Genomic DNA, 126165 nt, shown 5'->3' with positions numbered 1-126165 from the left:
GGTCAATACTTCGGTTTATAAATTTTAGGGGTTTGTTAGTGACAAACAACTTTTTGTATGAAAGGATTAGTGATTGGTTTAGAAACTATACTTGCACGAGAATTCATTTGTGAAATTCTATACCATCAAAAATCCGATCATCAAAATGGCGCCGTTGCCGGGAATTGCAATGGTGTTATGTTATTGGTTATTGTATATATGTGAATATTGTGAATATGTTTGCCTTTTGCTTCTTTGTTAGTTCTTACTAGTTTTTAGGATTTAATTTTCTTGCTTCTTATTTGATTTTATTTTTATTTTCTCTTGCTATCATGAATTCTCACTTTGGCTATGAGTGTGATTACAACTATGTTGTAGGTAATGGGGGCTACAATGAAGATGTGTATCAAGGATGGGATGACCAAAGGTGGGGAGCCACATGCACATGATCAATCTTCATGGCAACAACCTCCACCAATACACTATGAAGAAGAGCCATTCTTTGATGCATATCAATCTAATGGCTATGGTGAACTCCCTTGTGACTTTCAAGAACCACCACCATATGCCTATGAGCCATACCCTCATCATAACCCTCAACCATACTCAAAAGCCACTTTTCACCAACACCTTCATATGACCCTCATCCATATCCACTATTACAACAACCGTATGAGCCATATGAACCACATATAGAGCCACCACCATCTCAACATCACCACTTCCAAGAGCCACCCCCTCCATGTTATTACCAAGATGAACCACCTCAATTGTATGAAAATTTCAACCACAAGATGGATACACTTTCCACCACAACCTCCCATGGAAGAATATTCATGTCCATCAATCCAAGAGCCATATGATCCTAATCATATTATCCAAGAGGAACAAGAGTCAAGGGATCATCTCAAGGAATATTGGATCAACTTCAAGCAACCATGGAGCGTGTTGTGCAACAAGTGGAAAGAGTGGAAATTATTGAACCACCACAACTCTACCAAGAAGAACCACCTTCCTACTATGAACCCTTCCCCCAAATTGATGAACCCTTCCATCCACCCCAACTCAATGGATGACATCCTTGATGTTCTTGTTCAAGGACAAGAGGAAATGAAAAGGGATGTGCAACAATTCACGGCCGCCTTGGATGAGGTGGTAAACCGTTAGCATCCCAATGCTTGAACTCTCAAGGAACTCCCATGGCTACATGTGGGGAATCAAATGAAGAGCATAACATAAAGAGAGATTGGTGGAGAATGAGGGAAGTTGCTTTGTATTGGAACAATTGGAGGAAGCTATGATTATTGAAGAAAGGGAAGAATTGGTTGAAGACTTAGGAGATGCGGAGCCTCCATGGGAATCTAGAATTGAAGAAAACCCCTCCAAGATGATTGAAATTGATGCTAGGAAGGAAAGTGCACACCTTCCAAGACATATTCCATATGAAGATTTGGATGGGATAGAGCAAGAAGTGAGTTCCCTTGGTGATGAAGATCAAGCATCAAGCTTAGTGGTGAAGAATCCTTTGAGCATGAAGAACCTTCTCCAACAAGATGGAAAGCAATGTGGAGGTAAATTTTCTTACCCTCCCATTTATGACTTGAGTAGGAGAAAAGGTTTATATAAAATTGTTGAACAAAGGATTATAATTGAGAAGTCTTGTGAAGAGGTGGAAATCCTTAGAAAAAGGAGGATGGGAATTGATACGCTTTATCAAACTCTTGGAGTTGTCTTTGCCTAGGTTGCCATCTACTCCTTCATTTGAGTGGGTGAAATTTATTTCTACTAGCTTTATTATCCCACTTGAATATGGTTTGCTTGAAACGGATGGCCAACTTAGGGAGCTTTGTGGGATGAAGCGTAAACGAAAAAGGTTTTGTGGTTGGAGTTGTAAATCAAGGCTCATTATGGTTGATGCATCAAACATGAGATATAAAGGTTGGAGTAGTGCTCAAATAGATGGGTCTAGGAGGATTGTTGGCCACTATATAGAGAATTCACCTTACTCACCACCCGGTTGGACTAATAATGATGATCAACCTCAAGTCGGGTGTGAAAACAAAGTGTGGGATCCCGGATTACAAGAAGAGGATCAACTTTGGGAGCCCCAAGCTTGTGAAGAACTCCATCAAGACTTGGCTCAATCCATGAAGAATCTTGGGGCACAATGGATAACCAAGCATTGGTGGGAATTCCAAGATGAATACAAGCACAAGCCACCTTGATGAGGAGCTCCCCATAAGTCCAACTTAAGGACAATAAACAAAAGTGCTAGGTGGGAGACAACCCACCATGGTAAAATCCTTTCATTTTCTCTTTTGTATATATTGGTAGAATTAGCTTAATTTCATGTTTTGTTTAGTTAGTTGAGTATGTTTGGTAGTTTAAGTATGTTAAATAAGGTTTTATGGTGTTTTGGTAGCTGTTTGGAGGTTTGGAATGCTTGGATTGGTGCAAAAACATAAAAAAAAATATTTTGAAAAACAGAGCACCATCCACGCGTACGCGTACATGGCGCGTACGCGCACTTACAGCATTTCCGACCATCCACGCGCGCGCGCCATGCGTGCGTACGCGTGGATTGCGAAGTTCCAACCTCCATACATTTTCCAGAGAGTTGTGCCTGCGCCGCGCCAACGTTGTGCCTTTCGCACAAACCAACTCGCGCGTACGCGCACATGACGCGTACGCGCCACTCTCGAAATAAGCCAACGACGCGCGCGCGCCATGCGTGCGTACGCGTGGATGCCCTTTCTTCCATCCACTTCTTTTCTTTTCCTCTTTCCATTTCTTTCCTTCTCCTTTCTTCTTCCCTTCTCCTACCCCTCATCCAACACTTCCAAACACCTTGGATAACCATTTATTTTAGTTAGTTAATTAGTTAGTTGGTTAGTTAATTAGTTAGTTTTAGTTTAGCTTTCATTTTATTTTCTCTCTTTTCATTATACGTGTTGGATTATTGACTTTGTTTATTATACGTTGCTGCCCTTATTGCCTAAATGCTATTTTAGCATGAATGTTTTTAGATAATCTTTGTTGGATTCTATGATTGAGGTTATATTTTGTTACTTGGTTTTGAGTTCTTCATGCTTACCTTTTGAAAAAAAAACCAAGTGATGAGAATTGTCTTCGAGCTTATACTCTTTTGAATTGCATGTTGTAGCTAGCCACCATGTGATTTGAACCGTATTCTTTGATTAGGCAATCTCTTGATGGATAATGTTGAGCATTTACCTTAATGCTTTGTATTTCATGATTATATCCATCCATATGTTTGACTTGAATGCTTTCATGCTTCTCTAATGCTTGTCTTACCTTACAAGCTTACTTAAAGCATCTCAAGCACACTAGGATAAATGAAGTGCATGCTTCTTTTGTGACATAGCTTTTATGCTAATGTGTATTCTAAACCACGCAATTTAGAATTTACACACCTAATATTTCTTAATGTCACACTAATTCACTCACCTCATTCTAGTGATTTACCTCATTCCAACAATGTATGCTTCCTTGATTTTATATCTTCTCATCTTATGGTGTTATATTTTTGTTTTTCATAATGAATGCACCACAAGCAACCATGGAAGCAGAAGAAAGAACACATAGCAATCTGGAGAGTCGCCGTATCCCCTTGCTCATCTTTGAGTGCACCGAGGACGGTGCAAACTTTTAAGTGTGGGGAGGTCGTCCGACCGGTCGGCGATTTCGGGTGACAAATTTCTAATCCCAACACTTTTGCATTTCATTTTAGGATTTTAGGATTTTTACTTGCATTTTCTTATTTTTGCATATATATACACAATAAGCTTAGTCAAAATAATGAAATTTTCCAAGGATTTCTATCTATAGGGCACCAATTGATTTGAGTGGAAAACTTTTCATAGAACTTGCTTGAATTATATATTTTGTGGAACATGATTTATGAGCTAAGAACACAAGCTTGTGAGATTTGAGCCTAACGGTGTGGTTACATCTTATAACCACTTATTTTTCCTTCTTGTGTGCATTATTCTCTTTCTATGATTGTAATCTTTGATTTGTTTGATTCCTTATGTCCATTATTTTGTGTATTCATGCATTTATGTGATTGAGGCCATCATTTCATTTAGCTCACTTACCCAAATAGCCTACCTTTTATCTTCCATTGTTAGCCAAATTTGAGCCTACGATTAACCCACTTGTTCTTAATTTAGCACATTACAAGCCTTAAAGCGAGAAAACAATGAATGTCCTTTATTTGGATCTTTGATTAGCTTAGGCTAGAGTGTGTGTATCATTCAAGTGTGGGAACCTTGGGACATTGGGTGAATAAAAGGGTAGTTTTGTATTATTATTGTAAATATTGGGAATTGGGTACATGCTCATGTATTGATTAAATGTATAGACCTTATGCATTGGTACTCTTGTATATAGTTTGAAAGAAAGAAAAAATGAGAAAAACAAAAAAAAAATATATGAAAAGTATAAAAAAAATGGAAAAAGAAAGAAAACGAAAAAGAAAGAAATAAAAAGGGGACAAAATGCCCCAAGGTGAAGCCCAATAAAATCAATGCATAAGTGTTGTGAAATGAAAAAGAAAATGCATGAGTATGTGAAAAAGTGAAGAATGGGTAGCTAGATTAGAACTTAATTGTATAGGATGTCATAGGTTAGGTGGGAAGTTTAAGCTTATCAAAGATTCAAATTTCAAGCTCACTTGACCAAATATGCATCCTACTTTGACCCTAGCCCCATTACAACCAATGAAAAGACCTCATGATACTTGTATGCATGCATGAAATAAATGTTGATTGTTAGAAGAAAAACAAATCTTGGAAAGCATGAAATAGAGGAGAATTGAGTGAATCAACCCTAAACACTTGAGCGAATAGAGTGCAAACACATCCGGTGAGGGTTTGATGCTCAATTACATGTTTTCACCTATGATCATCATTCTTCATGCAAGTTTGTAAAAATATTTAATAACTCAATTCAATTGTGGATTAGACTTGCTAGTCCTTAGCCCTTGTGCATATATGTTTCTTGGGAATTGATTTATTTTGACCAAGCACTTGCATTCATTTAGATAGTTGCATATAGGTAGATTGCATTTAGTTAGTTTCCATTGAATAAATGCCACACCCTTACTTCATTCTTGGTTTAAGCATGAGGACATGCTTGGTTTAAGTGTGGGGAGGTTGACAAACCCCATTTGTAGGGTTTATCTTGTATTGATTTTTGGGGATTTTATCACCCTTTTACCCATATTTATTCAAGAAATAGCATGGTTTTGTATATTCTTCTTTAATTGTGCTTGAATGTGAAAACATGCTTTTTAGGACTCAAAATAGCTAAATTTAATTCACCGTGATTCTATTAGATGCCTTGATATGTTTGTTAAGTGATTTAAGGTTTAGGAGGCAAAGATTGGATCAAGGGAATGAAGAAAGAAAGCATGAAAGGTTGGAGAACTCATGAAGAAATGAAAGAACCGGAAAGCTGTCAAGCCGACCTCTTTGCACTTAAACGACCATAACTTGAGTTACAGAGGTCCAAATGATGCGGTTCCAGTTGGGTTGGAAAGCTAACATCCGGGGCTTCGAAACGATATAAGATTTGCCATAGTTGCTACACGTATGGTGGCGCGCACGCGCAAAGTACGCGCACGCGCAAAGTACGCGCATGCGCCGTTGCTGCCACCTAGTTTACTTAAAGCAAAACGTGGCCAACGAATTCTAAAGCCTTGTGGGCCCAATCCAACTCATTTCTGATGATATTTAACCCAAGGAGTGAAGAGGGAAACATGTGTTAGTTACCAATTAGCTTAGATTAGTTTTGAGAGTTAGTTTCTAGAGAGAGAAGCTCTCACTTCTCTCTAGAATTAGGATTAGGTTTAGTTCAATAATCTTAGATCTAGATTTTAATTCATGCTTTCATCTCCTTCTATCTCTCAATTCTTTGTTGCTACATTCATCTTCTTCTATTCTTTTATTGTAATTTCCTTTATGTTGTTCTTATATTTTGTTGTAGATCTAGTATTGTTCCTTCTACTTTCTTCCAATTCAATAAGAGGTAATTCATAATAATTGTTCTTCTTTGCTTTTCTATTGTTGATCTCTTGCCTTTGTAGTTGTAGATTCCTTTAATTCTTGCAATTAATAATGTTTACTTCTATTGCACTCTATGTGTTTGTTGAAATGCCTCTTTTAGTTTTAGTGTAGATTTTGTTCCTCTTGGCCTAGGTAGAGTAATTAGTGACACTTGAGTTATCTAATTCCTTGTTGATTGATAATTGGAGAGATTGCTAATTGGTTTGGAGTGCACTAAAGCTAGTCTTTCCTTGGGAGTTGGCTAGGACTTGTGGCTCAAGTCAATTCATCCACTTGACTTTCCTTTAATTAGTAAGGGTTAACTAAGTGGTAGCAATGAACAATTCTCATCACAATTGAGAAGGATAACTAGGATAGGACTTCTAGTTCTCACACCTTGCCAAGAGCCTTTTATAGTTGTTAGTTTATTTTCATTGCCATTTACTTTTCATGCTTCTTATCCAAAACCCCAAAATAACTCATAACCAATAACAAGACACTTCATTACAATTCCTAGGGAGAACGACCCGAGGTCCAATACTTCGGTTTATAAATTTTAGGGGTTTGTACTAGTGACAAACAACTTTTTGTATGAAAGGATTAGTGATTGGTTTAGAAACTATACTTGCAACGAGAATTCATTTGTGAAATTCTATACCATCAAAAATCCGATCATCAATGATCATAGGTGAAAACATGTAATTGAGCATCAAACCCTCACCGGTAGTGTTTGCACTCTATTCGCTCAAGTGTTTAGGGTCGATTCTCTCAATTCTCTCCTAATCATGCTTTCCAAGATTTGTTTTTTTTTCTAACAATCAACATACATTTCATGCATGCATACAAGTATCATGAGGACTTTTCTTTAGGTTGTAATGGGGTTAGGGTCAAGGTAGGATGCATATATGGTCAAGTGAGCTTGAAGTTTGAATCTTTGATAAGCTTAGACTTCCCACCTAACCTATGACATCCTATACAATTAAGTTCTAACCTAACTACCCATTCTTCACTTTTTCACATACTCATGCATTTTATTTTTCATTTTGCAACACTTATGCATTGAGTTTATTGGACCTTGCTTTGGGGCATTTTGTCCCCTTTTTATTATTTTTTTCTTCTTCTTTTTTTTTCTTTTTCTATTTTTTTCTTTTCCATATTATTTTTCTTTTCTTTTTCTTTTGTTTTTCTTATTTTTTTTTTCTTTTTATATACAAGAACCTCAATGCATAAGGTTTTACATTTGATCAATACATGAGTATGTACCCAATTCCCAATATTTTCAATAACATTACAAAACTACCCTTTTATTCACCCAATGTCCCAAGGTTCCCACACTTGAATGATACTCACACACACTAGCCTAAGCTAATCAAAGATCTAAATTAAGGACATTTATTGTTTTAAGGCTAGTAATGTGCTAAATTAAAGAATAAGTGGGTTAAGCGTAGGCTCAAATTTGGCTAACAAAGGAAGATAAAAGGTAAGGTCATTTGGGTAAGTGAGCTAATGAAATGATGGCCTCAATCATATAAATGCATGAATACACAAAATAATAGACATAAAGGATCAAACAAATCAAAGATTACAATCATAGAAAGAGAATAATGCACACAAGAAGGAAAAATAAATGGTTATAAGATGTAACCACACCGTTAGGCTCAAATCTCATTTGCTTGTGTTCTTAGCTCAAAAACATGATCCACAATATATATAATTCAAGCAAGTTCTATGAAAAGTTTTCACTCAAATCAATTGAGATGCCCTATAGATAGAAATCTTGAAAATTTTCATTATTTGAAAAATTTCATTATTTTGACTAAGATTATTGTGTATACATATGCAAAAATAAGAAAATGAAAGTAAAAATCCTAAGAACCTAAAATAAAATGCAAAAGTGTTGGGATTAGAAATTTGTCACCCAAAATCGCCGACCGGTCGGACGACCTCCCCACACTTAAAAGTTTGCACCATCCTCGGTGCACTCAAAGATGAGCAAGGGGGTACGGCGAGTCTCTGGATTGCTGTGTGGTCTTAGTCTTGCTTCCATATTTGCTTGTGGTGCATTTATCATGAAAAACAAAATACAACACCATAAGATGAGAAGATATAAAAGCAAGGAAGCATACATTGTTGGAATGAGGTAAATCACTAGAATTGAGTGAGTGAATTAGTGTGACATTAAGAAATATTAGGTGTGTGAATTCTAAATTGCGCGGTTTAAAACACATATTAGTATAAAGAGCTATGTCACAAAAGAAGCATGCACGTCACTTATCCTAGTGTGCTTGAGATGCTTTAAGTAAGCTTGTAAGGTAAAACAAGCATTACCGAAGCATAAAAGCATTCAAGCCAAACACATATGGATGCATATAATCATGAACACAATGCATTAAGGTAAATGTACAACATCATCCATCAAGAGGTTGCCTAGTCGAGGAAAAAGATTCAAATCACATGATGGCTAGCTACAACATGCAATTCAAAAGAGTCATAAGCTCAAAGGCAATTCTCATCACTTGGTATTCTTAAAAGGGTAAGCATGAAGAACTCAAAATCAAGTAGCAAAATATAACCTCAATTATAGAATCCAACAAGGATTATAAACATAATGATGTTAAGATAACATCCCCTTTTTAATACCCAGCAGCAATTAATGGTAAACAAGAATAACAATCCAACACTTACAATGAAAAAGATAGAAAATAAAATGAAAACTAAACTAAAACTAACTAATCGACTAACTAACTAACTAACTAACTAGGTAACTAAAATAATTGGTTATTGATGGTGTTTGGAAGTGTTGGATGATGGGTAGGAGGAGGGAAGAAGAAAGGAGAAGGGAAGAAATGGAAAGAGGAGAAGAAAAGAAATGGATGGAAGAAAGGGCATCCACGCACACGCACGTATGGCGCGGGCGCGCGGGTGCTGGAAATAGAGAGGGAGGCGCGGATGCGTACACTGCGCTCACGCGTAGATGGGGATGTGGGCATGGGGGCGGACGCGTACCTTGTGCATCTGCGTGAATGGCTAGCCAGGCCGGCCGCCTACTGTTGGCCCAGAGTTAGCACAACTCTCTGGTAAAAGTACCAGAAGTGCAAGTGGCCTAATCGACGCGCGCGCAGCATGTGCGCTTGCGCGTGTGTTGCGAATTCAGCATGATGGGCGCGTACGCACCAGGTGCGCGGACGCGCGGATGGTGTTGGGCCTGGGGCTCAACATTCGCACAGTGAAGGCCTAACTCTCGGGTTTGCTAGCGGGAGTGGAACTTCAGCATCTACGTGCGCGCGCCATGTACGCGGACGCGTAAATGGTCGAAAATGCTTGAAGTGCGCGTACGCGCCATGTACGCGTGCACGTGAATGGTGCTCTGTTTTTCAAAATTTTTTTTTAATGTTTTTTTTTTTAATGTTTTTGCACCAATCTCAGCATTCTAAACCTCCAAGCATCTACCAAAACACCCTAAAACCTTATTTAACATACTAAACTACCAATTAAACTCAACTATCTAAACAAAACATGAAATTAAACTAATTCTATCAATATGTACAAAAGAGAAAATGAAAGGATTTTACCATGGTGGGTTGTCTCCCACCTAGCACTTTTGTTTATTATCCTTAAGTTGGACTTATGGGGAGCTCCTCATCAAGGTGGCTTGTGCTTGAATTCATCTTGGAACTTCCACCAATGCTTCGTTCTCCATTGTGCCCCAAGATTCTTCATGGATTGAGCCAAGTCTTGATGGAGTTCTTCACAAGCTTGGGGCTCCCAAAGTTGATCCTCTTCTTGTAATCCGGGATCCCACACTTTATTTTCACACCCGTCTTGAAGTTGATCATCATTATTAATCCATCCGGGTGGTGAACAAGATGAATTCTCTATGAAATGTCCAACAATCCTCCTAGACCCATCTATTTGAGCACTATTCCCACCTTTGTATTCAACTCTTGAAGTATCAACCAAAATGAGCCTTGATTTGCAACGCCAACCACGAAACATCTTTCGCTTACGCTTCATCCCACAAAGCATCCTAAGTTGACCATCCGTTTCAAGCAAGCCATACTCAAATGGGCCAATAAAACTAATAGAAATGAATTTTACCCACTCAAGTGAAGGAGTAGATGACAACCTAGGCAAAGATGCTTCCAAAGATCTTGACAAAGCATAACCAACCCTCGTTCTTCTATTTCTAGGGACTTCCACCTCTTCACAAGATCTCTTAATCTCAATCCTTTGTTCAACAATTTTATCTAAACCTTTTCCTTTACTCAAATCATAATAGGGAGGGTGAGAAAAATTTACCTCCTCAACGCTTTCAAATCCAACCGGAGAAGGTTCTTCATGCTTAAAGGATTCTTCACCACTAAGACTTGATGCTTGATCTTCATCACCAAGGGAACTCAATTCTTTCTCTATCCCATCCAAGTCTTCATATGGGATATGCCTTGGAAGGTGTGCACTTTCCTCCCTAGCATCAATTTCAATCATCTTGGAGGGGTTTTGTTCCCATGGAAGCTCCGCATCTCCTAAGTCTTCTACCACTTCTTCCTTGTCTTCAACAATTAAAGCTTCCTCCAATTGTTCCAATACAAAGCAACTTCCGTCATTTCCCACCGGAGTTTCCAATCTCTCCTTCATGCTATGTCCTTCATTCGATTCTCCACATGTAGCCATGGGAGTTCTTTGAGTGTTCAAGCATTGGGAGGCTAATTGATTTGTTACCGCATCCAAGGCGGCCATGAAATTTTGCACATCCCTTTTCATCTCTTCTTGCCCTTGAACAAGAACACCAAAGGTTTCATCCATTAGAGATTGGGGTGGGTGAAAGGGTTCATTAAATTGGGGTGAGGGTTCATAGTAGGAAGGTGGTTCTTCTTGGTAGAGTTGTGGTGGTTCTATGTTTTCCACTCTTTCCACTTGTTGCACAACACACTCCATGGTTGCTTGAAATTGATCCAATGCTTCCTTGAGACGATCCCTTGACTCTTGTTCCTCTTGGATAATATGATTAGGATCATGTGGCTCTTGGATCAATGGATATGAGTATTCTTCCATGGAAGGTTGTGGTGGAAAGTAGTATTCATCTTGTGGTTGAAAATTTTCATATATTGGAGGTGGTTCATCTTGGTAATAATGTGGAGGAGGTGGCTCTTGAAAATATTGATGTTGGAATTGTGGTGGCTCTATATGTGGTTCATATGGCTCATATGGTTGATGGTAGGATGGATATAGATTAGGGTCATATGAAGGTGGTTGGTAAGAAGGGGCTTGTGAGTATGATTGGGAGTTATGTTGAGGTTATGGATCATAGGCATATGGTGGTGGTTCTTGAAAATCACAAGGTGATTTACCATAACCATTGGATTGATATGCATCATAGAATGGCTCTTCTTCATAGTGCATTGGTGGAGGTTGTTGCCATGAAGATTGATCATATGCATATGGCTCCTCCCACCTTTGGTCATCCCATTCTTGATACACATCTTCATTATAGTCCTCATTTCCTACAACATGTTGATAACCAAACTCATAGCCAAGGTGAGAATTCATGATAGCAAGGAGAAAATGAAAACAAAATCAAATAAGAAGCAAGAAAATTAAATCCTAAAACTAGCAAGAGCTAACAAAAGCAAACATATTCACACTATTCACATATATACAATAACCAATAACATAACACCATTGCAATTCCCCGACAACGGCGCCATTTTGATGAACGAATTTTTGATGGTATAGAATTTCACAAATGAATTCTCGTTGCAAGTATAGTTTCTAAACCAATCACTAATTCTTTCATACAAAAAGTTGTTTGTCACTAAAACAAACCCCTAAAATTAATAACCGAAGTATTCAAACCTCGGGTCGTTCTCCCTAGGAATTACAATAAAGTGTCTTGTTATTGGTTATGAGTTATTTTGGGGTTTTGGATAAGAAGCATGAAAAGTAAATGGCAATGAAAATAAACTAACAACTATAAAAGACTCTTGGAAAGGTATGAAAATTAGAAGTCCTATCCTAGTTATCCTTCTCAATTGTGATGAGAATTGTTCATTGCTACCACTTAGTTAACCCTTACTAATTAAAGGAAAGTCAAGTGGATGAATTGACTTGAGCCACAAGTCCTAGCCAACTCCAAAGAAAAGACTAGCTTTAGTGCACTCCAAACCAATTAGCAATCTCTCCAATTATCAATCAACAAAGGGATTAGATAACTCAAGTGTCACTAATTACTCTACCTAGACCAAGAGGAACAAAATCTACACTATATCTAGAAGAGGCATTTCAACAAACACATAGAGTGCAATAGAAGTAAACATTATTAATTGCAAGAATTAAAGGAATCTACAACTACAAAAACAAGAGATCAACAATAGAAAAGCAAAGAAGACACATTTATTATGAATTACCTCTTATTGAATTGGAAGAATGTAGAAGGAACAATACTAGATCTACAACAAAATATAAGAACAACATAAAGGAAATTACAACAAAAGAGTAGAAGAAGATTGAATGTAGCAACAAAGAATTGAAAAGTAGAAGTAGAAGAAAGCAAAGATTAAAATCTAGATCTAAGAACTAAACCTAATCCTAATCCTAATTCTAGAGAGAAGAGAGAGCTTCTCTCTCTAGAAACTAACTCTAAACTAATCCTAATGAGTGTGAATGATTGGAATCCCCCTTGCTCTTCAATCTTTGGCTTTAAATAGCATCTTTGGCGCCAAAGTTGGTTAGGATTGGGCCCCCACAACCCTTGAGAATTCGTTGGTCACGTTTTCATTAAAAAATCATAAACCAGCACCGACGCGTACACGCACAGCACGCGTACGCGTCCATGGGGTGATTCGCAGGTGCGCGCGCGCGTCCATGGGCGAGTTCAACTTCTTTGACTTTTCATGATTTCTCCACTTTGCATGCTTTCCTCTTCACTCCTTTGATCCATTCCTAGCCTTTTCAATCTGAAATCACTAACAAACATATCAAGGCATCTAGTGGAATCAAAGGGAGATTAAAACCATCAAATTAAGGGTCTAAAAGCATGTTTTCACATCTAAGCACAAATAAGGAGACAATCACAAAACCATGCTATTTCATTGAATAAATGTGGGTAAAAGGTGATAAAATCTCTTAAAATCAATACAGGATAAACCGTCAAAACGGGGTTTATCACCCATATCTATCAATTGTCCTCTGTTGATAAAGTCTTGGAAAGATTGGATTGATTGATCTGATTTCTCCCTTCCTCCCTGTTTTTCTTGATTAGACAAAATTGCATTTAAATCACCAATTATTAAGTGCCGTTCTCCCCTATTCTCCATAAGATTTAGCAGCACCTCATATTGGTTATTACGAATGTGATCAGAGCTGTGTAAATGTACTGCAAAGACTTCCCAAATCAGCTGTCTTTCTTGATCCTCTATGGAAAAAAGGATGAAAAACTCCTCAGCTTTTACCACTTCCACCTTTTCACCCTCTTTCCATGCAAGCGCTAGTCCACCAGCCGTTCCATTAGGATTCACAGTGAAGATTTCCTGATAACCACAATTTCTCAACTGCCTATCAACATAAGAGGGTTATTGTTTAGTTTCACATAAAAATAACACCTTTGGGGAATGGGAATTCTTAATCCCTTTGATGTTGTGAACTGTCAGGGGTTTCTCCAAACCCCGACAATTCCACATGAGCATCTTCATGGCCCTTGGGGTGCCGCTTTTGGGATGTCACTCTGTAGCCCTTCAGAAACCTCAATTGCATAACCAGTTCCTTCATGGTCTGTCTCATTTTCTCTTTGCTCAGAGCTCCTTTTTACTCCAATGATTGGTTCAATAGAGTCCCTCACCTCCGTCCTTCTTGCTAGCTGTTTGATTTTCTATTTCTTCTTGCACCTTTCTGAACTTTCATCATTGGTTCCCAGTTGAAAGCCTCTTATTCCTTCTATATTCAGCTCTCCCCCAATTCCTCCTAGGCTCTGGTTAGCTTCAGTACCAGATAGCAGTGGTAGGTTTTCCATGTTATGATTCTGCTTTGTGGTGTTATAGGAATTGTGTATAGGAGGTGGATTTGTGTGTTCTTTTGGGGCTATATTATTGTGAGAGAAAGGAGTATATTTTGGGTTGGATAGTGATAGTTGAGAAAAACTCTTCAATAGGCTCACTGGTGTAGGTTTACTATCTGGGTGAATTGACCTGACTTCCTTTCTTCTATGATTAGGGTAGGCATTCTCCTTAGTTTCATCAATTCTCTAGCCAAGTTGATCTGCCCTTAACTCCTTATTCCATCTTTCTTCCACTTCCTAGTTTATTTCTGAGATCTCCAAATAATTAGCACAGTTTCTAGTTTCATGTTTAATGTGTCCACAGAAGCCATAGTAAATCTCAATTTTCTTGTACTTCAGCATGATTTCAAACATAATTTTGTCAGGGCTTGATACCTTAATTGACTGTCGAAGAGTTCTGGTTACATCTAAGTTGACTCTCACTTTCATAATCCTATCCTCCTTCCCTCTCATCAAGAAGGAATCCACCTCCACTACCTCCCCCAATCTCTGCCCTATCCTCATCGCTGTTGTTCTGGTTTTGCAAAATTCTGGCATTCTCCACATTTGAATCCATACTGGAATTCTTGTATAGTCCTCTTCTTCTACCTTCATATTAGGACTCCACCGTTTTAAATGTATCATAAATTGTCTGAACAACCATGGAGACCCCCTTTCCACCCGGATAACATCAGCTTCTTTATTAAAGAAAAATTGAAAAATATTCTCTTCGTGTGATTTAACTCAAAATCCCTCTGGATAATTCCAAATTGTAGTAAAAGCACCCTCCATTGTACCACTACTAAATCCCTTATCCGCCATTAATCTCCCTATCAAACTTTTTGCACAAGTTTCAATCCCTTCCCTCACATCTTCCACTTCAAGGTTCACGATCTCTTCCACTTCTTCTCCTGGAGAATTAGGATTTTGAGTTCCACGTACCTCCCTTGCTGCCATGTAGAATTTGTGCAGAAGAAGATAGAAGAGTCAAAGGAAAGAAGATCCTCACAATGATTTGTGCTTATGACTTACTGATTGAAGAAAAATTTAAGAATCACAAAAAACTCTAGCAGAGTCACAGAACCCTACCAAAGCACAAAAAAATCCTAGCAGAGCATTTTTAAAGAGTACGTACTCTTTAGTACAATTTAAAGATTAGTCATTTTTGTCGAACAAAATGTATTTTATATGAATAAAACTTTAGTTTTAATTTTTCATGATTAGTTTTATCACCGTTGGAATCTTTCATAGTTAGAACTGGTTATTTACTCATTTTTCAATTACTTTTTCTTTATGTAATAATATGCTGTTACGGCCTGGCCCAAACCCTCTACGGGTCGGCCCGACCCAAGCGCCACCCGACCTGGACGGTCACGGGTGATGCGCCCCTCAACCGACCCGGACACGCGTCTCGGACAGCTCATTCACGGCTGTGGGAGAACGTCCCAGAGAAAGTGGGCCTGTCCTTGTAGGGCCCACCCCTGACACAGTATATAAGGGGAAGGATTTGCCCTTCCCCCAAGGTACGTCACATATCACATCACCCCTTTTTACCTGCACACTTCACTGACTTGGGCGTCGGAGTGTCTTTGCAGGTGACACCCCCCTTTTCCGCATAAAGAGCTCGGGACCTCGCACACACCAGCGCGGCAGTCCACGACCTGACGAGCCCCTACCACTCCCCTGAAGTCCGAACCCGAATCGTCCGGTAACCGACCTACCGAACATTGGCGCCGTCTGTGGGGACTGTCCATGGACTTCGTGCTAGTCCAACCTGGGACAGGCTGCGAGGCCGTGCCCGGTGGCAACGCCGCCGCGACGGAAACCCGACAACATCCCAGATCGCCTCCGAGGAACGCAACACAGTCACACGAGGGACGCCCCTTTGGGGGGACTGGCGACAACCACGCTAGAATAATGCAAGAGCTGTGCCATAGGATGCAAGACTTGGAACGCCGGCTAGCAGATAGGGAACGCGACCAACGCACCCCAGAGCAGAGTAACTCCCGTTCTCGCTCCAGATGCACGCCTACCCCCAAGCTGAGTCCGAAAGCACTGGGGAGCGAGGGCGCGCGAGGAGACGTCATGACCCTGTTATTTACGCCAGACGTGAGAGGCGGCGTACCGCTAATCGCGAGGACGAGGACACTCGTCGGGAGAACGACGAGGGAAGAACGACGGGAACACGGGGACCCGTGATAATGGGAGCGACCCCATTCCACCGTTTCATACTCGAGGTTCGGCTGCCAAAACACTTTGACAAGCCAACGGACATGAGGTACAATGGAACGCAAGACCCGCTGGAACACCTCACGGCCTTCGAGGCCAGGATGAACCTAGAGGGAGTGGGAGACGAGGTAAGGTGCCGCGCTTTCCCGGTCACCCTCGCGGGACCTGCAATACGGTGGTTCAATAACCTCCCGCAGGACTCGGTAGCCCGCTTCTCCGGCATCAGCCATGCCTTCCTGGCTAAGTTCATGACCAAAATTGCCAAAGCTAAGCACCCGATCAATTTGCTAGGGGTGACCCAGAGAGCCGGGGAGCCGACCAGGAAATACCTAGATCGCTTCAACGACGAATGCTTGAAAATCGACGGGCTGACGGACTCGGTGGTGATTTTATGCTTGACTAACGGGCTCTTGAACGAGGACTTCAGGAAGCACCTCACCACAAAGCCAGTATGGACAATGCAGGAGATCCAATGCGTCGCTAAGGAGTATATTAACGACGAAGAAGTCAGCCGGGTCGTAGCTGCCAAGAAACGGCAACCCCCCTATAACCAAACCCGCCACTACGAGGGTGGAGAAAGACAAAAGGAACACGCTAGGGACGGCGGTCCGAGTAAGGCACCAAAGCCATTTCCCCGAGTAGGGAAATTCACCAACTACACCCCCCTCACGGCACCAATCACGGAAGTTTATCAACAGATAGCCAAGAAGGGGATACTGTCGAGACCCCGACCTCTGAAGGACAGAACGGGGGGAAACAAAAGCCTTTACTGCGAATATCACAAGGGATACGGGCACAAGACCCAAGACTGTTTCAACCTAAAGGATGCCCTGGAGCAAGCAATTAGGGACAGAAAGCTTGTCAAATTCTCCCACCTCATAAGGGAGCCGAGGAGACGAAATCGCGATCATGAGGGCGAGGACAGGCCCCAGGCGACAAGACGACGCCAAGAACCAGAGGGGGACGACCAGGGTCTCACGATGGTGAACGTGGTAACAGCGAGGAATTCCACCCCGAGGTCGAGATCGGCACAGAAGAAAGACGCCAAAGTCCTGGTTGTCTCCTCCTCGCCCGCGAGAAGTTCCCGGGGACTCCCATCCATCTCCTTCGGCCCCGAAGACCAATGGTTCGACGAGGTACCGAAAAGTCCCCCCATGGTCATCACGGCCAGAGTCGGAACCGGCCTCGTCAAATGGATCCTAGTGGATACAGGGGCGGACTCGAACATTATGTTTCGCAACGTTTTTGATGCCTTGGGACTGCGTGACGCCGACCTAGCGACCCACCAGCACGGTGTGGTAGGTTTGGGTGACCACTTCATCAAGCCGGATGGGATCATCTCCCTCCGACCTCCATGGGACAAGGACAGAAGCGAAGGACAGTAATGGCCGATTTTGTAATCTTGCGAGACTCCACAGCCTACAACGTCATCCTGGGGAGAAAAACTATCAATGATCTTGGGGCAGCGATTAGTACGAAGCTGCTCGTAATGAAGTCATTACGGATGACGGATCCGTAGGATCCATCAGAGGGGACTTGGAAACGGCAGTCGCTTGCGACCACGCCAGCCTCTCTCTCAGGAAAAAGTCCAAAGAAGCATCAGGGGTCTTCCTTGCCGACCTGGATGCCAGAATAGACGACAAGCCTAGGCCCGAGCCAGAGGGGGACTTGGAAAAATTTATGGTCAGTGACGGGGAGGAGAAGTTCACATTCATAAATAGAAATCTCCCCCATGAATTAAAGGAACCTTTGATGGAGATGATCAGAGCAAATGCTGACCTATTTGCTTGGACGCCAGCCGACATGCCAGGGATAGATCCCCAGCTCATGTCACACTATCTGGCCGTCAAGCCGGAGGCTAAGCCAGTGGCCCAGAGGAGGAGGAAGATGTCGCAGAAAAGGGCAGAGGAGGTGGCCAGGCAGACGGCCAGCCTCCTTGAAGCAGGATTCATCCGAGAACTGGACTACTAGACTTGGCTATCGAACGTGGTCTTGGTGAAAACACAATGGGAGGTGGAGAATGTGCGTAGACTATTCCGACCTCAACAAGGCATGTCCCAAGGACTGCTACCCCCTCCCCAACATTGACGCGCTCGTCGATGCAGCAGTGGGGTACCGATATCTGAGCTTCATGGACGCCTACTCCGGATACAATCAGATACCGATGCACCGACCCAACGAGGACAAGACAGCTGATGCCAAGGCATTTTGGCCAGTTTCACTGACCTTTTCTTTACTATTTTTAGGGTAGTTTCATGCATTTCCTTAGGAAATAAGTTAGTTTTGGGTAGATATTCACTTACATCTTGATTCGAGCATACATTGTGCACCTTACATGATTTCATGAGGATTTTGCATGAATTTAATGACAAATTGGATGTTGCATTTCCCATGACTTGGATTAGAACTTTGATGCACTTTATTGCTTGATTTCAGGACAAAGGAAGCAAAAAAGAACCACATTAGTGGCTACGTTAGTTACACTAACGTTAACACTAACGTGGAATGGGAGTAACTTGCAAAGTTAATGAGAAAAGTAATTGCCAATAATGCTCTCGAAGCCATCATCGCCCACGTTAAGAGTCACGTTAACTAAGTTAACGTGAACTCTAACGTGGAAGAAAGGAAATGGAGCCAACGTTAGTGACACTTAACATTATCACTAACGTTGGACCAAGCTCATAAGTGGCCACGTTAGTTGCCACGTTAACTTAGTTAACGTGGCCTCTAACATTGAGAAGTAAAGGGGAAGCCAACGTTAGTGACATTCAACTTTATCACTAACGTTGGCCAAGTCACAATAAGCCACGTTAACTCCCACGTTAACCTAGTTAACGTGGAAGCTAACGTGAAGAAACAAGGTGGTCGACAACGTTAGTGACACCAAACATTGTCACTAACGTTGGAAGGAACCCACACAAGCCCCAATAAGCCACGTTAACTCCCACGTTAACCTAGTTAACGTGGAAGTTAACATGAAGAAGGGAGGTGATCGCCAACGTTAGTGACACCCAACATTGTCACTAACGTTGGAATGAGCCCACACAAGCCACTATGAGCCAAGTTAACTCCCATGTTAACTTAGTTAACGTGGAAGCTAATGTGGATAAGGGAATGCTGAGCCAACATTAGTGACACTCAACTTTGTCACTAACGTTGGAGATGGCTAGCATGGCCACGTTAGAAGCCACGTTAACCTAGTTAACGTGGACTCTAACGTGAGAAATAGGGGCACATTGGAACGTTAGTGACAATGGTAAGTGTCACTAACGTTCTCGAAGGTTGGCAAGCCTACGTTAAAAGAGCCACATTAACTAAGTTAACGTGGACTCTAACGTAAGGAAGGGGGAGACTTCTCAACGTTACTGGGAAAAGTAAGTCCCAGTAACATGTGCGAAGGGCATAGAAGCAACGTTAGTGGCAACGTTTGTGCCACTAACGTTGAAGTTAACGTGGCTCTTACTTTGGTGAGGAACGTTAGTGAAAAAGGTGATTGTCACTAACGTTCTCAAACCCATATTTTCACTGAACGTTAACACCACTAACGCCCTGAGCTAAAGTCTCTGCCCACTTCACACTTTCTCTCTGCAAGTAAAGCCAAGCCCAATGAAGAAGAGAAGTGCTTCAAACTCAAGATCCAAAGGCCCATACCCAAGACTTGAAGAGCCAACTAGAAGAACAGAAGAGTAGTATATATAGGAGTAGCTTTGAATTAAATGGGAGTTGGGAAATTATAGGGAGCCTCTTGGCATAGAACTACTCTCTGTATTTTACTTTCTCTGCACTTCTAGTTTCATAATGTATTCTCCATCTTTGTTTTCATTTTCCAGAGCTATGAACAACTAAACCCCTTTCATTAGGTTAGGGAGCTCTGTTGTAATTTGATGGATCAATACTAGTTTTCATTATTCTTCTTCTATCTTTTCTCTTGATTTTACTTGAAAGCTTTCGATCTTCATCCAATTGGGTATTCATCTTGGAAAAGAAGCTATTCATACTTGGATCTCTTCTGAACCTTGAAAGAGGAATGAAGAGATCATGCTAGAAATGCTTTCTCATGCTGGACCAAATTGGGTTTGGATGGATATGTGACTATAATCCTCTCAACACTTGATTTGGGAAATACATGTGGTATAATCAGTGACCATACTTCATCTCTTCTCATGAGCAATTGACCAAGGAATTGGCTATTGATCAAGATTTGAGAGATTGAATTACAAGAAATTATAATTCGATCACTTAAGATTGCCAAGGATATCAATGAGTGCATTGATTGAGGAAGAGATGAAAATGAAATTGATCCAGAGAATGCAACATCTCCTGAGCCCAATGAACTCCCCATTTCTGATCTTACCCATTCTCTTTAATTTCTGTCATTTACTTTTATGAGCAATTTTCCCATTCCCATTTAAGATTCTGCAATTTACTTTCCGTCATCTACATTCAGCTCTTTATTTCTAGCATTTACTTTCCTGTTATTTACTTTCCCACCATTTAATTTTCTGCAATTCTCAACTCAAATTTTGATTCGCTCAACTAGAACATTCCTCTAATTAAAGTTGCTTGATCAATCAATCCCTGTGGGATTCGACCTCACTCTATTGTGAGTTTTTACTTGACGACAAATTCGGTACACTTGCCGAAGGAAATTTGTTATGAGACAAGTTTTTCGTGCATCAACAGCGTTCATAACGATAAACGATAATAACGATAAGTCGACCAAGCGACCAGTTAAGCATAAAAGTTATAAAGTCACGACGAAATGTTCAACAAATCCACACCAAATCAAAGTTACAAGAAATCACTTCCAAGGCATGTCAACAATCTTGCCGTCTTGGATCGTCTTGAAAACCCCAATAGCCGACGTGTCGAAGTCAGGAGCCACGATCTTCACCTGGGCCTTCAGAGCATCCTCGGTCATGAAGATCGCGTTCTTCCCTTGCTCCTTGGTCGCTTTGTGCTTTTTCTTGAGCTCTTCGACCTCGGCTTTAGCGGCTTTAGCCGACGAGACGGCCTGGTCACGCTCTTTCTCCAAGACCGCCACCCGACCCTGAGCAGCGTTCAGCTGGCTCTCTAGGGTCATCTCCCGTTCAGCTAAACGGGCCACCGTCTCGTCAGAAGCCTTCAATTTCTCCCCGGCAGATGTTGCTTTCTCCTCAGAAGCCTTGAGCTTCTCCCCCATCTCGGACGACTGACTCTGGAGCAGCTCGACTTGCACCTTAAAGTCGTTGTTCGCCTTGCCGGAAGATTCGAGTTTCCTTCGGAGAGCCTGCATTCCCGACAACTCGAACTCAGTCTTTCGAGCTATCACGGCCCTCGGAGCAGAGTTCGGTACATCCATCTCGCCTGCCCAGCCAGGTCGGTCCCATGAAAATGCTCCTCCGTTCCAGGGATCAGCTGGGAGTCAATGAAATTCGTAGCATCAAAATTTCTTTCCATGATGGTGAGAGTCCCTTCTGGGCTGGCAGATGCCTTCCGCTTCTTGGGGGTATGAATAAGTTCCACATCATCATATTCTTGATGGATAGGAGACGAGTGCCCGCCAACGGCCGCCTCTTCGGGAATGGGGGAAGCCTGCACCTCGGCTGGATCCTTTTCAGACATCCCGGTGTCTCGGGGAGAGGGCACGGCCTGATCCTCCTTCTCCCCGGAAGGGCCCCCGGTTCCCCGGCATCCTTCTCGTCAGCCTTCTCATCATCGCTATCCTCCAAGAAGGTCTTGACCAAATTTTCAAGCCCAGTTACCGAAGCAGACATCTCCACTACAACAGGAAACCAAACACGTTAGTCGTGAAGTCGGAAAAAACAAATATAAACAACAAGCAATGCAAAAACACAAGGCAGAATAGCTCACAAATATAATTCCTGGCAGACTCCCGTTCACCCATAAGGAGGTGGGGTTCACGGGGTTCTTCCTGAAAATAGCATACAACACATCGACAATCCTTTTATTTACAGAGGACATGCCCTTGTAGGTCACCTTTATGAAAGAGTTAGACCCCGCCCCGAAACTCCAATAAGTCGGGATGAGGCGTTCCCCCTCTAACGATAACCAAAAGGGATGGCGAGCTTTAGCAGGGCGAACTTTGAAGAATTTGTCCTTGAACCCATGATAGGAGTCCTCGAACAAGCCAAATATCCTCCGGCCTTGGGCAGACCGGAAAGACAAAAACCCTTTCCTCGCCTTCCCTTGTTTGGAGGGGTTGGTAAGGTTGAAAAAGAAGAGGAAGACATCCACTGACGCCGGCAGCTCGAGATATTCACAAACCATCTCGAAACAGCGGATAGAAGCCCAGCTTTCGGATGGAGTTGCGACGGCGACACGGATATCCGATTAAGGAGAGACATCTGAAAATCGGAGAACGGCAGCCGGACGCCGACCTGGGTGAACATGGCTTTGTAAAACCAAATCCAGTCGGCGACCTGGGGAGAACGGAAATTAATCTCGTACAAACGCTCGTTGGGCACAGGGACGAAGGTCTCATAATTGGTCTCTTCATCTGTCCCCCCGCACAGATATCCGGCTTGCCGGAACTCCGTCAACTCCTCCAGATCCATCTGGTTCGGCGAGTCCTTTATGTCTGAGGTCACCCAGGCGTAGGGGTCATAGTTCGCCGCGGAGGTGGAAGTCCGGGAGACGACGCGAGGCATACCTATAGTGGGGGTACCACTCCATTAGTCTATGAGGTCGGGAGCCCGAAAAAACCCAGAAAAGTACGTTTATCCTATTCGACAATTAAGATCAAGCATGGCCAAAGCTACACCTATCCTGAAAGCCACCTAAAAATCTACCCTGGAATGGTACCCCTCCCCTAACACGTCTACCTAGCATCAAAAGGTCATATAGCCACAAATTCCAAGCAAGACAGCAAGAACAAGCAAATACTAACAACAAGCAAACAACAACAGAGCAGAAAAAAGAGAAGTCCGAGGATTACCTGAATTTGTTGCGAAAGCCGGAAGGATGAGAGAAAGATGTTCGAGAAAACTGCAACAACACTCTGGAATTTTTGAGCGAGGAAAAGGGAGATAGCAAGGAAATGGAAGAAACAGAAGCGTAAAAAGAAAGAAAAAGTGGGAGGTGAACTATTTAAAAACTGCCATTCAGGAAGCGCGAAAGATTTGGGGGCAAGATAGTATTTACACACGGGGTTTTGCAACCCATTATGAGCATTTAATGCTCAGCGCGAGGAACGAAGCGACAAACGGTTGCCCCAGCAACCAAGAGACACGCGCGCAGGGGGCATGTCCCTTCCACGAGCGGCCGACCTAACGATGATGAATGAAACGCGAAGTAACACGCCACTGATAGCTCCCACGGCTACCACTGGCGCGTGGGGGCACTGTTACGGCCTGGCCCAAACCCTCTACGAGTCGGCCCGACCCGAGCGCCAACCGACCTGGACACGCGTCCCGGACAGCTCATTCACGGCTGTGGGAGAACGTCCCAGAGAAAGTGGGTCTGTCCTTGTAGGGCCCACCCCTGACACAGTATATAAGGGGAAGGATTTGCCCTTCCCCCAAGGTACGTCACATATCACATCACCCCTTTTTGCCTGCACACTTCATTGACTTGGGCGTCGGAGTGTCTTTGCAGGTGACACCCCCTTTTTCGCGTAAAGAGCTCGGGACCTCGCACACACCAGCCCGGCAGTCCACGACCTGACGAGCCCCTACCACTCCCCTGAAGTCCGAACCTGAATCGTCCGGTAACCGACCTACCGAACATATGCATATATACCAACACCAGTTATTATATTCATATATAATAAAGCATATTATCAATAATTAATATACACTTGAAGTATTACTCTAAGATATTATAATTCATACGAAGATACATAATTATTTTTCAGGTGAGATTATTTTAAAATTAAAATAGGAGAAATTTATTAAATGCATATAGCATTTTCAATTCATTTTAAATATATATAATTTTTATATTAAAATTAATAGTGTATGTTATGTTAAAATTAATTAACTTTTATTCTATAAAAATTCAATATATGTAATTACTATATTGAAAGAAAAAAATTGTATTTTTCTTTACGAGATTAACGTATTGAAAATATAAAATAATGGTGTCAATTTAAAAAAAAAAAGTTAGAGAATATGAAACAAATAATTACTACCTAAATCTTTCTTTCAAGGATAAACTACTAAAATTGATCCAATTTTTGAACACACGGAAAAAAATATCTCCATTTTTATTAACGACAAAAATATTCTCAAAATATTTTAAAAAACAACAAAAATATCTAAGATTAAATATATATTTTTAAAAAATACTTTAGAGATTAATTTTAATGTGGATTTTTGCAAGCATAATTAGAAAAATGAGATATTTTTATCTTTAAGAAAATTTGGTGATTTTACGCTTAGTAAAATTTTTTCGGGATTTATTATAGTTAACGGCCAAGAAAAAAAGAAAAATAATTCTAGAAGTTGAATTTTATCTGGATTTTTTTTATATCATTTTAAATATTCTTGTTAAATTTTTTATTAAATGCATAAGTAATCAAATATAAAAGTCATTTGCTACTTATAATAAAATATTTTTTTAGTTATTCTTATCATATTTTATAATATTTTAAAAATTGTTGTTGTCAAAAATGAAAAATATTTTTGCTAACCTGTTAAAAATTCGAAGACAATTTTAGTGGTTTATCCTTCATTTAATTATCCTTTTTGTAGTGAATTTTATTCATCTCCTTATTCTTCATACATAATTAGTGAGTCTAACAATAAAATCATGACCAATAATGAGACAATCAAAAATGCATTTTGGTCATTTTTTGTGTATCTTTTATTTTGAATTTAAAAAAAAAAAACTTTACCTATAATTGCAAGTTCAAATATGTATGGTACAATGCGTTTTTTAAATTTAACCACTAGATATTTTAATCATAAAAATCAAATATGTATATTTTCGAGTGAAAATCTAACATTTTAGATGTATCCCAATTGATATAGTGTACTCTTAATATATAATTTCTATGTTGATAAAAATACGAATACATATAATTGAACAAATGAAGATTTAAATTCGAAGTCTCCTCTTTTGCATACAAGTATCTAGTATCATTAATGTAAAATGCAAAAAATTAAATATTATATTTAGTGAAAATAAATTGATTTTGCAGGGTGAGTTGAAAAATTTAGAATACGAAAGGGTTTAGGTAAAAATGTTTAAATCTACAAATAAGATTTGAGTAAAGTTTAAATCCTATTCTATCCACTATTATTTTAAAATAATTTTCCACGTACAAGCATTTTTTTATACAAATATTTACAAGTCATTTATATTAACGCGCTTCGAACCGTTACTGCACGTTTTCACTGCACCTTCTTCTTCTTCTTGCTGCACGTTCTTCTTCCTCTTTCTCTTCTTCTTCTTCTTTTCTTTCGTTTCTTGCCTTCTCTTTCTCCTTCTTCATTTACGTGTTTTTCTCTCTATTTTCTTTCTTCGTTATTCTCGATTTCCATTGTTTTTTTTTATATCAAGCTCTGAAATCGTTTTTTAAGAAGAAGAAGCACCAGAAGATGAAGAGGAGAAAGAGAAAGAGTTCTGAATTATTCATAAGGTGTACTTTAACGAATTTTGGGTGTATATCTTAAATCCTTTGGGTGTAGTTTTGAAATCCTTTGAGTGTATTTCTGTAATCCTTTGGGTGTATTTCTGTAATTGTTTGGGTGTATTTCTATAATTGTTTGGGTGTATTTCTGAAGTTCCATTATCTTCAAATTTGACAAGAAACTCGTTTTCATGGAGGAGGAAGAAGAAGAGTCGTTCATAATGCATGGTGAGTAACGTGCTTTGGAAACAGGAAGTGGTTGAATAACGTGCGTTTATTTACTCTTGAATGTGGGAGTGTAATGCGTGTGTTTTGTTGGGCTTGTGCCAACTTGTAAGACAAAAAGACTTGTATGTGTAGCAAGCCTCATTATTTTAAAATCAACTGAAAAAATTTTCTCAACTATATAAAAAAAACAAAATTAAGAAACTTTATTGATCTAATTCAAATTATTAAAATTTTTTATTTATATTTAAAATTGTTTTTTCTAATATAAATTAAATAGTATTTAATTAATAATAATTTCGTATATTTTTAAGTAATAATAATACCGGCATGAATAATTGTTGGTGTTACGTAGCAGAAATCCTGATAATAACATCTACCTCCTTCATTAGATTAGACCATAGGAGAATTTGAAAACTTATGTTAAAAAAACCCATATTTACAAATTAGGCTTGAAATTGTTACAATTTCTCAAAACACCTTGGTCCTTTAAACACCACAAAATAACTTTCACCATCTAAGTTCAAAAGTAGTTATGGTATTTTACATAAATATAAAGAGTAAATGGAGGATAGTTTCTTGGTCAACTAAATAGGTGAATTAACTATAATTCAAGTAAACTTTGTAATAATTTTAGTTTAGAGTAGAAACTACATTCTGCACAAAATCTATACAAAAATATTCTCGCTTTATGAAAGTTTGACCTAACAACGAAATAATAGCTCCATTTGCAAGATCAATAACGTAAGATGCAAAGACGGCCGGTGATGCAAAGTTTCAAGGCCCTGAAACATTAAAGTTGCGTCTTCTAAAAATATTAACAATATACAGTCACCCATTTTACTATAAACCTTATCCTTCTGTCAAACCTCATTTGCCTCTGCGACGATTTTTTGTTACTGCGCAATTTGAACAATACCATTTTCCTTTTGGTTGTTCTTTCAGACCGACACAACCAAAATGAAACCACTCTATTTTGCACTGCAAACCCAGATATTGTCAAAATATGTTAGGGATAAAAGAAAGAAAGTAAAGTAAATACTTACGTCAGGGTTATCACAGGCAACCATCTCGCCATAGCTAACTTGGTTACAAAAGCAGTATGTGGGTTCATTTGGATCAACTGGTAAATCCAATTCCATGCCAGTTGGGTTCACAGGTGCAGGTTGTGCTTCTGTTGCCACTGCAACAGATGTTTGGCGTCTGCAATAGCAGTTGTGAATCAAGTTCTTTCTGTTAGATTTTATTTTGTTTCCATTATCATACCAGAAATGCTGCATAAATGCATGCATCATGCTGCAGGAACGGTTCCAAGTGCAGTGGTGTGGAGGCAAACACCCCATTACAATTTGAAATTTTTTTTAGTAGTATATAATGATAATATTTATTTGCTCCTATTAGATTATTAAATTTGACCTCACAAAAATTTTTTACTCAACTTTTGATACTTAATCGTCAATTTAAAAATTTTATATTAAATATTCATTAGAATGATCAATTCTCATATTTAAACGAAATTAGTGTTCTTTTTTAAAAATCAACTCAAAAGAATATTATTTATCTTCTTTTCAAATTAGCTTTAATTTTTGCGTAGCAACTATATTAATTGAAAGAACTTTTTTAACTATGAATATCAATAAGAGTCGACTTCTAATTGTGTTGGGAAGTGAATTTTTAAATAATTGTTTAGTAATATATATGAAAAGAGAGAAATTTTGATGGTAGTGTTAAGAGAAAAATTACTTAATTTTTTAAAAATATAAAACCTAAAAGAATAGAATTTTAAATTATATATTATTATTATTTAAATTACTATTTTTGTGTTTTAATTTGTATATTAGATATTTTGAAGGCTAATTATATTTTACAATAACAAAATATAATCATAACAATAATCATGCTACATATATATAAAAAATAATTATCTGTATAAAATATATATTAAAATATAAAATACACCTTGAAAATAAGTTAAACAATACATGTATTTGTACACAGATATATAGTAGTTAATAGATAATTTAATATTTAATTTTTTATATACACATTTTTATTATAAAAATTATTATGTTACATAAATTTTGCTCCCACTACTAAAATTTTCTAGATCCGTCACTATCATGCGGCATACACAAACAACGGAAACAATAGATATGTGACATGTCACATTATAAGCCTTTCTACGTGTCCGTCTTAACAACTACAATGTGGAATTCAAAATTTTAATTCAAGAAACAAATATTCAGTCGCAAACTAAAATCTGCTAATTTATCCAGGTCATTTATGTACACAATTCTAAACCATAGTTGTCAAAGTCAAGAGTTAATATTTTAACTCTCTTCATAATGTTACCATGCAAAAATGAATTAACGTTAAACTCGTTAGAGTTTTTATGTAAATTGAAACAAAATCACTAACTAATCGATTCCACAAGTTTACAAGTTTATATTCATTTACTTATGATTATGCAACATTTGTTTAACTTATTAAGCTAATTTGATACAAATAAATTGTTATATTTTTATTTTCCAAAACAAAAATGCATATAGACTTAATTAGCATAGGAACTCACTCTTTGTCAAACAAATGACCTTACATAAATTCTAATAAAATTGCAAAACTCATGATTCTACAACCAAGTTTATATGTTCACATTCAAACTTCTTGCCACTTCCGTTGGATATTTGTCTACATTTTCTAAAAGAATTGGAATTAATAAGGAGAGAAGGATAATGTAAAAGGTATTGAGGACTCCAATACAAACGATTTGGTTTTTAGGGGGGGACAATTGCAAAACTTTCAAATCTCTCAATAATGGGGAAAAATGATTGTTGTGGGATACCTTTCTAAAGGAAGACCATGTGCCTTACACCAAGTAGAAGAAGGATGTCTATCCTACAACACAATGCTTGCCTATCTGAATTTTTGTCATTATAGGTACAAGAGTTACTCTCTAGCCAAATACTATTATTTAGTCTCGAGTTATATTTTAAAGATGTTTATTTCACTTATTTTTGTGATCAAGTTAAAATAGGCCAATATTAAACTAATACGAAGCTAGGGGAACATGGGGCAATAATAGTGGGTCTAAGTGTAACTAACTGCTGAGGTGGCAGTAGCATGTGGAAAGAGTGAATGCTGTAGAGGGTATATGATGTAAAGGGAGGTTTACCTTCCATTTTAGGCCAGCATTAAGGTTAAGGTTCAGTATTCAGAAGCAATGAGCACTCTATACTTGCTCAAGAACATCTCTTTCACATTGATTTCAATTCAGATTTCTACTATTTCTATTTATGGTTTCTATTATATAATTATAAACACTATTATGCTATTTAATTATGTCAATTACTAAGATATCTTTTTCAAATGTTATATAAAATATATAAACTTTCAAATTTAACCATGGATAATGATAACACTTTAGTCACTAAAGTAACTATCTTGGCTATAAATATTGGGCTTTCTAAATTTAGGTAAAATAAGATTATCTAATTCCTGGTTTTCAAACCAAGGCAAGTGTTGCTTGACAGCACAATTTCGTATCATCAAAAGGATTTGGATTATTTGGCATTTCTATGTATAGTTTGTAGTACTTACAGGAATGTAGGATATCGGATATCAAAACAACAGAGCGTTACAAAGAAATATGCAAGAATACCAAACAACAGAATGGCAGATTGTATTGTAAAGGCATAGTATCTACAATATCTTCAAGCTCTAATCATTACAATACGATCACATAACTTCAACCTCCATTGTAAACAAAAGAAGCATTAACTGAAGAAGAAAACTAACGTTGCATGTTTGGGAGACTAATGTTTTTCCTTTTGCAATCTATTGCCAGTTGTCTATTCACTCAAGGGCATCACATACTAAGTCTATTCGCTCAAGGGCATTACATACTAAGATGTCTCTGAACACTTTTTCTCCTAAATGCTACCAAAACAAGAAATATATTTCCCAAACTTCCTAACTTCTATTTCATTCAACATTTTACTAAATAATTATGGTCCATTTGAAGATATGCCCATCATTTGAATCCATAACAGAAAACCATGGAAGAAGGTATCTTATTAAGTGAAGATAATTGAAAATCATAGGAACACACATCAAGTGATAAGCAAGCAAAAATTGAATCATAAATAGTCCTAGAAGATTCACATACTTTTTACGCCCTCCTCTGCCACCTTCATTACCCCTTCCAGATTTTGTATTGCCATCAGGAGCTGAAGTAGGAACTCCACTTATTGCAGCATTTTCTCTTTCTGATATAAATCATAAAATAAATGCTTAATTAATAAAAACAATTAGATTCATTTGTTATCAATTACGATATAGCACATTAACAACTTGTATAGATCATGAGATGAATAAAAGAAAGTACCGCGCCGAAGCTCCTCATCAAACTTCTTCAGATACCGATCAAGTTGTTGTATGCGTGTATCTACCTACAAAAAATCACAAATATATTATTACAAAATCCACACCAACAAGCCAACAAGTTTTTGTACTTACATTAAAATGCTGACTCTACTATATTTTGTTCCAAAACCCAAATTTGTTTTCCCATATATATATATATATTCTTAATCCAAATTTAAAAATGAAAGACAAACAGGGAAAAAGCAAATGAAAATAACATACAATCATATCTGAACAATTATTGTACTGCCAGTTCATAGAAAACATGCCTCTCTTAAAAAGAGCAGCCAAACTCACAAGAGCATAACCTTGGCATTGTGATAAGATCAATCTTTCAGTACATGAGTACAATGATGTCATTGTGAAATAATTGACTACTGAGAACAAAATCATTGAGAAAAAAACTAAAAATTAAAAAACTAGCAAGGAAGACATGATACTGTCAAACAAATACAAATACAATCCATCATTTAGCTATATCAAACAAGTATTACCACAAAACTGCAATACTTATTCAAGCAATTATATCTAAAGCCAGGAATCAATCAAAGGTCTTGAAAAAAAATCCATGTAGCAAGATAAGTGTACTACCAAATCATATGCCTGAACAGCCAGAGCAACCTTTTCACCAGCAATCCTAATGCTATGCTTTTGCTCATCAAGTGCTTCATTGGAAAATCGAATAACCGAAGTATCAGGTGTGATGTTTCCAGACCTAACTCCTCGCCTAATATCTTCAATTTCTTGTTCACAGCGTTGTTCATTTTGCCTTTGAATCTCTGCTCACAGAGATCACAGTTGTTATGTGGAGGAAAACTAACACGACTCAAAGGGAATTACTTTTTCCAGGAGATAAGTGAACATTTTGGACAAAGAGTAAGATTACAATAATAAAGGGCATACATGCCATTAATTTGATATCTAAAAACTAATTATAGGTATTAGCAATTAGCAAAGTAAGCAACATAAAATATACAAACCAAGACAATGTAATAAGCCTTTAGAATCAAATTAACCAAAAACATGGACTTCAAAATATCTGAGCTAAACTACAGGCTAAATTCCCATCACAAACTAAATAGTAAATATGGTGTACCTAGGTAATTTCCCATCGCACATTAAAATAATCCAGCCTAACAAATGTATTTTTGATACAAAAGGTGCTAAATTCATTTTCTTAACAAAGTATCAAGCATTATGACATGAATACAAGTTTCTAAACACCCACCACACTGGATTTGTGTATTATATACCACATGACTAATAACTAATTCTGGTTGCTTCTAACCCATTATTTTTATTTTTTATAGCAGTGAGCGTCTAAAAGGGGAGCATTGGAGCAACTATTAAGTTATCTCCGTGTGACCTCAAGGTCACAATTCAAACCGCCGAAACAGCCAATGATGTAATTATCCGATTAGGCTAGGTACATTATACCTTTGTTTAAAAGAATAATATAATTCCAGGAGAAGTTCAACAGCATTACTACAAGATTGGGACACAACAAATGTGCCTTGAGGGATGAAATGGCAACTCGCCTCACGATTAAATCATGTCAATGAACCACCAAACACAATTTCTAAGATTGTACCAGAACAAACAAGATAATTGGCTTTTCTTAACAAGAATATGGCAAAGAATAAAAACGGACAAATACCCTGTAAACTCTTATCTAGGTCACGCAACAAGGCATACTTCTTCTGAAGAATAACGGGTAGAGACTCCAAATCTGCAGGTAGACAAGGATGGAAAAAAAACCAAAGAGATTGTTATAATTGTGAATTGAGAAGAAAAATTAAAGGAACAAATATTCTAGAACCCTAAAAAATCAATTAAAAGAATTAGTGAGTAATGAAAAGGATATGGAGAAGGGAAGGGAGTGAATTACTGGCTTGAAATTCTTCAAGGAACGACATTAGGGCTGTGCTCCGTCCGGACTCCGATGTCTCTGCTGCTTTGTCCGGCCTATGTTATGCGGCTGAGACGATTAGACAGAGAGAGATAGCATTCAACCCATAGTTATCAGAACCGGACCGGTGATCGAACTGGTCAGGCTACCGGGTTATTGAGTTATTGGTTCAATCGGTGGGTTACTGGTCGAACCGGTTAGCCCGGTCACTAGTCAGGCTACTGGGTCACTAGATCATTGCTCACGTACAGTTGTTTTCTTGTGAAGTTGATATTTAAGAATTGTTAGATGATTTGACTAGTTTGACTAAATTATCATGTAACGATTTTCAACTATCAACTTCATATGAAGACAAATGTATGTAGGGATGGCAACGGGTCTCCATGGGGGCGGGGACATGCCCCCCGCCTCCATTATCTGTCCCAGTCCCCGCCCCGTCCTCGCGACGGCTAACGGGGACCCCGTATCCGCCGGGGATTTGGGTATCTACGGATATCCGCGGATTTTTATAAAAAAGGAAAAAAATTGATAAAATCAAATACCATAGCAGAAATTGAAGGCAAATCACAGAGCTATTGATAGTCTATTATTCAGTAATACTTAATGGGGTTAAATCAAAATGAGTAAATAATAATCACTGATTATTGGTAAATGAAATTGAAGGTATTACTTCACAGAGCTAGTCATAGAAATTACAAAAAACTGAAGTATTATGCCAAATCCTCCCTATTAATCACCGACAGAGGGACATATATGAAATAATAACTACAGAAATTGCAGAAAATCACAGATATCACAGAAATCAAATTAACAAATACTTAGGTAGATCACAGAAATTGCAAAAAATTCACTGAAAATCACATGAATCACAGATATCACAAAAAAAAAAAAAAAAGGAATTGCGGAAATGGCGAAGAAGAACGGAGATGCTCACTAAACGGCGACAGAGCGACGCTCCTGCTGCAACGAGAATGGGGACAGCGCAACGCTCACTCCTGCTGCGACAACAAAGGCGACGGTGCGATGCTGATGACGCCACGAAGAAGGCGACGGCGCGACTCTCTTGACGCGACGAAGATTCGAAGAAGGCGACGGTGCGACGCTCCTGACGCGTGAAGATGGCAACGACGTTCCTTGTTTTGAGGGAGGGAATCTGTGAGGGTGAGGGAGTTTAGGGGGACTGGGAGTGCGACGGTGAGGGGGTTTTGGGGGCGGCGGTGAGAAATGGAAAAAGAGGTAGATAGTGGATTGGAGGAGTCTCAGAGAGAAGAGGTTAGGGTTTCATGTCGGCAAAAATGAAATGGTGGCTAGCGTGAATGTGATGAGATTGAAACTTATATATATAGAAGGAGATTTTGGTAATTTCTCATAACGGGGATTATACAGGTCTCTACGGAGCGGGAACCTCTATCCCTGCCCCCGCCCCGTATAATAAATGGATTCCTGTCCCCGTCACCTGCGGGGCGATTTTACCAAGGTTGCGAGAACCGGATCAGTCATTGAACCGGTCAAGTGACGGGTTCAATGGTTTAATGATTTAACCGGGATCGAACCGTAGTTGAACCGGTTTAATTAATAAACTTTTGTTTGGTAAGGATGTTAGAATTTTATGCACTTGTATATATAAAGTTTGCAACCAAAATAAAAGTGATATGTCTATAAATTTAGATCCAACAAGAAGATGTAGCCAAAGTAAAGAAACACCCAAAATAATCAAAATGAAACTTTTCTGCAGCAAGCATCATTAACCCTTAAAATTAAAGATGACAAATTTCTCATTCTAACACAAGCATAGTAAGCTATGTTCTTTAACTGTGATTGCAATGCAACAACAAACCATTATGTCCCAATGTCATACACAACATCAAGGTAATACATTTAAAAAGAATAAATAAATAAACAAAAGGAGTTCATCTCAAAACATGAGTAAGCCCTTCAAATAATCAAAAATTTATTTGGTCCTTCAAATATGCATTTGACATCAAATTGATCATCAATTTATATATTACTAAATTGGTCAAATTAGTCCCAAAGATATACGAGACATCTAATTGTCTCTTTATTATCAATCGGTTACATTTCTCCATAAAATTAGACCTCAAAAACATAAAATTGGTCCTTGATGAACAAAAAATTGATTATTAAAAGACCATTTTAATGCTGTTGACACAAATGAGCATCAATGTGTTGCCCCACGTACCTGAACTTTTCTAGGCCTACATGAAACATAATGATTTAAAATAACAGAATAAGAAGCAGCAGAAGCAAAACTTTGAACAGAAACTGAATTTTAATTCAATTCTCTAGCAATAACTTGATACATCATATGCATTGTTGGCTCTGTATAAGAAAAGAAAGATCTGAGAAAATATTTGCCTTGGAATTATATCAATTCATACAGCATTTAAAATCCAGAATTATATTTAGTAAAAGTCAATGTAGCATTCAAAATCCAGAGTCCCAAAATTGTATCAATTCTATATAGCATTCAAAATCCAAAATCCAAAATTGACCTTATATCAAATTTATATTAAGCAAATTCAGAATTACAGAATGATTAATTCATATAATTAACAAAAAAAAACTGAAAAGCAGAAGAAGAAGAAGAAGAACTCTGCATCAAGCCATCAATTCATATAATTAACAAGACAATTGAACTAACAATCTTCCAACAAACAATTCATATAGTTAATTAACAAAATAAAAAAAATTAATTCAAAAACCCAAGAACTCACCGTGGCAGAGAGCAAGAAGGCCTGAGTTCCAGGACGACCAGAACGACGACATCGACGACTAGGGCGACCAGACAACGCCGACGACCAGAGCGACCAGACGATACTGACGCCAGAAGCTTCAGAGTTCAGACGACCAGATGACGACGCCGCCGACAGCAGCTTCGATCCGCGACCGGGAATTCCTTCTGCCGGCGTCGATTCTGGAGCTTGTTGCCGGGTTAGGGTTCGAAAATGGAAGAGGAAATTAGGGCAGCTATCGGTTAGGGTTCGAAAATGGAAGAGGAAATGGATGGGTTGGGTGGGTGGGTCACTAGTACAGCAAGATTTTTTTTTTTTTTTTTCTTTGATGGATAATGAAAAACCGTTGATTTGAAAAATCGGGATGGCTCACCCGGTTTGTCGGTTAACTGCCGGTTCGACCAGTTTTTTCACCGTTCTTTTGCAAGACGGTTTTGGGAGTCATCCGGACTAGCCAGATGATCGGTTTCCGGTTAATCCAATCGAACCGGCCGATTCGGTCCGGTTTTCAAAACCTTAGATTTTACCCCCCAAATCCGTCCCCCGGCGGGTAATTCCCCGCGGATACCCGCCCCGCCGGGAGAAATTGCCATGCCTAAAACCCTAAATGTATGTGAGTTTTTACCTATTATTATATACTACAAGTATTTACTGAAAAAATAATATTAATAGATATCATATAATCTTGAAAAAATAAATTGTAATTAATAAAAATTTTTTGTTTATCTTTTTACTTTATATTAAATATAAAAATTATAGTGAAATAAATATAATTAATTTAAAAATGAGTGACTTTAAAATTAAAATAAATTGAATATAAGTAAAATAAAACATCCTATATGTATTATAATTTGTACTTATATTAGTAAGAAGCATTCTAGCTTTGTGGTCCTATTATCAGATTTGTTACTTCCTTCAGGTAAGGGGTTTGAACCCCAGCTAACGCATTTTGGATTTTTCCAAAATCACAAGTATGACACTTGGCAGCGCAGGAGCATATGGGTACGGTGGACTTGTAGAACGCTGGTGCGCCGTAGGTTCGTCTTCAACTGCGTCCGAGCGGTTTGATCGGACCGATCTTTATCGAGTTTGACCGGTTCGTGTCGGTTCTCAACCTTAAGCTGTTGGAATCTTGGACCGGACCGGTGTTGGGTCTAGTTCATTGGATTTTTAGTCGAACCGATCGGTCCGGTTTTAATAACTATGATTCAACCGGAAAAGAAGAGGAAAGCGAGCGCAGACGATGCTAGAGGCGGGTTGGGGGACGTTTTTACCGAAATAGTGCGTTTTTACAACAATACTCTACTATCTAAATAGGGATTTTTTTAAATAAAATAAAAAATTAATTATTTTCCCAAACAAGATATTTCAGCTTTATTTTCTAGAATACGATTTTTTTTGGGTAATAAGGGCATGTTCGTCGTACCCCCGACGAACTCTATAATTTACATAGAGTTCCATGCACCCACAGCGAACTCTATGTTAGGTTTCCAAAATAAAAGCAGACCTGTTGGAGAGCGGATCAGAGAGGCACAATTTCTTTGTTTACTTCCTTTCTCACTATTGACATTTTCTCTACGATGTCATAGAATCCATTGTTATCCATTCATTACGATGGTGAAATAGTGTATGACAAAGAAGGTTCAATTATTTTTAGATCAGGGTAACTGATAATTACCTATATGAAACTGGAAGTCAACAGTTTAACAGCTTTGAAGAATTTGATATTGCATTCCGTCAGACAGCAAGAGGCAAAAAGGGTGAAAAAAATTCATTACAGATATTCGACCGAAGTAGATGGCAGTTTTTTTTATAAAAGGTATATTACAATTATATTCTCTCTGTTACTAGTATATTTATTAGACCACAATTGTGAGAAATATTTCTATTATTTTGAATTAGGTACCATTTGCGTGACGACAAGGACGTACGGCTTATAAGGTCGTGGCACAACCGATGGTGTAATAGCCTACCATACTTAGTATTATGCTTAAGTCATAAGACTGAGATAGTAAGATATTACGACCTCTAAGAATAGTAATATATATATATATAATAATAATAAAGAAAAAGTTATTTAACTAGGAGTCTTGAAAAACGGGTAAAACAAAATCGCAAAATAAAAAGCGCAACGCTCAAGAAAGGACTACTTGCGTGCTAAGAAACCTAATAGGAACATGATAAAACAATAAACGAAAGGATAAAGAAAAGCCAAGGAACAGCATAACTAGCCCCTGACTCAACCTGCGAAGCTAAGGCTGGCCGAAGGATACATATATACATATAAACATACATAAGTGTCCCCAAAATATACCAAAATACCAAAGTAAACTCCTATCTCTCCCTCATCCTCTAAGAGGAGTAGCGTACATAAGTTACTTGGAGAGTAAGCTACACATATATATACATATATACAAATAGAAACCAGAATACACCCAAGGACTACTTCGCTTTCCAGGATCCAGACGCCTAGCGAGGAGCCTCTCGACCTGCATCTGAAAAACAACAATACAATATAGAATGAGAACCGGAGGTTCTCAGCATGGTAAAAGTGCCATGCGTATAATAAATAAGGTCCTGAGAATGCCATAGGCAATCCTAGAACTCCGTTATACAATTATCCAATTTAATTACTAATTAGAAGCTATAAATAGGGGTAGGTATTCTAAATCTACCTAACTTACTCAATTTCAATCATAATCTAACACCAAACTATTTCTCCATTTCCTCTATCCCTCCATCATCCACAATGCAACAGAAACAAGCAACCAAACATGGTCACGCACAAGTAATGAGCAAATAGTACAAATAGCAAGTATAACAGATAGCGGGTGATATATATCAATTAGGCAAACCCAGGAAATGCATAGCAATCAAAACAAACAAATGCATGTGATGCATACCTGTCCTATGGCTGATGGGGCCCATCTGTCGGTTATCCAGCCAACCCGACAAGTCCGAAAACCTTAGACTGTCCCCCGTCGCGCATCCCCAAGAGTCTATACATAGAGTTCACATTCAATCATCATATAAATCACTCAATGGGGGTTATCCATACCCGGGAATTTATACGTGCCCGGTCACCCTTACGACGTAGGGTTAACAGAGTATCGAGAATCAACCTGGAACACGTGGTGGCGAGCCACGGTTTTTACCCAGAGAAACTCGTATCTCAGATATCATCATTCATAAGCCATTTCATAGTCATAATCATTATTTAATCATTCATCAAGTCATGGCATGTTAACTCCTTTTATTAACAACCTCCCTTCCACATTTTTCATCATCATTCCCTTATAATTCATCTTGATTACCCTTTCCGGGTCCTGACCAAACTATTTATCAAACTCTTCTCAACCTTCTTAATATCAAATAATCTTAAAATCAATCCAACTCTAACATTAACTCAATCACATCACACGAATATTAAACTTTACCTTCTCGAACCCATGACTATCACTAAGATATCCTTGACACTCTATTTTCTTTTCTGTTTTTAATATAACAAATGAATTCGGAATTGTGCAAACTTTATGTCCAGGTGTTCTTCTTGAAATAAGCTTTATAAAAAACTAAAGATCATAATTTTCTGATTTCTCTAGCCTCAAGAATAAAGGAAAAACCGTAACTGCTCTGCAGTGTATAAAACCAGAAAAACAGCAGCAGCATGTGATATTCAAAATTCAATATAAAATCCAAGTTAAATCCAATGACTTTAAAAATTAATTTAGTTAAATTTTACTCATCCAGGTTTCTTTCTCAATTAGTTCTGAATTAATACCATTTTTAATGAAGAAGTTACATTACCTGGAAGTTAAGTAAAAATGAGTCAAAATCTGTTTTTGAAACCAACAAGCTTAGTACCTTTCAATTTGAATAACTTTTATTACAAAGCTCTAATTAAGCTAAATATTGATTTGGGAATTCCTAGCTCATCCAGAAACAAGTGTGTCTTGGTTGCAACCCTATTGCTATTCAATTCTAAGAGTTACAAGTATTGGAAGTTGATGCATAGCTTGCTGAAATCTGTTTCTTTTCAGCTTTGACCACCAATATTCAAAAATTCACAACTCCCAATCCTCAACTCTTAAAATTATGAAATTTTAGAGAAATAAATAAAGTTAATCAAATTTTATAACAAAATTAGTTTCGCTCCAAAACTCAACTTGTAGAAGTCGCAGCAAGACAAACAAGTTGCTGCCATGTTTAACCTTTTCTGCTGCAGGACAGATTTAACAACCTAACTTTAAAAATTTGCCATAAATTGTATATTTAACAAAAAGGTTCCAAATTTTCCAGTTTAGTTCCTTATATTCCCAATTTTAGCTCAAACTTGGTCTCATGCAATTCTGATCATTACATAATTAGTTACAGCATATGCAATACCACCACAACACAACTTTACATCCTTATTAACAAACACCAATCCTAATCCATCATAAATAAATATAAGAGCACACCATTAATAACTTCCATACCTCATAATTCCAATATATAAATCCACCAACAAATCTATTCCAACAACATTACAAGGCTAATCATTAAATACAACAAACAATTCAACTTATCCTATGGTTCCTCTAACCTAAGTTTTCACAACACCGCAAATATTAAACGTGTGAAACTTAAACCATACCTTGACCGATTACTTAATTCACCTAAGGCAGCCTCTCAACACAAAATCACAGCCCCTCCAAACTCAATCAAACAGCCCCAAAGCAAGCCTTGTCACCAACAAAGCTCCAAGTAATCCAAATTCAAGTCCAATGCATAAACACCCTCTTAAACTACACCTAATACACATATATATGTTCCAATTCAGTTTTCTATTACCAAAAACAAGATTGAGCTAGGGTTAGGGTGTTCTTACCATACCCATATGCTCAATAGCTTGAGCCCACAAGTTCCGGAAGCTAACTTGAACCTAGAACATAGAAATTGGACAAGATTCACCATAGGTTTCCAAGTTTACCAAAGAAAGAGGGATAGGGATTCTGAACTTAATAGGAGGCTTACCAGTGAAATTGTTCGGATAGAAAGGTAGAGCTCAACGCGCTGAGCGCGTGGCCACGAACGGTGCGGCGATCGGAGCCCGAACGGAGGAGTTATGGTGGATCAAAGGGTTAGGGTTTGAGAGCTTCTCTCCCTTTCCCCCAATTCTGTTTTGGCGTTGCAGCAACTAATGAGGAAGAAGAAGGCTGCTGTTTCCTTTATATTATGGGTCCGGTTGGACCCATGGGCTCGGTTTGGACCTCGGTTCAACCGGTTTGGCCCTTTCGGTCCGATTTTGAGCCAAATTTTCGAAATTGATATCAAAATTTTTGTTTTGACGAGCTCTATCCTATTTTAATATTAGTTTTGCATTTTTAGCTTTCCTAATTAAAATACAATTTATTAACTAATTAATTACCGATTTTAGCAGGATTTACAGATGGACAAATGTTCATCTGTTGGAATTATTCGTGTTTCTCGTTGAGTTGGGTGGCCGAGGATCATCTGCAGATACTATCGATGATAGTCCGTTGAGTGGAGCTGTTAGACGAACTATCAGAAGGACGATGGTGGATCTAAATATGCCACCTGAGGGTAGTCAGGAGGCGTCTAATGTTGAAGTTCGTAACGTTGACTTAATGGATGACGGTGTTGAAAGTCATGATGGTTCTGCTATCAAAGACCTGATGATGGATCAGTATGAAGTTAACCCCGATGATGAAAATTATGCTGACGAAGAACCACCCAAAATTCCTGATGATTGTGACGAGGAAGAAGAGATGAACTACTACGGCGACACACAAATCTCTCTGACACAGCCTGCGATTTCTCGTCCATATGACCGGCCGGATCATTTCACTAGATTGAATCTCGATGCAATAACTTCAGATTGTTCATTTACCCAGGGAGGCCCTGAAGAGGATCCAAGCAACGAGTTTGAGGTTGGACAACAATTTGAGAACAAGGAAGAAGTCATGTTGGCAGTTAAGCAGTACAATATCAGGAGGGCTGCGGAGTACAAAATAGTAGAGAGTAACCAATTGAGGTACAATGCACAATGTATCCAGTTTGGACCCGATTGTAATTGGAGCATACTCATATCATATTGCCGCAAGCAAGAAAAGTGGGAGGATAGGAGATACACTGGTCCTCATACTTGCATGCAAACTTCGATGGGGCAAGACCATTGTAGGTTGGATTCAAAGATGATTGCGCAACACATTTTCACGATGGTCAAAGCCGATCCAACAATCAGCATCAGGGTTCTCCAAGGAGGTGTGGAGAATCACTTTGGTTACAACGCGTCCTACAGAAAGGTTTGGCTTGCAAAACAGAGAGTCATTGCTAGAATATATGGCGATTGGGAGAAGTCATACAGCGAGCTTCCTCGTTGGTTATTCGCTATGCAGATGTACTTGCTTGGTAAGATTTATTTCAAGTTTGGTTATTCGCTATTATATAATTCATACGTGTACAATAAGCCCACTAATTATGTCTCTTTAGGTACTTGGGTGCAACTAGTGACACAGCCTTGGCCTGGTTCTGCCAACACTATCATGTTTCATCGGGTCTTTTGGACATTTCCACCGTGTGTTGAGGCTTTCAAGCATTGCAAGCCACTTATTTCCATTGATGGCACTCACTTATATGGTAAATACAGTGGAACCTTGCTGACGGCCATAGCTCAAGACGGCAATGCAAACATTCTGCCTATTGCATTTGCCGTTGTTGAGGGTGAGACAAAGGAGACGTGGTCGTTCTTTCTTTTGTATCTACGGGAGCATGTGACACCACAACCCGGGGTGTTAGTGATTTCAGACAGACACAAATCCATTGATGGTGCACTGAATGCCGAAGGGAGTTTATGGAAACCACCTCACGCCGTCCTAGCGTTTTGTACAAGACACATTGCAGCAAACTTCATGACTCACTTTAAGAACAAAGATTTGAAGAAGGTTCTTATTAACGCAGCGTACTCGAAGTCACAGCGTGAGTTCGCTCATTATTTTGGCCGTTTGAGGGGCGAAAATGTAGCAATCACAAACTGGCTTGAAGAAATGCCATCGTCACAGTGGGCACAGTATGCTGATGAGGGTCGTCGATTTGGTCACTTGACGACCAATATCTCCGAGTGCATTAACGCTGTTATGAAGGGTTCCCATAATTTGCCAATCACGACTCTTGTTAAGTCAAGTTATTTCTGTTTGGGTAAACTTTTTGCAAGAAAAGGTTTCGAGGCACTAGCCCAACTTCAGGCCAGTGCTAAATTCTCACAGACATTTGTGTTTTTATTATTATTTTTTCTTTTTTCTAAGAGAAATAAATAAAAGAAAGTAGTAGAAATAGAAGAGTAGGAATAGGAATAGAAAAAAAAACATTTTTTATGATATTGTTTATAAAGTTGTGTGTTTTCTTCAAACATTTTCATGTTTATTGTCAAAGAAGATTAAAAAAAAAAGTAGAAAGTGCAGAATTTTATTAAAAAAATGAAAACACAAAAATTTATGAAAGTTGTTATAGAAATTTGTGAAGTTGCATACAAAATAATTACATAAACAAAATTAAAGATGAGGCACATAAAATGAATCAAAATTTTGCACAATTTTATAAAAAAAATATATAAATATAAAATTTCATGAAGTTGGATGGACATAAAAATTTGGGTTAAGTATGATTTTCATCCCTAACGTATAGGTCGAAAATTGTTTTCATCCTCAATCTTTTTTTGCACATAAAATCATCCCTAACGTTTAATTTAGTTTTAAAACCATCATTTGGATTAAAATACTCTTCTCTTTCCTCACCAATAGTTTCTATTATTCTTTTTCTTCTTCTCCATCACAACAACAGCATCTTTTCTTCTTTTTCTTTCTTCTTCATCACAACACCACCACCAACAACAACAACAATAATAAAATCAGAAACAAAATCAATGTAATAAACATAAAAATATAATGAAAAATAGAAGCATAAACAGAATTAGAATAAAAAATAGAAGCAGAACAAATCAGAAGCAGAAGTAGAACAAATCAGAAGCAGAAGAACAATGAAATCAAAAGCACAACAACAATTAAATTAAAGAAACAAAATCAGAATCAGAAGTACAAAAATAATAAAATCAAAATCAGAAGTAGAAGAACAATTAGAAACAGAGCAAATGAGAAACAAAACAAATCAAAAATAGAATTAAAACCCTAGGGAGGTCCAGCGGTGAGGATGCGAAGCGGCGGTGAGGTCAGCAGCACCAGCGGAAGTGGCAGTAGCAGCGGAAATGGCAGAGCGCGACGGCGACGAGGCACCTCTCTCTCTCTCTCTCTCTCTCTCTCTCTCTCTCTCTCTCTCTCTTCGTGAGCTCTTCGACGGCACGGCAAGGCGTGGCAGCAAGGCGTTATGACAAGGCGTGGGACTCCTCTCTCCCTCGCGAGCTCTCTCTCCTTCTGATTCTGATTTCCGATGGCGACAGCGGCTCCAGGCCTCACTGGTGCCGTTTCCCCTTCCCCCCTCTTCCTTTCTTTCCCCTCTTCTTCCATTCCCCCTTCCCCCTTGTTCGTTCTGTTTTTGTTTTTTTTTTCTTTTTTATTTTATAATTTATTTAGTTAGAGGTAATTTGGTAATAAAAATTAAAATTTAAGTAAAAATGATGATTTTAAAACTAAGTTAAACTTTTGGGACGATTTTGTGTGCAAAAAAATGTTAGGAACGAAAAAAATTTTCGTCCTATACTTTAAAGACCAAAATCGTACTTAACCCTAAAAACTTGTATAAAGTTAAACACAAGATAATTATATTGACAAGAAAAAAAGGAAGAATGTATAATTTGTACCTAAAAAGAGTTGACGAAGCTAGTTGAAATAGAATTTTAGTGTTTACGAGCGAGGTGGTTTTTGACGAAAAAAGATAGAGTGGTACTTACAAACACACTCTAACGCCCATATTAGAAGAATCAGAGAAGTACAAGTTTAGGATTTGTGTATCGTACCTGAAAAGCCACGAGCTCCCCATTACGTAGTATGAGTGGCGGTGAATTAGGAAAGGATATCATCATTAATGATGATCAAATCTTTTCGTATTTAGAGGGATCCTCGCTAGCATTTGGTATGATCGTTTTTGGATCATAAATCATGTGCCCTGAAGTATTGGGTTTAACTACTTGACTAACATGCATTTAGAATTTCACCACGGCTCAGAATATTGCCTTTGAGCCATCCCATAACAAGGAGGAAATAATGCATAATTTATGTGTTATTGTTTATAAAATTAAGTTTTTTTTTTTAATTTTTATGTTTATTATTAAAGAGGAGGAAAAAATGAAACAAAAATTTTTAACCGCAAAATGTAGAATTTTTGTTGCAAAAAGCATAGAAATTTTTTCTTCTATTCTTAGAGATTTTTTTTCTTCTCTTTTTTTTTTTTATTTTTGTTGATTTTTTTTCTGTTTCATATTTTTTTAACTCTCCTTTTATTGTTCTTGTTCTGTTTTAGAAAGAGAAAAAAAGAAACATAAAAAAAAGATAATGATGATGATGATAAAAGAAATGAAGATATAGAAAAAGAAGAAAAAAATAGAAAAAGACGTGAAAGAAAAAGGAGTAAAAGAAAAAAGAAGAAGAATATTAAACAAAGAAAAAAAAAGAAGGGTGCATGCATATGTCATACGAGGAATCAGTTGGGCTTAGTTTAAAAAATTGTTAAACCACCTAACATTTTTTTATATTATATATAATTAAAATCGAATTGATACACTTAATAATTATGCATGTATATCATGTTCTTACAGGTGTTTCCTAATTTAATTACAATAAATCTATTAATTGATTAACTAATATATGTATTCGTGTCCTATATAGAATTATGTAAGAAAATATAAAAAATAAATAAATATTTTAAACGAAAACACATAGAATAGTTATTATAATAAAAATTTTATAAAATTAATTAAATTAATAGTTAATTTGATTGAGAATATTAAAAATAGTGAATAATCATTTTATTTGGTTCATGTGAGACCATCTTAGACATTGGATGCACAGGAGCTCTGCAAAGGTCTTTAATAATAGTCCTCTTCGAATAGAATTATAGGTTATATGATGTGATTTGATTTTGGTAAGAGATTAACATTACTTAGGTTGCGTGTGAGACAGGTTCTATTAAAGATTTTTTTTTGGTGAATAATTGAAAAACACCTGATCTCATGCGAATTTGGATTTAATCAAAAGGGTGTTTAAGCTGAAATTGTAGCAGCGATGGTGTGTTAGGTTTGGCTTGATTCAAGGGAGGCAAATATACCACCAGATTGTCTAACAACACATGGAACCCTAGGAGTTGTAGAATTGGTTGGATTTTTTTTAGTACCTTTTCGGTTGTATTTTTTGGAGATGGACCTTTTTTAGGAGTTGTTTTTTCTTCTTATTCTTTTCTCTTTTAGGTTAATAGTTAAATTTACTTTGAAAAAATCACCTATTCTTCAAATTACTCCTCAAATAATTTTTTTTAGTCATATTAGTCCTTAAAAGATAAAACGTAAATCAAAATTGGTCATTCCGTTAGTTAGATGATGACGTGTCACGTTAAGTGTCACGTAGGAGTGTTCGCGGTGCGGTTTGGATCGATTTTGAGCAAGGTTGCGAGAACCGGACCGGTCAATAAACCGGTGAGGTCACTGGTTTAATGGTTCACTGGTTCGACCAGGGTTCAACCGGGGTTCAACCGATTTAATTAAATATTAAATAAAATTATTAAAAAACTTAAAATAATCTTAAGTATATAAATTCAATAATTTCTAACTTAATAAAATTTAATATTTCACATAATAAATTATCCATTACTTAATATTAGAGGTTCACAAACAACTTCAAACATCAAAGTTTATAACTAAACAAAAAATAAAACGTACATAATGACAAACCCATAATGTTCTACATTCAAAAGATACAATTACTAGCAAGTTTTCAACTAATCAAAGGTGCAACTCATCAAAAATCATAATTATCATTAAGTGTTCCAACATCTCCATCATAAACAGGTAATCCAAAGCCACCATCATCAGAAGTACCACCAAAAGAAACTGTATTTGAAGAATCAGCAACATTAGGAAAATCCACATCAAGTTCCACATCTCCTCCGTCTAATAAAATAAAATAGAAAACCAAGAAAAAATTAAAGTTAGAACTTTACATCAGATATTGAGAGGAAATGAAACAAGTTTTGCTATTTTAATAACCTGTAGGATATGAAGGCATAGCATTATCCGTATAAATTAAATTTTCAATGCCTTCGATGTCTCCATTAGTAAATTCAGGATCATCTTCATCCGGCATTACCCAAAAATCTACTGTGTCAATGCTTTGAATGTCAATTGGATCATAATTCTTCTTCTTGCAATGCATTCTAGATTGAAGGCGTAGATTATAAGTGACATAAACAATGTCACTTAGCCTTTGATGCTCTAATCGGTTCCTCCTCTTTGAATGGATTTGTTCAAAGAGGCTCCAGTTCCTCTCGCAGCCGGATGATGAAGATGTTTGATGAAGAAGACGAATTGCCATTTTTTGCAAGTTAGGAGCACTCCCACCGTGTAGCCTCCACCATTCACCTACCAAAATATGAAATTCAACTATCAATTCTCATTCAATATTTAAAAAAAATTCAAAGTAAATTGAACATAGAAATATAAATACTTACCAGGTTCAAGTCTCTTAATTGCTTTCAATGCACTTTCCCTTCCAAAACTTCCTTTTCGATCTCGATACAACTGTATCTCTTGCATTGCGGCAACCGAGTCATCGCAAAGAGTTTCAATATCAAATAAATCAAGCAAAGACCTCAAGATATTTGCCTTCTCAACAAACCCCTCACTATAGAAGTAATCTGGATTCAAAAAGTATGCTGCTGCATGGAGGTCACGCTTCAAATGCTTATCCCACCGCATTTTCAAGATACTTGTATAAGGTGTGTATGCAGATTTCCTATTTCTAAACATTGTCTTGATATTAATTTTGGCTCTTTGCATGCCCGCATACACGATACCCAGAGAAGGTTTCTCATCAGCATCAACAAGCCTCAATAACTTAATTAGAGGACCAACAAGCATAACAGTAGTAAAACAATCATCCCAAAACTTACTATCCAAGATAATTGAACTAACCATCTTCCCATTGACACTCTTGGATAATTTATGAGAAGTGAAATATTTGTCAATCACCAATGATTGCAAGTCTTCTTTATGATCATATATACTTTTCAAAGTAATGAAAACAGTAGCAAAACGTGTTACTCCTGGTCGAATAATTTCTTTCCACTCTTTTCTTTTTCTAAGCCATGACAAGAAAATCATATTATTGTAAACAAAAACAGTCACTTTTGAAGCACGAGAGGCAAGGTCAGCTATGTGAGGAAGACTTGCTATGTCTTTCAAGATAAGATTGATGCAATGAGCAGCATAAGGAGACCAAAAAATGTTTGGATACTTTTCATGAATGAGTTTTCCAGCAGATACATAATTCGCAGCATTATCAGTAACCACATGCACAATGTTACTAGACCCAACCCACTCAATAACCTCAGCAAACAATTTAAACAAGGTATCGGCAGTTTTTATCATATCAGAAGCATCAACAGACTTAACAAATGACATACCAGCAGGACAATAAACTAGAAAATTAATTAACGTACGCTGCCTTTGATCAGTCCAGCCATCTGCCATCAGTGTACAACCAGTCCTTTTCCACGAGCTCCTATAACCTTCAACAAGCAACTGACACTCCTTCTTAAGATCGGCCAGCAAATGAACTCTCATTTCGTCATACGACGGTCCCTTGAAACCAGGTCCAATTGCAGCAACTTCGTCCAAGGCAGGTTGAAAGTAAGGCGATTGAATTGCATTGAATGGAATCCATGCATCAATGATCCATCTTGCAAGCCCCAACTTAACCTTGTGTTTAACTTGTTTACTGGCCAAGACACTTTTCAAAGCTGGTTGAGAGCCTGGTATAGTCCTTTCCTTAAAATAACTTCCAATTGGAGTAGCAGCAATCGCTCTTCTCTTTCCTTTGTCTCCCATTGTTGCAGGAGCCGGAGGTTGTACAGGATTAGGCGCTTTACCCTCTTCTTCCGCTTCTCTTTCACTTTCCACATCATAACAATCAGATGTAAATTTTCTTTTTTCTGCCTTATTTTTTTTGTTTTCCTCCAAAAGCCTTTTGAATTGAAGCTCAACATCTTCAGTTACTTTGTTACAAACTTTAATTTGTCCAGGGATTTTTGCAAGATGATATTTCATTCTATATATCCCCCCTCCATTGTAAGTATTCAAGCAGAAAATACATGTATATTGAGCCTTGTTATTTTTGTCATACTTCACTGTAAAATACTGCCAAGCTGGATCAGATTTACCTCTAGAGGAACCAGTTTGAGAATTTTGAGCAGCATTATCTTGTGGCTGTGAGTTACTTTGTGATTGTTCCATCTATAACAATCAGAAAATCAAAGACAAGAAATCAACTTCAAAAAACCATGAAAATAATGAAGCAGCAAACAGAACAGGCAGCATAGAGAATCAAAAACTATTTCCAGCAAACAGAACAGGCAGCATAGATCAACTTCATGCAGCTTGACAGTCACAGAAATCAACTGATTCAGGTAAAATAAAAATTTAAAACTATTTCCATTCAAAAGCAACAAAAAGCAGAAGCAAACAGAATGGTAGAGCATAGAGCAAACAGAAGCATAGAGCATATTCATGAACCAGCAAACAGAATCAGCAAACAGAACAGACAGCATAGAGAATCAAAAACAAAAATTAAGATCAGAACATATTCAGGCAGCATAGAGCATATTTAACTGGATTTATATGTTATTTTTTTTTAACTCAGATGCCCTGTTATTTTTTTTTCAAACAGAACAGGCGAGCTAGAAGGAAGCATGTTCAAAATCAAAAAGACAAGAAAATCAGTCTTACCGGCGAATGAAAGGCGGGCTCGGCGAGCTCGTCGAGGTTCGGCAACGAGGAAGCGGGCTCAACGCGGTGGTGGTCGCGGCTGCTGAGGAGCGCTGCTGGGTGGCGAATGAGGAGCGCTGCTGGAATCTGGAGCTTGGTGGGCGGTGGCAATGGTGGCCTTGGTGGATGAGGGGGGAAGAAAGGGGAGGAGGCTGGGAGCTTGGGTGATTGGTGGGTGGCTGATTGATTAGTGATTAGGGTTAGGTTGGTTAACGCGTACGCCAGTTTTTTTTTTTTTAAAAAATAGCCAAAACAACGTCGTTTGGCTTCTGAATTTCCAAACCACTGAACCGCCAAAAAACCGGACAGTTCTTCCGGTTCGTCGGTTAACTGCCGATTCGACCGGTTTTCCCACCGGTTCTTTGCCATTTGGTTTTTGAGGTTACCCGGACCGGCTAGGTAACTGGTTTCCGATTTTTTCGATTGAACCGGCCGGTCTGGTCCGGTTTTCAGAACCATGGTTTTGAGTAAAAAACTCATCCAATCCGAACACTAATTTTACTTGCGGTGCGATTTGGATTTGATGACTTAAAAAAAATTCGATTCAATTTCAAGCGGTTTGGATTGGATTGGATTTACGATTTTGTAAATTAAGAAAATTAAATACATATAACAAGTCTCAACATCAAATTTTAAATAATCAACAATGACATAACAAGTCTTAACAATATCTTAAAAAGCCAACGATAACATAACAATAGAAATAAAATTATAGGTTAGTTAAAATAAATAAATAAATATCATTTTGAACATAAAATATTTATTAAATAATAATAATACATGAATAATAGAAAAATGTATAACAAATTAAACATGTTATATGTAACACCCTACCACACCACCTATGTTTTACGGCTTAAGCGTAAAGCTCAGTGTGGTAGGGTTTTACATTATAAGTATAATTGTAAATATAATAATAAAATAATAATATTATATCACATTGTATGGTTTGGATTGGATTGGATCGGTTATGAAAAGTAGATCCAAAATCCGATCCAATCCAGTGGTTTGCAAAAAATAGAATCCAATTAAATCCGAATTAGTGCGATTTTAATTGGTTTTCGGTTTGGATTGAATTTGATGAGCAGTTTAATTTGGATCGGTTTGGATTTGAACATCCCTCATCCTTAGTACCACGTGGCATGATGACGTGGTAGATTAATGCCATGTGTCACAAGATGATTGGTTGACGTGTTAGATCAGTGACACCTAGCACGACACGTGTCACTCGACATGTGAAAAAGTTATTTATAATCAAAATAGTCCTTGAAAGTTCAGATGTAAGTCATTTTCATCTCTAAAATTTTAAAAATTAATCAAATTAGTCCTTATATAATTTATTTTTATTTTTATTTTTTTCGTAATATTAAAGTTAAAATATTTTTTGATAGTACTAATTTTAATATTATTTTTTAGACCTTAATAAAAAAAATTCTTTTTACATAAAATAATAAAAATAATTACATTATTATGAAGTTATTTTATCATTTGTATTTTAAAATTTTATATTTTCAAATTATAATTTTTTATATTAAATTTTTTTATTTAAACGAGTTTATCAAATTATTGTTATTATATATTTAAAATTTTAATTTTTTTAATTTTATTAAATAATATAATAATTATTTTAAAATTTAAATCTTTAAATTTTTAAAATTATAATTTTTATTATTATTTAATTTATATGATAGAACTCAATAATTAAAAAATCGATTTGTGGGATCATTTGTTGAATCTTAATATTTTAATATAGTTTCTATAAAATAACTACTATATTTATTTTGTGAGATCTAAGATATTAAAATATTTAAAATAATTACTATATTTATTTAATAAAATCCAAAATATCAAAACTTTTAGTATATAACTAGTTTTAATATTTTGAATTTCACTAAATAAATATATTATTATTTTAAATATTTTAATCTTTTAGATCTCACTAAATAAATATAGTAGTTATTTAAAAAAAAACTATATTAAAATATTAAAATTCAACAAGTGACCCCACAAATCAATTTTTCAATTAATGAGTTCTATTATACAAATTAAACAATAATAAAAATTATAATTTTAAAAAAATTAAAAGATTTAAATTTTAAAATAACTACTATACTATTAAGTGATATTTAAAATATTAATTTTTAAATATATAATCAACAATAATTTAATAAACTCATTTAAATAAAAAAAATTCACTATAAAAAATTTACAATTTAAAAATGTAAAATTTACTGGCTGCAGATTTGGCTTGGCTCGATAGGCTATGGAATAAACGGATGGGGCAGGCTTGCTTGACCCTAGTCCTAGCTTCTGAAACAAGAGAACGGACTAACTCTAACTAATCCACTCGACAAAATAACTTTTTAATAATATAATTATTTTTATTATTTTATGTAAAGAGAATTTTATTTATTAAGATCTAAAAAATAATATTAAAATTAGTATTATCAAAAAATATTTTAAATTTAATATTATAAAAAAATAAAAAAATTATATAAGAATTAATTTGATTAATTTTTAAAATTTTAAGGATAAAAATGACTTATATCTGGACTTTTAAGGACTATTTTGATTATAAATAATCTTTTTACATGTCAAGTGACACGTGGCATGCTAGGTGTCACTGACCTGATACGTCAACCAATCATCTTGTGACACGTGGCATTAACCTACCACGTCATCATGCTACGTGGTACTTAACATGACACGTTATCATCTAATTAACGGAAGGACCAATTTGACTTACATTTTATCTTTCAAGGACTAATATGACTAAACAAATCATTTGAAGACTAATTTAAAGAACGAGTGATCTTTCAAGAATGAATTTGACTATTAACCTTTTCTCTTTTCTTCTTTCTTTGTCTTTTAGGTTTTATGTCACAAAAAAAAAAATTACTCATTGATAATAATACATAGTTTGTGATTAAATTAAAGTATTTATATTAAGATTCTATCGTTTCAAAGACTTTTCTTTAAACAACATTAGTAGTTGAATTTGTAAACATTTTTATCATGATTCATGAGTAAAACTTTCAAGTCCTCTTACTTTTATGTTAAAACTAATTTGAGTAAATAAGATCTAACATGAAATATAGTCTGCTTGAACTTTTTTTATTATCATGCCTAGGGATAACAATGGGTATCCATACAGGATACCCCTCTTCCACCCCATTTTTATTTATGAAAATGCTTACTCTTGTCTCATCCCCGTTATAAGTCCCTATTTAATTGTTCCCGTGAAAATAATGGATACTCACGGATGGATATTCATGGGTATTGCCTTTAAATCTTTTTAAAAAGAATTACAAAATATATAATACATAAGGTAACATAATTTAACTCTAAACATAGTTTAATATAATCTAATACAAACGTTAAATATCCAACATGGTAACTTATAACTTTTATTTATAAGTGATGATATTTTAAAAACATTTCCTTCATAGACTTTGTGGGGTGAGTATATCCATCCCTGTCTCCATTTTCATTTATTCACGAGGGAAGGTCCTCATTCTCGTGGCATTTTACAGGTCCTATTTAATCTCCGTCGTAGATAATTTCTGTAGGTACCTATTTTTACGGGTGTTTTGTCATCTCTAATCATGGCAACAGAAATTAATATATTATATATAAAAATGTTATTGTTAAAATCTAATTGGTATAGGAATATTTGTTAATATTATATTCATTCTTAGAAATAGAGTAATATGACTAATGTTATTACATGTTGAAACTCGCTAACTTATTTTGTTTCTTATTTAGTTGAAGTAGTTCTATTTATACCTAAAGAAAATTTTATACTTTTTTATTAGTTTAAATACTTAATAAAATTGTTAAAAATAATAAGAATACACAGTTGAATGCATAATATTTTGTCTTAAATCTCGTGGAATAATAAAAAATAATTTATTTCAAGTCGCTATCAATACAACCATTAAAAAAATTCTATCAATGCAATTAATAAAACTCACCTATCATGTTTAGGATTTTTCTTCATCGATACAAAATATTATTTGAAAACTCATGGCAATAGCTATCTTAGATATGTTTTAGTATTGAGATATTGTTGAAAATTAGTAAAATAATAAACAACCTCCTGACATATAATATTAAGGTCTTTAAACTTACTCTTTAATGTTATCTATGAATTTCATCTTATAACAATTTAAGAGTGAAATATATGTCCTTATAAGTAGCGAGCATTTGCATCCTCCTTATTCAAGAGCAGCCATGTCTAATAATTTTTAAAATTTTACTTCTAAAATATTTATAAGGCAACTATATATGCATAATTTTTTTTTAAGAAAGTGAACGACAATAATAAAATTTTGTAGTCTATATAGCACTAAATTATAATAGTTGAAAGTCGTCTAAGTATTTTTTTTATAGTATCAACAAACTAAATAAAATGGATGCAAAGTACATGTTAAGACTTCAAAGTTAAATCATTACACATATATGAAAACAAATTTGAATATAAATTTATTATTACTTGCAAATAAATAAGTCAACTTTTCAATTATGAAATATTTTCTTCAAATGAACTTTGCTGGAAATAATATAAGTCAAATTTTAAGTATGAGGATATGGCCTTTTAGTTGTCATATAACCCAAAAAAAATACTTGTAATATTTTGTCTTTTTAATAATATAATGCATATAAGAAGATTTTCTGTAATGTAAATCATGAAATGGAAGTCTAATCACAAATAATTTTTTTTTCTTGGATATCATAGCCAAATAATCATCATGTTGCATCATATGCCAAAATGTAGCTACAATTATTGAACTAATTCCTAATTTTATCAAGAACTTATGTTTTCTCTAATGAATCACTAAGAGGATAATTGGTTTGCGAAAATATTTTTTGTTTTCGTTTTCTGTTTTCATTTTTAGAAAATAATTTTTATTTTTAATTTTTCACATTTTAAAAATTGTGATTGATTTGTGAAAAGAAGATTCATTTCTAAGTATCAAAAATAATAGAAATATGTTTGGTTAGCTCATTTTAAAATGTATTTTTAATATTTTAAAATTACAAAATTATATTTTTATTAAATGTATAATTTTAGTTATTTAATTTTTTATTAAATTAATAATTAATTTTTATACGGCATCAATATAAAATAAATTACTATCTTATTATGCTATTTTAAAAAAAGTTGGTATCATATATATATATATATATATATATATGGTTTTATATTTTCTATGGCACTATATAACAATAAAAAATATCAATTGAAACAAAAAATTGCAACCAAAATTAATTTTACACCAAACGAATCGATTAATTAATATTAAATCTATTGATATAAACATATTTTTTAACAAATAATTTATTAATAAAAAATTATAACAAATTATCATTTTATGTATTCTTTTAATTTTTATTATCGATACTTTTATAATTAATTATCGATTTAAAAAATTATTTCCTAACAAAATCATTTCTTTAAATAAAATGTGTCTCTAAAATACGTACTCAATTTTAAATAAAATAAAAAAACTCAAAAAATACATATTTAATTCTAATTAGAACTTCATTTTTTTTATTATTTGACTATATAGTCCAAAGGGTCAAATGAAATTGAAAAAAAAAAAATAAAAAATGGTCAAATGAAATTTTAAAAAAAAGTAATTTTTTTTATCTTTTTAAAAAATGTATGTATAAATTAAAAGTAGATAATGGATACACTGAAGTGAATGTGGTGTGAGAAAAAAAATGTATTGAAAAAAGTAGGAGAGGTTGAACGTTTATCCCAAAACAAAAAATATTGTATTTTGAGTTCAAAACCGTTTCAAATATTCAAACTGAAGAAACTAAAAATATGGAAATAACATTTTTAACTTTGTTCCATTTTTTAAAATGTTTTCATTGAAAATATTTTAAAAATATTTAATCAATCATATTTTTATGCTTTATTTTTATTTTTATCGAAAATAAAAATAAAAATAAAAACGAAAACTCACAAACCAATTAATCCCTAATATTGTATATAGTGATTGTTACACGATATAGCCATTGTATAATGTTTAATGATTTAGTTTTAAATAACTCATTTAAATTTAAAGTTATGTATTCAACTTTCATAATTCTTATTTTTTTATTTTAATAAAAAAATTAAAATTATTTTTTGTAATCATTGTTTTATGAATGTGGTACTATGAATAGATCAATAATCTTTTTTTTTTTTGAATACTCAAAAAATATTAATATAAATTTATTATTCTCATTTGTTATTCTTAATTTGTCATTTTATTAAAAATAAAATAATTACTAAAATTATTGAGTTAATACTTAAATTAGTCCACAAAATTACACATACACCTTAAACTGATTTTTAAAATTTTAGTTTACTCAATTTAATTTCTAAAGTTGACATTTATATATGGCTCACATTAATTTCTCAAATATTTTTCTTTACGACATGTTGACGTGACACATAACATGACATACTGACATGGATTATCAATACCACGTGTTAGAACATGCTTCGACCATGTGTAATTAGGTAATGACATGTCAGTTAGTGATACGTAGCATGTTAATGTGGACGATAGTATTACGTGACAAAAACGGTTATCCATGTGTTACTTTATGATTTGTCTACATGTCACTAGCTAACATGCCATTATTGCAAGTGACTCGATTTAATTCCTGAATTTTTTTAAGCTACTCAATTTAGTCTTTAAAATTAAAAGTCATAAATTAAAGTAGTCTCTACACAAATATGTGAACAATAAAAAAAAATTAATATATTTAAAATATTAAGAATTTTGATTTATTTAACAAAATTCAATGATTAAATGAAGCTACTTGTAATGATGTCATTGAGTGACACATAAACAAATGATAAAGTGTCATATGCACCAACATTTACATCGACATTCCATATGTCACTATCTAAAATTTTATCATCCTATTAAATATGGTCAAACCATACCATTCTAACACTGACGATCCACATTAATATGTTATTCAGCATGTCATGAATAAAAAAATATTCGAAAGACTAACTTGAGTCACAAATGTCAACTTTAAAATTAAAATGAGTAAACTAAAACTTTAAACCAAATTTGAGTTTTAACTCAACATTATTAATTAATTAAGAAATATAAAAATAGTATTGAACAAAATTAATTAAATATTTATTAGAATTAATGTTCAAATGAATGACAAATTGTTAGCAAATTTTAGCTTTAAAAGTATTTCATCTATTGGAATGCTTTCAAATTAATGAAGAATTAGTTACCATACTCTACGACAAATATTTTGATTATAGAAGACTAAAAAAATGTTAAAAAAATTATTGAAAAGGCAATATATATTGAAAAAGTCTACTTAGATCATAAGGCATGTGACAACTTTACTCCATATATATATATATATATAATTTTTTGGTAAAAAAAATATTTTACCTTTATAATTAATGTGAAAATCGTAAAAGACAAAGAGATTTAACTTTATATATAAAAAATAAAATAAAATATATCCTTGAGATTATATTATAATAGAAATGATATATTTGAGTATATCGAAAGAGAAAATAAAAAAATATATAACAAAATTCTTTTAAGAAAAAAACCCTATAATTAAATAGAATCATCAATTTAGTTGATGTAAAATAAATAAATAAATAATGTGACCAAATAAAGTTTTATATGTGTAGTGAAATTTTAATTCTAATGAATTTTAGTCAATAATTTTTTAATATAATAAGTGAAAAAATATTTACTCAATGCTCTATAAAATATAACACCAAAAGTAATAAAATTTTAATAGGATTCTATATTATAGATTACTTTATGATAAAAATAAATAATTTAAATTAAATACTGATATAAATAAATAATATTAAATAAAATATAAATATAAGTAAATAATATTAAATAAAATATAAATTTTAACTCAGCATAACTTCTACTCTTTCATTATGTAGAATAAATAATAAATAGCATTGTATTCGTTGAAGTTTTGATTTTGAGAAGATATTTAAATTTTAATTAAATCTCTTGAAACTATGAAGAAGTAAAAAGAGCTGGAATTTGATAACCATGTTTATATTTTTTAATATATATATATATATACAAAATAAAAATGAATAAAAAATAAATAAGATGGAGTTATAATTTGTTTTGATAAACAATGTGAACATGCTCTAAATCAAAGGACGAAGTCTCCAAAAATCGTGCTGAAAACAAAATTCGATACCAATTAACTTAATAACTTCCACTAGTGATACTTTGAATTAATTAAAAATTGCTAACTTTAAGCTTTTAATACCCATGCTTTTATAAAACTATACCATATCAAAGACTTCAAATAATATAAAAATAAATAATAATTTGAATTTAGCGTCCCTAAAATTTAGTATTTACCAAGTGATACGTAACCTTAACCTCAGCCACCCGAAAAGCTCGGAACGGAACAATAAATTCGAACTCGAATATTTGAAAAGAGAGACGTGGTCAACAAAATCTTATCCTCCAAAACAGCTGACCCAGAATCACGGTTCTACCTGCAACTGATGAGCAAAACACCCTCTATAAAACCGAACACACAACCTCGGCTAAAGATCATGTTCTAGTTTCAATTTAATATTCACTTGACGTACCCATAAAAGCTCCTTATTGACTTGAGCGTCGGAGTATCTTTTATAGGTATTCCCGCCACGGTGTTCAGTCCTGGCCGATGTATAGCCCTCCATCTTTGACGACACTCTGCTCGGAATCACTATAGCTCGGCCGCCCCAGTGCACGGACGAATCACTTGGCGCCCACCGTGGGCCCAGAAATTTATCTAATCCCACTGTTCTCTTTGCTTAGTTTTTTACTCTATTTTGCAGGATTCCCAATCCTCAAGCATGGCTGATAATGGGAACCCTCAACCCACACAGGTAGAGCTCCTAGCTCAGATCGCTGGGCTTCAAGCAGAAGTACGAAGGATAGCCAAGCTATCCGCACATAACAATGGAAAACATGAGGAAGGAAGCTCCAAAAGCTCGGCTCAGGGCAACACAGGTCCCCTAAACATCAGCCCACCGAAGGAAAAGCTGACTTTGGACAACACTTTCTCCAAGGAGATCACCAACTTCCAGATGCCGAAAAATTTCGTATTACTCACCGCCCTGGAGCCATACAAGGGGTTCGGTGATCCCCGGACTCATGTTAAGAAATTTCAATCTATGATGTTTTTTAACGGCGCTAACAATGAACTTGTGCTCTGTCGAGCTTTTCCTACTTACCTTGATGGTGCTGCATTATTCTGGTTTTCTAAGTTGTCTACAGGTTCAATTTTTTCTTTTGAGGAGCTGGCGGGGTCCTTCATTGATTATTTTGCCGCATCAAGAATATACGTTCATGGATCAGATTACCTAGGCACCATCAAACAAGAACAACATGAAAGCTTAAAAGACTGCATGACTCGGTTTGCTGAGGCAACCATGGAGATTCAAGACTTAGATCTGGCAGTACACCTGCACGCCCTCAAAGCCGGCCGCAGACCTGACAAGTTCTGAGAGACGATTGCGTTAACCAAACCGAAGACACTAGAAGAGTTCCGAGAAAGGGCTGCAGGTCAGATGGAGATTGAAGAGCTCCGCGAAGCCCAGAAAGTAAAAAAACAGCCACACAGAAAAGATGAAGAAAATTTCTTCAGACCACCAAACAACAAGGAGTCGAAGAAGCTCTTCAAGCTCACACCAAAATTCAATACTTACACTAGGTTCAATACCAAAAGAGAGAACATCATCAAGGAGATTCTCAATGCCAAAATAGTGAAACCATCAGCCCGTGCATGAAGTTACCAAGACCAAAGGTTCGTGGATAGGAGCAAGCATTGCGCTTTTCATCAGAAGTTTGGACACACTACAGACGACTGCATCGTCGCCAAGGACCTGCTCGAAAGACTGGCACGCCAAGGGCTCCTAGACAAACACGTCGATGGATGCAAAACTAAGGAAGTCAGCTCGGATAAAGATGAGCACCAACGAGCAACAACAGATAAGGACAAAGGGAAACGAACATAACCCAACCCGCCAAGAGGCGTTATCAACTACATATCAGGAGGCTATGCAGGTGGGGGGGGGGGGGGAAACCTCGGCCAGAAAATGACGTTATAGAGCAATGCTAGCAATCGAAGGAACAACACACCCCAAGAGAGAAAAAGACGTAGACGTCACAATAACATTCAATCAATCAGACTTCAAATCAGCGAGCCCTAACCTTGACGATCCAGTAGTAATCTCCATTCAAGCTGGAGAACTATTAGTAATAAAAACACTACTAGATCCAAGTAGCAGCGCTGACGTTTTATTTTATTCTACTTTCAAGAAAATGAAGTTATCAAAAAAAACAATGCAACCCTCCTCCGGAGAGCTGGTGGGTTTCTCCGGAGAAAGGGTCCCTATTATGGGACACATATGGTTAAGAACAACGATAGGAGAAAACCCTATGTCAAAATCGATTGATATCCAATATCTGATTGTAGACTGTTATAGCCCTTATAATATTATCATCGGAAGACCAGCCCTGAATATATTCAGGGTAGTAGTGTCTACTTTACACATGTGTGTTAAGTTTCCTGTGCAGGAAAACAAGATAGCAACAGTATATGCAGATCACCAAAAAGCTCGACAATGCTACAATGCCAGCCTGAAGTAAAGCTCGGCAAAACAAGCAACTCGGCCACAAGTGCAAGCAATCCACAATACAGCCGAGATTTTAAAATTAGCCGAGCTTGATCCAAGAGAGGACTTCAACGAATGACCTCAACCAATGGACAACCTTCAGCGAGTAATATTAGCAGACGATGATAAACAATTCACATACATTGGAGAATCCTTGGAGGGGGAAGAACGAACAAAACTGATAATAATACTTCGAAGCAACGCCGACCTATTTGTATGGACGCCTGAGAACATGGCTGGAATAAATCTAGAAGTCATCTGCCACAAGCTAGCAATTGACAAGGCAGTCCGACCTGTGGCACAAAAGAAAAGAAACCTCGGAGAGGAGAAAAAACAAGCAGCACTAGAGGAAACCAAGAAGCTCCTTAATGCAGGTTTTATCAAAGAAATCCGCTTCACCACATGGCTCTCCAACGTGGTAATGGTAAGGAAAAGTTCAGGCAAATGGCGCATGTGTGTCGACTTTACAAATTTAAATAAAGCTTGTCCTAAAGATGCTTACCAGTTACCTTGTATAGATAAATTAGTAGATAATGCTTCCGGTTTCAAAAGCTTAAGTTTTATGGATGCATACTCTGGTTATAACCAGATCCTAATGCACCCAGAGGACCAAAGCAAAACAGCCTTTATAACATAACATGAGAATTTTTGTTACAAGGTAATGCCTTTTGGCTTAAAGAATGGAGGGGTGACGTACCAAAGACTAATGGACAAGGTATTCCGATAACAAATAGGTCAGAATATGGAAATTTACGTAGATGATATGGTAGCAAAGACACCTGAACGTGGTTCACATTGCGACGATTTGTTAGAAGTTTTCAATCAAGTCCGAGCATACAACATGAGGCTTAACCCGGATAAATGCGCCTTCGGGGTTCAAGGAGGAAAATTCCTCGGCTTCATGCTGACCTCACGAGGGATCGAAGTAAACCCAGAAAAGTGCAATGCAATACTAAACATGGCAAGCCCAAAGACAATAAAAGAAGTTCAACAACTCGTAGGAAGAGTAGCCGCCCTGTCGCGCTTCTTACCTGCAGTGGCGAACCGATCATATCATTTCTTCCAAACAATCTCTAAGAATAAGAAATTTGCATGGACTGAGGAATGTGAAAACTCTTTTAAAGAGCTCAAGCAGCTCTTAACATCACCTCCAATACTCTAGAGACCAGAAACAGGTAAACCATTGCATTTATACTTATCTAACCATGCTATAAGCTCGGTTCTAGTGATTGAAACAGGAAAAAAACAAAGCCCAGTATACTTCATTAGTAAGGTTTTACAACCAATGGAGACAAGATACCCGAAAATAAAACAGCTGGCACTAGCACTAATCACCACGGCAAGGAGGCTAAGGCACTATTTCCAGAGCCACACAATAATAGTACGCACCGACCAACCTCTCAGGCAGATATTGACTAGACTCGAGCTTGCTGGACGAATAAACAAATAGTCCATTGAGCTCTCTGAATTTGACATTCAGTACCAATCAAGGAAAACCCTGAAATCACAAATACTAGCCGACTTTATCTCAGAAATGACTACTGAAACACAACCCGCAGAGACGAGTTGGAGTATACACGTAGATGGAGCATCAAACAGGGAAGGAAGCGGAGCAGGTGTACTACTAAAGGAAGGAAACAAAGTGATAGCCGAGCAATCACTACAGTTCCGTTTTACTACAAGCAATAACCAGGCAGAATATGAGGCTCTGCTAGTAGGACTGAAGCTCACCCAACAGCTCAAAATACCTCAGATAACAGTTTACTGTGACTCTGTACTTGTAGTGCATCAAATTAAGGGTGACTACCAAGTAAAAGATCCTTTGTTAGAGAAATATTGGCTCATAACAAAGGATCTTATTTCAAAATTCAACGAATTTAACATTATTCATGTGAACCGAGAACAAAACAGTAGAGTTGATGTGTTATCCAAATTAGCCACGACCAGGCAAACAACAAACACACCAGCACTATCACAGTTAACACTTGATAAACCGAGCTTTGAGCTAAACACGATATTAAGTATAACGCATGTACACGATTGGAGGACACCTTTCCTCGAATACATCAAAACAGGAGCTGTACCAAAAGAGGAATCAAACCTACCACTCTTCCGAAGAAGAGCAAGCTTCTATACAGTAATAGGAAACACCCTGTACAGGCGAGGATACTCACAACCGCTCCTCAAATGCATCAGCAAGGACGAAGCCGAAGAGATCATGGCAGAAACACATGAGGGGGTCTGCGGGAACCACATCGGAGGCCGAGCACTGGCCGCTAAAATATTACGAACAGGATACTACTGGCCAACAGTCAAAAGAGACTGCATTTCAAAGGTCAAAACATGCAATAATTGCCAAAAGCACGCCACAGTCTCAGAAATCCCAGCAGAAAAATTCCACACCGTAGAGGTAAGCTGGCCTTTTGATAGGTGGGGGCTGGATATCCTCGGACCTTTCCCGAAAGCGCCAGGATAGGTGAAATTCCTTTTATTATCAATAGATTATTTCTCTAAATGGATTGAAGCGCAGCCACTGGCGAACATAACGGCAGACAAGGTGAGATCTTTCCTATGGAAAAATATCATATGTAGGTTTGGCATACCAAGAGAAATAATCTCTGATAACGGAAGACAGTTCACAGATCATAAACTCGCCTCCTTTCTAACCAATTTCAATATTAAACATCGTTTCAGCTCAGTTGAGCACCCACAAATAAACGGACAAGTCGAGTCCGCTAACAGAATTATCTTGCAAGGCCTGAAGAGAAAGCTCGGAGAAGCCAAAGGCGAGTAGGTCGACCTCATCCCAAAAATTTTGTGGAGTTACAATACCACAACTCAATCTGCAACAGGGGAAACTCCCTTCAAATTAGTATATGGCGCAGAAGCACTCATCCCAATAGAGGTCAGTGTCCCGATGTTAAGGACCGAGCTATACAACCAACAAAGTAACACGAAAGCTAGAACAGCCGAATTAGACTTCATAGAAGAAGAAAGAGATATTTCAGACATAAAACAACGAGCTATGAAAAGCTTTATAGAAGGAAGACACAATAAAAAGGTCGTTCAAAGGTTTTTAATGACGGAGACCTCGTGCTCAAACGAACAGAAGAAGCGTGGAAACCTCCAGCACACGGAAAACTAGCCGCAAACTAGGAGGGGCCGCTCCGAGTAGTCAAGAACCTTGGCAAGGGGGCTTACAAATTAGAAACCCTCAAAGGAGATCAACTTCCAAGAACATGGAATGTAACCTCCCTAAGGAAATATCAATCATAAAAATGTACTGTACTGTGCGAATGAAGGTACTCTTTTTCCCCTTCGAAGGTTCTTTCCCAACAAGCATGGTTTTTACTCGAAGAGGGTTTTAATGAGGCCGGACGCCATAAATCATTGTATAAAAGTCGATACTATTTTCAAACAATCTAAGTCCTATGTTATTATAGTTTTGATAACTAACATATTTTATAGAGCAGCCAAAATGCTAATATTTAATATAAACCGAGCTTTATACTCGGAAACTAACAAAAATAACCTGAGCATCATGCTTGGAATGTCCAACAAGCAATCAAAATAAAGAGTCAAGACATACATATCCAAGGCAACAATGCCATACATAAAATCCAAAAAACAAAACATCAACAAAAAGGCCTAGTCTGCCTTATCACCAATGCTCAATTCCTCGCTATCATCCACCTGAACTTCATCATCCATAAGCTGGTCATTCACAACCACCTTGGTTGCATCCAGTTTTGTAACATCAGACTCAGGGAATAAAACTTTTACCTGAGACACAGCACGATCAAAGCCTTGTGCGAAGGCCTCGTAAACCTCATTCTCCAGCTCTTTGATCCTCGACTCTAGGCGACCATTCTCATCCCTAGCAGTTTTAACTTGTTCAGCAGAAGTAAGTTGAAGACGTCTCTCCTCAACAAGCTTTGATTCCTTCAAACTCAAGGAAGAAGACAGCTCGGCAATGGTTTTTTCTTTCTCTTGCACAGCCAAGGATAGCTCAGCAACATCCATGGCAACTTTATGCTCTTTCTCAAAAGCAAGTTCTTGGGCTCTCCCAACAGCCACGATCCGAGCACCTATCACCGACAACAAAGACAACGAATGAAAATAAAATAAAGTACTATAAACAAAATAAATTCACACACACCTGTAGAAAACGACTCGCTCCAACATGACCAACTTCATTAATCATTTTCAAATCATCGGGAAAGCAGCAGAGCTCATCAGCCATAACAGAGAAAGGATAAAGTTTCCCCCACAAAGACCGAGCGTGCACATCCCCCGGATAACCATGCAACCTCTTTTACGACTCATACGCCAACTCCACCATTTGAAGCTCTGCAGAAGAATCCCCTTTACCCTGAAAAGTTTCAACAACCTTTTCTTTCATATGACCCCTTTTCTGTTTTGGCTTATAAGTCGGATCAGTTGAAATCACAGCGCCTTTTTCAATATTGGTGGTCGACCCCTCTTTCTCCCCTTTTTTCCGCTGACTAAAAAATGACTTTAGTCCGGCGGTCGTAATAGTCGAAGCTTTGTCACCTGCATAGGAATCAACGGCATAAGAACACACCAAGCACAAAACAACAACAAAGCAATAAACAACTAAATTACCTAGGTAATTCAGAACAGCTTGCTTATCAGTATCCCATTTTAACAACTCGGATACAGACAACGGTCCTTTTGGACCCAACATTTCAAACAAAACTCCATCACTATATGCTCATCAACAGACCTATCATCCATATCCAACACTTGCATCGATTTAGGATACCACGACAGAGGGAATTTTTCCATAAGGTACTCATTTAGGTAAAAGGGAAACTCGTCAGGTACACTCCTAACCTTAACAAACATGGTTTTAAAATCCTTAAAAGAAGACTTGTAAAGACCAAAGATGGCACAACGAAGATAGCTACTCAGGTTAACCCAGACCCATGACCAACCCCTTTAGCCTGGAACAACGAGAAAAACAACCTAAGGGATGGAGGATGATTAAGGAAATCCATCAGTATCTCGAAAGCTCTCACAAACCCCCACGAGTTGGGGTGAAGCTGACTTGGGGGCACAGTTCAACCAATAAAGAACGCCACACTCGAAATCAGTGAAAGGGAGCCTAACTCCTAGCTTAGTAAACAAGCAACTATACATATAAAAGAAGGCGCAATCATCACGACGATGGAAAACACGATCACCACTCTCACAAGGAAGTATTTCTATCCTAATACCACTACCACTTCTAACCCAAACATTAGAACCCAGCATCTTAACAGCTTCCCTATCACTAAATTGTGAAGAATAACCCCCAACCCTAGGATCAACCTAGCCATAGAGGTCACCTTCACCAACGACAGCCTTCTCCTCTTCCATACAAAAAAACCAAGAAAACCAAATAAGAAAGAAAGAAGAAGCAAAGGCACGGATCAACACTCACCTTTTTTGCTCATTTTCTCAGAAACAAAGAAATTCCCAAATACAAAAGCCAAAGGTTGCAAGCACGTTTATTACAAATGGAGCAGTTACATATGAAGCGTTATTTTTCAATCTTATCCATCAAAGAAACCCACGATCAAGACCTCTTCAATCACACGGTCAGGAGCACCTAGAAATTCGCAGCACAAATCAAATCAATCATTCATTAAAGCACGAAGAACAAAGCAAAAATTAAATATAGCAAACATTTCAAACTCCTGCATAGAACCAAGCCGAGCTTGGGGGCTGTAGGGAACGAACACGACAAAAAAACCAGTGGCCGAGGTATACAATATTCCCGATAAAAAAGCTCGCCTTTGTCCTGTCCAAACCAAGGCAAGCTTGGGGTCTTTGATACGTAACCTTAACCTCGGCCACCCGAAAAGCTCGGAACGGAACAATAAATCCGGACCCGAATATTTGAAAAGAGAGACGTGGTCAACAAAACCTTATCCTCTAAAATAGCTGACCCAGAATCACGGTTCTACCTGCAACAGACGAGCAAAACACCCTCTATAAAACCGAACACACAACCTCAGCTAAAGATCAGGTTCTAGTTTCAGTTTAATATTCACTTGACATACTCATAAAAGCACCTTATTGACTTGAGCGTCGGAGTATCTTTTGCAGGTATTTTCGCCGCGGTGTTCAGTCTTGGCCGACGTATAGCCCTCCATCTTTGACGATACTCTACTCGGAATCGCTATAGCTCAGCCGCCCCAGTGCACGGACGAATCACCAAGTATAATCAATATTTCACTATGATACAGAGAGAAAGGCAATACGGTTAGGCACAAATGAAGATAGACTTGAAAATTAGGGGATCTAACTAACAGATGCAGGAGCAAGCAGAAACTTGCATGTGCATCAATTTCTTCCTCATCCATTACTATTCTATTTCTATGATACATACTTGCTGTACATCAGTGATACACTTTTACACTATATATTTTTCATCATTCAATAAAACCATTCTTCTCTAGGTTCGTATCAAATTGGTGCTTTCATCGAGTCAATGGCGGAAAACACTAGAATGCAAGCTACTATTAACAGATTGGCAGAGCAATCTGATGGCGACAACGAATAGCTTGCAGCAATAACGAAGATACCAAATTGAAGCACCGACTGGAATTTCTGGTACAAACTTTTCCTCCTCATCATTCTCAAAAGAATCACCATCGTTGCTATCAGCAACATACTCTTCATCAGACTCCTCACCATCCACGTCCATGTCTACCACTGGACTAGCACAGTGCAGTGGTGGTGGTGCAAGAGGTGGGTCGTTCTAGACAAAATTCGAGTGACTAGAACCACCACCACCAACATCATCGACCTCCACAGAAAACTCCATCACTTGTTTCGCCATGATACTCCTATGAATATCAAACATGAAGTACACATGCTCATCACCATCAAGCCAAAATAGATGAAACCAAAAAACTCCATTTTCCATCAGTGCTAGCAACTTATACCCAACTCTTCCAACTTCTTTTGGTCCCTTTAGAACCGAGGTTGGTCAATATTGGACTCTTTAACTCAGACAAAGAATTTACTATACGAGTGAGCAACAAAATAGGATTATCACACTCAAATACAATTCCAGTGTCACTGTTTCTCATATGACAATTAGGAAACAAACTTATAATAACATATCCATTACCACTAGACATTTTTACTAAATTTAGTGAAGAAGTACAAGAAGAATCAACTGCTTAGAAAGTCAACATATGAGCTAAAATTAAAATGATCCTCATGGAAAACAAGAAAAAATACAAATGAAAATTCCATGCTGAAGGTAGACGAACCTGATAAAATGGTTGAGTGGAACCACGAGATAACTTCTTAACCTGGGCGTTTTCCATCCATGAAGTTGATTCACAACATACTGGATCCATTCCAACTATCACAGCTCTATAGCCTGCCACAAAGGTTGAGTAATCAAAATGTGTGGTGGGGTAAGGTCATAAGGAAATCAAATCTTCCAGTTATGGGATATTTCACCCAATATGCATTGCATTCATATCAAAGACACCAAATTACAAGGTGATGCTAATCAATTTTTTTTTGCGTGAATAACACAAATTTGATATCCTCTAAGGCATTTGGGATTGAAAATTATAGTTTCATAATCGTAACTACGCTCATATCTTGAATAGTAAGATATATGATCACTATCTAATATAAACATGAAAATATATTCCTTGTTAAATTAACAACAAAACACGACCATAATTTGGCATTTTAAAGACAAACAATGCAATATATAACCCTAAAACCCTAAACACTGAAAAAACTTAAGCACAAACACACTAAACACTAAAAAGGTCATCATAAGTCATTAGTAACCTATGAAGTTTATTAAGGTGTGGATAAATCAAATGAATAATTGTGAAACCCATATTTCACAACAACCAAAATAAAACAATATAAAGTTGGCTCTTACTTCTTAAAGATTTTGGAAAAGGTCCTTTAAGTCTTTAACGTATCCCATTATTTTTGAAGTGTGACCAATTTATTGCAAATATAACTACTAGCTTTTCTCCGCAAGCTCTTAATATTATAATCCTCAGAAAATATACTATTATAGCCTTCTACGTCACATAGTTGTCCCGAACTTCGTAAATATTCTTCAAACATGTAAATTTCTTTAGATTCAGAAGCATTTCCAGCTCCAAATCTGTAGATTTTCCTATCAACTTCAATGGTGCTATAACCAGGAACCTTCTTTAGTCCCATCCCTTCCATCTTTGTTCTCACCGCTCTGGATTCATGGAGGTATCCTCCTTTGGCATATATATTAGATAACAACGTATAGTACCCTGTATCATCTGTACTTATTTCTTGAAGGTCATTGTTAATTTGTCGAATCAGGTCTTTCCTACCATGAATTTGGCATCCGTTAAGTAGAGCTCCCCATATGCTAGAATCTACAGGGAAGAGCATTGATTTAATTATTCTGTGTGCTTCATCAAGATCACCAGTGCGGCTTAGGAGGTCGACTATAGAGGCAAAATGTTCTATGTTAGGCTCTATGCCATAATCCCTCATCGAGTTGAAATAGAATTTTCTGGCCTCCATTGATCTGGCATGCCTACATGCGGATAAGATATTCATGAAGGTTACTTCGTTTGGTCTGATGCCTGACTCTACCATTTTTGTTAAGAGTGAACCAGCCGCAATCATTTGACCGTGTATACCATAAGCAGCGATCATGGTACTCCATGACACAACGCTTTTCTCTGGCATGATATCAAAAACTCGTTTGTCTGTTTGAAGGTCTCCAGATTTGGCATACATGTCAACCAAAGCTGTATTAATATAAAGGTCGCTCTATACACCGAATACAATGATTTTATGATGAATCCATTTTCCCTCCTCAAGATAGCCTGATAAACCACTATTTTATGGTTTATCTTATGCTCAATTGAGTGATTTATATCAATTCTTTCCACACTTATTCATACTAATTGCATGGTTTTACATTTTTCTTCCTAATCTTGTGCTATGATTGAAAACATGTTTCCTGGGCCTTTAAAATTGCTATGTTTAATTCCCTCTTATTACCATTTGATGCCGTGATATGTGTGTTAAGTGATTTCAGAGTTTATAGGGCAGGAATGGCTTAGAGAATGGAAAAGAAGCATGTAAAAGTGCAAGGAACGCACAAAATGGAGTTTTGAAGAAAATGGCAGCGACGCGCACGCATGGACGACGCAAACGCGCGCCGAGCAAAAAGCATGAGCGACGCGTACGTGTGACTGACGCGTATGTGTGGCAAGGAAAATCCCCAATTGACGCGCACGCATGACCCACGTGCACACGTGACGGATGCCACATGCAGGAAATTGCAGAAGTCGCCCCCAGCGATTTCTGGGCTGTTTTTGACCCAGTTTTCAGCCCAGAAAACACAGATTAGAGGCTATAAAGTGGGGGAATCCATTCATTCATTCAATACAACATTCATATTCATAATTTTAGGGTTTAGATATAGTTTTCTAGAGAGAGAGGCTCTCTCCTCTCTCTTAGGTTTTAGGATTAGGATTTCTTCATTTTCTTCATTCCAGGTTCAATGTTCCTTTAATTTAGTTTTCTTCTACTTTTTATTTATTCTATTACTTTAGTTTATCTTCTTCTCTTGTTAATTTATTAATGCAAAAGTATTTTTATATTTAATTCCATTATTTCCTGATGATTTTCAATTGAGTTTAATTGCCATGTCTTCTTCCTACTCCCTTTACATGTATGCAAAATTGGCATCCATGTCAATGGAGTAGGCTTTCAACTTGGCTTTGGAGTTGATTAATATTTGGAGACTCTTGAGTTGGAAGACTCAAGAGTTAATTTGTGATTGATTCTCTGGCCACTGACGTTAATCCAAACACAAGGGTGAGGATTAGGACTTGTGAATAGAAGTTGGCTCCCAACTTGACTTTCCTTTATTTAGTAAAGGATAACTAAGTAGAGACAACAACCTATTACTATTAATCTTGGGAAATCCAACAAGGACAAAACTTCCAATTAATCTTCTCCGGGTCAAGGCTTTTATTTTAATTACATAAAACCTCTTGTTAATTTTCATTACTTTAATTTATAATTATTTTTGTGCCCATTGCCCAAACTCCAAATTTCCCAGAAAACTCATAACCAATAATAAATCATACTTCCCTGCAATTCCTTGAGAGACGACCCGAGGTTTAAATACTTTGGTTATAAATTTTATTGGATTTACTTTAGTGACAAACAAGTTTTTGTACGAAAGAATTTTTTGCTGGTTTAGAAACTATACTTGCAACGAGAATTTATTTGTGAAATTCTTTACTGGCAGAAATTCGCTCGTCAAAATGGCGCCATTGCCGAGAAATTGCAATTGTGTGCCTTATTATTGGTTATTGTAAATATTTTATTTTGCTTGTTTATTTGTTTTTATTTTTGTTTTTAATTTTTATTAGTTACTATGAGTTCTCACCCCCTTCACTTTGAGTTTGGTTCTAATGTTGCTGAAAGGAATGGAAGCTATAACAGGAACATGCATCAAGGTCAAAACAATCACAGATGGAAGGAGTCACGAGAATATGATCAACCCTTTCGGCAACAATACCTTCCAAGATACCATGGACAACGACCATTCTACAATACATGCCAAGACAATAGTCATGGTGGACCCCTTCGTGACAAACACCTCCACCAAATTACTATGGTCAAGAGCCATTCCGAGGTGCGTACCAAGATGATAGATATGGTAGACCCCCTTATAGTTACCAGCAAGCCCCATTATATGCCAATGAACCTCCTCCTCAATATAGCTTTGAACCACCATACTCACAAGCCACCTACAACCATTCACCTCTATATGACCCTAACCCTTATCCACCCCAATTTCAATCCAATTACCCCCAAGAACCACTACTTCCATATGCACCATGTCCATGTCCATCGACCCAAGAATCACAGGCTCGCCTCAAGGAAACAGTAGATCAATTTCATACAACCCTTCATCAACTGGAACAAGCGATAAATCAATTAGCTTCCCGACATTCGGACACTCAAGGAACCCCCATGGCTTCATGTGGAGAATCTAATGAAGAACGTAGCATGAAGGAGACACTAAAAACTCCGGTAGACAGTGATCCGCATGACTTTGTATTGGAACAATTGGAGGAAGCTGTAATCGTTAAAGAGGAAGAAGTGGTCGAAGACTTAGGAGATACGGAACGTCCATGGGAAAGCCCAGTCATAGAACCCCTTCTAAAGAGTTTGAATTTGATGTTGAGGAGGGTGTACAACCTCCAAGGCATATCATGGTTGAAGACTTTGAAGGGGATGATCAAGAGATGGATTCAATCATTGATGAATTCTTATCTACATTTGAATCCTCTCCCATTGGACTTGACATGGAGATTAAAGAAGAAGAAGTACAACCTCCCATGCCCTTGGTGAACAATAAAGAAGAGATCGAATTGGAAGAAAGCTACCAAGAGGAAGAGGTTGAAATTGAAGAAGCTTGCAAGGAGGTGGAAGTTGTCAAGGAAGAGCTCAAGGGAATGGAGCTGGAAATCACCTTGCCAAAGTTGTTGGAGACCTCTCCCCCAAAGCCATCACCGTCCATTCCTTCATTCAAGTGGGTAAATCTTTCATCTCTAAGCTTAATTAGCCCACTTGAATATGCTTTGCTTGAGATGGATGGACAACTTAGAGCTCTTTGTGGCTATAAGAGTAAGAGGGAGATGGTTAGTGGTAAGAGTTGTCATGCAAGGTTCAATATGGTTGCATGCTCCAAATTGAAGTATAAGGGTTGGTATAATTCTCAAATGAATGGGTGTAGGAAATTGTTTGGATGTCTCTGTGAGAATTCCGACTATTCACCACCCAAGTGAAAAAATGATGATCAATAAGAAGACGGGTGCAAAAGCAAGGTTTGGGACCCCGGAATTCATTCTGGCAATCAACACTCTTGGGGCCTTGTCACTTGCTTTAACTTGCTTGAAGGATTTATGCAACTAGTGTGGGATCCCAGAGGATATTGGAATTGCAAATATTGGTGAGGATTTCTGGATGAGTTCAAGTACAAGCTACCATAACATGGAGCTCATCGAATGTCCAACTTAAGGACTTTAACTAAAAGTGATAGGTGGGAGACAACCCACCATGGTATGATCGTTCTTTTTCAGTCTTAGTTTTATTTTATTCTGTTTTATTCTTAATTCTATTTTATTTTATTTTTCTTAATGTTCATTCATAGTGCCTCCATCAACATTTACATTCTGCATTCTGCATACTGCATAAAAAAGGGGTTCGACGCGCAAGCATCAACGATGCGCACGCGTCGTATGTACCTGCGCAACTAGACAGAGAGTTGCGCGAGAGATGCGCGGGAGGGGTGCGTGAAGCACAAGCCACCCCACGCACACGCGTACCTCACGCATATGCGTCCCCTGCAGAAAGTTCAACCCACGCGTAAGCATCAGCGACACGTACGCGTGGGGATGAAAATCAGCGTAAAAAGCACCTAGACAGAGAGTTGTGCTGCCCCCACGTTGGAACTGTGCTAGAGGTACAAGGTCATCTACGCGTACGCGTCTCTGACGCGTGCGTGTCCTTTTGCTTCCAAGACCACCCACGCGTACGCGTAGGCGACGCTTACGCATCACATGGTTAATGCAGTTTTCACGCGCACGCATGTCCTGCGCGCGCGCGTCGCGTCCCATTTTTAATTTCCCTCCCTTTTATTCTATCTTCTCTCCTTCTTTCTTCCTCCTTTGTTACTTTCTTCTTCTTCATCCCCTTAACCTCATCCCTCTTCACTTCCATTCTATTTTATTTAATTTATTTGCATACTTTCATCCATTGCATTTTAATTTTGTGCATATTTTTATTTTCTTTTCTAAATTTATTATTTTTCCATTGGTGTTAAATTTTCTTTTTCAACTGTTGTATCTTTTCTGGTATTATTTTGGTGCTTAGTGACTTGTTTTACACTGTTGGATGATATTATTTATCTGTCACTGCCAATCTTTTATGTTACCTGTATCCCTTTTGCATTGACATGAATTTATATTTTCTTGCATTACCCACACTCTCTTCTCCATTGTTGCAAATTTTTGCACTCTTGATTTGCCATGTGCTTCTACTGTTTTCTCACTTGCATGTTGTAGCTACCATGTAATTGAGACTCTCATTATTTGGCATTAACCCAACCATATTTTAAATTGTTTCCTATCTTTGTTTTTGGGTTACTTTTCTTCTTTTTCCTCTTCTTTCAGGATGGCCACCAAGGAAGGGAAATAGAAAACGTTTACATGGGGGCAACAGACAAGTCCATCTGCACAATCTTTAGAGAAAAGCATCAGTTGTAGCAGCCCGTCCACTTGCACATCTTAGCATGCACCGAGGACGGTGCAATCTTTAAGTGTGGGGAGGTCGATACCGACTTTCGTGGATTAGTTACCTTCTTTTCAACACCATTGTTTAATTTTCTTTGTTTGTTCATTGTTGTATTTGCATGTTTGATTGCATATTTGTTTGATTTTGTGCATATTTTACCACCACTTGGTTAAAGTAATATTTTCTTTTTCAAGAAACTTTTTATAACATTTCACTAATTTGATTTAAAATTTTTGATAAACTTATTTGAAGGAATATTATACTGGAACATGGTTTAGAGCTCGAACACACAAAACCTGTGAGATTTTGAGCCTATTTGAATTGGTTGCATTTTATCAACCAATATTTTATTTTTGGTGTGTGTATTTCTCTCTAAAATTGTGATATTTCTCTTGCTTAATTCTATATTTCCATGATTTGATGTATGCATGCACTTATGTGATTGAGGCCTTGTTTCACTAAGCTTACATACCCATATGGCCTTAACCTTTCATTATCCTTTGCAAACTAATTTGAGCCTATTTTACCCCTTTTATTCTTTACTTTAGCACATCATTAACTCTAAGCGGAAAATAATAATGTCCTTAATTTAAATCATTGGTTAGCTTAGACTAGTGAGAGTGCTTATGATTTAAGTGTGGGGAAATTGGGTTTGGAAACATTTGGTTTGAGAATTGAGTATGTTAGAATTTTCTGAAAATGTGAAAGAATGTTGAGAATATGTTCATGCATTCAATACCTTAATCATATGCCTTGAGAAAAGCAAAATAAAAAAAAAGAAAAGAAAAGAAAAGAAAAGAAAAGAAAAGAAAAGAAAAGAAATGAAAAGAAAAGAAAAGAGCAAATAACAAAAAGGGGACAAAATGCCCCAAAGTAAATGTTGGTAGCAATGCATATGAGTTGTACTAAAGTTAGTATGCATGAATATGTGGTAAACATGGTTAATGGATAGTTAGGTTTTGTATTTTGATTACATGGATTGTCTTAAGTTAGGTGGGAAAAGTTTAAGTTAATTAAGGATTCAGATTTCAGTCCACTTGGCCAAATACAATCCTACCTTGACCTTAACCCCATTACAACCCTTAAAAGACCTCTTGATATGTGTATTTTGTGCATCAAATTAGTGTTGATTAGTAGAAGAAAATCAAGCCTTAGAAATCAAGGTTAGTAGAGAATTGAGAGAATCGAACCTTAAACACTTGAGTGATTAGAGTGTATACACTTCCGGTGAGGGTTCGATGCTCGATTCTTTGTTCCCGGCTTTCATGAGCTATTTTCTTCTGCAAGTTTACTTGTACTTTATTTTATGATTTGAGTTAGTGAAATCTAGTTCATATTTGTTCTTGAAAGGTTTATCTACTTTTAACAAAGTAGGTAGAAACATCTTAGCATGTAGTTGCATTCATATAAATAGGTTGCATTTCATATATTCTACCATTCCTCTTCATTCTTTATAGCTTCTCTTGAGCTTAGCATGAGGACATGCTAATGTTTAAGTGTGGGGAGATTGATAAACCACTATTTTATGGTTTATCTTATGCTCAATTGAGTGGTTTATATCAATTCTTTGCACACTTATTCATACTAATTGCATGGTTTTACATTTTTCTTCCTAATCCTGTGCTATGATTGAAAACATGTTTTTTGGGCCTTTAAAATTGCTATGTTTAATTTTCTCTTATTACCATTCAATGCTGTGATATGTGTGTTAAGTGATTTCAGAGTTTATAGGGCAGGAATGGCTTAGAGGATGGAAAGGAAGCATGCAAAAGTGGATGAAACGCACAAAATGGAGTTTTGAAGAAAATGGCAGCGACGTGCACGCATGGACGACGCGAACGCGCGCCGAGCAAAAAGCATGAGCGACGCGTACGCGTGACTGACGCATATGAGTGGCGAGGAAAATTCCCAATTGACGCGCACGCGTGACGGACGCCACATGCAGGAAATTGCAAAAGTCGCCGCCAGTGATTTCTGAGCTGTTTTTTACCCATTTTTCGGCCCAGAAAACACAGATTAGAGGCTATAAAGTGGGAGAATCCATTCATTTATTCAATACAACATTCATATTCATAATTTTAGATTTTAGATGTAGTTTTCTAGAGAGAGAGGCTCTCTCCTCTCTCTTAGGTTTTAGGATTAGGATTTCTTCGTTTTCTTCATTCCAAGTTTAATGTTCCTTTAATTTAGTTTTCTTTTACTTTTTATTTATTCTATTACTTTAGTTTATCTTCTTCTCTTGTTAATTTATTAATGCAAAAGTATTTTTATATTTAATTCCATTATTTCTTGATTATTTTCAATTGAGTTTAATTGCCATGTCTTCTTCGTACTCCTTTTACATGTATGCAAAATTGGCATCCATGTCAATGGAGTAGGCTTTCAACTTGGTTTTGGAGTTGATTAATATTTGGAGACCCTTGATTTGGAAGACTCAGGAGTTAATTTGTGATTGGTTCTCTGGTCACTGACGTTAATCCAAACACAAGGGTGAGGATTAGGACTTGTGAATAGAAGTTGGCTCCCAACTTGACTTTCCTTTATTTAGTAAAGGATAACTACGTAGAGACAACAACCTATTACTATTAATCTTGGAAAATCCAACAAGGATAGAACTTCCAATTAATCTTCTCCGGGTCAAGGTTTTTATTTTAATTACATAAAACCTCTTGTTAATTTTCATTACTTTAATTTATAATTATTTTTGTGCCCATTGCCCAAACTCCAAATTTCCCAGAAAACTCATAACCAATAATAAATCATACTTCCCTGCAATTCCTTGAGAGACAACCCGAGGTTTAAATACTTCGGTTATAAATTTTATTGGGTTTGCTTTAGTGACAAACAAGTTTTTGTACGAAGGAATTTTTTGCTGGTTTAGAAACTATACTTGCAACGAGAATTTATTTGTGAAATTCTTTACTGGCAGAAATCCGCTCATCGTAGCCCAAATTGGAACAAGCTTGAATTGCACATAAGAAGGTTACTTCATCAATCTTCAGACAACTAAAGTACATCTGATCAAATAGTTTGAGTGCTGCTACTGAAAAGCCATTCTGAGAAAGCCCAGAAATCATGCAGTTCCATGTCACAATACTTTTTTCTGTAATCTTGTCAAAAACCAGGTATGCCAAGTCGGCAAAGCCGCATTTTAAATACATGTCTATCAAGGAGTTCTGAACAAATTCATCCATGAAACATCTTTTCATGGCATGGCCATGTATCTGCTATCCGAATTCTATCGAACCAATGCCTGCACTTGCTGAAATAGAACTTGCTAGGCTATATGAGTCCGGGATTAACCCCTTACTCAACATATTAGCAAAGAGTACCATTGTGTTTTCATGTAATCCCGCCCTAGCATAAAACGATATAAGTATGTTCCATGACACAATATTTTCGGTTATATTAAGAAGTTTATGACAACTGCTTGGTTCCCAAAATGCAACATAAAACTCCACTAATGCAGGACCGAGATCAAGATCTCCTAAATCCATTGCTTTTCTTAAAATAAAGCAATGAACTGACTTTCCCTCTTTTAACCGCCCTAATCTAGCACATGAATACAGAGCATTAATCATTGTCACTGCATTTGGTTCCACTTGTGACTCCTGCATTTGGATAAAACTTGCAAGTGCTTCTCTAAAGCACTCATTTCGATTATAGGATGAAACCATAGAAGTCCAACAGGTAGTACTTCAATCTGCGAGGAATTTAAAGAGCCCTTCTGCTCTTCACAAGTGACCGCATTGGCCATACATAATGATAAGTGCGTTACTCAAACTGGTATCACCAACCATGTCACTTCTGATTGCATACCCCTAGATTGATTTCACCAGCCTCAGACAACCAACTCTAGCACAACCTTCGGCTACACTAAGCAAAGTGATCTTGTCAGGTCTAATTTGCTTTGAAAGCATCCGGTGAAACATTTCTAGCCCTTCACTGGGCCTTCCATTCTCAACATAACAACAGATAACAGAACTTCAGGAAACCAAGTCCCTCTTAGGCATTTTATCGAACACCTTCTGGGCATCACCCAAACAGTACAATTCACCATACATACACAACAATGAGGTTCTAATTACAGCATCTGATTCAAGGCCGGACTTAATCACCATACCATGGACCTTTCTTCCGGTAACCAAGTCTCCAACACCAGAGACAGCCCTCAGAACAGAAGGGTACACAAAAATGAAGTTACCCATGTGAATGTGACTATGGTAGAGTGAAACCACTTGGTGAAAAAGGTGGTTCCATAAATAACACTTGATGAGGACACCTAACATGAAGGAATCAGGTGATGGGTGGGTGTCAAAAATGAGACTTGATGAAAGGAGGGAACCCATGTGAGAATATGACTCAATGAGCTTTGTGGAGGGAAGTAGGTCGTTGTGGAGTCCAGTTACGACAAGATGGGCATAAAACTGGGTGAGTGATCTTAAGGTGGAACATGTCCTAAACAATGGCATGTATAGTGTCATCTTGTATTTGTGTTATTTGGTTGCTAAAGTTAGAAGGTAAAGATAGAAAGAGAAACGAGAAAAGAAAGTGAAGAAGAAGAAGAAGAACACCATAGAAGAGGAGGTGAAAGGGGCTACAGGCTAGTGAGGCTACTGAGTTGTGCGCACGAACTAAAAAGCCTCCAATGGAAAGTGTGTTTGAAAAACCGAAATTGCTTCCATAATTACCTTTTGAGGTATGCTAGCCTGTAGGTAGAGGTATCAATCTGCTCGAAAAGTTACTTAATATCAACCTCATACCGGGACTGAACCTGAAATAGAAAAGAAAGGAAATTAGTAACCTGAACTGTGATTAGGATGGCGAATCACAGCTCAGGGTAAAAATCCAAATGTCCACTAAAGTTACTATTAACCATTCTGGTTGATAATTCTATTATTCAGCAGCTGCAATTTTTTTAACACAAACAATGCATTTTACTCTCGTGAAAAAGAAACTACATTTTAGAACTATGTAGTAGCAAGAATTAACCAACCAAATTACAACTCAATACTTCCGAAAAATGAAAAAGAAATACTTGATCAAGAAGAACATCCACATAGACAATGCAATTATTGAGAGTGGCATAAATAACATGCTAAATCAGTATTCAATTCCATGCACTCTGGCATACCCTAAATAAAGATGATTACTAAGCTCTTTTGATCAAGTTTTCAAATTGATGGAATGGAACTGAACAGAAAAGGACATGGAAGCACATTTGGCAATTTCAACCATATAATCACAAATGTAGTAAATCCCTCTCTACCACTCAATTCCTTTTCTCACATAATAGATTCACTCTGTGGTTCTTCTCTGTTGCTTCACAATATTTCAATCTACCAAATTAATTACTTAATCGTAAAACTATCTAACCTTGAGGGTACTTAGGTAGCGTTTGTTTGCATATGTTAGAATATAATTATGATCAATTAAGATCAATTAGTATTATTTAGTATATCTGAATATTTATTATAGGAGATTATGTCTTTATTATTACGATTCTCTTAGTACCTATAAATATCCTTTTATATTGTATCATTCTAGACAACTTGAATACACTCAATAATACACAAATTATTTTTTCAGTTTAGTCTCTTGTTTCTAACATGGTATCAGAGCCATGGTATCCTCCTTGAAGAGGATAGGTTGTTTTTCTTACGATGAAATCACCGTAGTTTTTGCACTTTTTTTTCTATGCCATTTTTCTTTACCTTTTGTCACTCTTTTGATACTTTTTTACCTCACCGACTAGCCTATTCTCTCCGTCTTGTGTCTTTTTGAGTCGAATGATCAAACACCAATGTCATTTGCTGTTTTTCTATTCTCATGAAGAAATCATATAATTTTTGCTCTCTTTCGGCAATTTCGTCTACATTCTCTCGTGGCAGTTCCGTCTGCGTTCTCTCGTGGCAGTTCCATCTGCGTTCTCTCGTGGCAGTTCCGTTTGTGTTCTCTCATGGCAGTTTCATCTGTATTTCATCTGTCTTTTTTTGTGGCAGTTCCGTCTGCGTTTCTTTTCGGTTGTTCCGTCTGCACTTTCTTCATACAAGCGGCAGTTCCTTTTGCGTTTTTTTCAGATAAGCGACAGTTCCGTTTGCGCTTCCTTCAGACTAGCGGTAGTTCTGTCTATGCTTCCTTCAGACAAGCGGCAGTTCCGTCTGTGCTTCCTTCCGGTAGTTTCGTCTGCACCTGTTTTAGAGAGTTTATGCATTTTTTTCCTCTTTGTTTCGTTGTTTTAAATAAGTTTCAAACTCAAGTTGTCACTTGAGTTTGAGGGGGGATGTTAGAATATATTTATGATCAATTAGTATTATTTAATATATCTGAATATTTATTATAGGAGATTACGTCTTTATTATTACGATTCTCTTAGTACCTATAAATACCCTTTTATATTGTATCATTCTAGACAACTTGAATACACTCAATAATACATAAATCCTTTTTTCAGTTTAGTCTCTTATTTCTAACAGCAGAAACTGAAACTGAGACTGGGGGACAGGAACTTAGTATTATGTTTGTTGAGTTAGAGATTGGTACTTATATTTGTGTCTCTGTCTCAAAAATTTTAGTATTTCAGTACCTCCAAAAAGTATGGACACTAGAGACTGAGATTTTTAAAGACAGAGACAGAAACTTTAATAATATTTTGTACCTAAAATACCCCTATCCTAATTAACTAATGTTAACTTTACCCTTTCTTCAAATCAGATTAGGGCTTCAGTGTGAGCAGCCCCCTCACTCCATCTTCTCATTTGTTCTTCGAAGTCTAGGTTGTAGCCTCTGCATCGCCAGTGTCAGGACAGCCACCACATCGCCACCGTCATAACCACCGCAAAGTAAGTGAGTCACCATTGAAGTTCGTCTTCCTAGGCCGCGAGTTCTCATGTCTTCATTTTCTCCTTCACAGGACAATGTTCGAGGAACTCAATTGAAAGAGTCTCCCCTGTTGCTGTCGAGTTCAACAACTTCCTTGTCGTCGTTATAGGTTGTGTAACCTAAGTTAGTTGTGGCCAAATTTCTTTAACTGATTTTGTTCGTCTTTTTATGTCGCGACTTACGTTCTGTGGATTTGGTTCTTTGTTCTACTAGATGCATAGAAAAAATCTTTCTTTTTCTCTTTTCAATCCGATTTGGTTCTTTGTTCTAATGTATAGATGCGTAGATAGCTTCTGTGGATTTGGTTCTATATTCTCATGTCTTGTTTCATTAATTTCATTTGTGCTGTGCTTCTTATGAATTGGTCTTGGTCATGCTTGGTTTTTTTGGGATTCATGTTTATGCAGCTTTTGATTTTGAACTTTTCATGCTCTTTTTGCATAATTTACGTCTATTTAATATGAAATTGTGTAAATTGTTTTGTAAATGTATGATTGTTGTGGCTATAACCAGCTCACTCACAGTTATTTCTGAAATTGCTATGGATGAAAAATTTGTTAGCTTAGTTCTAGTTTAAAGAGTAGTGGCACTCCAGTAATATACTTTGATATTCAACTATAGCTAATAAAATTTTATTCAACTGCACCAAGCACTTTATTTGAAATTGGGTTGCACTGTGTTAGGGGAACGTGTTAATCAGCATCAGTTTTGCAAATTTAACATATTTTAGGAGTTGGCTAAGTTGCTGTTATCTTTACTAAACCCCTATCTTATCAAATGAAGTAAAATTTTTATTTTAGCTTAAAAGGTAAAAGGTAAGATAGTCTTGAGTCTATTGAATCTTTAAAATTAATTATTATTAAGTTTATTTGAATTATTTAATCTGCACAAGTCTAATTAACTTTTCTCTTTTTAGTTGCGTCACTTGTTAAGACCTTGTTAGTTAGTATAAGTCCAACTATTTTTTCAGAATCTGCACAAGTCTAATAGCCTTTTCACATTTTCTTGGTTAACTTCTTAGGATGAATAATCTCAACGACATTAATATAGTTTGTATAATAATCATGGATGGTTCGAAGTAATAACTCTTAACACAATCTAAACCACAACAACTTTTGGAAGACTTTGATTTGCTTAAAATACCTGAAAAAGTCACTTTCAATATATGAAATGAGAGAGGAAAATCGATATTTTCATTTAATGTGTGTTTCTATTGTATTTTTTGTTTTTGATTTCCAACTGAAACTAAATTAAAATTGAGAAGTAAATAGTATTAACTGTCTTTTGGTTCCGGTTTCTTGATCTTATTTTTTGTTCTAAGAAGATATAGCAGATTTTGCATCAAGAAATGTTAGATTTATTTGAATGTTTATGCGTTTTTTAATGTAATGACTTTTCTAGGAAGAAATGGAGCGGTCGAAAATTATTAAGCAATGCGTGTATTTTTATGAAGAGATGAGATCCAAGCATGAAGATTTGATGTTGTTCTTTTTGCTTACGCTATTTGTTTACTTTTGGGATAGAACTAGTGGCTAACTGTCGTTAGGCGGATGAATGAATAGTAGAATTAGACTTGAGGCTTTAGAGTGTATTATTGGTGAGGGTGATAGGAATTGTATTTGGGAGTTGAGAATGAACACAAATGCCTTTGCTAATTTGTGTGAGTTGCTTCAAGTTCAAAGAGGACTTACTGAAGGGAACATATGTGATCAGATAGAAGAAGAGCACGAAGAAGAATGTGATGCTGGTTCCTTGGGGTATATGAATGATAGTACTAACATTTTTTTATTTTTTATTTGAAAAGAATATAGTGAGAGCACTGGTGAAGTAAAAAATACTAGAATGAGAAAGAGAAGAGATGTTGAACCTATACTCATTTTAATTTTAATAATGAAATATACTGAAACATGTTCTCAAACTAGTTATTACAATTTGTCATTTGCCTATTTGAATTCAAAGGTCAAATTACAACTTAAACAACAATACTATGACCAAGACAACACAGACTATAGAAACAAGTTAAAGGAACGCTAACAATTTTAGATACACAACATCAGTATGAAGATTTTCAACTCGTTCAATCGTCATCAAATTAGAATTTAGTTGACAAGAGCGATCATCTCCCATGTCAGAATGTTAGATACTTGGACCTGCCCATCTAAACCATCCACATCATCTTACAGGACAAGCATAATGCTTTCTACCCGGGTTGGCAATGCTATTTGAGACTTGTAACGGAGCTCTTAAACACACTCACAAAAACGTTCTCCCGTTACATTGCCGCTACCGTACGAACCACTTGTAGATCTTCTACTTGTGGAAGCCATTGTTAACCAGGCTGCTATACATGTAACAGTAAGCAAAAATCATTTACCAAGTTATCAAGAAATAGTAACACAACACAAGAATGAATCAACAAGTCCAAATAAAATTATTTAATGAAGCTAATCATAACAAATTTTCCAATTCAAGATATTTCCTACATGTTTGAAGAGAAAACTACACCAGTTAAGGCATGTGATGATTTGGTATACAATGTTGACATTAGTGGTAAGGCAGTTCAATTTTGATGTCTTGTCGATGTTTGCATCTTGTTACATTGTTCTTTTTGCTTTAAAAATTGTTGTTATGAACTATCCTGGTTTGATTCAAGAAAATATTGGATTTCAGTTTCGGATGATGTACAAGAAGAAGTAGAGGAGGGGAGGGAGACGTCTTCTCAAGTCAAGGGGCGGAGGATGCTACAATTCAATGGCTAGGAGAGGGATCATTCTCTTTCCAAGGAAGAGATGTCTTTGTCATAAACCTGCAAGCACTCAACTGGCAGCAACGTCACAAACCTAGGGGAGAAACTGGCGCCATGAAGATGAACCAATGTAGAATTAGAGAGGTGTCGTCATCGTTCGGACCCTTGGATGTGCTACTGGCGGCGGGTCAGACTCCAGGATTCGTTCACGGGAGAGGAGAGGAAAAAGGGAATTAGGGTTGCATGCTGAGGAAAATGTTTTTAATTAAAATTAAGGATATTTTTGTAATTTTAAATATTTAGTCTCTAAATTTCAAACCAAACAGGATACTGAGACATAAGTCAGTCTTGTACACTTCCACACCAAACACAATACTATACTTATTTCTGTCTCTGTCTCTTGGTCTCTGTTTCTCTGTCTCTGTCTCTTGGTCTCTGTCTCACAAATAAACGCTACCTAGAGAACGAAGAAGAACAAAGATGGGTCACGGCGTGGAAAGGAGGACAGCGGAACAGTAGATGGCGGAACAAAGCGGCGGTGCGACCACGATCTAAAGAGGCACACTGGTGGCAGCAAGAGCAGAATCAGCGAAGGAATGACCAGAGACGCAACGCGCTTGTAGTGGTGGTGGCAGCTACGAAACTGCGGTGCCAGCTGCCTGCTCCGGTGCCGGCTGCAGTGGAGACAATAAGCACCGGTGGAAGGTAACGATCCTGGTTTCAATGGTAGAAGAAACTAGAAAGAGAAAGGAGAAGACCAAGAGGTCATGTGTGTGAAGTGTGAACTGGACTCAGCTTAAGAAATGTCCTCAAATTATTTAAATATTGACAAAATTATACTCGAATTTTACTATCGACAAAAATGCCTTCAAATAATTTAAAAACATAATAAAAATATTTAACAGTAAATATATATTTTCAAAAATAAAAATGCTATTTGTACAATAAAATTAGCCACTAAAATCAGCCAGTAATTTAATTTATTTTTAATGTGTATTTATATTCCAACATATATTTTATACTGGTGGGTGACTTTAGTAGCTGATTTTGGTGTACATATAACATTACTCTTTCAAAAATACCTTAAAAATTGAATTTTGATGCAATTTTTTACAAGTATGATTATAAAAATAAGATATTATTATACTTAAAATTTGGTGATTTTTCGTTAAGTATATATATTTTTTATAATTTTTTTGTTAACAACCAATAATAATTTTAAAAATCACAAAACGATATATACTTAACGAAAAATCACCAAATTTTAAGAATAATAATATCTTATTTTTCTAATCATACTTACAAAAAATTACATCAAAATTCAATCTCTAATATATTTTTTAAGAAATACATATTTAATATTAGTTTTTTTTTTGTAAGATTATCTAACATTAAATATGTATTTCTCAAAAAATACATTAAAGATTTTTGATACAATTTTTTGTAAGCATGATTAAAGAAATGAGATATCATTATCCTTAAAATTTGGTGATTTTTTGTTAAGTATATATTTTTTTTTGTAATTTTTTTGTTAACAACTAATAATACTTTTAAAAAATCATAAAAAAATATACTTAGAAAAAAAATCACCAAATGTTAAAAATAATAATATTTCATTTTTTCAATTATGCTTGTAAAAAATTACATCAAAGTTCAATCTCTAAGACACTTTTTAAAAATATATATTTATTGTTGGATATTTCTGTCGCGTTTTTAAATTATTTAAAGATATTTTTATCGATAATAAAATTCAAATGTATTTTTGTCAGCATTTGAATATTCGGAGGCATTTTTGGTGGTTAATATTTTTTTTTTAATTTTGCATCTAAATTTGGGTCTGGATCTAGGATTTAAATGATTTGGATTAAAAAACCAAAATGGATATAATTTGGTTTGAACTTTCTTTTTCATTTAATATTGTTTTTTTTTTTTGGGTTTAAAATTCAAAATCTGAATTTTTTGCATAACTCTACAAATAATTTAGTCTAATGCTATCTTAACCACCTAAATTCAATGAAAAAAGTTAAATTTAAGTTTGTTCCAATAACTAACTAAAAATTATCCTAAGCAACCTATAATTAACTAACAGGCGATTAAATAACAAAGAAATAAAAGATGGTTGTAAAATTAACCTGAAACGATGAAATAAGAACAGAGAAAGAAGAGAAGAGGAAGAAGGGTGCTGTGATATCGTTGGAGTTAGAGACAGCAGAAGTGGTAGACGGAATGTCATCGGAACTGATGATAGAGGCAGAGAGAGAAAAAATAACGGATGCTACGGGTTATGTATTCTGAGAGTGAGGGCGATAAGGGTTGAGGAAGACGGTGGCTTCAATTGATTGAGAGAGCAGGGGAAAGAGAAGGATGTGCGGCTGAAACTGAGGTAGGTGATGTAAGGGGTGAGCTAATGGGAGATGAGAAGAGGTAGGGTGTGGCTAATTTTTTTTGTTATGGATATAAAAGTGGTGACATACCTTAACATTATAATTTTTGGTGTTTTTCAAAATTGTGAAAAATATACAAATCGGAGGGTCCGATTTCTGTACTTCAAAATTTTTAATTTTTTTAACACAAATCGGACAGTCCGATTTGTGTACCTCTCACAAATCGGACGATCCAATTTTTGTACCTCTACAAATCGGATGGTCCAATTTGTGTACCTCTAGAAATTGGACGGTCCGATTTCTGTACCTCTAATAAATCAGACGGTCCGATTTCTACTTCTCTTAAATGATTCCACATTTGAGAATAACACCCCAACAATCCACATTTTAAAAAAACACCACTGCCACTCCAATATTAAAAATAAAAAGTTTGTAGGGTTCAAAAACGCGACTCATGCACACGCATAGAAGACTCTCACACGCAGTGTTTTCACACTGAGTCACTGACCAAGCTCTTGCGTGCACAAAAAGGCCACGCATGGCATGATTTTGCCTCTAACCAGCCTGGCCCACGCACAAAAAGTAAGGTGTTTACTGTGCGATTTTGCTCGATTATAAGACAAAATGTGCGATTTAGATTGCATGAAATTTTTTGAAAATTCGATATAATTCGATCCAATTATAGAATTTTTGACTTTTATATAAGAAAAAATAACGTTGATATAATGTTTTAAATAGTGTTGTATTGGTTTGATTTTTATTTTTATTTTTTATTTTATTTAATTTTATTTAAATAATTTAAAATTTAAAAATTACAAAATTTTTAATTTAAAATTTAAATAAATATAATTTAAAACGATTTAATTTAATCTAATAAAAACAAATATACTCGTATTATTGTACTAGTATGTTTAATTATGAGTACTATCTAATTAATTTTTGAAATGTTTAAAATATGAGTACAAATATTGGATGATTATTTATTTATTTTTCTCAAAGATGAATGTTATTTTATTAATATAAAATAAAAGTATTTCCATAAAGAAGTACAAAAGAATTGGATATTCCCATTTATCACCAACTGTGACTGAAAGACTAAGAGCTTAAAGAATAGTAAAGTAAGAGTAAAGAAAATTATCAGCATCTATCAGGTATGGCTCACGAGTTCACGCACTAAATTACTGGCTTCTTTCACTATCTCTGGTGCTGGGTTTATTACCTTCTCAAAAACACACCGATTCCTCGCTTTCCAAGTGCTCCAACACAGCGCCGCTATGAGGAGGGTCTTTTGTCTACCGTCAAATTGAGCCGTTGCCCAGGATAAGACTCGTTGCCACCAATTTAAAAAGGTCTCTTCTTCTCTTATCCATAGGTCAGGGGTTATTAAGCTTAGGTTCCATATTATTGAAGACAGGGGGCATTGGAACAAAGCATGAGAAATTGATTCAGCCTTCAACATGCATCTTGGACAAGTGGCAGGAGTGGATGCGAACCGGCTGTGAACTTGTTGCAACACTGGAAGCTTTTCATGAAAACTTTTCCATAGAAAAATCTTAATTTTATGTGGTAATTTCAACTCTCAAATTCTATTCTAGACTCTGTTGTGTATGTTCTGGGGCCTCAATGAAGTAGGAGAATGAAAGAATCCATAAGCAATTTTGTATCATGACCCAACTTCATATATACCAGATTTTGTCTAGCACCAATTAACTTCATCCTCCTCCTCTGTTGGTTTGATTGAAAAAATTTTATTGCATATATCAACTGAAAAAAATGACTCAATCAGATTTCTATTCCAGCTTCTATCAGGATTTAGTAACGCACTAACGTAATACACTTGCAGATTTGGTGGGATTGTGAGTGCTTTTTGAGGGACATTAACGGGCACTGGTGGTGGGAGCCAGGGGTCATGAAAGATGCGAACATTAGTGCCAGAGCCTATTTTCCATAACAAGCCTTTCTCGATCACCTTGCGCCCTTCAAGAACACTTCTCATGCCTCACGACGGTACGCTTCCTATCTCTGCATATAGGAAATATGTATATCTGAAATATTTAGCTTTGAGCATTCTTGATAGAGTAGAATTAGAGTATTTTACTAGACGCCAACATTGTTTGCCCAATAAAGCCAAATTTTGCGCCCTTAGGTCCTTAATCCCCAGCCCTCCATCTTTCTTCGGTCTCGTCATTATGTCCCATTTAATCCAAACTATTCTTTGTTCTGCGCCTTTTTGACCCCACCAAAATTGCGAGAGCATGCTATGAATCTCAGTCAACAGCATGTCCGGGAGCTTGAAATAAGAGAGTGTATAAATAGGAATCGCCTCCCCCACCGCTCTCAATTGCGTGTGCCTGCCACCTGATGACAATAGACTTCTTTTCCAACCCATAATCCTCTTCTGAACTTTATCCTTGATAGCTCCAAAGGTTGCTTTCTTTGATTTTTGAACTATAGAGGGCAGTCCCAGGTATTTGTCTTGTGCTCCGATATGTTCAATATTTAGTGTCTGAGCAAATGCTAGTCTTGTGTTCTGAGGTGTGTTGTGACTGAAAAAGATAGCCGACTTATTCAAATTGGCTTTTTGTCCACTGAAACCCTCATAGATCTCTAGCAATTCTAGAATACTTTGGCTTGTATTAGGTGCGCTCTTGCAAAAAAGGATTGAATAATCAGCAAACAAAAGGTGATTAACTGTTTGGCATCTCCGATTAACTTGAACTCCTTGAATTAATCTGTTTTGCTCTGCCTTGTGTAGCTAGAAGAAAAGTCCCTCTATACAAAAAAGAAAGAGATATGAAGATAGGGGGTCACCCTGTCGGATGCCCCTGTTTGGCCTAAAATAGCCAAAAGGTTGACCTTCCACAACGACAGAGTAAGAAACAGTCATTACCAATTTCTCAGTCCAGTTAATCCATTTAGCATCAAAGCCCAGCTTATCCATAATATACCATAAAAAATGCCATTCAACCCTATCATAAGCCTTGCTCATGTCTAGTTTAATAGCCATCTCATGCTCTGTCCCACTTCTCTTATTTTTCAAATAGTGCATACATTCGTAGGCAATTAGGATATTATCTGAAATGAGTCTACCTTTGAGAAACGCACTCTGATTTGGGCTTATAATTTTATTTATAATACCTTGTAATCGGTGTATCATAACTTTAGAAATAATTTTATACATAACTGAAGACAAACTGATCGGTCGTACCTGAGTCATGTCATTGGCATCTGGCACCTTTGGAATCAAACAAATTTGAGTATGGTTGAAGCTTTTTAGAATTCTGCCACTGCGAAAGAAACTTCTCACTGCCTTAAAAACGTCACCTCCAACTATATCCCAGAAAAAGTGAAAAAACTTAGCTGTAAACCCGTCATCACCAGGAGCACTCTGAGCGTGAACACTAAATGTAGCTCTTTTGACCTCGTCCATAGTTACTGGCCTTTGGAGCCTACGATTTATGGAAGCTGTAACCTTAGGCTCCAAATCCTCTAAGTATGGATTCGGATCAGCCGAACAAGAAGAAGTAAAAATATCGTAAAAATAGTCTTCATCTACCTTTGCAATATCCTCCGGTTTCAATGCAATCTCATTGTCCCTCCCCACTAATTTCCAAATTCTGTTCCTTCGTATCCTTGATTAAAATTTCTGGTGAAAGAATCTAGTGTTCTGATCTCCTTCTTTTAGCCACTTGACTCTAGATTTTTCTCGCCAATAGCTTTCTTCTTTCAAATATGCCAGCTCCAACTTCTCCTCCAAACTGGTAACCTCCTCCTCCCCATTGATTCCAGCCACCCGCAACTCCTCTAGTTTAGCTTGAAGGTCCTCAATTTCTTTCCGGGAGTTTGCTTTGTGAGTTTTCTGCCATTGAACTAGTCTATGTCTACAAACTTTCAACTTTTGGGCCAAGGAGAACATAGCTGAGCCTACAACTTCCATTATCCACACTTCACTGACAATTCTCTTGACATCCTCTTCTCCACACCAACGTTCCTGGTATTTAAACCGCCTTTTACTATGCCAAGATTGAGGTTCGGTTTCCATCAAAATTGGAGTATGATCTGAGCCTGACTTTATGAGCCTGTGTACCACTGCATTCAGAAACTTCAACTTCTATTCCATCCCAACTAAATAGCGGTCAAGCCTCTCCTTTACCAAATCCTCTCCTTGTCTTCGATTTGTCCACGTGAAAGGGCGCCTCACCATTCCAATATCCACTAATTCGTTACTGTCAATAAAATTAGTGAATGTTGCAATGGTGGTTGCTGATTTTTGGCCTCCACCCTCCTTTTTCGCTTGACTTGTTATAGTATTAAAATCGCTTGCTATTACCACTTTTCCTTCCAGGTGTTGGCTCATTGTTGTAAGCTCCTCAAACTGTAAGGATCGAATTTGTTCCGAACAACTCAAATGGACACCAATGAACGCCCATACCTCACTGCTTCCGACTTCTTTAATTTCAGCTGCCACAAAGAATTCTCCATTGCTAATAATTTGAACACTGATGCTGTCCTTCCAAGCTAGCACAAGTCCTCCTGCCACTCCTGCCGAGTTAATAATATGCCAGTTTTCGTAGCCGCATACCCGAAGTTTTGCTTTCACCTGTCGAGATTGGTTCTTTGTTTCACTTATAAACACAATCTCGGGGGAGTGGAATTTACAGATCCCTTTTAAGATGTGAATTGTCAAGGGTCTCCCCAAACCCCGACAATTCTAAACTATAGCTCTCATGGCGCCTTGAGTGCCATTTGTAGGCTGGTACCCTCCACCATCTGTTCAACTGCATTTTCATCCTCTATTCTTGCTTTCTTTGTAGATCCTTCAGCTATACCACTCATCAACCTTTTTTTGGGTTCACTTTTAGTATCTGACTCTGCAGCACCTTGTCTTGCTAACCTTTTCCACTTCCTACCTTTCTCTGTGGTGAGACACTGCCTAATAGCGAATTGCATAAGCTGCCCTTCATCCTCCTTGATATTGGACTGACCAGCTATGATAACCTCCATGCATTCTGTTCTAGAATTGGCTGATTGAGGTGACTCAGGCGCTGCCCTGTTACCAGTGTCTTGTGGTTTCAAACTTTGTTTCCCTTCTTGCATTGACATCCCTGCAAATTCTTCTAATAAGCAGTTTAAGACTGGTTTTTTCTTACATTGAGTGGCCTTATTCTGGTTTTGGATTGAGTTGTTGAATGTTCTTTCTCCTTCAGAGTAGATTCGCATTCCCACTTGGCTGGCTTTAACCCATTCGCCAATGTCATCCTCTTTTACCATATCACTCTCTGTGTCCTTCAGCAGATCATGGCAGTTTTTCACCTCGTGCCCCAATTTTGCGCAATAGGTACAGAACTTTCCAAGTCTCTCATAGCGCAGTGCCACTTCTACCTCCTTTTTATTAGGTCCCGCCACTATTAACTAATCTCTCACTTGCCTAGCAGCATCAATATTGATTTTGGTCTTCACAATTCTAGTTTCTCTGCCTCGCATTTGAAATTTACCTACCTCCAACATTATGCCCAGTTTCTCTCCCAATTTACGTCCAACTTCGAGGCTTTTAAACGATTCTGGCAAACCCCAAAATTGAACCCAAACCGGAAAATTAGAAATAATCTCTTCATCACAGTCTGATCTTCCTTCCATCTCTTGACATGGAGCACATAATCTTTGAATAGCTATGGAGAACCACGTTCAACACGCAAGACATCCACTTCTTTATTAAAAAAGAATTGGAAGGAATTATCCCCTTTGTCACTCACGCTAAATTCTTCCGGGTTTCCCCATATAGCCTTTAAAGCATTCCCCATGGTTCCAATTGAAAATGTTTTGGAAGCAAAGAGTCTGCCATAGAGACTATTGGAGCAAGCGTTAATACCTTCTGATATGTCTGCCTCTTCCATTAGAATCACATTCCTACCTCCTTTCCGGTTGTCTTCCTCGGTTCGATCTTCATCCATCGTTGTCTAAACCATGCAGATTACGTAGACTTGTATTGAGATTTAATTGACGTTGACAATGTAGTCTTGATGGCAGTAGAAACTCCGTTAAGAAATTCTAACAGAGCACTCTAAAATAGAATTATTATACAGCCCAGTGTTTCTTCAAGAGAGTGATACAAACGTATACACTAAGAAATTATATTGGATGATTATTTAATAATTAAAAAAAAATTATATTTAATAAAAACAAGCAAGTGTATCTGTGTCATGTACATGATAAGATTAAAATTATAATTTTAAGTTATTTTATTAAAATTAATTTAAATTATAATAATTTAATTAAAAAAACAACTGATGTGCATTGTTCGTTTTTTTCCATAATATGCTGTTAAGTGTATTAAATCGAATGTAATTATTAATCGTTTTTGTTAATTTACTTTATTCAATAAGCTAGATATATATATATATTCAATGTCAAATTAAAAAGTCGAATAATTTTAAATCTATCAACAAATATTTGTATGTTGTTTTAGTAAGAATATATTAAAATCAACTCAAAATTAATAACAATAAATTATTAAAAATTTATAAAGAACAATTTTTTTAATAAATAATAAATAATTTAAAATTATTAAAAAATAATTTAACACTTTATTTTAATGTCTGCAAAATATGTACCTCAAACAACAATATCTCAATATTAATATATAAATTTTATTAATTAATGTAATTTTAAAATAGCAATTAATCAAGAGAATAATTTTATATAAATTTCTATGATAATTTTAATATTCTCACATTATAAACATGAAATAAGAATTTATCAATTCGTATTTAAAATTTGTCAATTTTTTTACGTTACATTAATAAATTTTAATCAAGAGATTAAAAAAAATTACCTTTTCTTTTACCCTTAGTTTTACTTTTCTTTTTAATTTTTTTTAAGAGTCGGTTTATTTTTCTTTTTAGAAGTTCGCCAATGAAACCCATGTCACCGCAATCTCCCTTTTTTCTTTTCAACCTTCCGTAGTTTTCTTTCCTCCCCTACTGATTCTGTGAGGCCATTGACACCATTCAAATTCGTCTGCTCCAACTGTTTCTTCTCTGCTTTCTTGTGGTAATCTTTTTTCCTTGTTTCCCGAGAAAATATAATTTGCTGCTCCAAGAAATTTTCACTGCATATAGCTTCATGGATGATGCATTTGAACCACCCAATCTTTGATTTTCTTGTTGGCAAAAATGAAGAAAGTAAAAGGAAAAAAGTACTGGTCCGCACAATAGGCAGATTTATTTTTCTACTTCAGAGTTCAGCCATCAATAATCTCCTTCGGACAAGAATTTGTTAAAATGAAGTCTAATTGGTCCAAAATTATGCTAATTTTAGATAGGAAAATCAAAATCAAAAGCAAACCTTTCATTGGTTTATTATTATTGTGGTTAGGGTTTGAGACTGCATGTTATGCCTTTGAAGCTTCATAACTCCCTTTCATGTATTGAAAATTTGATATTAATGCAGGTGTTTTCTTGTAATTTTCTTTCTGCCATACCGTTTTTTTCTTGGTGAGGGATGGTGCAAATTGTGACAATGAGCACTTTGGCAAATTGTGGAAAGAGCATGAAATATGGTTTTTTCTCCCCATCTTTGATGAAACCTTTTAAGCCATTTAGGAGATCCCAAATGGCCTCTGTCAATGGAAGATACTGTGTTTGGAATCATTGTGTTCAGAGTTTGTTCTTAGTTGGGTACCCTTGTTATGTGTTGAGGTATCGTGATTTTAAGGCCGAAGCTGGGTGGTTATTTGGAAGGGGTGAGCAAGGGTTGGATGCAAGTTCTGAGCACAGTGAGAGTGCTAATGAGGATATATTGTTGTTCTTCTTTCAGCTAGACTTAGCTACAAGAGTTCAGGTCTGGTTTCTTTTATACTTCTATAGGCAAGTCAATCATTTATTGCATTGCTTAGATTTTCAGGAGCTTATCTTAATGATTCATTTGTTTGAGAAATTTTGAATGTCAGTATGCTTTAAACATGGAGGAATATGACATTGCGAAGCAGTTGAGGAACAAACTTACTGAGGTTAGTAGCAATTGGATTTCATTTTGTGCACTAAAATGTGGTCTGAGTGTGTAAATTATGTTTCAATTCATGTCAATGTGTTTAAGCATTGAGTTATATTTCAAGCGTGATTGTAGTTTCAAAGCATGGTTTGAGCAGCTGAAAATAAAAAAGAAAAAAAAAAATTTTTTTTTTGTTGGACAATGCCATAGCTTACAAAAGATACCAAGCTTTGTGAATTTTGTTTACATGCTTGATTAAAGTAGAATTGACATTTTTCTGTTTCTGTTCGTGGCTTTCTTTTATTGCATTTTTTCTCTACCTTGAGTTTATGCGTATGACTATAGCCTCACTGTAAGTATATAACATGAAGCTATAGCACGTGTCAGTGTGTCTCTCTTAGTCTATATGTCTGAATTTTATGACTTGTAGCATTGAATTATTTGCAGTTTGCTTGATAAAAAAGTATTTTTGGAAGGTTGAAGCAGAGGTCATCAATCAACAACTGTCAAAAAGGGGACTCTCATCGAAAAGTGAAGCTCAAGATAAAGCTTTGAGTATTATAACTCTTCGGTAAGGTTTCTTTGTCCATTGTATCCAACTGACTTGTTTTCATCAATTTATATATTTATATATTTTCGTTGTTCATCTTCCACATAAAGTGTTGGTCAAATTAATCACTGACAGCAAATGGTTCTGTCTGCCCTTGCAGTTCTAATCTCCAGAAAGCTATTGAGAATGAAGATTATGCCTTGGCTGCTGAATTACGCAATGAGATTTCGAAACTTGAGGCTGAGTCTCTAGCTGCGTCAGCTAAAGCTTTAGCATATAAAAATGTGCAATTTGCATTTCGGTTGGGGCAAAAAGTGAGGCATAAAGTTTTTGGTAAGTGAAATGCATTCCATTGAATACAACAACTAAACCTTATTTCACCAAGTGGGGTCTAATACATGAATCAAAAGTCACCAATGTTCCTTATGAAAATGGATTGCATTGAATAAGACATTATTATTAATTGCATTTCCATTTTACAGTGGAATCTAATGACAATGCTGCGACTAGGTTGTACTCTGAAGCATGGTAGTATCTTACAATTCACGATATATATCTCATGATTCGGTACCATTTAACCTATAAGTGATACTTATCTTAAATACATATGTATCTTATGGTACAAGTATGACTTGGTGTATTTGTATTACCTATGCAATTCAACGATACAGTTTAGTCTTTTAGTTTCAAACTTTTCTTTACAAATAATCAACTGTCATAGCTTGATTTTTTTTTTTCATTTATAATTGTGGTATCACATCAGAGTTGGCTACTATTGTTCTATTTTCGTTGTTCTGAAATATCGGTTTCACAATTACTCATTTGCTTTATACACACCTTAATAAACTTCACAGGTTACTAATGACTTATGATGACCTTTTTAGTGTTTAGTGTGTTTGTGCTTAAGTTCTTTTAGTGTTTAGTGTTTTAGGGTTATATATTGCATTGTTTGTCTTTAAAATGCCAAAAGTATGGTCGGGTTGTGTTACTTTTACAGGTAACATATTTTCATGTTAATATTAGTTAGTGATCATATATCTTACTATACAAGATACGAGCATAGTTATGATTATGAAACCATAATTTTCAATCCCAAATGCCTTGGAGGATATCAAATCTGTGTTATTCACTCAAAAGAATTTGATTAGCATCACCTTGTAATTTGGTGTCTCTGATATGAATGCATGCATATTGGGTGAAATATCCCATAAAAATGGAAGATTTAATTTCCTTATGACCTTACCTCACCACATATTTTGATTACTCAACCTTCATGGCAGGCTATAGAGCTGTGATAGTTGGAATGGATCCAGTATGTTGTGAATCAACTTCATGGATGGAAAATGCCCAGGTTAAGAAGTTATCTCGTGGTTCGGCTCAACCATTTTATCAGGTTCGTCTACCTCAGCATGAAATTTTCATTTATATTGTTTTCTTGTTTTCCATGAGGATCATTTTAATTTTAGCTTATACTTTGACTTTCTAAACAGTTGATTCATCTTGTACTTTTCAATTCTGATCAATCCATATTTGTTCAGTCAGCATAAAAATATCAATCGATACCCATCTACATAGTTGCATCTTGTTTTGCAAAATCAGCATATTATGAATAATGTTGCTTCAATTATTCCAAGAATATATTTCATCACCAATTGTTGTGTGTACATTATTGTATGATTGTCTTTGGTGATATCATCTAGAGGGGAAGGAGGGGGGGGGGGGGGGAGACCATTTGCTTGTTTAAATTGTTTCTCTTCATTCCAAATCCACATTTCAGATAAATCATACTTTTCAAGAGTACCTCTTTTCAAACCGTTGACACTGGAAATGTGTTTATTGTTGATCAATTTGTCTTTATTTTGTCCATTGTTAAGAATTGTGCTGGTCTTAAATGGTTTCCCTTTTGTCTAACATTCAGGTACTCGTCGACGTGCGTGCTGATCCTAACATATTGGTAGCATATGGTAAAGATGCTTTATTAATATTCTTTGCATATCACTCACCATTGAACCAAATGCTATAACTATAACTGTTGTATTAGTTTCCATGATACTCTCTTTCTTTCTGAATACAAAGTACCTGCAGATTGATATGTTTAACTTAATTGCAGTCGCAGAGGATAATCTTGTAATCCCTGATCAACCAGACATGGTGAGTAGATCTAGATCAATAAGACATGTATGATGATGTTATTTACAATCCGTTGGTGCAAACTTCTCTTTGTTTTTGTTTTTGGTTTTGGGGAGGGGGATTTCAAGAGAAGAAATAACAAAAATAAAGATGATGGCTTTAAACTTAAATAGGGCTTATGATAGAACATTATAACATCTTCTGAGGACAAGATTTAAATGGTGCTTTTAATGATGTGCAGGAAAGGTTTGATCATCCGTACATCTCTTTTCTCTTTTATGGAATGGATGCTGCTGGAGATTTCATCCCGATCAAGCATCTGAGAGAGAAGTACAATAGACCGCGGCACGAAGTCCCAAATGATGAAGATTGAAGGAAGGCTTGATTGCTAATGAGATTACATTCATTTTCTATGCCTTTATAGTAGTCACTGCGGAGAGTACTAATATTACTGTCCATGTATATATGCTTGTAAACAAAGATTGTGTAAAAATGCTATTTGTTCCTATTTTCGTCGGATAAAAACTAAGTTCATATAGGATATAGCATTAGTCATCCTAAAATGGTGACTGTGTAAATATAATTGTGTACCTAAAACTATGGAAAGAATAAACTGCACTAACGACGGAAATACTATATTTTGAACTATATTATTGTCCTTTTTTGGGTTTTTGGGTTACAATAATTTCATTTAAGTGGGAAGTTATGTAGAATTAAAACGTGAGCCTTTTTCATCATAATTAGACTTGGTCTTCCCCAAATCAATCTCGGGAACAAGTTTGATCTGAAGGCTTTATTACTAATTAGCTTATACTTATTAATATAATTGATTTGGATGTAAATTTGTCATAAAATTTTTTTAAGGAAAATATTTTTATTATTGGCAAAAAAGCAACACAAAAATTAAAATGCCAAAATATTAAAAAATAAGTGTTGGAATTTTCATTAATGTCAAAAAATAAATGTGCTTTTTTACAAAAGAATGAATGTGTTTCTTTTTAAAGTTGCCACGTGATCTATTATGAGAAGAATTAGAGAAGAGCAAGCGAAAAAGATGGTCATCTTGATGAGAGAAGTGAGAAAAGATCTTTTATTGTGTTATGTTCTTAACTTAGTAACCAAACCAATTTGGAGGAACAACATATTGCTCTATATTGATAAAGGCATGTTAAGTCTATCCCCCATCTTCTTCCAAAATTAGTCACTAAATAGGGGTAAATGTAAGACCCAAAATTTTTAAATAAATCTTATTATGAGTTAGTTTTAATTTATTTATTCATTAGAAATTTTATTTTCAGAAATTATTTTTTTAAAGTTAATTAAATCAGGTTTTGATAATTAATAAGAATTTTACTTAATTTTATAATTATTGAATTATTTTCTATATTTAAACTATAAAGCTGAATAATTATAAAAGAATAAGAATTTTATATGATTTAGTTTAAATAATTGAGATTTAAAAATTTAATACTTTAACTTTATAAACAAAGAAAATTAATTATATTATCTCTAATTTTAAATTAAAATATTTGATTGGAAACCAATTAACAATTGATAATTAAATAATATTTTAAAAAATAATCTTAAAGGTTTAAATTAGATTTTTAATTAATACTCTATACCCCTAATTTTATTAAAATTTAGGAGGGTTAACCACCAAAAATGCCCCCGAATTATTCAAATGCTGACAGAAATGCACCCGAATTTTACTATCGACAAAAATACTTTTAAATAATTTAAAAACATAACAACAATACCCAACGGTAAATATATATTTTCAAAAAATGCCTTAGAGATTGAATTTTGATGTGATTTTTTACAAGAATAATTAAAAAATGAGATATTATTATTCTTGAAATTTGATAATTTTTTCTAAGTATATATTTTTTTGTGATTTTTTAAAAGTATTATTAGTTGTTAACAAAAAAATTACAAAAAAAATATATACACAATGAAAAATCACCAAATTTTAAGGATACTAATATATCATTTTCTTAATCATGCTTGCAAAAAATTGTAACAAAATTCAATCTCTAATATATTTTTTGAGAAATACATATTTAATGTTAGATAATCTTGCAAAAAAACTAACATTAAATATGTATTTCTCAAAATATACATTAGAGATTGAATTTTGATGCAATTTTTTGCAATCATAATTAAAAAAATGAGATATTATTATTCTTAAAATTTGGTGATTTTTTGTTAAGTATATATTATTTTGTAATTTTTTAAAAGTATTATTGGTTGTTAACAAAAATAATTATAAAAACATTATATACTTAACAAAAAATCACCAATTTTTATGTATAATAAAATATTATTTTTATAATCATGCTTGCAAAAAATTACGTCAAAATTCAATCTCTAAGGTATTTTTTGAAAATATATATTTACCGTTGGGTATTGTTCTTATGTTTTTAAATTATTTAAAGGTATTTTTGTCGATAGTAAAATTCGGGTGCATTTTTGTCAGCGTTTGAATAATTCGGGAGCGTTTTTGGTGGTTAACCCTTTCCTAAACTATCCTAATCCTAATCCTCTACCCTACCGCCTTCCCCTCCCCAAACCTAACCTAAACCCATTGCTTCAGAAAAAACAAAGAGAGAAAAGAAGAAATAAAAAAAAAAGAAAGAAAGGGAGAAGGAGATCCGAGAGGGAGAGGGGCGCCGGTGGAAGGGGGAAACTGTCTGTGCCGCCACTGTCCCGCCGTTAGCACATCGCCGGAGCAGAGAAGCGCGTGGGAGGAAGGCGCCATGAGGGGTATCGCGCCGTCACAGTTGTCCATGCCGTCTTCATCATCGCCGAGGGAAACCAGTGTCGCCAGCGTCACCATCGCCGATCCTCCTCATCGCCGCCGTTGTGCTCGCAGGAGTGGAAGAAACCCGCCGCCGCCAGCTTCGTCGGGTCTCCGCCACCGTCAGCGGTATTGTCGTCGCCGAGGTCTGTTCCGCCGTCACCTTCACGGAGTTCAAAGTCGCTGGAGCTCTACGCCGCCTCTGCCGCCCAAAACCCCGCTGCCACCATCGCACCAACCAGAGGAGGAGAGCCATCATGTTGCGTGCGAAAGGGAGATCGAAGCTGTCGCATGTGGAGGAGAGGAACGACGTCGCGGTTGGGGCTGGGATCTTCTACCACCGCTGGGTCACCCACTTCCATCGCTGTTATGAAGTTGTCAGGCCACCACGAGGATCCGACGCAAGGAGAGGGAAATAGAAACGCAGATGGAAGAGAGAAAAGGGAGTCACCACTGCTGCTGAACTGACAGAGTCACTTCTGAGCTGCCGCAGCCATTGTCGGAGTTCTTAGCTGCCGCCACTGCCATTGGTAAAGAGTATTCTTGCTTTCGATTCCCATCCTTTCAATTTCTAGGATATGGTTATTACTGTGATGTTATTGCAGCTGCCGCTGAGGTTTTCCACCATCACCGGAGCCGCTGTGGGGACAGTTTGGAATTGCTGCCATTGCTTCGTCTCCATGTTTCTCCTTTGTTAAGTAAGCATATTGACGATCGGGTTTTTCTATTGGTAAAGAAATATAAAAATATGATCACGTTGTAAGTATAGCTTCTAAACCAACAGAAAATTCTTTCGTACAAACGTTTTGGTTGTCACAAGTAACAAACTCCTTTAAAATTGACAACCGAAGTATTTAAACCTCGAGTCGTCTTCTCAAGGAACTGCAGGGAGGTGTTCTTATTATTGGTTATGAGTTTTGTAAATTGGGGGGTTTTGAAAGTAAGAAACAAGTAATTTAAATGGCAAGTAAAATAAATAAATAACTGTAAAATAAACTCTTGGCAAGGTATGAAAATTCGGAAGTCCTATCCTAGTTACTCCTATGAGAATTGAAGTTAATCCCACTTAGTTAACCTTTACGAAAGCAAGGGAAAGTCAAGTGAACTAATTAGTTAGATTCCCAAGTCCTAGCCAACTCCTAAGGAAAGACTAGAGTTAGTGGAATTCCAGTCAATTAGCCGACATAACAATCAATCACGATAAGTTGATAACTCAAGAGCCTCCAGTTAATCAATTAAAGCCAAGAATATAAAAAGATAAATAAGAATCATAAATCTGAAATACCTCAATTGCATTAATAAGAGAAAATCAATCTAAACATAGAGAGTTCATAAGCCAATTTGGCAACATAAGTAATTAAATGAGAGCATTAAAGTATCTGAAAGTAAAAGAGAAATATAAAGTAAAAGAAATATTGAACCTGATGAAGAGTTGAAATCCTAAATCCTTTAAGAGGAATCCTAATCCTAAAACCTAAGAGAGAGGAGAGAACCGCTCTCTCTAAAAACTACATCTAAATTGTGAAAAGTGAATAATAATCGACCTCCTCATAAATGGATGCATTCCCCCATTTTATAACCTCTAATCTGTGCTTTCTGTACTTGGATCTGGGCCAAAAAGAGTTTCAGAATTCGCTGGGAGCATTTTCTGCAGTTTCTGGTGCATGGCGTCTGTCACGCGTCCGCGTAGGTCACGCGTACGCATCATCTGCGTTCTGCTCAAGGCGCGCGTTCGCGTCAGTCACGCGTTCGCGTCACTGCCTTTTCGCGCTAGGCACGCGGCTGCGTCGTCCATGCGTTCGCGTCGCTGCCAGTTTCTTCAAAAACTCCATTTTGTGCTTTCCTTCCATTTTTGTATGTTTCCTTTCCATCCTTTAAATCGTTCCTGCCTTAGGAGATCTGAAAATACTCAACACACAAATCACGGCATCGAATGGTAATAAAAGGTAATTAAAATAATTATTTTTAAAGTATAGGAAACATGTTTTTCACATATATCACATAATAAGGAAGGAAAAGTAAAACCATGCAATTTCACATGAATAAGTGGGTGAAGGGTTAAATAAATCACTTAAATAGAGCACAAAATATATCATAAAATATGGGTTTATCACATATCTTTTTCAAAACCTTCACCGCTAGTGTATGTCTGCTCTGTTATGAATTTGATAAAGATTATGAGATGTTGGTAACGTAGGTTCGAGTTCTGGTTGTTGTGTGTCGCGCTTAGAGTTGTGGTTGCTGCTACGGATAGTGGATAAAGCTGAGATTATGGCTGCTGCTGTCGCTGGCCGAGGAAAAGGGGTTTTTGACGCACTTTGGTTTTGTGAGTTTCGACTTTGAGGTAGGGTTTTTCTTAAATCTATTTTACATTACAGGGTTGTTATAAATCGATAGAGTAAAGTATCGTTTTTGTCTCCAATGTTTGGGGTAAATCCTATTTGTGTCCCTAACATTTAAATCGTCCTATTTGTATCCCTAACATTTGTAAAAGTGATTCAATGTTATCCTACCATCAATTACACATCATGAGCGCTTTAGTTTGAGTTTTAAAAATCTCTTCTTGAAGTTAGAATACAAATGTTTGGGATAGAATCGATGATCTACTCCGAAAAATAGCTCATCAAATGTTGAAACTAATTCCTACAATATTTACATAATTCACTTTTCTAGGGACATAATTGAATCTAAACACAAATAGTGGGTATAATATTAAAATCAAACACATACAAGTGAGACCTAATTGAGAATGAATACATCCAAGTGAGAATAATTGAAAAATATAATCTGATTTGTTAGTATAATTGATAGTAGGATAACATTGAATCACTTTTATAAACGTTAAGGATACAAATAGGACGATTTAAACGTTAGGGACACAAATAGGACTTACCCCAAACGGGGACAAAAACGATACTTTACTCTAAATCGATATTAACGCGTAAAATACATTTTTGTGATTTCGTGAGTCTTATGAATTGAATTGAGTTGTTTTGGTTGAATGAGATTATTAGTTTGATTGATAAACTGATCGATTGAGAAAGTTGGATATTTGGATTAGTTGATTGATGTTGTTAAAGTGGTTTTCTTTAAATTATTAGAGAAGATTTATTATTGCCTTTTAGGTTAATTTTGAAAACGGTTTGCTTTTAGAAAAGATTTAATATTGAAATTTGATTTGATATTAAACCCGATTTCATATCGGAATTTGATTTTAAAATAAATTTGGAAAGGACTTGATATTTGAAAACAGGTTATTTATTGAGAATGATTTGCTATTTTGGAAATGATTCGAAAAGTGTTTGAGGAATGGTTTGGTTTGAAACTGTTTGAAAAGACCGAGAATTCTTAACTATTGATTGATGCTGTTGGTTGAAGTCAATTTAAATAGCGATTTATAGGATTGGTTGATTGAATTCTGGATTTCGCAATTTCCTTGGATTGAGTGTTGTTGTGATAATGGTTATTGGAAGTGATTTGACTGATTAACAGGCGTTTGGTTTGGTTTGGTTAGGACCCGAAATGGGTGGCAGTGTCCAAGTTTTAGTGGAGATGCTGCCGAAATTTTATAAAATTGAAAGTTTTATTTGAAGTAATTAATTAAAAAGATTTGTTTTTAAACATTATATGTTTTAAGATTGATTTGTTTATCAAAGAAAGAATTATGTTTTGAATTGGGATTGTTAATGTACGGGATGGAAAGAAGGATGATGAGGAGTGATGAGGATTTTCTTTGAAATATGGTTTTTGAATGAATTCGGAAATGAGATTTGGATTGATGAATGATCATGATGTTGAGAATGTTGAGATATGATCTTTGAATTATTCATATGGCTTATGAATTTGAAATATCTGAGATACGAGGTTCCCTGGATTAAGTGCCGTGGCTTGCCACCACGTATACCAGGTTGAAAACTCGATACTCTGTTGACCCTACGACGTAAGTGTGACCGGGCACTATATAAATTCCCGAAAATGTTACCCCCATTGAGCAATATTGATTATTTGAGAAAAAGCTATGCATAGACTCTTGGGGATGCACGTCGGGGGACAGTCTAAGGTCAATTCAGACTTGTCAGGTTGGCTGGATAACCGACAGATGAGCCTCATCAGCCATAGGACAGGCATGCATCATATGCATTTGTATGCTTTGTTTGAGTTTGAACTTGTTTGGGTTTGCCTAATTGCTAAACTGTTCTTAACTGCTACTTGAACTATTTGCTGTAACTGCTACCTAAACCTGTGCTTTCGTTGTCTGTCTTGTCTGTGTTTGTCCTGGCGTGCTACATTTGAGAATGAACTTTGGTGCTGAATTAATGATTGTGTTGTTTGATTGCGTGGTTGGTTTCTGATTGAGATTTTCTTATAAGAAAGGAAATGTTTCGAATTTTTGATAGATGAAACATTGTTTCTTTGAAAAGGTTTTGAACGATTACCTATAGGTTTTTAAAAGATCCATAAGGCAACGATAATCACTGAGTTTGAAAATAGTTTTCTTATTAAATATCTTCTTATGACAACTTTAAAATTTCGTGGTGAGACCGTGTGGTTAGGTTCTCACCCCCTACAGCTTTACCTTTTCAGGAACCGGATGAAGGAGCATTAAGAAGAGCTATACTGCGTTTGGTTTATATGTTATTGTGTTAATTAGATTATTTTCTTCTTTCGTCTTTGTTATTACAAGTTTGTAAGAGGGATATGAGTTGTATGTTATATATATATATATATATATATATATATATATTATGAGATATTATATAAGGAGTCTTGTATATGAATCTATGCCTGCTTGTATTTTTCTTAAGATAAAATATTTATTTCTGGTTTTCAAAGAAATCAGCGATACAGTGTCGAGTCACATGCTCTTATTTTAATATTAAGTATATGAAGTTAGTCGTAATACTTCTTGCTATCAGAGTAGCGCAGCCGGAAGCGTGACATACTGATAGTGAGGGTGTTACATTATGATATCAGAGCAGTTCATCCTAATTAGAGCCTTGGAGATGGACTGACCATGCTTCATTACATTCTCTGAGTGTCTGTCATGTTGTAGGTCTTGTCCAAGTAACAAGAATTAGAATCTTATGCACATGACTGCTTATCAATTAACACTGTTAGCTTACCGTTGCGCATCTGTTGATATTAAGTCTGGCCAACTTAATGTTGATGGCTTATGTGAATGGGAAGTTAATAGGTTAATATAGGCGAATTAGAATTGATAAGAAATAGATAACACTTACCGCCCGGCTTGGGGACGTTAGGAGTTAATTCTCGAGGATATTCTTTTATGTGTCTTGAAAATTCTATTGATGACTTGTAGCATGTTCTTTCATAGTGTGCCTTGAAAATTCTTACTTGAGATTTCTTTTTAAAAAGTAGTTGATTAATCTTCAACCTTATCTTTTGTTGAAATGCATTCTCATTTAATCCTAACTATCTATGTTTACTTAAATTCTTTGGAGGATTTGTTTTTGTCATGTTTTGTGAATTCTCTTCGAGTTCTTTGATTTAAATTTCTTTCTCAAAATGTGAGTGGGTTTTCTTCCTTACATCTCTCAGTCTTCTTAAATATCTTTATGAGATTGTAATTTAAAAAAAAATATATATATATACACTTGGAATTTTAGTTTTAAACTTTTTAAAAGAGATTTTCGATTTTCTTAGAAGAAATTTCAACTCAATCCGCTCTTACTTAATTGTACCTATAATCATTCTTTAAATTTTGACAAAAGTGTTTTGAATTTGGCATGTCTTTATTCATATGTATTTTTGAAACTATACTTCAAATTTTCCTTTTTAAACAAAATTTGGAACTCCTTTCAATATCACCATGATTTCACTATATACACCTAATTGACTAAATACTTGAGTATCTTTTAAGTTTTCTGAGGAATTACTTTTGATCCTTTATTCAATTAAATTCTATTTTTCAAATTTCACATATTTCTTAATTGATTATGTAAAGTACCTTTCAAGATTGTCAAGAAAATATTTCATCCTTAGCCTGGATAATCTTCATTTCACAAACCTTGCATAATTTAGTTTGACTTGAATTTGTTTTAACATGACACAATATTCACGTTTTTGAAGATTTTCTTGAATTTGCCAAAGCAATTGCCCTGTTTTCCTCTATAGTTTCTATTAGAGCTCTTTGAAATCAAAATTCTTTCCTATTAGCATTTTGATTCTTCTTTCCGGCATACTTCATGACTTTTAATCATTCTTATTTGTTGGTCATTTCAACTATTCCTTCATATTTTTGTGAACCTTGTACTCCTCTGATTTGGTTTTATTTTATTTTGATCTAATTTACTACTAGCCTTCTCTTATACCTCTTAGAGTTCATAAATTAAATATTTCTTATTATGATACGAAATGACTCTTTTCGAAATGTGTTCTCGTGCCTATACATCGTTGCTTAGTTATAATCTTACACCTCCTTCCGAATTTATGAGAAACATAATTTTATCGCTTATTTTTCTCTTCCTGCAAATTGTGTCTCTTTGAACGTACTTGAATGTATCTCAGTGTTACACGTGATTCTTAGAGGTAAAAAACCGAGGTGTTAGCTCTTTAGGGAACGACTAGTAGAAGAGGAGGTTTAAGTTTTCAGTAGCTCGATTGAAAGCTTGTTCGATGTCTTATGTCTAGTTGATCTTGTTTGAACTCCCTTGACTTAATATCCTTTTTCATATGGCCTGGTTTCTTTTTAAGTACATCTTAATATTCTTGAATGTTCTTATGTAATCGCAATTTCGTTTTGATGTAAACTTTTAAAACAAGTTTTGGATTCTCTTCTTAAGAAAGTTAAATCAATTTTTCTCGCTTAAATTGCATCCATAGCTATTCTTTAAATTGACGAAGTTATTTTGAGGTCGGCATGCGCTGTTTTAAATAAAGTTTTGAAACCGACTTATAAGCAAATTTTTACTCCGGAATTCTTTTCTAAATAAAGTTTAACTTCTTGTTCCATATTTGTTATAATTTTTATACGCACTTGATTGAATATAAACCTTGAGAATTTTTAAACAAATGTTTGATTTTCTTACAATCTTCCCACGATTTCACTATATACTTTTATTTGATTGAATACCTAAATGTCTTTTAAGATTTTCGAAAAATTATTTTGGTCTTAACCCAATTGACTTTCCCTTTTCAAACCTCACATATTTTGTCTTTAACTTTTAAACTATTTTGACAAGAGGCAATTTGATTTCCTTCCGAGTTTTATGCCTACTTTTGGTTAACTGGTGCACCTAACTATTTTTTTCAAATATTTGAGGGAATATTTTTGTTCTTAGTCAAATCGGTATTCATTTTCTTTTAAAACTCTACATAATCTATTTTAACATGGAATTGTATTAACGTAATGCTACAAATATACTTTTGTTATTTCTTTTACAAAGTGTTTGATGCGCACTTTTCCTTTGACAAATGTGAAATAGTTTTTGAAATATTTTCATTCTCTATGAGCAATTCATTTGAAAGTATTCTTAATTCTACTCGAGACTTATGAGCCTTGTCTTTGGTCTTAGACATTTTTTTCTGTAAACCTCATATTCCTTTACTCGACTTAATTTTGCTTCAAACTACTGCACTACTTTTCCTTTTGTTATTTTTATCGGATTTTGTTAATTCGGGAATCATTCTTGAGATTGCCAAACTAATTTTCTGTCTGACACTCTTCATTTCTTATGCATTCCTGATTACTTGAGATTTCAACAATCCTTTCAAACCCTGGCGGATTTTGTCGCTTGTCTTTCTCCAATGTCTTGTATTCTTTTGAATAAACTCGAGGATTGCCTTAGAATCACATACAACTTTTAGGGCTAGCAAACGAAACTTTAAAAATGCTTTTCATAGACATGAAAGATGAATTGGTAAGTGTGCAACGTTATGAGGAGAATAGCAGTTTGTTCCTCGTAAAAGTTTGCGGATGTTAGAATTGTGACGGGTTATGGAGTTGTGAAATGATTGATGGAATTGGGGAGTTGAAGTTCTAAAATGGGTAAGAGATCTGTGAGCGAGCGTTAAATCCGCTGTTTTACACCAGCCTATTTTGTAGCCCTTTTTGCCACACAAGCTATCATTTTGTTTTGTGAACGCCTATCTTGATTTGTACCCTATTTTGTTCCTCTAAGCTTTTGCAAGGTTTTGAACATTTATATATGCATACTAAGATTTCATACTTTTCTATAAAGTATTTAAAAAGTAGAGTACAAAGACTATGTGTTACCTTATATATTACTTTAATTTTCGAGGACGAAAATTTTTATAAGGTAGGTAGGATGTAAGACCCATAATTTTTAAATAAATCTTATTATGAGTTAGTTTCAATTTATTTATTCATTAGAAATTTTACTTTCAAAAATTATTTTATCAAAGTTAATTAAATTAGGTTTTGATAATTAATTAGAATTTTACCTAATTTTATAATTATTGAATTATTTTCTATATTTAAACTTTAAAGCTGAGTAGTTATAAAAGAATAAGAATTTTATATGATTTAGTTTAAATAATTGAGATTTTAGAATTTAATACTTTAACTTTATAAACAAAGAAAATTAATTATATTATCTCTAATTTTAAATTAAAATATTTGATTGGAAGCCAATTAACAATTGATAATTAAATAATATTTTAAAAAATAATCTTAAAGGTTTAAATTAGATTTTTAATTAATACTCTATACCCCTAATTTTATTAAAATTTCCTAAACTATCCTAATCCTAATCCTCTACCCCACCGCCTTCCCTTCCCCAAACCTAACCTAAACCCATTGCTTCACCCATTGCTTCAGAAAAAACAAAGAGAGAAAAGAAGAAATAAAAAAAAGAAAGAAAGGGAGAAGGAGATCCGAGAGGGAGAGGGGCGTCGGTGGAAGGGGGAAACTGTCTGTGCCGCCACTGTCCCGCCGTTAGCACATCGCCGGAGCAGAGAAGCGCGTGGGAGGAAGGCGCCATGAAGGGTATCGCGCCGTCACAGTTGTCCATGCCGTCTTCATCATCGCCGAGGGAAGCTAGCGTCGCCAGCGTCACCGTCACCGTCGCCGATCCTCTTCATCGCCGCCGTTGTGCTCGCAGGCGTGGAAGAAACCCGCCGCTGCCAGCTTCGTCGGGTCTTCGCCGCCGTCAGCAGTATTGTCGTCGCCGCGTTCTGTTCCGCCGTCACCTTCACGGAGGTCCAAGTCGCCGGAGCTCTACACCGTCTCTGCCACCCAAAACCCCACTGCTGCCATCGCACAAACTAGAGGAGGAGGAGAGCCATCATGTTGCGTGCCAAAGGGAGATCGAAGCTGTCGCATGTGGAGGAGAGGAACGACATCGCGGTTGGGGCTGGGATCTTCTGCCACTGCTGGGTCACCCACTGCCATCGCCGTTCTGAAGTTGTCAGGCCACCATGAGGATCCGACCCAAGGAGAGGGAAACATAAACGCAGATGGAATAGAGAAAAGGGAGTCACCGCTACTGTTGAACTGACAGAGTCACTTCTGAGCTGCCGCAGCCATTATTAGAGTTTTTAGCTGCCGCCACTGCCATTGGTAAAGAATATTCTTGCTTTCGATTTCCATCCTTTCAATTTCTAGGGATATGGTTATCACTTCGATGTTATTGAAGCTGCCACTGAGGTTTTCCACCATCACCGGAGCCGCTGTGGGGACAGTTTGGAATTGCTGCCATTGCTTCGTCTCCATGTTTCTCCTTTGTTAAGTAAGCATATCTTTTCAAAACCTTCACCGCTAGTGTATGTCTGCTCTGTTATGAATTTGATAAAGATTATGAGATGTTGGTAACGTAGGTTCGAGTTCCGGTTGTTGTGTGTCGCGCTTAGAGTTGCGGTTGCTGCTACGGATAGTGGATAAAGCTGAGATTACGACTGTTGCTGTTGCTGGCCGAGGAAAAGAGGTTTTTGACGCATTTTGGTTTTTCGAGTTTTGACTTTGAGGTAGGGTTTTTTTAAATCTATTTTATATTATAGGGTTGTTATAAATCGATATTAACGCGTAAAATACATTTTTGTGATTTTGTGAGCTTTATGAATTGAATTGAGTTGTTTTGGTTGAATGAGATTATTAGTTTGATTGATAAACTGATCGATTGAGAAAGTTGGATATTTGCTTTAGTTGATTGATGTTGTTAAAGTGGTTTTCTTTGAATTATTAGAGAAGATTTATTATTGCCTTTTAGGTTAATTTTGGAAACGATTTGATTTTAGAAAAGATTTAATATTGAAATTTGATTTGATATTAAACCCGATTTTATATCGGAATTTGATTTTAAAATAAATTTAGTAGGGACTTGATATTTGAAAACGGGTTATTTATTGAGAATGATTTGCTATTTTGGAAATGATTCGAAAAGTGTTTGAGGAATGATTTAGTTTGAAACTATTTGAGATGACTGAGAATTCTTAACTATTGATTGATGTTGTTGGTTGAAGTCGGTTTAAATTGTGATTTATAGGATTGGTTGATTGAATTCTGGATTTTGCAATTTCCTTGGATTGAGTGTTGTTGTGATAATGGTTATTGGAAGTGATTTGAATGATTAACAGGCGTTTGGTTTAGTTTGGTTGGGACCCGAAATGGGTGGCAGTGTCCAAGTTTTAATGGAGATGTTGCCGAAATTTTATAAAATTGGAAGTTTTATTTGAAGTAATTAATTAAAAAGATTTATTTTTAAACATTATATGTTTTAAGATTGATTTATTTATCAAAGAAAGAATTATGTTTTGAATTGGGATTGTTAATGAACGGGATGGAAAGAAGGATGATGAGGATTGATGAGGATTTTCTTTGAAATATGGTTTTTGAATGAATTTGGAAATGAGATTTGGATTGATGAATGATTATGATGTTGAGAATGTTGAGATATGATCTTTGAATTATTCATATGGCTTATGAATTTGAAATATCTGAGATACGAGGTTCCCTAGATTAAGTGCTGTGGCTTGCCACCACGTATACCAGGTTGAAAACTCGATACTCTGTTGACCCTACGACGTAAGTGTGACCGGGCACCATATAAATTTCCTGGAATGTTACACCCATTGAGCAATATTGATTATTTGAGAAAAAGCTATGCATAGACTCTTGGGGATGCACGTTGGGGGACAGTCTAAGGTCAATTCAGACTTGTCGGGTTGGCTGGATAACCGATAGATGAGCCTCATTAGCCATAGGACAGGCATGCATCATATGCATTTGTATGCTTTGTTTGGGTTTGAACTTGTTTGGGTTTGCCTAATTGCTAAACTGTTCTTAACTGCTACTTGAACTATTTGCTGTAACTGCTACCTAAACCTGTGCTTTCCTTGTCTGTCTTGTCTGTGTTTGTCCTAGCGTGCTACATTTGAGAATGAACTTTGGTGCTGAATTAATGATTGTGTTGTTTGATTGCGTGGTTGGTTTCTGATTGATATTTTCTTATAAGAAAGGAAAGGTTTCGGATTTCTGACAGATTAAACATTGTTTCTTTGAAAAGGTTTTGAACAATTACTTATAGGTTTTTAAAAGATCCTTAAGGCAACGATAATCACTGAGTTTGAAAATAGTTTTCTTATTAAATATCTTCTTATGACAACTTTGAAACTCCGTGGTGAGACCGTGTGGTTAGGTTCTCACCCCCTACAGCTTTACCATTTCAAGAATCGGATGAAGGAGCATTAAGAAGAGTTATACTGCGTTAGGTTTATATGTTGTTGTGTTAATTAGATTATTTTTTTCCTTCGTCTTTATTATTACAAGTTTGTAAGAGGGATATGAGTTGTATGTTATATATATATATATTATGAGATATTATGTAAGGAGTCTTGTATATGAATCTATGCCTGCTTGTATTTTTCTTAAGATAAAATATTTATTTCCAATTTTCAAAGAAATCAGCGATACAGTGTCGAGTCACAGGCTCCTGTTTTAATATTAAGTATATGAAGTTAGTCGTAATACTTCTTGCTATTAGAGTAGCGCAGCCGGAAGCGTGACATACTGATAGTAAGGGTGTTACAGTGTACAAAAAATAATCAAATTGTGGTTAATCGCTTAAAAAATTATAACCACATTTTGGTTGATCTATTTAATAAAATAATTTTAAAAATTTTATCCATATTATTAAAAAGTGGTTAACTAAAACCAAATTTAAAAACAGATTTTTAACCGATTAACTAAAACAAAACCAAATTTTATGCAATTTTTGTGTTCAAATTGGTTAACCGATTTTTTTTGTAAAAATCAGTTTTTAATTTTTTTTGAAAAATCCAATCTTTTTTAATTTAAAAATATGTTTTTTTTAAATCTATTATTTTTTAAAACTGGTTTTTATTTTTATAATCGGTTTTTAAATTTTCTAATCGGTTAATAACCAGTTTTATCATATAAAACCAATTTGGTTAATTAACCAAATTATATATTTGGCTAACCCAAAAATAAGTTTGATTTTTAGATTAACCAAACCATGTATAGCCCTATCACTAAATAAGGTAATTGTCAAAGGGTGCTTTTGAGTCTTCCCTCTTTATTTTATGTTTTTTAGACAAAATAGTGAAAGAAGGAGAGTTAATTTCCACAACTTAAGGTATAAATTCGGACATTGCTTTGGAGGTTCTTTTCAAAGGGTGTTTAGAAAAAAAGGATGCTCATGATATGAGACATTATTGAAAAGACATATAGTTTCGTTCATTTTTAACTAGGTGATTTTCTCTACACTAACTTTCACTAATTTAGTTTCCATTTAAAGATATAAGCTCAACTTCTTAGGGTGTTCTCTTGGGTTTCATCCTTTTGGCTAAACACCCATATGAAAAATTTTACTCATTTTTGGCCATGTCATAATGAGTAATTATCCAAATAAGACATTGAGATTTTTAAAATCGAACACTTTAGTCTCGTTAGTTTTAAAATACAGAAAATAATCCCCAAGAGTTAACTTCTTTAGTGAAATCATTCATTGTCCAAGTTGCTCAATTAGTCACTAACGGAAGATGCTAACATGAAGCGTTAACTCATATATATGGCCATTACGTGTCCATGTGTTGCGAGCTAGATGAATCAGTTCTTGTGGTGAGATGGACCAATTAGTCTCTTTGATGAGATAGACGAATCAGTCCCTCGATTCCACAACCTCCTGATGACAAGTCATCTTAGCCTAGTTTCACTAGCCTTTTTCTTTGTTTTTGTTAGGTTTTATACACTTTCTTGCATTCTAAGTAAGTAATTTGGAATGAAAATGCATGACTTCTTTAAATCAAACAACCACCATGTAATTAGTGCAAAATCATGAGGTTTAAGCTAAATTTAATTGACAATTAATGGATTTATAAACCTTGTGAATTTTGTGATACTTTGATTGGTTGATTTGGTTAATTGTAGGTGAAGAAAGAAGAAAACAATAAAAGCGTGGCTTAAGGAGCGTGCCCAAAGGAAATAAGAAACGTTTCCAAGGGAAGTAAGAAGCGTGCCCAAGGAAAGAGAAGGCGTGGAAAAGGGAAGAAAAAGCATAGCCACATTGAGGAAGAAGGAAAGCTAAGTTGATAAAATAAACTGAGCTTCACAAGGAATGAAAAGAGAAGGCAAGGTACAAAGCTAAGTTCAAATAGTTAACTGAGCACTAAAGAAAGCAAGGAAATGGTACAAAGCTCAGTTAACTAAGTTAACTTTATCGGGGACCTCTCCAAATTAATTCAAGAAGAAATTCCAAGGGATGAAGCCAACAAGATTCGAACCAAGGACCAAGGAGAGGCAAGGAACTCACCTTGCAAGGAAATTCAAGAAGAAATAGCCAAAATGCATCTTCCATGGTTCGAACTTGGAACCACACGCTGCTCCTTGCAAGGGAATTCAAGAATAAATAGCTAGAATGCTTCCTCCAGGATTTGAACTTGGGAATCCCTTGAAACATAAGGAAGGAGTGCCACCAAGCTTGCAAGGAAAATTAAGAGAAAATAACTGAAATGCTTGAGCCAAGTTTCGAACCAAGGAGCTCTTGGAAACACAAGGGAAGAGCACCCACTCATCCAAGGAAACTAGCTCCAAGACTTCCTCCACCAGGATTCGAACTTGGGGACATTGAGGCCATGAGCAAGGCGCTGCACAAGGAAGCTCAGTTGGTTTTTCCAACTGAGCATTGTCTCTCCCCCAAGCCTCCACAATTTGACACGGTCATGACACCAAGAAGCAAGCATTTTTGGCGCAACAAAGGGGCTTTGAGTGCGCATCATGACACGGCCAACACTTAGAGCTCAGTTCAAAATTCCAACTAAGCTCTAGTGCAATTGACACTCAAACAAGGCTGGGCGCACCAAGTTGACACGGGCAAGCAAGGCATTAGAGTGCTCAGTTGGTTTTTCCAACTGAGCTTTCCCCTGGAGGTGCAATTTGGGCTAAAAATTGGATTAAAAATCCAATTTAATTCATTTCTTTACCAAATCAAAAGCCCACCCAAATTCCAAAATCCAAGAATAGAAAGTGTATAAATAGAAGTTAGTTTGATGTAATTAGGACTTTTGAACTTTTGGAACATTTTATTTTTACTTCTGGCCTTTTATTTTGAATTTTCCTTGGGAGCTTTTACTTTGAATTTTCTGAGAACTTGAAAGGAGAATTGATCTCTTCTTCTTGGTTCTTGCTTGAGCACTCTTTTAATTTCATGCTTTTGATCTTGGGTGAAGAATTGAAAGACTTCTGTTTCAATCTCACCTTGAGATCTTGTTTAATTTTTCTGCATAATTGAATTTCACTTTCTGTTCACTTTACTGCTTCATCTTTTAATCTTTCTGCAATTTACTTCTCTTCATTCCTTTTGCAATTGTTCTTGTTAGATCAAGGAAGGATTTGAGATCTACACTTGTTATCTAGTCTCTTCCACTCCTGAGATCTTCAACCTCTTTTACTTTGCTGCAAATTAAGCATTGCTTTCTCTGTTTTTAAATTCTCAAAGCATTTTACTCTTCTGTTTAAGATCTACTTCACTGCAATTCAATTTTCTCTTTTATTGTTTAATGCAATTTACTTGTTCTTGTTTAATTTCTGCAATCCCAACTCCCAATCCCTTTTACAATTCAAGCAATTTACGTTTCTTGCACTTTAAGCTTCAGCCATTTACATTACTTGCAATTTAAGTTTCTGTAATTTAATTTACTTGCACTTTAAGATTCAGCTCCTTTATTTTCTTGCTCTTTAGTTTACTGCAAATTTCCCCTTCCCCTTTACTTTCCATGCAATTTAGCTTCTGCAAATCACAAATCACTCAACCAAATCTTGATTCGCTTGACTAAATCAACCACTAAACTAAAATTGCTCAATCCTTCAATTCCTGTGGGATCGACCTCACTCATGTGAGTTATTATTACTTGATGCGACCCGGTACACTTGCCGGTGAGTTTTGTGTTGGATCATTTTCCACTCATCAAGTTTTTGGCGCCGTTGCCGGGGATTGATTAGATTGACAATGATTAAGTGAAGTGAAGATCTAGATCAAGCACTTTTTATTTTTCTGTTTTTGACTAACACACTAACTGTTTGAATTTTTGCTTAAGCCAATTAACATTTCACTTCAGCCATGGATTGAAGTGTTATTGCTTTCTGGTGTTGAGATTTTTATGCTTTGGTTGTATGTCAGGTACAAGGAGAGTTACACCCACTTTTTGTGAACAAGACGAAAGAACCCTCAGAAGATTAAGAAGAGCTGAAAGAGGGAAAAACATTGTTGGAGAAGAGGAATCAGAAGAAGAATTCCAGGATATGGAGGAACACCTAACAAATCCACCAAATGGAGCTGAAGGAGCAGCCAATAACAACAATAATCCACCACAGAGAAGAGTTTTGGCTTCCTACACATGTGCAGATCCTAGACATTGTGGGAGTAGCATTCTTACCCCTAATGTTAATGCAAATAATTTTGAACTAAAGCCACAACTCATCACCTTGGTTCAAAACAATTGTTCTTATGGAGGAGGACCACTTGAAGATCCAAATCAACATCTGTCCACCTTCTTGAGGATTTGTGACACTGTCAAAACCAATGGTGTGCACCCTGACAGTTACAAGCTACTGCTATTTCCATTTTCTTTCAGAGACAAAGCCACTCAATGGTTGGAATCCTTCCCAAGAGACAGCATCAACAATTGGGATGATCTAGTGACCAAGTTCCTTGCCAAGTTCTACCCACCTCAAAGAGTTATTAGATTGAAGACTGAAGTACAAACGTTCACACAAATAGATGCTGAACCCTTGTATGAGGCATGGGAACGATACAAAGCTCTAATCAAGAAGTGTCCACTAGGAATGTTCAGTGAGTGGGACAGATTGCAGAATTTCTATGAAGGCTTGACACTGAAATCTCAAGAGGCTTTGGATTATTCAGCAGGAGGTTCTTTGCAATTAATGAAAACGGCAGAGGAAGCTCAAAATCTCATTGATATGGTGGCCAACAATCAATATTTCTTTGCTCACCAAAGGCAACGCCAACCATCACAAAGGAAAGGAGTGATGGAGTTGGAAGGAGTGGACTCAATCTTGGCTCAAAACAAAATGATGCAGTAGCAAATTCAACAACAATTTGAGCAAATGGCCAAGAAGATTGATAGCCTCCAAGTTGCAGCAGTTAATACAAGCCAACCATCATCCACATGGGAGCAAAATGAAGAAACTCAAGAGGAGCAACAACAAGAACAAGTCCAGTACATGCACAACCAAAATTCTGGGCGAAATGAAGTCTATGGTGATACTTACAACCCTTCTTGGAAGAACCACCCAAACCTTAGGTAGGGAGACAATCACAACCAGAATCAACAACCATGGCAGAGAAACTCAAATCAAAACACTTCAAGAAACAACCAAAACCACAACCAGCAGCAAACTAACAAAAACCCTTATAGAAAACCCCAAAACAACTACCCCAACTCCAACCATTACCCATCCAATAACCAAACCTCAAATCAAAACACTTACCCTCAACCCTCAACACCCCACAATCAACCAATCTCACAAGAATCTCAAAGGATTAACAACTTGGAGCTCCTAATGGAAAAAATGATGAAAACTCAAGAGATGACATTGAGGAACCAGGAAGCCTCCATGAAAAATATGGAAAGGAAAATTGGACAACTCTCCAAGAAAATCACCATTGAAAGGTCATCAAACTCACTGCCAAGTGACACCATTCCTAACCCAAAAGAGGAGTGCAAGGTAATACAACTAAGGAGTGGAAAAGTCCTGGTGAAAAATGAAGAAGCAACTAAGAAGCCAAAGGAAAGTGACAAGAAACAAGCTGAAAAAGAGAAGGCCAATGATGAAGATGTAACAGCAAGCAAGCAGACCTCAGAAGAGCTCAAAGAAAGGGAAGATCAGCCACAAAAATCAAGAAAGGGAAAGGAAGTAATTGAAGAGCCAACTAGGGACCAAAGGCAGGGAGTGAACTTCACACCACCTTTGCCATATCCTCAAAGGTTCAACAAGGAGACTAAGGACCAACACTTCCCAAAATTTCTTGAAATCTTGAAGAAGTTAGAGATCAATATTCCCTTAGCTGAAGCACTTGAGCAAATGCCCCTGTACGCAAAGTTCTTGAAGGAACTTATCAACAAGAAGAGGAGTTGGCAAGTCAATGAAACTGTACTGCTCACTGAGGAATGCAGAGCACTAATCCAGAAGGGACTTCCTCCCAAACTCGAGGACCCTGGGAGTTTCTTTCTACCCTGCGCCATTGGCAGTATGACCATCAAGAAGGCAATGTGTGACTTGGGAGCTATTATCAATCTAATGCCTGCCTCTCTAGTAAAACAGCTAGGCATAAAAGAGGTGAAACCAGTACAGATGTCTCTAGAATTGGTGGACAAATCAGTGATATGTCCTAGGGGTATAATTGAGAACCTTCTAGTCAAGGTAGACAGATTCATCTTCCCTGCAGATTTTGTGATCCTGGATTCGAATAAGGATGAGGGCAACTCCATTATACTGGGAAGATCGTTCTTGGCCACTGCTAGGGCCATCATAGACATAGAGCAAGGAGAATTAACCCTCAGGATGCATGATGAAAGTGTCACTCTGAGTGTACTACCAGAAACACAGAGCAGTAATGGAAAGAAGGATGGTACAGAAACAGACAAGGAGAATCTGCAGTGGAAGGAGGAAATCAACAAGACAAACAACAACTGCCCTCCCAAGCAAGAGATAGATGATACAGCAGGCCAAAAAGAGAAAGAGACTGTGCAAAATAATGAAGAAGCTCAAGAGGACATTATAGTATTAGCAACTAAGAAAAGGAATTTCAAAAGGGAGCCTATTTTCAAAGAAGAAAGGTCAACAAAAGGAGGGAAGAAAAACAAAAACAGAATCAAAAAGGGTTGGAAGAACAAAAAAATTCCAACAGAAAGGCTCTCCAAAGGTGACAAAGTGCAGTTAGTCTATCAACAACTGGGAGCAGACTAACAGACTAATGATTACTATACTGTGAGCAAAATATTATCACTAGAACATGCTGAGATAGAGCACCAAGGAACAAAGAAGAAGCTCCCGATCAGAGGGGACAAGTTGAGGCACTACAGTCATCAACCACCATAAAAGAGGGAGTCAATGTCAAGCTAATGACAATAAACGAGCGCTTCATGGGAGGCAACCCATGATTTATGATTCCTGCTTGCTTTTAAATTCAATAAAAGTATGATCACTTTAGCATGATTTTGAATTTGTCTAGACATCCTTGACAGATGCATATACTGCTTTGAAATACATGCCAGACTTCTAAGTTTGGTGTGCTTGACAGCACACAAAAGTTAACATTTCAAGCATTCTTAGATCATATGCTTAGTCATTTTGGTGAAGTATATGACTAAACATTAAGTTTGGTGTCTGCATGTGTATGAATTTTGAGAAAAATTTAACTTTTGTTCAGAAAATCAAAGTCATGCAAAGATGGATCATACATTGTTTAGTTTTAAAAATTTATGCTAAGAGATAAATTGGCACTTATGGTGAAAGTATCAATTGTAACAAGCGTTTATTCTAATCACTAAGCAAGAGACAAGTTTGGTGTTCACCAAACTTTGGTTCAGGGACACAATTGATCTTTCACAACTAAGGACCATTATATAAAATATAAGCATATACCATTTGACCACCGTGCTTTTAATGAGTTCTGAAGCATTTCATTTTGATTTAATTAGAAAAAAAAGGGGCTTGAAGAAAAGACAAGAGGAAGGAACGGTTATGACAAGCCAAGAGAAGGATCACATGTGCCTAGAGAGGTGTGCCAATCTTGGAAAGCAAAATCTGCATGCATGCACCATTGGACACCGAAAAAGCAAGCAACCAATAGGAAGAGAATCCTTGTCAAGCTTCAACAATACATGCAGGCCATTCATTTCATGAATATCTATACTATTCAACTCAATCCCCACCATTCATCATCATAACCGAATGCAATACTCTCTTGTGATCTTGTTGGGAAACTTGAAGACCTTTTCCATAAATAGCCTCCAACACATTATAAAGAACACTTTCATACATACCATTCTCACTCAAAGCACACAATTTCCTTCTTCTCTTCACAACAAAACCGAGCATCACTCCAAACACAACCCCAACTATCTCTTATTCACACACATATTCAATGGCCTCTTCAAGATCAAGGAGAAGACCAGGAAAGGAACCAATGGTGACAAAGTCTCCATCCTATGACACAAAAAGGTTCAAATCCCAATTTCATGAAGCAAGATACAATAGACTCATGAAAATAAAGATTGTCATCCCTGAAATGGGGTTCGAACTAAAGGAGGGAGAATACCCCATTATGCGACAAATCACCAAGGAAAGAAGATGGGATCTTCTGTGCCGTCCTCTCACTGATATTAGTGCTGTGATGATAAGGGAATTCTACGCCAATGCAGTTAAGGAGAACGAAAACAGCCCATCGTACAAAAGTTATGTCAGAGGTGTTGAAGTGGACTTTAGCCCACCATCAATCACAAGAGTTCTAAAGTTGAGAACCATAACTTACGATGAGCTTAGCTATGAAGACAGACTGCGTGGTGACAATGATCCTGATGAAATATTGGAGGGATTATGCATTGAAGGAAGAGACTGGGAAAGAGACTCACAGGGAACCCCGAGTTGTTTGAAGAGACTTGATCTCAGACCTGAGGCAAAGGGGTGGTATGAGGTGGTAAGGGTATCAATACTCCCCACTGCAAATACCTCATCAGTCATAATCAAGAGAGCTCTCCTGACATATTGCATCCTACATGGTGGGGAAATCGACCTTGCCCAACTCATAGCAGATAGCATCCAGGAAATGGCTGAAGACACAAATAAATTGGGTAGGCTTGGACACCCAAGCACAATCCTGAGATTGTGTAACAGGGCTGGAGTGCTCTTCGAGGATGAAGATACAGAGAAGGTGAAAGGAACCAGAGGAATTACAAAGAGAAAAATGGAAGGCCTTAATGAAGAAGAAGAGGAAGATCAAGAAGAAGAAAGAACTCACCGAAGAAGAAGGTCACATAGGAGGGACGAACAAGCTCAGGGTGTCATAGATATGAGTCAATTGCAGGAAGTTCTTAATGAAATATCACAACAGAATGCGAAAGCGCAAGAGCAGTATTCAAGGCAACAGGAACTCTATCTGCAACAACAAGAGCAATATCTAGAGCACCGGGAACAATATTCGAAGGACAAGGAGCAAAATGAAGCTTGGCAACACAGAATGGAGGAAAGATTGGAGAGCTGGCAGCAACAATCAATGGCCCAACAACAAGAACTTCAAGCTAAAGTTCTTGAGGGACAAAGGGAACTAACAACAGGACTTCAAGAGTCATATGATAAGATGTTCCTGACCCAAGCTAAGTATGGGGAATATACTCACAACTTGTATCAGTGGAAGAATGTTCATCATACCATCAGAGAAACTAGACAAGTGCAGCAAATAGAGCATTATGAAGATACACAAGCAAAGTTGGAGTATCTAATCCGCTGCATACCAGGATTAAATTTACAAATCAAACCATTTGAGCTGTGCCAAGATTTAAGAGACCAACAGAAAGCAAAGACCAAGCATTATACAGCAATGATGTATAAGAGATTGGAGACAACTGGGCTCACAGGTCTCATAGATCCCATCTGGGACAGAAGGTGTCCTAGTGAAGAAGTTCGTGACTACTCCAAGCTTGGAAAAAGGAAGAAGAACAAGGGAGAATCCAGCAAATCCAAAAGAATGGAAATGCCTGACAAATAGAGGTGGTGAAGCCCCTTTTCTTGCTTTTATTTAAATAAAGAAGATGCATGTCTAAAACATGACATGCCTCCAATTGCTTCATGATTTACTATTTCTTTTGTTTAAATTAGTGGCTAGTTAAGAATCAAATATCTGCATAATAAATGTTATCACTCATCAGCTTGAACACTTTGTCTTGTCTCCCTTGCTGTTTGAATAAAAGAAAGATGTTTGATTTAGAAAAGTAATTGTTCAATGTTGCAAAAGTTAGAATGAAAGATTAGTGGTGGTGAGTGTTTGATTCAACTATTAGCTCATGAAATAAATGTGCAGAATGACTTGTTTCTTAAAGCTTAAGCTAGTTTGCTGCTATGATCCTTCAAATAATGAAAACCCCTTGAAAATAAACTAAAACAGAAAGAAAAAGAAAGAAGAAAAGCCAAAAGTTGGCAAAGAAACAAACAATAAGGCTAGACACCAATAGCTTGGACCCTAGGACATATGCCTGTGGTGTTTGTGTACTAGGATATGCTTGGACAAGTAGGTTCTAAGGAGTATCTTAAAACTTGGCAACTTAGATCAACTGATTTGGGATTGTCAACTGAAAGTCCACAATAAAGAGTAACCTAGCTACAAAACATTTAGTAATCCAAAGAGATGCTGGGCATCAATGATCCTAGGAAGAAAAAGGTGAGCCATGTGTCTGTGGTGAAAAAAATGTTGAGTGAAAATAAGCCAAAGGCCACTGCAACATTTGACACCAAGCCTCTAATAGATAATAAGCTCTGAAATGCAAAAGAAAGCAGAAAAAGCTAACAAGGGGATTAAGCAAAAAGATAAGGAATCATAGCAGCAACCTTAGTGAACCCTTAAGGAAGCATAGTTATTTTGACAAGCAAGTAATAAATGAGCTATTTTTGATCTGCATAAAACCCCATTAACAAAATTCAACTAATTGCCTAATAAGGACATGCATACTTATCTACTTCATTCTATCTTCTCTTATGTTTAAATGTTTGCTTGGGGACAAGCAAGTTTTAAGTTTGGTGTTGTGATGACAAGTCATCTTAGCCTAGTTTCACTAGCCTTTTTCTTTGTTTTTGTTAGGTTTTATACACTTTCTTGCATTCTAAGTAAGTAATTTGGAATGAAAATGCATGACTTCTTTAAATCAAACAACCACCATGTAATTAGTGCAAAATCATGAGGTTTAAGCTAAATTTAATTGACAATTAATGGATTTATAAACCTTGTGAATTTTGTGATACTTTGATTGGTTGATTTGGTTAATTGTAGGTGAAGAAAGAAGAAAACAATAAAAGCGTGGCTTAAGGAGCGTGCCCAAAGGAAATAAGAAACGTTTCCAAGGGAAGCAAGAAGCGTGCCCAAGGAAAGAGAAGGCGTGGAAAAGGGAAGAAAAAGCATAGCCACATTGAGGAAGAAGGAAAGCTAAGTTGATAAAATAAACTGAGCTTCACAAGGAATGAAAAGAGAAGGCAAGGTACAAAGCTAAGTTCAAATAGTTAACTGAGCACTAAAGAAAGCAAGGAAATGGTACAAAGCTCAGTTAACTAAGTTAACTTTATCGGGGACCTCTCCAAATTAATTCAAGAAGAAATTCCAAGGGATGAAGCCAACAAGATTCGAACCAAGGACCAAGGAGAGGCAAGGAACTCACCTTGCAAGGAAATTCAAGAAGAAATAGCCAAAATGCATCCTCCATGGTTCGAACTTGGAACCACACGCTACTCCTTGCAAGGGAATTCAAGAATAAATAGCTAGAATGCTTCCTCCAGGATTTGAACTTGGGAATCCCTTGAAACATAAGGAAGGAGTGCCACCAAGATTGCAAGGAAAATCAAGAGAAAATAACTGAAATGCTTGAGCCAAGTTTCGAACCAAGGAGCTCTTGGAAACACAAGGGAAGAGCACCCACTCATCCAAGGAAACTAGCTCCAAGACTTCCTCCACCAGGATTCGAACTTGGGGACATTGAGGCCATGAGCAAGGCGCTGCACAAGGAAGCTCAGTTGGTTTTTCCAACTGAGCATTGTCTCTCCCCCAAGCCTCCATAATTTGACACGGTCATGACACCAAGAAGCAAGCATTTTTGGCGCAACAAAGGGGCTTTGAGTGCGCATCATGACACGGCCAACACTTAGAGCTCAGTTCAAAATTCCAACTGAGCTCTAGTGCAATTGACACTCAAACAAGGCTGGGCGCACCAAGTTGACACGGGCAAGCAAGGCATTAGAGTGCTCAGTTGGTTTTTCCAACTGAGCTTTCCCCTGGAGGTGCAATTTGGGCTAAAAATTGGATTAAAAATCCAATTTAATTCATTTCTTCACCAAATCAAAAGCCCACCCAAATTCCAAAATCCAAGAATAGAAAGTGTATAAATAGGAGTTAGTTTGATGTAATTAGGACTTTTGAACTTTTGGAACATTTTATTTTTACTTCTGGCCTTTTATTTTGAATTTTCCTTGGGAGCTTTTACTTTGAATTTTCTGAGAACTTGGAAGGAGAATTGATCTCTTCTTCTTGGTTCTTGCTTGAGCACTCTTTTAATTTCATGCTTTTGATCTTGGGTGAAGAATTGAAGGACTTCTGTTTCAATCTCACCTTGAGATCTTGTTTAATTTTTCTGCATAATTGAATTTCACTTTCTGTTCACTTTACTGCTTCATCTTTTAATCTTTCTGCAATTTACTTCTCTTCATTCCTTTTGCAATTGTTCTTGTTAGATCAAGGAAGGATTTGAGATCTACACTTGTTATCTAGTCTCTTCCACTCCTGAGATCTTCAACCTCTTTTACTTTGCTGCAAATTAAGCACTGCTTTCTCTGTTTTTAAATTCTCAAAGCATTTTACTCTTCTGTTTAAGATCTACTTCACTGCAATTCAATTTTCTCTTTTATTGTTTAATGCAATTTACTTGTTCTTGTTTAATTTCTGCAATCCCAACTCCCAATCCCTTTTACAATTCAAGCAATTTACGTTTCTTGCACTTTAAGCTTCAGCCATTTACATTACTTGTAATTTAAATTTCTGCAATTTAATTTACTTGCACTTTAAGATTCAGCTCCTTTATTTTCCTGCTCTTTAGTTTACTGCAAATTTCCCCTTCCCCTTTACTTTCCATGCAATTTAGCTTCTGCAAATCACAAATCACTCAACCAAATCTTGATTCGCTTGACTAAATCAACCACTAAACTAAAATTGCTCAATCCTTCAATCCCTGTGGGATCGACCTCACTCATGTGAGTTATTATTACTTGATGCGACCCGGTACACTTGCCGGTGAGTTTTGTGTTGGATCGTTTTCCACTCATCAAGTTTTTGGCGCCGTTGCCGGGGATTGATTAGATTGACAATGATTAAGTGAAGTGAAGATCTAGATCAAGCACTTTTTATTTTTCTGTTTTTGACTAACACACTAACTATTTGAATTTTTGCTTAAGCCAATTAACATTTCACTTCAGCCATGGATTGAAGTGTTATTGCTTTCTGGTGTTGAGATTTTTATGCTTTGGTTGTATGTCAGGTACAAGGAGAGTTACACCCACTTTTTGTGAACAAGACGAAAGAACCCTCAGAAGATTAAGAAGAGCTGAAAGAGGGAAAAACATTGTTGGAGAAGAGGAATCAAAAGAAGAATTCCAGGATATGGAGGAACACCTAACAAATCCACCAAATAGAGCTGAAGGAGCAGCCAATAACAACAATAATCCACCACAGAGAAGAGTTTTGGCTTCCTACACATGTGCAGATCCTAGACATTGTGGGAGTAGCATTCTTACCCCTAATGTTAATGCAAATAATTTTGAACTAAAGCCACAACTCATCACCTTGGTTCAAAACAATTGTTCTTATGGAGGAGGACCACTTGAAGATCCAAATCAACATCTGTCCACCTTCTTGAGGATTTGTGACACTGTCAAAACCAATGGTGTGCACCCTGACAGTTACAAGCTACTGCTATTTCCATTTTCTTTCAGAGACAAAGCCACTCAATGGTTGGAATCCTTCCCAAGAGACAGCATCAACAATTGGGATGATCTAGTGACCAAGTTCCTTGCCAAGTTCTACCCACCTCAAAGAGTTATTAGATTGAAGACTGAAGTACAAACGTTCACACAAATGGATGCTGAACCCTTGTATGAGGCATGGGAACGATACAAAGCTCTAATCAGGAAGTGTCCACCAGGAATGTTCAGTGAGTGGGACAGATTGCAGAATTTCTATGAAGGCTTGACACTGAAATCTCAAGAGGCTTTGGATTATTCAGCAGGAGGTTCTTTGCAATTAATGAAAACGGCAGAGGAAGCTCAAAATCTCATTGATATGGTGGCCAACAATCAATATTTCTTTGCTCACCAAAGGCAACGCCAACCATCACAAAGGAAAGGAGTGATGGAGTTAGAAGGAGTGGACTCAATCTTGGCTCAAAACAAAATGATGTAGCAGCAAATTCAACAACAATTTGAGCAAATGGCCAAGAGGATTGATAGCCTGCAAGTTGCAGCAGTTAATACAAGCCAACCATCATCCACATGGGAGCAAAATGAAGAAACTCAAGAGGAGCAACAGCAAGAACAAGTCCAGTACATGCACAACCAAAATTCTGGGCGAAATGAAGTCTATAGTGATACTTACAACCCTTCTTGGAAGAACCACCCAAACCTTAGGTGGGGAGATAATCACAACCAGAATCAACAACCATGGCAGAGAAACTCAAATCAAAACACTTCAAGAAACAACCAAAACCACAACCTGCAGCAAACTAACCAAAACCCTTACAGAAAACCCCAAAACAACTACCCCAACTCCAACCATTACCCATCCAATAACCAAACCTCAAATCAAAACACTTACCCTCAACCCTCAACACCCCACAATCAACCAATCTCACAAGAATCTCAAAGGATTAACAACTTGGAGCTCCTAATGGAAAAAATGATGAAAACTCAAGAGATGACATTGAGGAACCAGGAAGCCTCCATGAAAAATATGGAAAGGCAAATTGGACAACTCTCCAAGAAAATCACCATTGAAAGGTCATCAAACTCACTGCCAAGTGACACCATTCCTAACCCAAAAGAGGAGTGCAAGGCAATACAACTAAGGAGTGGAAAAGTCCTGGTGAAAAATGAAGAAGCAACCAAGAAGCCAAAGGAAAGTGACAAGAAACAAGCTGAAAAAGAGAAGGCCAATGATGAAGATGTAACAGCAAGCAAGCAGACCTCAGAAGAGCTCAAAGAAAGGGAAGATCAGCCACAAAAATCAAGAAAGGGAAAGGAAGTAATTGAAGAGCCAACTAGGGACCAAAGGCAGGGAGTGAACTTCACACCACCTTTGCCATATCCTCAAAGGTTCAACAAGGAGACTAAGGACCAACACTTCCCAAAATTTCTTGAAATCTTGAAAAAGTTAGATATCAATATTCCCTTAGCTGAAGCACTTGAGCAAATGCCCCTGTACGCAAAGTTCTTGAAGGAACTTATCAACAAGAAGAGGAGTTGGCAAGTCAATGAAACTGTACTGCTCACTGAGGAATGCAGAGCACTAATCCAGAAGGGACTTCCTCCCAAACTCGAGGACCCTGGGAGTTTCTTTCTACCCTGCGCCATTGGCAGTATGACCATCAAGAAGGCAATGTGTGACTTGGGAGCTAGTATCAATCTAATGCCTGCCTCTCTAGTTAAACAGCTAGGCATAAAAGAGGTGAAACAAGTACAGATGTCTCTAGAATTGGTGGACAAATCAGTGATATGCCCCAGGGGTATAATTGAGAACTTTCTAGTCAAGGTAGACAGATTCATCTTCCCTGAAGATTTTGTGATCCTGGATTCAAATCAGGATGAGGGCAACTCTATTATACTGGGAAGACCGTTCTTGGCCACTGCTAGGGCCATCATAGACATAGAGCAAGGAGAATTAATTCTCAGGATGCATGATGAAAGTGTCACTCTGAGTGTACTACCAGAAACACAGAGCAGTAATGGAAAGAAGGATGGTACAGAAACAGACAAGGAGAATCTGCAGTGGAAGGAGGAAATCAACAAGACAAACAACAACTGACCTCCCAAGCAAGAGATAGATGATACAACAGGCCAAAAGTGAAAAAGACTGTGCAAAATAATGAAGAAGCTCAAGAGGACATTATAGTATTAGCAACTAAGAAAAGGAATTTCAAAAGGGAGCCTGTTTTCAAAGAAGAAGGGTCAACAAAAGGAGGGAAGAAAAACAAA

At 36.5% G+C, this 126165-nt stretch overlaps 8 protein-coding genes and 1 long non-coding RNA gene across 13 annotated transcripts; 3 read left to right on the top strand and 6 right to left on the bottom strand.

The window, feature by feature from the left end:
* Window positions 1–26679: 26679 nt before the first annotated feature.
* Window positions 26680–35515, bottom strand: LOC112727482 (PHD finger protein ING1). 5 transcript variants are annotated; one of them, XM_072209322.1, is made up of 9 exons: window positions 35171–35508; window positions 34636–34651; window positions 32415–32491; window positions 32184–32255; window positions 31118–31305; window positions 30489–30552; window positions 30270–30369; window positions 27151–27307; window positions 26680–27085 (listed from the first exon to the last, which is right to left on the bottom strand). In XM_072209322.1, exons 1-9 carry the CDS (start codon window positions 35220–35222, stop codon window positions 26975–26977), a joined length of 837 nt encoding a protein of 278 aa, XP_072065423.1. In that variant the 5' UTR covers window positions 35223–35508; the 3' UTR covers window positions 26680–26974. The 5 variants fall into 5 exon arrangements, with proteins under 5 accessions (XP_072065423.1, XP_025633017.1, XP_025633018.1 ...); XM_025777232.3 differs by lacking the exon at window positions 34636–34651 and having other exon boundaries at window positions 32415–32504; window positions 35171–35506; XM_025777233.3 differs by lacking the exon at window positions 34636–34651 and having other exon boundaries at window positions 35171–35490.
* A 1879-nt stretch (window positions 35516–37394) lies between these two features.
* LOC140177045 (uncharacterized) lies at window positions 37395–40375 on the bottom strand. Its single transcript, XR_011868574.1, has 5 exons — window positions 40205–40375; window positions 40059–40112; window positions 39825–39981; window positions 38092–38187; window positions 37395–37683 (listed from the first exon to the last, which is right to left on the bottom strand). It is a non-coding gene; the product is annotated as an uncharacterized lncRNA (long non-coding RNA).
* Window positions 40376–40746: 371 nt separating this feature from the next.
* LOC140176749 (uncharacterized) lies at window positions 40747–44968 on the top strand. Its single transcript, XM_072208295.1, has 2 exons — window positions 40747–42439; window positions 44958–44968. The coding sequence occupies exons 1-2, from the start codon at window positions 40747–40749 to the stop codon at window positions 44966–44968; spliced, it is 1704 nt and encodes a 567-aa protein (XP_072064396.1).
* A 16434-nt stretch (window positions 44969–61402) lies between these two features.
* LOC112730101 (uncharacterized) lies at window positions 61403–62662 on the top strand. The gene is made up of 2 exons (XM_025780210.1): window positions 61403–62278; window positions 62399–62662. Exons 1-2 carry the CDS (start codon window positions 61403–61405, stop codon window positions 62660–62662), a joined length of 1140 nt encoding a protein of 379 aa, XP_025635995.1.
* Window positions 62663–66637: 3975 nt separating this feature from the next.
* Window positions 66638–76427, bottom strand: LOC112730100 (putative pentatricopeptide repeat-containing protein At1g69350, mitochondrial). Its single transcript, XM_029291068.1, has 4 exons — window positions 76157–76427; window positions 67884–68660; window positions 67158–67270; window positions 66638–66850 (listed from the first exon to the last, which is right to left on the bottom strand). Exons 1-4 carry the CDS (start codon window positions 76425–76427, stop codon window positions 66638–66640), a joined length of 1374 nt encoding a protein of 457 aa, XP_029146901.1.
* A 33-nt stretch (window positions 76428–76460) lies between these two features.
* LOC140176748 (putative pentatricopeptide repeat-containing protein At1g69350, mitochondrial) lies at window positions 76461–76910 on the bottom strand. The gene has a single exon (XM_072208294.1). The coding sequence runs from the start codon at window positions 76908–76910 to the stop codon at window positions 76461–76463; it is 450 nt and encodes a 149-aa protein (XP_072064395.1).
* A 309-nt stretch (window positions 76911–77219) lies between these two features.
* On the bottom strand, window positions 77220–77717 carry LOC140176747 (putative pentatricopeptide repeat-containing protein At1g69350, mitochondrial). The gene has a single exon (XM_072208293.1). The coding sequence runs from the start codon at window positions 77715–77717 to the stop codon at window positions 77220–77222; it is 498 nt and encodes a 165-aa protein (XP_072064394.1).
* Window positions 77718–87244: 9527 nt separating this feature from the next.
* LOC112730099 (uncharacterized) lies at window positions 87245–89182 on the bottom strand. The gene is made up of 3 exons (XM_025780209.1): window positions 88935–89182; window positions 88454–88877; window positions 87245–87892 (listed from the first exon to the last, which is right to left on the bottom strand). The coding sequence occupies exons 1-3, from the start codon at window positions 89180–89182 to the stop codon at window positions 87245–87247; spliced, it is 1320 nt and encodes a 439-aa protein (XP_025635994.1).
* A 2913-nt stretch (window positions 89183–92095) lies between these two features.
* On the top strand, window positions 92096–96562 carry LOC112727481 (clp protease adapter protein ClpF, chloroplastic). The gene is made up of 9 exons (XM_025777229.3): window positions 92096–92295; window positions 92695–93084; window positions 93194–93253; window positions 93711–93805; window positions 93945–94117; window positions 95065–95177; window positions 95703–95748; window positions 95895–95935; window positions 96156–96562. Exons 2-9 carry the CDS (start codon window positions 92746–92748, stop codon window positions 96285–96287), a joined length of 999 nt encoding a protein of 332 aa, XP_025633014.1. The 5' UTR covers window positions 92096–92295; window positions 92695–92745; the 3' UTR covers window positions 96288–96562.
* Window positions 96563–126165: the final 29603 nt, after the last annotated feature.

Source organism: Arachis hypogaea, chromosome 12, assembly GCF_003086295.3.
Source record: "Arachis hypogaea cultivar Tifrunner chromosome 12, arahy.Tifrunner.gnm2.J5K5, whole genome shotgun sequence".
Taxonomy (NCBI): domain Eukaryota; kingdom Viridiplantae; phylum Streptophyta; class Magnoliopsida; order Fabales; family Fabaceae; genus Arachis; species Arachis hypogaea.
The sequence above is the reverse complement of the archived record's forward strand: the minus strand, read 5'-3'. Positions and strand labels throughout refer to the sequence as shown.

Excerpts from the sequence above, each read along its gene's own strand:
- LOC112727482 (XM_072209322.1), bottom strand. The coding sequence starts at position 35,222 with ATGTCGTCGTTCTGGTCGTCCTGGAACTCAGGCCTTCTTGCTCTCTGC. Across the intron at positions 32,256-32,414 it reads CCTTGAAGAATTTCAAGCCA|ATTTGGAGTCTCTACCCGTT; the intron begins GTAATTCACTCC and ends GTCTACCTGCAG. Across the intron at positions 27,086-27,150 it reads TTGCCTGTGATAACCCTGAC|TGCAAAATAGAGTGGTTTCA; the intron begins GTAAGTATTTAC and ends CTGGGTTTGCAG.
- LOC140176749 (XM_072208295.1), top strand. The coding sequence starts at position 40,747 with ATGGTGGATCTAAATATGCCACCTGAGGGTAGTCAGGAGGCGTCTAAT.
- LOC112730101 (XM_025780210.1), top strand. The coding sequence starts at position 61,403 with ATGACTACTGAAACACAACCCGCAGAGACGAGTTGGAGTATACACGTA. Across the intron at positions 62,279-62,398 it reads AAAAATTCCACACCGTAGAG|CCACTGGCGAACATAACGGC; the intron begins GTAAGCTGGCCT and ends ATTGAAGCGCAG.
- LOC112730100 (XM_029291068.1), bottom strand. The coding sequence starts at position 76,427 with ATGGATGAATTTGTTCAGAACTCCTTGATAGACATGTATTTAAAATGC. Across the intron at positions 68,661-76,156 it reads CGATGAGCGGATTTCTGCCA|CTTTGGTTGACATGTATGCC; the intron begins GTAAAGAATTTC and ends ATATTAATACAG. Across the intron at positions 66,851-67,157 it reads CCACTCAACCATTTTATCAG|GGACCAAAAGAAGTTGGAAG; the intron begins GTTCGTCTACCT and ends TCGGTTCTAAAG.
- LOC140176748 (XM_072208294.1), bottom strand. The coding sequence starts at position 76,910 with ATGGTTTCATCCTATAATCGAAATGAGTGCTTTAGAGAAGCACTTGCA.
- LOC140176747 (XM_072208293.1), bottom strand. The coding sequence starts at position 77,717 with ATGACACTATACATGCCATTGTTTAGGACATGTTCCACCTTAAGATCA.
- LOC112730099 (XM_025780209.1), bottom strand. The coding sequence starts at position 89,182 with ATGGAAGTTGTAGGCTCAGCTATGTTCTCCTTGGCCCAAAAGTTGAAA. Across the intron at positions 88,878-88,934 it reads CGAGAAAAATCTAGAGTCAA|GATACGAAGGAACAGAATTT; the intron begins GTGGCTAAAAGA and ends ATTTTAATCAAG. Across the intron at positions 87,893-88,453 it reads ATGCCAATGACATGACTCAG|AGCGCACCTAATACAAGCCA; the intron begins GTACGACCGATC and ends CTTTTTTGCAAG.
- LOC112727481 (XM_025777229.3), top strand. The coding sequence starts at position 92,746 with ATGGTGCAAATTGTGACAATGAGCACTTTGGCAAATTGTGGAAAGAGC. Across the intron at positions 94,118-95,064 it reads AGTGAGGCATAAAGTTTTTG|GCTATAGAGCTGTGATAGTT; the intron begins GTAAGTGAAATG and ends CCTTCATGGCAG. Across the intron at positions 95,936-96,155 it reads TCCCTGATCAACCAGACATG|GAAAGGTTTGATCATCCGTA; the intron begins GTGAGTAGATCT and ends AATGATGTGCAG.